Source organism: Lissotriton vulgaris, chromosome 5 (assembly GCF_964263255.1).
Source record: "Lissotriton vulgaris chromosome 5, aLisVul1.2, whole genome shotgun sequence".
NCBI classification, from domain to species: domain Eukaryota; kingdom Metazoa; phylum Chordata; class Amphibia; order Caudata; family Salamandridae; genus Lissotriton; species Lissotriton vulgaris.
This window is the reverse complement of record NC_141693.1, coordinates 1423930148-1424074326: the sequence shown is the minus strand read 5'-3', so window position 1 is coordinate 1424074326 and position 144179 is coordinate 1423930148. Positions and strand designations below refer to the sequence as shown.

At 45.8% G+C, this 144179-nt stretch overlaps 1 protein-coding gene across 1 annotated transcript; it reads right to left on the bottom strand.

Moving 5' to 3' along the window:
• Positions 1-71179: 71179 nt before the first annotated feature.
• GUCA1A (guanylate cyclase activator 1A) lies at positions 71180-139525 on the bottom strand. Its single transcript, XM_086923359.1, has 4 exons — positions 139144-139525; positions 115705-115854; positions 94822-94912; positions 71180-75950 (listed from the first exon to the last, which is right to left on the bottom strand). Exons 1-4 carry the CDS (start codon positions 139339-139341, stop codon positions 75775-75777), a joined length of 615 nt encoding a protein of 204 aa, XP_086779485.1. The 5' UTR covers positions 139342-139525; the 3' UTR covers positions 71180-75774.
• Positions 139526-144179: the final 4654 nt, after the last annotated feature.

Genomic DNA, 144179 nt, shown 5'->3' with positions numbered 1-144179 from the left:
TCCAGTGTCCAATCTGATGACACTGGTGGCAGGCAGTATTCCTTTTCAATGTGGCTAAGTCTACTCTCGGCCTGGAGTCCTCTACATTTCCCTTTGTCTTGTTCTGACCATTCTTCCTTCCCAGCATACCTCCTCCCGACTGTACCTGACCTTTGTCAGCCGTCTGCATCTTGACCAGCATTAACTTGTCCGTAAGCTTCTTGTTTTTTGAGTCTATTTCATCACTACAGTACCTAGCATACCTCAGGATTTCATCCAACGGCTTGTTCTGCCAACAAATCAGATGCTGCTGGATCATAAGGCAGATATCAGGCCTCAATCCCAAAACAAACTTCAAAACAAACTGTCCTATGTCCTTAGGATCCATTTCATCCAACCCACTGTACTGCTTAAAGACCTGCAACAGTCTCTCGTAATATTCATGCACTGTCTCCTTCGGTTCCTGAACCGTCCGATCTATCTTCACTCAGTCAACATCCTGTGGGGAAACCTTCGATTTTAGCCATGTGATCACCTGTTCATATTTTTTCATGCCCAAAGGCAATGCCCCGTTTGTAACAACGTCTCGGTCTGGTTCATCAGTGGGCCATCCAATCGCAACCTTACATGCAACCCACAAATTTCCTGTAACCACAATGTCGAACTCTGTGTTCAAATAGATCCACAACACCTTAGAGATCTTAACAAACCTCTCAACCTGCTTGTACCACTCAACTGGGTTCTCTCTCAACTTTGGGAAATCGTTCGTGAATGCTGCCAAATCTCCCTCTCAACCTGCTTGTACCACTCAACTGGGTTCTCTCTCAACTTTGGGAAATCGTTTGTGAATGCTGCCAAATCTCCTCGACTCAAATGCACATGCACGTATCCTCCATTGGCCACTTCCCGTAAAGGGTATGCCCCAATTCCTACCATTCCCCCTCCTGAACTGGGTGTCTCTACCACACTCCTTCTGACACACTTTTTCTTTGACCGCCGTTCTTCCCATTTGTCAAGTCTGCTCCAGGCTTGTGTTCCTATAATCAGCTCTTTAATGTGGGTTTTTAAGCCAATTACCCTGTTCTCCTCTAGGTCTTGAACTACCTATGATTTCCCTGCAACATTTTTGTCCTGGACCACATCATATTTATTTGCCAATTCAGTCAGTTTCTCATGTGTCGACCCCGCCTTGCGAGTCACACCCTTCGCTACAAACAGCAACTCATCTGGCTCATAGAGTTCCACTCTCTCTAAGGGTAAATTTCCCTCTATTATCTCATCCACATCTGCTTTTAGTCGCATCATGTCCAACCTTTCTGCTTTCACTGCTGCTGAGAGCGTACCTCTACTAGATACACCACTCAGTTCCCTGCAAGCACTGCTCTGTTCTCGGCACCCATTCGCTTCGGGTGCTTCTCTAAAACCTGTCCTGTTCTCCGCTCTCCCATGGTCCCAATCCTCTCTTGGCCCCTTGCTTTGACCCCCTTCGACGGTCTCCCATGTTCTCTTAAATCTGGCCCCCAGTCGCCAAGATATTTTGGTCTGGTCCCCCTCAGATCCATCAGTCCTCAGGACGAATCTGCGGTAGCCCGCAACAGAGTACTCGATTCCACAGGACTTGGCATTTGGCTCAACCCACCCACTACACTGCTCCTTGCTGATGCTCCCTTCCATTCCCATCTGGGAATCCATTTCTCACCGGCTCTGGATTGTACACTGACACTATGGGACACTATAGGCCCAATGGTAACCGGTACCTTAAGGGCATCCGGAAACCTCTGAGGACTAATGCCTTCTACATTTTGCATCTCCCCTGTTGAGAGCTTTCCCACTACTTCCATCCTATGTTGAACTTGTTGTTCTCTGACTCATTCTATTGGGGCTGACTTCTCCCCTTCTGACTCTGGATTGTATGGAGGTGGTCTTTCCGATAACATCCTTTCTATCAAGCTATCATCTGTGTTGCTGTCGTCTTCTTCAGCATCCTTTTTCTTGCCGTCCCCTGTCTTTACCAACAACGGATACAACCTATCCCCCTCAATAGTCTGTACTCTCCATCTCTTCGCCAATGCATCCCAACTCACATCCTGGAATGCTCTGACTTACCTTTTTACTGTTTCCTGTCTCCTGTCCCTGTTTCTCTTGTGTTGCACCCTAATCCACGCATTCAGTGCCTCAAACTGTGTTAGTCTAGGCAAAGAAGCCATAATCTATTTCAACTGATATAACACTTCCAATCTGAAAGTTACATATCTAGGAAAAGTCAATTCTTCATTTCCGTCAGTCATCTTAGCCCAATTTTCAAGCCACAATATAGTATGCAACCCTACATTCGTAGCCATATAATGAGCTGGAGCATCCTCGGGTGGAGCGTCTTCTCCACCCCGGGGTTCTAATCTCTTTTCTCTTTTGAACATTTCTCTCAAAGCTCTAAAACATTTCATGATGAAACCAACTTTTCTCTTTTCGCAGTGCTCCTCAACTTCCTGATGACAATCCACCAATCCCAGGGCGGCTTCACACCAACCACCCTATCACAGCGCGGCACCTTCTGACGTCACTCGCCTCTGCTTCGCAGCAGTTCCCCTCCTTTACAACTCTGCTCTCACTCACGCTTACGACCCCTTCACACACTGAAATGATCACTTACGACCAAGCAATCACTTTGCTGACTGTACGTCCACAGTCTGACTGTACGTACACAGTCTCGTAAATGTCACCGAACTGGCAACTGTCTGTCCACGAAACGACCGACAATCACCTCAACTGTTAGGTTACAAGCACTCAGCAACCCACGACCAGCGTCAGTTACTCACACACTCACACACTCGTTCCCCTATCTCAGTTCAGGGGGCGATCGATGGTACCTCACGGTCCCCTTAACAATAGCTGACAATTACTCTGGGTGTAAGGTACACCCGACCCACTTAATCTACTCCTTGAGCCTAAGATTTTCCCGGGCTTGCCGCACTCACAGCCTGATCCAGTTTCATACCACAAACATTCAAACTTCGCAAGACATCACAAGACAACACAAGCACCACAATCTAACAACGGAAAACCCTATTCATACTCACTCTCCCACGAACTGTTGCTCTTGCCACACCGTCACTCTCCGTCGCTTTCCTTGAAACGCCGTCTTCCAACGACAATCCAATGGGCAAACATCGCCTAATTTCTATGGGCCTTAGAAAACACTTATCCTAATCTAGACCTCCCCTCACTCTAGACACAACCATCCTACTCTGCTACCAACTGAAGGAGCTGGGTTTCTTATCTAGATTTTTACCTTATCAATCCTCCAGAATCCCAGAACAGGTCGACTGGACCTTTTTGTCTGCTAAGAAGTGTAGAGGGGAGGTTTCCAAATTCATAATTAAACAGCTTTGTAATCAGCAATCAAATCCAAATTAAAGAACCACTGACCACAAACTGAAGTTAGAGGATTTATTAAAAAGCCAAAAATAGTTGGACATACAGACACCTCAGCAAGAGGTTCAAAAGGTAAACTGGCACTAATACAAACATAATCCTACGTAGGAGTCTCAGACGACTCAGAATAAAAAGTAACGTTAGTTCAAGAAACATCAGGCATCCAATTACCGTCCCTACTTGAAGTCTGGACTGCATTTACAAAAAGGAAAGGAAAAGGTTAATCTGTCCCTACACTAACTCTAAGGTGACATCCCTACTTAACAATTCCCTTCAGGCGAGAGTAAAGGTGTCAGCCGTGAAGACTCGCTAAGAAGTACATTCACGTTTCTTGGGTAAGTAGCCTAAACTACTGAGCTCGTTCTAAGATGCTCCTTCCTACACCCCACTCTGCCCAAAGTTCCCTCAATGCTGCCTAAAATTGCCTACATCCTGCTCTGACAACCTCCTAACAAAATCTGCTCTCCACCCTCGGGTACTGTCCCTGATACAAAACTACCAAAATCGTAGGTACGCCTCAAGGCATACCCCTCTGGGCAGGTGTCGGGTTTAGGATTTTTCCAGCATGGCACTCTTCCATTCAGCGTATGTTGAGGTGTCTTTGGATCCCTGGCACCTTCCCCGCCAAATGTTGCAGATAGACATTCCTCTGGCAGTTACTCGTCCTCACTCCTACTGGCCTAACTTATAAACAATGGATCTTTCTATCTAACGAGGTCCGTGGCCTTGCACCTGCAACTGAAATACGTGAGAAGCAATTTTGTGCACATTCAAAGTTACAATTCAATATTCTCTGAGAACAGCCCCTTTCCCAGTAAGAAATTATTTCGCAAGGATAACCCAAACCAGGTAAAGAAATCACGGTTAGGCCTCTACTGGCTTCTCTATGTCCCAGGCCTTTACACGTTTAAATGCATTTTTAAATGATTTTACATCATAAGCAATGTACTCTATTTCATTACAAAACATCATTACATTTCAACTCTAAACGCAAGCTCTTTTCCATGTCAAAGCGTCACATGTTATCTCCTACACGTGCAACTCTTAATATGGCACTTTTACTAATTTAGCAAAACACACGTTTAATAGCATTTCTACGTTATATAAAGCATCAAACTCCTGTTAAGGCTCTGCGTTAATCTGCAAACATTATGAATACACCTTTACATATTGCACTGATCCCCAGCCTACTGTTATATTTTTAAAAGCGTACATTAGTGTGCCCTCTAAATATGAGGGTGCTGACTACAAGCTATTATGATGCACCCCTACAATTTTTTTAAAGTAACATGGCGCTCTCTCAGGAATCACGAGTCTGAATGCGGCAAGGCTGTAAATAGATATGGAGTGGCGCTGGGCTCATCAACTGGGATGCTGAGCTGTTCACATTTGTAAATTCCTCAGGAGTACTACTGCAGGATTACATATTGACTAACTATACTCTGTGCTTCCTTGCCTCCTGCTATTGCCTGGCCAGTTGCCCTATAGCTGCCCTTCAGTTGTCTCTCTTCTGCGCTGGCTATAAGCTCCTTTATGACTTTGTGGTGAATGAATGCTCATTGGGCTTTGGGTAGAATAAAACCAGCTACCTGTCCCAACTATGAGGTGTCTTATGTAGAATAGTGAGCTACAACCCAGGTCTAGGACTGCAAGCTATGTGGCAGATGGTCCTGAGAGTGTCAACAACACGAGCTCCAGCTGTGGTCCCCTCTTCCCCATCGCTAACTCAGAAGGCTAGGCGACAAGCAGAACAGTCCTACATTTTGGCAGCCAGGAGAGGAAGAACTAACCAGAAAGTTAGGGGGGAGTTAGGCATTATGAGCTCACCAGTGCCTCTGCCATCCCAGATGTCTCCTCCTACAATGCCTGATTCCCTTGGAACTTTTTCATGTTCTCTAGGGTCTTCTCCAGAAATAAGGTGGGGGGTACAGGCCCCAGCAGAGCGGAGGCGACAGACGCTGCTAGGACATACATGGAAGCAGGGGAGGATTGGATAAAGCACTAGAGGAGTCAACACCACAACATCTGAGTACTACGCAAGCTGTGAGCGCAGACACTAAGGAGATGGGAGCGCCACAATTTGTTGAGTCAGATAATAGGAGCCTAGAGTTAGATACTCCTCTCAAAGACAACTCTGTATTCTCTAAAAATCGCAAGCCTAACCAGATGACCAACAAGATGCCCACAGCAGAAAAGTAATTTCTTGAAGAAACCGTCCTTGTTGATCAGGAAAAACGTACTGCTGTTACTGTTGTTACTGTGGTTCCTCCGGGAGAGAAAGGTCTAGAGGGTCATGTTGAATCTATGCAACCGGTGTGGTTTGCTTAAAAGGTAACTCTAGATATAGTGAGGCATAGGTCTAAGACTCTAGAGGACCTGGGGTCATTACCCCCTTCATCACAACAAAGTCTTTTGTTGAAAATTAGACCAGAAGTTATGACTGTGCCTCTTCAGCAGGGAGCTGGCAATTGAAATGTCAGCGCTGAAGAGGCTACAACTACTATGGCCCAGTCTTTATTTGTCCCGATGGATCAAATGCAACAGCTCTTTGAACAATTTTGGGTGAAATTTGGGACTATAAGACCTCCCAATTCCAGGAGCTCTACTTATTGCATCAACGATTAGATAAAATTGAAACCATGGTACCTGAGCGATTTAAAGAATTGGAGCAACGGGTATCTGATATTGAGGACCACTCTGTATTAGGTGACACTGATATTGCCCGTCTTCAGAAGAAGCTCCAGGCCTCCCAGATAAAGATGGATGAGATGGAAAATTATGCCAGATGGTTGAATTTGATGAACAGGTGAATTCGGTGGCTTTCATCGTATCGATAATCAGAGACCATGTGCTTGAGAAGGCTCTTGAAGAATTTACTGTAATTCACACCTACAAAGACTACAGTCAACAAAAACAAATTTCCCAGTTGTAAAGAAATAGTGATCAGGGGGGAAAAAAAATGTACATACACACAAACACACATATGGATGATCAAGCATGTCAACGTCCAGCTTGTATTGAGCTCCATACAGATGTAAGGCAACAAGGGTTGTGATGAAAATCTTAAAGTCAAATACATCCTGCATTTAGACTTAAACTTAGGAGAGGAATTTGATCATTAGTAGTCTTTTTACTTCCTTTCTGAAAATAATGAAGGAGGTGATTCCACGCACAAGTGGTGGTAGAGAGTTCCAAATCTTTGGTGCAATCCCTGAGAAAGCTCTACAGCCTGTTCTCTTCTTCCGGGAGGATTGGGGTTTCAGAAGGAAAGTGCTCGCACTTCGTAGTTGTCTACAGCCTCCAGATTTTTCCAACTTTAGGGCCAGATGACTAGGTGTACTGTTGTGAATTGCTTTATGCGTCATGCAAGCCACCTTAAGGTGTATTCTTGCCTCATAAGGCAACCAATCCAGTGCTTTCAATGTTGGTGAAATGTGTCTGTTTCTTTTAGTTCCTGAAACCAGTCTAGCCGCAGCATTCAGGGCTGCTCTCAGCGGAGCAAGTCTGTATTTAGGGAGACCAGCGAGGGTGGGGCTTCCATAATCTAGTCTTGGTAGGACCAGAGCTTGTTATCCAGCAGTCCATATTGAGAGTTTTATGGAAAGGAAGGTTCCATCTGTATCCCACTCTCGAAGAGGCCCAAGACTTACTACAAAAGATTTCTCAAGCAAATGTAAAAGAATGGAAGTCCAGGGACTCAAGTAGAGACTTCTGTCAATATCAACTGCTTTATTGTTAGAGATGCAGGCCTTTTTTCTTGTACTTAGACACTTTAACTACTTTGATACTGAGTTCACTTTACCCGCATGAACCTTCAGCCACTTTGCACTTTAACTCTCCATGGGAGGGTGGGGGGAATGTACTGGATTGATCCATTTGTAAAGAGCTTCAGAACCTTCATGAGTCACTGAAGCACTTTATCCGATGGGTAGAACACTAGACTGGTGACTGGGTTTAGTTGGAAGGACGTGGAATTCTAGTGTGGTCTACGTGGGAAGTGTCTGGATAAATAACTATAATTGGAAACAATTATTGTAATACCCTAGCAGTCAGGACAGTCACTCATTGATCAATACCACCAGGGTTGAACTGGGAACTAAAAACTGCCAAGCCACAAACCACATCATACAGGTATTTAGAGTAGTGAAGCCATGTCCTACTCTTTATTTCCCCCATCTGTAAAAGACAATTGCTATGCAAGAATCCATATTACCCTTGTATGATGCATCATTATTAATTAAACATTTGTATATTTTAATCACCAGTTGTGGTATCAGAATCCACATTTCTGTGGTACTCAAAACACCATTGTACTGAAGCAACATGTCATTCCAGAATCCACATTACCCATGTATGTACACTACCACTGCCAGAAACCAAATTACCCAACATTTAAAGCCCAATTTAAGGGGGCACGGCTTGCGCCCGAGGAAGTTGGGGGCGCTCGAGTGATACTCTGAGGGACGGCGTACAAAGAGGAGATGCAGAGGCGACCCTTTCCCATCAGCACACATCTACTATGGCGGCATAGTGGCTACTGAATGAGGCAACAGCAATAAGCATCCTTTGTGGCACTAGAGAGGGCGCGCTCTCTTAGATATCCACGGAGTGCTTCATTCTCTCAGAAGTGACTGCCATTTTGAAAAGAATAGCATGGTATGGATGCAGACGGTCATGTTCTAACTGACTTCTGGCCTTCTCCCAACCATTTAATGACTTTCAAGCTGGCTAATCCTGTTTTTTCCTCGTTGTTCCTGGAATAGGTAACTTTCTTGTTCCCAACTGTGATTTTTTCCTGTTTGCATGTTATTTTTCTGACAATCCTGTGAGAATTTCTCCCAATAATTTTTTGCGCCGTGATTTTTCTCCTCAGTTAATTGTTTTTTTCCCTGGTCTTAAGCCCATCCTGTAGCGGTACCCATAAGAGCTCACTTTTTCCTCCTAATATTCTGCTTTTTTGCCCACTCTCACCAATTGCTCCTGTGTATGAACAGATTAAAAAAACCTAAACAAGCCTTTAAGAGTTTTTCAGTCATATTTCTCAAATATTCCTCTGTGCCAGCACCAAATACAACAATGAAGGACTCTTGTCCACAGGAGGGTAATACTTCTGCTTCTTCCTCTTCTTCTACCACAATTACTCTGCAGCCTAACACAGGCAAGACATCAATTAAATGATTAAAAAAAGATCCACCATCTCCTACAAATACTCAACCCATTGTATCACAAAATCTCCTGCTGGAAGAGATTAGGGCCTTACTCCGCTATATGGAGGACACCAACGTCAAATTACAAACTCCGAGTAACAGATAGTCCCATATGGAAGAAAGATTATCCATAGCGGAACAGCAAATTACAATCTTCAAGAAACCTCCCTCACTGTGAATTCCCTTCAAACACAGGTCTCCAACTTGCAGAAACAGGTCAAATAACGTGAAAATCCTAATAGAAGGGACAACCTTCAAGATATATGGTCTTCCTGAGATGACAGAAGGAACATATTCTATTTTTCTTTTTTTAAAAATCTTTTTATTGAACATAAAACAAGTTTCCTCTCAATATCAATTAACAAATGACATATTAGGAGAGACATATGATACAGGTTTCGCAATGCTCAATATGCATCCATCATAAGCACCTACTATTAGATAACCTCATTCTCTTGTTGTAAACCATAGCATAATTTCTCCCATGTCAATACACAACCTTCCAGACGACTTTTGTCAAATGCCTCTATACTTGGCCCAGGCACCCTATATCTTTTCACCTTTACGTGATATATCAACCATAGCAACAGTCTAGGTCTTTCTTCCAGGCTGTGACTGTAGGGGCTGCCCCTGCTCCACATGCTCGGGTGATGTTTCTCTTGGCCACTCCTCCCACCAGGGCCAGTCAAGTCTTGGCCCATTGCGGCCATGTTGTTTCACTAATCACTCCCAAGATGAGCCACCTTGGTTCATGCGGGACAATCTCACCCACCACTTTTTTCATCATCAGGGTTATAGCTTCCCAGAATGTTTGAATTCTAGGGCTTGAACATAGTATATCAAATAAAGACCCTGTCTCGCCACAACCCCGTACACATTTGTCAGTCTAACAGGTGCCCATTTGGACATAAGCTATTCAAGAAGCATAGGATCTGTGGAGAATACGGAGCTGAATCAGTCGGAACCTTGCTCTTATAGCTATTTCCAGGGGGGTGGAGGGGTGTCTGTAGCGCCTCAGCCCAATCATCATCCTCTAATAGGCCCACATCGGACTCCCAAGCCTCCCTCAGTGGGCCCAAACAGTCTGGGCTGTCTTCAATCAGTTTCCTATGTCAGAGAGATGGCCTTATCAATCATGGGATCTAGGAGTAGACGATCCTCAAGTGGCAAGTATTCTGCTAACTGGGTTCCCTGTTGCAGATGAGAATGAACTGCATGGTATATCTGTCGGGATCGTAGATACTCCCCTCTCCCCATTTGGAACTGTCCCTGCAATGTGTCAAAGTCCAACATTTTCCCGTCCTTCCAGACATCTCCCAAATGGTCAATCCCTATAAGGCTCCATTTCCGAAAGCCCTTTAGTCGTGCCAGCTCTCCCAATTGCCCATCCTCACAGAGAGGAGTTTGTTCTGTAAGTTTTTTTGCCTACCCAGTCATTTTGGTTGCCCTATGCCAGACTTCAGAAACCATTCGGGTATGTACCGGGTGGAGCGAATTACCTCTCCCTTTCCGATAGAGTTCCATTCAGTAACTGTTGTTGCCGAATGCCAAACGGTCTACCCTGTACACCGGTTCCTCTCATGGAGAGAAGGCCCACCAATTAATATTGACTAGCTGAGATGCCCAATAATATTTCCTAATGTCAGGAACAGCAACGCCCCCCCTTCATACACACCTCTCAGGATTTTATTTAGTGCAATTCTGGGGTTACCTCCCCCCATAGCAATAGGCGCTGCTCAGACTCAATGGATCAAAAAAAGTCTCCGGGATCTGGTACGGGGTATTCTGGACTACATACAGACGTAGACGTGGGAGGGCCATCTTTTTAAAAATAACCGTCTACTCATCAAGGAGACAGGGAGTTGTCTCCAGTGTACGATATCCTCCCTCAATTTGAACAAACTGTGTCTGTACATTAAGCCACATAAAGTCATCCTCATTCTTGGTGATCCATAGACCCAAATATTTCGCTGAACATGAGGACGTCAGGGGCGGTAGCACTCCCGCCAATGAGAACACCAGGGATTTATCCCAGTTGATGAATATCCAAAGGACTGTATTATGTGGATGAGGCGATGAAACGTTTGTCTTGGGTTGTGGGCATACAGCAGAATGTCATCTGCGTATAAAGATATACCTTCTTTCCAGCCGCCCCCTAGGTCTATACCTCTCACTATTGAGTCCCCCTGTATCCAAACAGCCAGTGGCTTCAGTGCCAGTGCAAAAAGCATCGGCGATAGCGGACATCCCTGTCGGGTGCCCCGATAAAGTGTAAAGGATCTAGAAATGTTGCCATTGACACTAATGTGTGCCATCGGGTTGGTATACAAGAGACGTATCCATTGTTGTATATTAGGGCCAAATCCAATTTTATCGAAGACAGCGAGTCCACCCCAACCATTGCGGAAAACGACGACCCCAACACTGCAGCCCAAACCCTGCACAGATGGATTTCAGACAGCGCCAACACCATAGCCCCCCTCAAGAAAAATAACAACACCAACGCCAAGGACGCCAGATGGTTTACTACCGAACTTCGAGAGTCCAGATGCACTTGCCGCCGCAACAAAAACACCAAATCCACAGAATCCTACAACAACTTCAGAGCCTCCACCAACGCCCACCCCCAACTCATCAGAAAAACGAGGAAAAAAGTGATTGAAGACAGAATCTCCACTCACGCACACAACAGGAAATAAATCTTCAACATCATCAAGGAGTTCACTGTCAAGAATTCCCTCCCTCTAGGGAAAACCGCAGTATCCAGCGCGCCCCATGCGGCGCGGACTACAGATCCCATAAGGCTTAGCGGGAAACGCGGTTATGTAACACTGAATGTCATGCTTACCTAGCGCTGTAGGACCGCCTTTTAAGGAGGAGACGGGAAGGACGCTGCGTCGGATATTCGGATTCTACACCGACGAAACAAGCAGTTGAGTGCTTCACATCTGGAACTTTGCGGCTATTGAGGTATTATCGAAGAACGGAGGTAAGACTGGAGCACCCGCTCTCCACCCCGTGTCTTCAAACACATCCTAATAGCCGGAAACACTGCTGGGTTGCGCTTCCGACTCGGACGAGTCAGCGCGGCGTTGAGCAGGGTTCAGATGGAGACTGGTGGGAGCGGACGCTCTCAGTCCCGTCAGTGGGTCTGTAACCACGAGCTTGGCCAAACGGAGGTTGGTGCGAGCAGACGCTCCCAGCCCCCGTACTTTGCTAGTACTTGCCATACGCTGAGACGCACACTGGGAGGTGTTTGCCGTGTCTCAGCGAACAGTTCAGTAGAGGTAGGAGGTGCGATCGAGCGGCTGCTCTCGGCCCCACTCTTCCGCATTTTTTGCTTTGGTGTTCGGTGTCAGGGCACAGAAGACGCACACCAAGGAGGTGTTTGCAGTGTCTCCGTGCATTGGGGCTTTACAGAGGTGCCAGCTTCTAGAGGAACAGGTGGAGCGGCTGCTCCCTGTCTTCTCGTCAGAACCAGTGGTTGAGAGCCCGGCTGGGTGACTCCCACGTCCCTCAAGACCCGTACACTGCCACCAAGACTAGACAACCCATCACAGCTGTCGAGCGGCATTGTCGGCCGCTATTCAGCACAGTGTGCTCCGTTGGAGTACATCAGGACCAGTGTACATGCGGAGGACGGTGAGAGCCTCCGGTGCTGTGATTGGGTATCGTATTTTGACTGGAGGTTCCAGCTACGTTATTTGAGTTGCTTTATTTGTTTTGCCTAAACTCGCCATTAAATATCCTTCATTTATCTGGTTGTCTTGTGCTCTGTTGGTGTCTGTCCCCGATCCTGGGACCGCCAGGTTAATACATTCGCCCAACCCACCAACGAGTCCACTAACATTCTTCCCTCACAAGACCTCTGCTACAAACTCAGCACCTCTTTCCACCACAAAAATCAAGAGCATCTACAACTTCGAGGAAGAGAACCAACACAGTGAACCCTCACCAACCACCCCTGACACCCTGAAGCCAGCGATCAAAAACTGGACAGCCCTCACCACCGAAGACACACCGAAGACAATGAAGTCAATCCACTCCGGGGCCCCCAAGGACTCCTGCCTCACCACATTTTTTACAGAGACGCCGACACCATCTCACCCCTGCTCTGCCACACCATCAACCGCTCCCTGGCAACCGCCAGGTTCCTCGAAGATTGGAAATACGCCAAGGTCAACCCCCTCCTGAAGAAACCCTCGGCGGACTAGGTAGCGTACCGCTGCTGGAGCGCTCTGCGCCTATTGCTGAAACTGCTTTTAAAATCCTTTTTTACCATTTGCTTTCTTTTTGGGTTTGTATCCCCTGTTTTTAACTTCCCCACACTTGCACCATAATCGGTACAGCACCGCCGCTTGAGGGGGTCCGGTTCTTGGGGTGGGAGTCTTTTTGCCGCCATGTTGGAGTGGTGTGGGAGATCGTTTAGGCGCCACTATCTGCCTGCGATTTAGTGCGCAGGAGCCAGCGAGGGACACCTATTTAAGGCGAGTCCCACTGCAGCCCGTTCTGACTAGGTAGCGTACTGCTGCTGGAGCGCTCTGCGCCTATTGCTGAAACTGCTTTTAAAATCCTTTTTTACCATTTGCTTTCTTTTTGGGTTTGTATCCCCTGTTTTTAACTTCCCCACACTTGCACCATAATCGGTACAGCACCGCCGCTTGAGCGGGTCCGGTTCTTGGGGTGGGAGTCTTTTTGCCGCCATCTTGGAGTGGTGTGGGAGATCGTTTAGGCGCCACTATCTGCCTGCGCTTTAGTGCGCAGGAGCCAGCGAGGGACACCTATTTAAAGCTCCTCCCTTAGCGCAGCGGGATTGCGCAGCGGGCGTGCCTTCGCGTGGCCGGAGTCGTGCCAGAGTCCTGCCCGTCTACGTCCGTCCGCGCCAGGACGCGTTGGACGTGGATGGACCCTGGCCCTGATTGCTGGCTGCTACGGGCATCACAATGCTGTCCTATTCACGGGACGCTTTACTTGCCATTGGGCAATGTATTAGGAGCTGTGACGCTCCGCGGGTAGCGCCGCTGTGTGGACCTTACTCATGTGACTGTGGGATGTTGGATCTCTCCGCCCCCATTACATGCTTGAACTACGCTTCTGCTGCTGCTGCAACCAGCTCCCGCCCCTCTCTCAGCATATGGAATCTGAATGTCAGGTCGATGGTTAAACATCACCAAGACATCTTCGACCTGATAGGTAAGGAGTCGCCGGATGTTTTCTGTATGACGGAGACTTGGTTACAGGAGACTGATACGGCTGTTATCAACTTGGCCTTTCCACCCGAGTACTCGGTCTATACTCTTAACCGAGCTTCTAGAGGAGGGGGAATAGCGCTTGCGGTCAATTCCTGCTACCCGTGCGATTGGCAAGGGCAAAAAATCTCTGGCTGTGAAAGCGCATTGTTTAAAATTTCAATCACGCCCAATTTTGCTTTTCCGGGCCTTTTGTTTTATCGTCCCCCTGGTAGCGACGTGGCTTTCAGGGAGGCCCTCCCTGATGCCATTAGCACGTTGGCAGCTGGCTGCTCCAACTTCTCCATTCTTGGAGATTTAAACCTCCACTATGATAATCTGTCGATACCTGCGGTACACAGTTCCGTTGCTGACCTTGAGGCTCTTCAGTTAGTTCAGTTGGTGCTGCAGCCCACTCATGTAGGCGGTCATATCTTAGACCCTTTTTTCACTAATTTAGCGGAAGCTAGCATTTTCACTCCTTCTCCTTTGGCCTGGACTGACCACTATTTGGTGTGTATCCAGTGCCCATTGTATGAGCCGCACCGTAAGCCCTCGGTTCGTTCCATCCCTAGACGGCGTTGGAATAAATTAAAACTTGAGGATTTTTTCCATCTATTATCCTCTGACCCGTTAGGCCCAGTTGAAACTGTGGATGAGGGCTACGACCGCTTCTGTGAGTGGGTCACTAGGGCCCTTGACTCTCTTATTCCGATAGTCTCATGTAAATGTGGGTCTAGGGACCCGAGCCCTTGGTACAATGACTCGCTGCGGGTGCTTAAAAGCACCTGTAGACGTGCCGAGCGGGTTTGGCACAAAGCTTATGACAGTGATAAAAAAAGTTTTATATTTGGCCGCTGTAAAACTTTACCATCGAGCCGTTTGTAGAACCCCCGCGGCTTATTATGCCCTACAATTTCGCACCAGTACTAACCCCTCCAAAACTATTTTTAAGGCCCTGAAAGAACTTATAGCTAAAAAGGTGGTTGCGATTCATCAGGGTTCTATTTCAGATTGTGAAACTTTGGCGGCTTTCTTCCTGGAAAAGGTTCATGCCATTTATAGAGCCTTTCCCACGGTCGTACCTTCTATCGGTAGACCCCTTAAGCCCCTAACTCTGGATGTTTTACATTCTTTCCCGAGTTTAACACCGGAAAGCTTTGGTAAGCTGGCCCAGCAGGTCGAGTCTGGGTCTCCGGCGGACCCCTTACGGCCGGCTTTGTTCAGAGACCTACCATCCTACGGTCTCTCGCCGGTTTGCTCTTTGATTAACACCTCATTAGCATCCGGCATGGTTCCAGTGAAGTGGAAACAGGCGGTAGTCATGCCCATCCTTAAGAAACCAACTTTGGATGCTGGTAAACCTGAGAACTACCGCCCAATCTCACTCCTTCCGTGGCCTGCTAAAGTAGCAGAGACGCATGTCAACTCTGTCCTCTCGGACCATCTTCTACAGGCCAACATCTTAGACAGTACGCAGAATGGCTTTCGGGCAGGGCATAGCACGGAGACAGCTCTACTTTATATGGTGGAGCATTTGTGCTCCGTGCTTGATGCGGGTCAAACGGCGGCGCTGGTGCTTTTAGATCTGAGCGCCGCCTTTGACACCGTGTCCCACCCGATCCTTCTGCTACGTCTGGAGGAAGCTGGTGTTACCGGCCCTGCACTCCAGTGGTTCCGTTCTTTCCTTGCCAACCGTTCTTTTTGCGTCGCCGTCCCACCGCATCAGTCCAAATTCCATCCTCTAGATCTGGGGGTCCCCCAAGGCTCCTCGCTGAGCCCCACGTTATTCAATCTATACGTGAGACCGCTGGCTGAGGTTGTCAGGCATTGGGGTATGACCATGGTGTCATATGCCGACGACACTCAGTTAGCGGTTACGATCAGCGGGGATGCGGATGTGGATGCCCCTAGATTCCAGAAAGGACTCCGGGCGGTCGCCAGCTGGATGACTACCAACTGCCTCCAGCTGAACGCAAGTAAGACGGAGATTATGATCTTTGGCAAGCATACGGAACTCTGGGGGGACAGGTGGTGGCCTTCGGATCTGGGTCCTACGCCAACTCCGGTCACTGAGTTAAAAAATCTTGGGGTGTGGCTCGACCCAACTCTTACCTTCGATTGCCATACTAAGCGCACAGCTGCCTGCTGCTTTGGCATCTTGCGTGGATTACGGCCTATATTAAAATTCTTTGATGCTACCACCAGGCAACTTGTGATTCAGGCAACAGTGATTTCTTGGCTTGATTATGCCAGCTCCCTTTTAGTGGGATTAAATCAGGCCGAATTAATCACCCGCCTGCAGCGGGTACAGAATGCAGCGGCAAGAGCTGTGGTGGGCCTGCCTAGATTTTGTTCCACAACTAATACCTTGTGCACGCTTCACTGGCTACCGATTGCGCAGAGGATCCAATTTAAGGTCCTCTGTGTTGCCTACAAGATCCTCAAGGGATCCACTGCCTTGATTCTCTCCAACCTTTTGTCCCGCTATGTACCGGCCCGTGCCTTAAGATCCTCGGACCTGGAACTTGCCGTTGTTCCCCGTTTCAAGCGCTGCTAGGCCTGCGGCCGGTCTTTTCAAGTACATGCTGCAGTGTTGTGGAATGCCCTCCCCCTTTAGATTTGTGCCCTTAGGGACTTACTCTCTTTTCGTCAAGCGGTAAAAACTTTTTTGTTTCCTTAGTTTCTTTCTTTGGCTCCGTGTCGTTCTGTTGTGTTGTGTTGCTACCTGTCAGGCGCCAGGATGCTCCTTTGCTGGAGCATCTGTGCGCATAATAAATGCGTTTAACATAACATAACATAACATAACCCCACCGACCTCAAAAACTACAGACCCATCTCCCATCTCCCGTTCCCAGCGAAAGTCATCGGGAAAGCCATCAACATTCATCTCACCACATTCATCGAAGAGCACAACATCCTTTACTCCTCCCAATCCGGCTTCAGAAAAACCGCAGTACGGAAACCACCCTCCTCGCAGCAACAGATGACATCCGCACCCTACTTGGCAAAGGAGAAACATCAGCCCTCATCCTCCTTGACCTCTAAGTGGCATTCATCACAGTCTCTCACCGCACCCTAATACGCAGACTCCATGACGCAGGGACCCAAGACAAGGGCCTCAACTGGATCTGCTCCTTCCTCTCCGGTAGAACGCAGCGGGTCAGACTCCCCCCTTTCCTCTCCGACCCTACACCTACCACTTGCGGAGTCCCCCAGGGGTCCTCCCTCAGCTCTACACTCTTCAACGTCTACATGGCTACGCGCGCCCCCATCGTCAGAACCTATGGACTCAACATTGTTTCATACGCAGATGACACCCAACTCATCCTCTCCCTATCCAACTAACCCAATACCCACAGACATAATTTTTGAGAAGGCATGGAAGCCCAAGCCTGGAACGCCCTGCTGCTCCACCTCAGAAAGACATCATCGCTTACCATCTTTGCAAGAAACCTCAAAACCTGGCTCTTCGACAGACCTTCCCCTGGATGTATGACGTTACAACGCATACTTTTACTCCGCATACCATTACAACGCGGTATTCACAACGCATACCACTACAACGCATAGCGCTTTGGGGTGCTGGATAGTGGTAAGTATAATTTACTATTCTAACTCCAGTCCCCGTGGACCCTAGGGAAGGTGTTGGATAGTAAATTAAACTTACCTCTTATCCTAGAGCGCCCCCCAGCGCTATGCGTTGTAATGGTATGCGTTGTAATGCCTGCGTTGTAGTGGTAGTGCGTTGTAAAAAATGCGTTGTAACAGGTGAATACCCTTCCCCTTGATGGACTGGAGCCTGCTAATCCCCCTCCCCCCAGTCACACTTAACAAATGCCGGATTGATTGATTGATTGATATTTCTCCTCATTACTTCACACTCATTCATGGACAGACTATACTTTTATTTCCCATAATTTGTCCCAGACCTTGCACTCAGGAGATATAGTTTCTAGCTTGATATCCGATCATGCTTCTGTCTCTATACAAGGCATTTTGCCTAAGTCCACATCACCAAAAAGGTGGAGATTTAATAATTCACTTCTACTGGACACCGCCGTTACCTCCTCATTCACTTAATTCTTTCATCAATATTTTCACACTGACCATATTGCCTTTCATATTATATAGGATGCATTCAAGGCATCAGCTCAAGATTTTATAATCAATTTTGTATCCAAAAAAGGAAACTATCTCAGACTCAGTGTAAACAAAGTTTTTATGAAATTAAATGACTAGAACCCTACTATTATACATGTCGATCACAACAAAGTTTACAATAACTTACTAATGCAAAACTTCAGTTTACTAAGTCTTTACTGAAAGCTTATCATCATAGCTTCTAAATCTAGTGCCAAATACTATGGTGGCCCAAACCAATTTGGGAAATTACTATCAAATTATTTCAAAACTAAACATAACAAATTACAAATGACATCAATCATAGATTACCCCAACACTTCACATTATAAAGATTTAGACATTTTAAACCAGTTTAAGAATTTTTACAAAAGTTTTTATACACCAGAACAAATTATTATTATTATTATTTAGCAGCTTACAAAGCGCAATGATTACTCGATTCCAGAGTGTCCCCGTGCTGAATTCCAGTCCCAGCAAAATACATACTAATGTGTAGGCGGAGCATTGAAAGCTATGGAAGAAGATTTTTTTCCAAAGAGCCAAGTTTTGAGCTGTTTCCTGAAAATGGATTCTGACTACTCCAATTTTAGGCACAGAGGTAAGGAATTCCATTGCTTGGCTGCCAGATATCTAAAGGAGATACCCCCAAAGTGTTTCCTGTTACATTTTAGGATGCAGACCAATCCAGTTCCAGCCGATCTCAGACATCGTGTAGGTTGGTAGTATTGTATCATTGGGCACAGATATGTCAGGCCCTTGCCCTGCAATATTCTGTGGACATAACACAAGGCTTTGAAGGAAGGAAATCCTCTCCTCAATGGGCAGCCAGTGGAGAGTCTCCAAGGCATTACCAATTGGAGAAAACCTGAGGATATTTAACAGCATCCGAGCTGCTGATTTTTGCACCTGTTGAAGCATATGTATGCTCTTCTTTGGGGCCCCCAGATATAGAACATTACAATAGTCCAGTCTGGAGGTCACTAAAACCTGGACCACTGTCTTTTTTGCAGCAACTGGGATTATCCCCAGAATTGTTTTTCAACATTTTTAAAATCCCGTAGCAAGTACCTGAGAGGGTGGAAACCTGGTCCAAAAAAGAGAGTGTGGAATCAGGCCAGACTCCCAGATTTTTCACTTTGTGGCTCGGAAGGGGTGGAGACCCTAACATGCTAGGTCACCAACTTGATGAGCAGATGGAAGGTTGTTTCCCTACCACTAGGATATCTATTTTATTGTCACTAGGCGTAAGGCTATATAGGCCTATAGTGCTTTTTTAACTCACTCTGCGAGGCGATCCTGCAGGCGAGATTCACATCGCTTGTCAGGGCTCTGCACACCGGCGCAGCCGAGTCAGGCGCTGATGCCGGTTCACAGAGGGACAGCCGCCATCTTTGGGGTAGGCAGGGTAGCGCTCCAGCTCCTGGACGCCTCCCGCCCTCCTCTCCATGCATTTAAACAGATGGGCTTTCCGTCCACGCAGCCTAGGCGCGCCTAAGGCAAGCCCGCCTGCACCCGTCCGCGCCTGGCCCGTGCCTAGGGCCAGTCCACCCTGCCGGTCGGGCTGTCACTAGTCGCATCTGCTGGAACAGAGACCAGCTCCTTCAATTAAAACCAACGACTTGTCCGTCCACTACGCGTTGTAGTCCCTGCCACCTGGAGGACGCCCCTTATAACTGTTTACAATGCAACTTTACTCTTCCGCCATGGTGCAAACGCCCCTCTCCCCTTCCCAGCTTGGCTAAGCGCTTGACCCACCTTTCGACGCTGAAAGCAGGTCTGATTAATTGTCGCTCCTTGCCTCGTCGTTCTAATGAGATTTGGACGTCAATTGTATCGGACGCCTGGGATATTTTGTTTCTTACTGAGTCATGGCTCAGGGATACTTCTAACCCTGATATCCATCTGGCTACTCCTCCGGGTTACCTTCTAAAGGGTATTAATCGTGAAGGGGGCAAAACAGGAGGCGGCCTCGCTATTATCCTAAAATCCCACCTTAATTTGTCCATTAGCAAACTAATGAATATCGGGATGATTGAAGCTATGTACTTCACTATTGCTGATACCGCTGTGGTAATCTTGGCGGGTATTCTAGTCTACAACCCGCCTACCGCTTCGACTCTCTCTTTAACTGCATTAACCCACTTGATGGCTGATCTTTCCCTTAAGCACCAACACTTCTTAGTACTTGGAGACTTTAATCTCTACGTGGACAACTCTCTCTGTACGCAGGCCAACTACTTGTTAGAAACTATGCAGAGTTTGAACTTGCTTCAACTAGTTAAGGGTCCAACACATATAGCTGGGCATACACTTGACCTTATTTTTTCCAATTTCTCGAATATTACAGTTCATCCTCCTCTACCTCTTACCTGGTCAGATCACCATCTTGTTCCTTTTGACCTAGAGCTAAGTTCTGGGCCTAGACCTACTGTCCGTGGTAAAGAGTTGGGAAGAAAGTGGCATAAAGTTACCTGCACAACTTTAGACCCCCTACTCAACTATCAGCCGGACCCTTCGTCCAGTGACATTGATGAAAATGTGTCCAAACTTAATTCTGCGCTGGTCCTTGCCATTGATTCCATCTCCCCTCTCAAACCAATTACTTCTGCTAGAACCCGCCCCTCTGCCCCTTGGTTCTCTCCGGCCCTCCGTGAGGAAAAAAGCCGCTGCAAAATATTAGAACGCAGTGGCGGCAGAGTTATGACCCTGAATTTAAAACAATTTACAAAACCGCTTTGAAAAAGTTCCTTAAACTAAAAAGAGTTACTATGAGAGACTATTTCTCTCTACAAATTTCTAACGCCAAGAACTCCTCAAAAACCCTTTTTAATATTGTTAAGGAATTTGTCAACCCCCCCGCCAAGGCCTCTCAGAATCCCTCTAGCCAGGCACTATGTGATGGACTGTCTGATTACTTTCTAGAGAAAATTGATAAAATCAGAACCTCATTTCCTACTGAGGAGCTCTCCCCGGTCCCCCTTGTTAAGGCCCCGGAAACTGCATCTTTGCAGTCTTTTAACGAGCTGACTCTTGAGACCGCACTTAGGCTGTTTACCCAGTGCAAATCTGGCTCTCCTTCCGACCCAATCCCCGCCAAGGTCATGGGTGGCCTGGCCCCCTTACTGGCTAGACCCTTTCTTTCTATCTGGAATGCCTCCCTCTATCATGGCAAATTTCCGACTGCTTGGAAGGAGGCTTTGTTGGTCCCCATCCTGAAAAAGCCGGAAGCTGATCCTGCAAAATGTAGCAATTATCGCCCCATTTCCCTCCTCCCCAAACCCGCAAAAATTCTGGAAAAGGCCGTGCAGCTACAATTGACAGAATACCTAGAAAACAATTCCTTACTGCACGATTCTCAATCCGGATTTAGAGCGGGCTTCAGTACCGAGACTGCTCTTTTAGAGGTCTCCGAGACGATCCGTGAATGTGTGGATAGGGGCGAGGAGGCCATGCTGGTCCTCCTCGACCTATCCGCTGCTTTTGACACGGTTTCACATAAAATTCTATTAAATCGTCTGAGGCAGGTTGGAATTGGTGGCTCTGCATTATCCTGGATTGAATCATTCCTTATGGGCAGATCTCAGAAGGTGGTGCTCAAGCCTTTCAAATCAGAGGGTAAACCCCTTCTGTGTGGTGTCCCGCAGGGCTCTGCCCTGAGCCCTCTGTTTTTTAATGTCTATCTTGCACCCTTGGCTGGAGTGGTGGAATCCTGTCGGGACAGAGTGGTCTCTTACGCTGATGATACTCAGCTGATATTCTCTTTTAGAGACCACTCCGACTCCACCTTTGCCAACTTCCGCCAATGTTTGGATAATATCTGTGCCTGGATGACCATCAACCACCTTAGGCTCAACACTGATAAGACAGAGGTCTTATTTTTTAACCAGAAAACTCTGATATCCCCCAGCCTGTGGTGGCCCACAGTGCTTAACCCCCGCCTACTCCTGTTCAATCAGCACGCAACCTTGGTTTTCAGTTTGATGACTCGCTTTCTTGTAAAGCGCAAATCAACAAGGTCACCTCAGCTTGCTTTGCGAAACTTCGCATGATTAAAAAGATCTTCCCGTACCTCCCCTTAGACGCCCGTAGAACCATCACTCAGGCCCTCATTACATCTCATCTAGATTACGCCAATAGCTTGTATGCCGGTGCCCCTCAATATTTGATCGAACGTCTGCAGATTGTGCAGAATGCGGCGGCTAGACTGATTGGTAATATCCCCTATCGTCAGTCGGTTGCTTTTTACTGCAAAAAGTTACACTGGCTTCCTATTGCAAGCCGCATTCAATTCAAGATCCTCACCCTTGCCTTTCGTGCTCTCAATGGTCTTGGGCCAGGATACCTGAAAAAGCGAGTGGTAATATATCAATCAGTTAGATCGCTGAGATCTAACAACTTACGTCTCCTGATTGTACCACGCTTCCGACGATCCAGAATGGGCGGCAGAGGGTTTGGCGTAATGACTGCCAAACTCTAGAACTGCCTCCCACTTGACCTCAGATTCTGCCCGTCTGAATCCCTCTTCCGCAGTAAATTAAAAACGTGGCTGTTCTCCAGGTCACGAACTTGTCCTGATTCTCTTTTGTACTCCTGAGCTTCTGTCTTAGCGCCGGGACACCCCTTCGGGGGTAGCTGCGCGCTGTATAAGCTACTTAAATAAATAAAAAATAAATAAATAAGGCAACTGTGTTTCATCCAGTTTGCCTTGTCCTCCAGGCAAAGCTTAAAGTTGTCTGCCGCTTTGCAGTTGTCCTGGGCTAGAGTGAGGATCAACTGTGAATCATCTGCATATCATTCCGTCTGCGCCCCATGTTTGTCCACCAATTCTGCCGGTGCTCGCATATACAAGTTGAAAACGGTTGGGCTCAATACTGAGCCCTGTGGAATTTTCTGTTTTAAGTGTTGGATGGACGAGCCATATGGTTGAAGGAAAGTTTGAAAGGTACGGTCCTCCAAATAGCTCACCAGCCAACTAAGTACCATACCTCCTGTTCCTGGCTGATGTAGTCTGTCCAGTAGCAAACCAGGAGAGACCGTGTCAAAAGCGGCGCTCAAGGCTAGCATGACTAGAACCACCGTATGACCTTCATCAGCGATTTATGTAGTGGTCTAATGCATGGAGTAGCACAGATTCAGTGCTAAAGAGAGTTCTGAATCCAGATTATTTCTCGTAGAGGAGATCACATTCCTGTTCAAATTGCATTCATTGCTGATTAACACACTTGTCTGCTACTTTAGCAAAATAGGGTAACAGTGAGATAGGTCTTAGGTTTTCAGGTAAACGAGGGTCGAAATTAGGTTTTTTGAGTTCGGGGATAATCATAGCGTGTCTCCATTCTTTCACGACTACTCCCGACCGAAACGACAGATTCAGAAGCTCTGTTAACACAGGTGCAATATTAGCCATGCCTTGTTTCAAAATTGCCGGAGACGCTGGATATAATGGAGAACCCTTTTTAACTTAGAGCATAAAGCTGGCTGTGACCGTCTCAACAATAGGGTTTACATTATAGAGCTTACCCAGAACGTCTGGCAATATGCACGGGGCACAAGCCATTTAAAACGAACGTGCACTCTTATGTAAAGAGATATAAATATTGCTCACTTTCTCCAAAAAAGATAAAGCAATTTGGTCACAGCGATCAATAGATGGGGGAATTTTCGCAGTTGTTTGCTCTAAAGATTATAAGGACTATGTAGGGCATAGTGGTTAGCACGGTTCTGTCTGAGATCTTTGTGATACTTTTTTTATAGCAGTACGATAAACATATTTATGATGTACTCTGTACTATTTACGCCACTCACGTTCTAGCTTTTTGCATGTTCTCTTAGTCTCTTGGAGAAACTCTGACAAACAAGGTGCAGAGGGTTTTGACCGCCTGATACTGAAAGGTTTGAGTGGTGCTAAAGTATCTAATGCATGGTGGATCCACTCCTTAATCTGTGTATTAGCTGATAATGGACAGTCTTCAAGAATTGGTCGGTTGACATTAAAGACCTGTGAAAAAGAAGTGGGTGTAATGCAAGCCCATTGACATAAGCTGTGTTTTTGGGACTGTGCCATTGGCTGCCAGGGCTCTATACACCCCAAAAGGATCAGATTGGATAGTGATCCAACCATGCCACCGGGATGGGTTCAGCCATGATTAAGGATGGTGAGTTTGTAAAAATGGGTTCCAGTGCATGGCCCAAGAGGAGCGTTTACGATTTGAGTTAGCTGGAATATACTGAGATCTTCCATTAGCTCTTTTGCTGTTGGGCAGTCCTTTTTACCTATGTGAATATTAAGGTCCCCAATACAGTGAAGTTAGCTTATCTCACTGTACAACTCGGGATAGCATCAACTAAGCTGTTAACAAACGTCGCTGCTGGTCTTGGAGGATGATAGATTAGTAGCCAAGTCAGCGTGACCTGGCTATTCAAGATTAGCCAGAAAAAAACGGACTCAGAGCTGGCAATATTACCCGGAGTCATCTTACGTCCCAATTTGCTTTTTAAAATGATCGCAAATTGCTTTTAAAAATTCCTTCTTATCCTGAAATACTCCAGTATCTATCTTCTGTTCAAAAAACTTCTAATTCACAGATTGATTTCTCATCCTTAGACGTAGACATAATATGCACAGAATTTCACCTTGCACGTACTCAAAAACCATAAGGCACCAGGACCAGAATTCTTTGCAGCAGAATTTTATACACATTTTTACCAACTTACTTCTGCTCAAACTATGTACCTTTATTCAATTCTTTACTAGTACTCGCAATTCATATAGATTTTTCTAAACACACTTATTTGTCTCATTCCAGATGGAAGATCTATTTCTTTTGTTAATTCAGATTACAAACTTTCTTCAAAGGCATTGTCCTCATGGCTAGAATCCTTCCTTCGTGATCTTTTGATAAGGAGCAATCAGGTTTTGCTAAGGGAAGTTATATTTCAGATAATACTCCCTTGCTTTTTGATATTCTCTCAAAATCCACATGGATACGGAACCTCTAGTGATCATTACTTTTGATACCGAAAAGGCTTTTGACCACATGAATTGTTCATTTTTATTTCATACCCTCACTTGGTTTAGCTTTCGTACTAAAATGACATTCCTGATACTTGCTGGACATGTTTTTTAAACAAGAAAAGAGTGTCCCAAAAAAAAAAGGACACAATTCAAAGAACAAATGGAGCAAAAGGAGAATGGATCTGACCCCACTCAGGTCAGTTTAGAAAGCCCTCACTCACCAACCTGGTTCGTGACATGCTTCATCATTGGGCCCCACTGGAGAGGCCACGAGCCTCCCCAGTGTGCTTCGACGCCAGATCTACTGCGGAGCGGGTTTTGTGAAATAGACGTGGAGTGAGGTAATTAGCGGTGATAGTGATGGTTAAAAATGTCTTAAGTGTCTCAAAATTTTTTTTTATTGTTTGATCACTAGGACATAGATAAAAACAGTGTAGGAAAATAGTCCAAATAAAGTGTTTGGTTATTTCTAGAAGGTTAATAGTCAGTCAACATGTTTCTGCCTTGAAACGGTGTAAATTTACCAGGCATTCATCAGGACAAAAGGTGTACTAAACCCTGGCGGTATGAGCACTCTAAGGCCCACCCTAACCTAGGAACGTGAATATAAAAACAGTGAAAAAAAGTGCATGAGGGAAGAGCGAACTGCTCCTCAGGTACTCCTGGTTTAGGAAACCTTACAAATAGTGTATATGCACCTGTTTAGGGAAAAAGGGACGAAGACATACATATAAGAGACAGGACACATGGTTAGAAATTGGTCTATGCTTATAGGTATATCTACAGTGCTCCAGTTGTAATGGAGGAACAGTGGGTAGCGGAATAGCACTATTGTTAACACCAACCTCTGTCCATGGGAGAAAACACGCAAAATATTAGGGGTGCAGTGGACTAAAAAGGTGGTTTAGCAGATGTAAGGTAGCCCTTGCTTGGATGCTTGGACGTATTACATTAGGATCAATGGGCCAGAATTGGCCAGTGACCCCACCTAAAACTTAAAGGTCAAGAATAAAATGTCTCACTTGGATGGTGGGTCAGTTACACACCATGGATCTCGGGAGGGGGGTGGTGGCGTAATTGGCACACCCTTTAGGAAGAAAAAGACATAAACCAAAGGTTAGACTCAAAGGTGAAAAGGACGTTCTACTTAGCTTAATCATGCTGGTTCATGCCGTACTAGTGGAGTTGTGCACAACTCACACCCTCAATGCCAGGCACCCTCTCGGAACCTGCATACACCCTCGCAAACCGGATCCTGAAGATAAATGCGGGGTTCGGAGGAGCTGTATAAATGCCTTGATGTTTACGTGGCTAACTTCAGTGGTGGGCGTGGCCATGTGGGAAGGTAGGTGGGGCTGGCCTCGTTGACCAAGAGTCTGTTGTGATGCAATGCAACCACGTGGGGCAGAGGGAGCAAAGGCGACTAGAACGTAGTGTTCAAAGACGAGGCGGCGCAAGTGTGCGCTTATCTCTGATGTATACAAAACTTTATCGGCAAAATATCACTAACATTAGACACAACGGACACGGGAAGGTGTAATAGAGTTGTCAGTCCAGTAGTTGGGGTGGGCGGAGCTAGGTGGGCAGAGGGGAAGAGGTGGGGACAGGACAGGAAGGGACCAGTTAGAGTAGGGACGGGGACCTGTGCAGAAGCAGAAATAAAGAGTTCAAGCTTACATCAGTCGTGTCCGCGTGTTACTGGTGTGGGACACGACAGCTGGCGACGAGGATGGGATCAGGCAGTAGACCCACCCGAACGAGCCCCGTCCCGCAGCGTGGAGCGCCCAGAGCTCCGCTGCGACCGCGATCCTGAGGAGTGACCAGGAGAAGCCCAGGAGTGACCAGGCGGCCCTCAGAGAAAACCGAGAGAAGCGGACAGTGCGCCAGGTGAAGGCGCCGAAAGGGAAAGCCGATCGCGCTGGACGCGCGAAGCCCGCCAAGATCAAAGGCAGAGCGCTGAGTGTGAGCGCCGGAAGAGGGGAGCCGGTCGCGCTGAACGCGCGAGACCCGCCAGACCCGCCGAACCGTGAGTTAAAGTCGGGAGCCCACTCCGACATTGCCCCCAGCACGCTGCAAGACGCTGCGCAGGCGAGAGAAGCAGTTTGCCGCCTGACGCGTGAGAGGCAGCGCCAGGTCGGCACGCGCGCGAGATAAGGAGTCCGCGCTGGGCAGCTAAAAGCCCCACAACACGAGCCTACCTGAAAGACAGGAACCGGCAACCGCCTGCACATATGAGCCCAACAGCGCAGCAACGCGCGTGTGTCCAGAGCAAGATAGAAAACCTCGTGCTCCACAGAAGGGGGCGGCCATCTTAAAGTCAGGCAGCATCAGAGACAGACCCTATCTAAACAGAGGGCGGCCATCTTTGGGTCAGGCGAAAACCCAAACAAGCACCGGCAGCGCCAAATTAATGTATTGGATCCTGGCAACCAAGCAAATCTTATCAACTGAGTGCCAGTAACAAAGAACAAACAAGCATTGGTGGCTACAGTGAACGGTGGGGAAAGCAGACATCAGCAACCGCGACCAGAGTCAAGCGCAAGACCTGAAGGCCCACCGCCAGGATGTCCAATCCTCCCGCGCAAAACGCACAAAATCCTCCCGCGCAAAAAGACGTCAAAGGAGGCACACACCTGCGAGCGCCGGAACCCTTAACGATCACGACGGGAAGCAGCATGGGCCTAAAATGGCAAGAATGGCTAGAGGACTTTGAGGACTATATTGAAGGCTCCAGAATTGAAACAGACAAAGATAAGATAATAACCCTTCGCAACTTAGGAGGGCGTGAGATCAGCAAAATATTGCGAGAAATCCCAACTGATGACGGCGACACCTATGTCAAAGTGAGAGACGTGTTGAACAACCATTTCCTACACAAGAGAAATGTTGACTACGAGCGACACAAGTTCCACCAACAGCGCCAGGACAAAGATGAGCCACTAACCTCCTTTATACATCGACTGCGACGTCAGTCCCAATACTGTGACTTCACAAACTTCTCACCGGATGCAGCCATCAAGTCCCAAATAATCTCCGGGTGTCACTCGGAGTCATTAAGACGACGACTACTGAGGAAACCGCAAGAGCTTGCGGAAATTGAAGAGAACTCCCGGCTGTATGACCAGGCCGAAGAAAATGCGGCGGATATCGAGGTCAAGCCTACCACTAGCCGCGAACATGCCAACCGTGTCTCTGACCGACGACATGGAAGACAGGAATACAGAGGCAACCCGCGTGACAGATCACGCAGGTCTAGATTCTCACCCAGACGTCGAACGGACCATCGACCAAAGGATTCGGAGAGGAGAGATCGACGGCCTGAACGCACAAGGCGGTGAACAGATGCGGATACGACTACCCTCACATTGACTCTTGCCCCGCCATGGGCCAGCGCTGCCGAAAATGTGGACGATCTAATCATTTTGAGGCTATGTGCAGTGATTATCACAGAGAGAAACGCGGCAGCAACGACCGGCATGCCAGCCAACAAAGACCCTCGAGACCTGAAACCAAACGGCACCATGCCAGAGCCGTTCAGGATGAACCGGTCCGATCCCCTGCGTCTTCCCACTCCAGCCACGAATCCAGACGTTCCAGATGGGATCGTCGCTCTCCTTCAAGAGACTCCAGATCCTCGTCATCCAGGCGATCTTCCTACACCACGGAGTACATCAATATCGCTGACAACGATCAGCTCAAACGCTATCCCCGGCTCGACATCATGGTGGGTAATCATGCAGCAAAATTCGTAATGGACAGTGGCGCATCCTTCAACTACATCTCCGTGGCCGAACACGACCGAATGGTTCCCAAACCTCATTTGCGTTTTGCACCCGTCCGGGTGTACACCTGGATGTCGAGGAAACCGCTCCCGTGCTTAGGAAAATTCGACACTACCCTCACACATGGAGATATCACCATCCCAGCAGTCATTCACGTCATCAAAGGGCCCGATGCTGACTGCCTACTGAGCCTCCCCACTGCTGAACGCCTGCGCCTGGTGCATATCCTGTTCAACGTGACTGATAGTTCCAACTATGCTTTGAAGTTCCCATCATTATTCCAGGGCCTGGGGAAACTGAAAGGCCGGCAAGTACATCTGCACATCAACGAACGAGTCAAGCCAGTTGCTCAACATCCGCGGCGAGTGCCTTTTCATCTACAATCCGCTGTGGCCCAAGAATTGCAGGACCTCTTGGACGCTGACATCATCGAGCGCACCGAAGGGCCCACTCCCTGGGTGTCCCCGGTAGTCATTGTCCCCAAAAAATGGACTCCAGACAAGGTCCGTCTTTGTGTGGACATGCGCCTGCCGAACACGGCAATCGAAAGGGAGAGGCATCCCGGTCCACACTTGAGCGACATGATCACGGCACTCAATGGGGCAACGGTCTTTTCCAAATTGGACCTTAACAAAGGCTACCACCAGCTCGAATTGGATGACAGCTCTCGCTCCATCACCACCTTCGCCACGCACCTTGGCCTCTTCCGCTATAAACGGCTCAGTTTTGGTGTCTCCTCAGCTGCCGAAATCTTCCAGGAGGCGATACGCTTGATCATCCACCACATTCCAAATTCCCTTAACTACAGTGATGATATTCTGGTGTATGGCACGGACCTCCGAGAGCACGACATCGCCCTTGACCGTGTCTGCCATGCTCTCATGGACGCAAACTTAACTCTCAACAAAAATAAATGTGAATTTCATCAGTCAACACTGAAATTCTTCGGTCACATCTTCTCATCGAGTGGTATGAAACCAGACCCCGACAAGGTAGCTGTGCTCAACAACACCAAGAGCCCGGCTGACGTGAACGATCTGCGTTCCTTTCTCGGAATGGCGAGTTATTGCGCTCGTTACATTCGTGACTATGCCACAATCAGCCACCCACTGAGACTCCTCACGAAGGCCAACCAGCCTTTTGACTGGACCCCGGAATGCGAGCGCGCCTTCAGAGACATCAAACATGCCGTGGAATCGTCTGACTGCCTTTCGTACTTCAATCCCAGAAGGAAAACGGAGATCACTGTAGACGCCAGTCCAGTGGGCTTAGGGGCGATCCTGGCTCAGTATGACGATGACTCGGAACAACGGAGAATCATCGCCTACGCCAGTCAAAGCCTCACTGATCCGGAAAGGAAGTATTCCCAGCCTGAAAAAGAGAGCTTGGCCGTCGTGTGGGCGTGCGAGCACTTCCACATCTTCATCTATGGGAAACACTTCACGCTTACAACCGACCACCAAGCGCTCGTCACGATTTATGGCAATCCGAAGTGCAAGATGCCCCCCAGGATCGAGCAGTGGGGCCTCCGTCAGCAGGAGTACACATTTACAATTGTCCACAAACCGGGGAAAGGGGAGAACCCTGCCGATTACATGTCCCGCCACCCCCGGGACACTGCAGAGTCAACTCCTTCCATCGCGGAGGAATACATTCATTTCGTTGCAAATCACGCTCGCCCACCAGCCATACCCATGCACACCATCAGGGAAGCAACGAACCAGGACGCCACTCTACAGATTGTAATGAGACGCATTCAATCCAACCGATGGAGACATCACCCACAAGATGAAGAAGAGAATCCAGACACTAGGAAAGAACTTCAGGCCTTCCGACACGTCTCTGAGGAACTCTCGATAACCGAGGACGGCCTCCTACTAAGAGATCACAGAATAGTCATCCCAGCCATCCTGAGACAAGGAGTAGTCGACCTAGCACATGAGGGTCATCGAGGGGTCGTATCCACCAAGAGAGCACTGAGAGAGCGCGTCTGGTTCCCGGCTCTAGACCAGATGGTCGAGGACACTTTGAAAGACTGTCACCCCTGTCAGCTGACCAGCCACAACAACCCGCCTGCACCACTACAGATGACCCCATTACCCGACGGGGTGTGGCAAGAAGTTGCAATGGATTTCTATGGGCCCCTACAATCTGGGAAATACATAGTTGTCATCGTGGATGAGTACTCCCGGTTCCCGGTCGCTCAGTTCATCTCTTCCACTAGTGCCACCAGTACCCTCAAGGTACTTGAGGAAGTCTTCGCGACCTGGGGTGTCCCCAAAATCATCAAAACGGACAATGGGCCCCCCGTTCAACGGGCACGAATTCGGCTACTTTGCGAAACAAATGGATTTCCAACACCGCAGAGTCACCCCACTCTGGCCGCAAGCCAACGGCACCGTTGAAAGGTTCATGTCCACCATCAAGAGAACTTTTCAACAGGCCACAGCCGAAAAAAGGGATCTGCAGTCGGCACTGAACGAAGTCCTCTGTGCCTACAGAACCACCCCTCACTCCACGACGGGCATATGCCCCGCCACTCTCATGCTTGGGAGGACAATGCGAAACCGGATCCCAACATGGGAAGGAGCGCTGAAGACATCCCTCTCGGATCAGCAGCTCAAAGACATGGCCGCAACGGATCAGTATCACAAAGAGAAAATGAAGGCACATGCTGACCATAAACGGAGGGCACGGTCACCCTCCCTCAAGGAAGGCGACAAGGTTTTCGTCAAACAGGAACAGCGCCAGAAGACCGACTGTCGCTTCAAGGATGAGCCTCTCACAATTGTGCAACAAAAGGGCACCATGGTGACCGCAGAATCAGAAAATCGGCGAGTCACCCGCAATGCATCCCACTTTAAGAAATGCCCTCCTGAGAAACATGACTGCATACCGGCAGCTTCCACACTTGAGGATCACGACGACCCGGAGGCTGGCGCACCCGACTCTGCACCCTCCATGGTGCGGGAACCGGTAGCGGAGAACATTGTGTCTACACCGGCTCGACCCAGACGTCAAGTGCAGCCTCCAAAGAGACTAATTACAGAAATGGATTGACTTCCACGTTCACTGCTATTTTGTTAAGTAAGGGGGAGATGTAATAGAGTTGTCAGTCCAGTAGTTGGGGTGGGCGGAGCTAGGTGGGCAGAGGGGAAGAGGTGGGGACAGGACAGGAAGGGACCAGTTAGAGTAGGGACGGGGACCTGTGCAGAAGCAGAAATAAAGAGTTCAAGCTTACATCAGTCGTGTCCGCGTGTTACTGGTGTGGGACACGACAGAAGGGAGCAGGAGTCCACCGTGCAATGATGACTAGAACCTTGTCGTCATGGACGCGGCGGCGCAAGTGGGCGCTAAGCATGAGCGGATTTTGCGGATTGGCAATCCGCGAATTTTGCGGATTTGCGGATTCGCAATCCGCAAAATCCGCGAATTCCCGCGAATTTGCGGATTTTTTTTTTTTTTGTGTTCGCCCGTGTTTCTGCCAGTTCGCGAGGGTTTTTACAATTTCGCAATTTGCGAACTTACCTGTCGGGTCGCAAGTTTTGCGAACTTGTTGTTTCTACGTGTCCAGCCTGTTTGGGACACTCTTCTTCATCACTGCCACTCTCTGTCACCACTGCCACTCTCTGACTACTCATGCCACCCTCTGGCCCACCCATGCCACCCTCTGTTTCATCACTACACCCTCTGGTTGTCCAGTGTACATTATTTTCGGCAAAGCAAAGCACACCTTCCCTGCCTCAAGTGACCTGAATTAATTTGGGGCTGATTAATGTGTCACAGAATATTTTTTTAGCTGGCACCTGCTTCCTTAGTGCGCCCTGATTAGTGATCTTTTGCACTTGCTAAGTGCTTTCATTGTTGCAAAATTAGTTACAACACCTGCCCTGCCCCAACTGACAATAATGAATTAGGGGCTGATTAATGGATTTTAACTTCCAGCCTGGCTCCTGCTTGTCTCCCTTAGCTGTAATTCAGGACCTTTGTGGCATATGTGTAACTATTCTGAGGTTCAGAGCAGGGTCACATAATAGTTTCAACTGGCAACTGAACTCTGGAGGGGCCCCTCAGGAAGCACTACAGGAAATGGCTACTAATGATGTGCCTGAACTTTTGAACCTGGTAAGTAGTTACTTTCAGTTTTGCCAAGATCGTATTTCTGCAATTTTGCACTTATTCGCGGGGTGCGAACTCACGCGAACAGTGCGAGCAGTGCGAGCAAAATCCGCTGCTCGCGGATTTGCGGATTTTGCGGGAAATTCGCAAATCTCGCGGATTGCGGATTTCCCGAAAATCCGCAAAATCCGCGAGCGGAACGGATTTTCCGCCCACGCCTAGTGGGCGCTCGTCTTTACGGTAACTGATGTAAACAAAAACTTCATTGGCAACATCAGCAGCTAGCACTATTCACCGCGGACGTGGGAGGACGTCACAAAGTGCAATGGTTGTTTTATTCAGAGTCAAGGTGGACGTCAGGTGGAGGGTGTGAATCACCTTGACAAACAAAGCCACCATATCAAAGTGGCATGGCCGAGATGGTATATGTTGTTAACATTTGGGTTTACTGTCAGATAGGACTATCATATATATACACACACGGTCTGTTTGAAAAAAGCGGTTGGCCTCAGTCTCGCTGGTTCCATGGTTGAAAAACAGAGGGCATTACTAGTAATAACTAGAATCAGAAGCATAGGTTAGTTCTAGAGTAACTGTCTCTATACACGCTCATATTTAATTTCAGCACTGAATTCCAGGGAATGTCATCGTTTTGTCCCCTGAGGTGGGTCTCCAACCTGTACACCCATCTTTGTTCCTTTTCGAAGAGTCTGTTTTTTTCCCCCAGTGATTTGTTCGATTACGGTCCACCGTAAATCATTGGTGGTGTGGTTATGGTCAAGGAAGTGTCTGCTCATTTTGGTGGTTGTCTTGTGACATCTGATGTTGCTCCTGTGCTCACATATTCTCTGCTTAACTCTGCGGGTAGTCATGCCTATATATCGTAGGTCACAAGGGCAGGTGATTAGATAGATCACATTCAGAGAATTGCAGTTAGTATGGGCTCTTTGTGTCCATACCTTTTCTTGTTCCAGGGAGAGTTATTTGGATGTGGTTGTCAAGTGACACACACTACAGTCTGAGCATGGGAAATGACCTACTACTTTCGGCATGCCCCAAGAGTCTGTGATAGTGCGTGGGCCAGGTGGTATCTTTTCTTTGGGACGTGTGTGGACATGGGCGTCCTTCAGGCTTCGTCCCTTCTTAAAAGAAAACTGTGGTTTCTCCCAGGTCTTTTTTATACTAGATATGATCTTCCAGTTTTTTGTTAATGGACTTCTTCATTAGGTTAGACAGACTACAATACGTGGTCACACAGGTGAGGGGGATTTCTTGGGGTTGGTTGATTTTGTCTTCCAGGAGTGCCTCACGAGGTTGATTGCATGCCCTTTTGTACCCTTTGTTCAGAGTCGATGAGGGGTAGCCTCTAGTTTGTAGTTTTTCAGTGAGGCCAGCTGGTTGTTCCTTAAAGTCTTTAACATTACTGCAATTGCGTCTTATTCTCAGGTACTGCCCATACGGTAAGTTCTCTTTTAAGGGGCGTGGGTGGAAGCTAGTGAATTCCAGCAGGTTGTTTTTTGCAGTTGGTTTGTAATGGGTCTTGGTTGAAAGGCTGCTGCCAGTGACGGCAATGGTCACATCTAGGAAGACAATTTCGGTCTTGCTAATGGTATGAATAAATTTCAAATTGTGATCCAAGGTATTGATCCATTTGAGGAAATCTTCCAGCAGATTATCACTGCCCTTCCACACCAAAAACACATCATCAATGTATCTCCTCCATAGATGGATAGAGGAGGTGAAGAGCCCATTCGGAGGTAGGATGTGTCTGGCTTCAAAGTCTGCTACGTACAACCCCGCCACACTTGGGGCGAATGTACTCCCCATCGAAGTACCGGTGCTTTGTAAAAAGAGCTGCCCTTTGTATGAAAAGAAATTTTCCTTCAGGGCTATGGTGGCACATTCTAGGATAAAGGCCTTGGGTGTCTGGTAGTCCCAAACAATAGAATCCAGAGCTGATCCTAGGACTTTGATGGTATCGTCCTCAGGAATGCTGGTAGACAAGGTAGACATGCCCAGCAACCCCGAGACAGCCGAGCGGTTAGCGCTCTAGCAGCACTCCTCACAGGGCTATTTAACCACTCGTCGGCCAAGCGCGCAGCGGTTGCGCACAGAGGGGCGCCATTGACGGCGCCGAAGACAAGCCAAAGACCAGCCCGTCTGCGCCCGTCCACGACAGGACGGGGCCAGGGGCCATGGGGGCTGCTACAACTGACTCACTAAGACTCCCTCCTAAATGGATAACGTACACTCCTCAGGTACTTTTGGGACTTAACACAGATCCGTTATTGGGCTGTAGGTGTAGGTGTCTTCCTAAGGTTGAAGGTCCTTTATTCTGCCTCTATTGCCACACCCAGTTTTCTACACATATGAGGGAGACTTACAACACCAGATGTCCAAAACCCTTGAATCCTGAGAATCCTGATAATAATAATGCTGCTGAGAACATATACACCCCCTTAGGGAGGAAAAATATCCTTTGTAATATCAGGTCACTTTCCAAACACTCCGCGGAGGTTTGGGACCTAATTTCCTCCAAACAACCCGACATGTGTTACCTCACTGAGACGTGGCTCAAACCACACTCTACTCCTGCTATAACATTGGGAATTCCGGGTAACTATAAAATAGTTAGATTAGACCGTCCCACTAAAATAGGCGATGGGATCGCTATTGTGCATAAACAAGAAATTACCATTTCGGTCTTAGAAGAATTAAGCACCTCGGAAATTGAACTTTTAGTTTTTAAAATAACACTGTCCCCCAAAGAAAGTCAGAAGGGTGCCCTAATATATCGCCCGCCCGGACAAGAAAAAGTATTGGGATGCACTATCCATCTACCATAAAGCTATTCGCTTAGCACGCAAAACCTATCTTGCATCACAAATCAAAGATGCAGGGAACTCTCCAAGGGTCCTTTACCAAATTTTACAAACTTTCGTTAAGCCAGTTGCATGTGAATCCTCTGAGATGGCCTCTCAACAGCTATGCGACGAAATCTCCTGCTTCTTCACCAACAAAATTAATATAATCTACGACAAAATAGTTTGCGCTAACAAGGCAATTACCATAGATGCGGCGCTTTCTCAGGTGGATACGGAACTGAAGCAGGATACATACTCTTTAGATAACTTCCCTCCCATTTCCCTACAAGAAACCTCCTCATTAATACGACAGATTAAGAGTGGTAGTCCAGATGATACCATCCCTGCTAGGATAATGCCTGCCCTAACAGAACAACTCTGCCCCACGATTGAAAAACTGGTGAATCTCTCACTCAGCTCAGGTACCGTCCCCAGAGAATGGAAACGAGCCCTTATCAGACCCATTAGGAAAAATACTGCTACCCCATGGACTGACCTAGCCAACCTCAGACCCATATCCTTACTACCAATCTTAGGGAAACTGATTGAAAAGCATGTAAACCATCACCTGTCCAGATACATCGAACTTGCTGGCGCCCTGGACTACTCTCAGTCAGGGTTCAGGCCAAAACACAGCACGGAGTCCACCCTCCTGTCTGTCACTGATGATCTACATATGTACCAGGACAAAGGCCTCTCAGTCATCCTGGTTCTATTAGATCCGTCAACAGCGTTCGACACCGTGTCTCACACCATCTTGACCGATCGGTTGTCGAACGCTAGCATCAAGAACAAAGCCCTTGACTGTTTGAAGAGCTTCTTATCTGATCGCACCCAGAGAGTCACCATGGGTGCGTATCGTTCAGCAGAAGTAGAGATCTCAAAAGGGGTGCCACAGGGCTCTTGTTTAAGCCCAACCCTTTTTAACATCTATGTGGCACCCCTGGCAAGAGTGATGTGCAGGTATGGTTTCATCCCAGTATCATACGCGGATGATACGCAGCTCCTCTTCCCCTTTAAGACTCTCTCCGCTGATGTAAGAAACTCTTTTTCATCAGGCATGAAAGCAGTGGCAAACTGGATGTCCTCGAATTACCTTCAGTGTAACGTCAGCAAAAGGTAATGTTGTTTGGGGAAGCTAAAATGCTATGGACTCCAGATTGGTGGCCGCAAGACCTAGGAGCAGTTCCAGAACCCAAACAGGTCGTGAAGAATCTGGGGATTCGATTTGACCAAGATCTGTCACTTAAACAACATACTAACTATATTTCAGGAATATGCTTCCATGCCATTAGCCTGTTACGCAAAGTTTTCCCTCTGCTACATGACTCCGCTAGGAAAACTCTTGTTCAGGCATTGGTTTTAAGTCGGATCGACTATTGTAATGGCCTGTTGCTCTCTGCCAATGAAGGCGTGTTGGCCAAGCTTCAGGTCATTCAGAACACTGCAGCTCGCCTTGTTCTCAATGTCCCCCCGAGAACAGCATCCAAACCCCTCCTTGAGCAGCTGCATTGGCTCTCAATCCGGCAAAGAACTACATTTAAAATATGTTGTCTGATTCATAAATGTCTAAATGGACAAGGGCCCGCCTACCTTGAAAAGAAATGTGTTCCCTACATTCCAATTCGATCTCTCAGGTCCAGCAAAAATCTTCTTTTAGTGGTCCCCCGTGCCAAAAAAAACAGACACGGGAGTAAAGCTCTATCTATCACTGGACCCACTCTATGGAACAAAGTCCCTCTGTCTCTGAGACAATGTAAAGAACATCTCACATTCAGGAAACTCCTGAAAACTGCTCTGTTCAGAAATGAGATCTAGCTCCTACTCTCTCATAACTTCCATTATTACCGGCTCCAAAAAGCGCAGAGATACTCCAACAGGAGTCGATTCAAGCGCTATACAAACCAGCAAATAAATAAAATAAATAAATACAGGCTCTCTATGTCTAGAGTAACAAGTGTCACTGTATTCTCAGCAAAAGTCACTTCTTGTAAGAGCTGTAGAAGGCTCTTAGTGTCCTTTAGATAAGTTAGGGTGCTCTGTACGATGGGTTTCAGGTAGTGGTCGCAGAAACGAGATAAAGGTTCAAGTAAAGAGCCAATACCAGAGACGATTGGTCGTCCTGGTGGCGGTAATCTGTTTTTGTGTGTTTTGGGCAGTGTGTAAAAGTAAGGGGTAATGCTATCGCTGGCACTTAGGAAGTCAGCTTAATTTTTTGATAGTTGTCCATTTTCTTCTGCTCTTTTTACTAAATTCGTGATACGAATTTGTAGTTCAGCTGTGGGGTCTCTAGTAAGAGGGGTGTAGTTCTTCTTCTCATCCAAGAGGTCTCGACAGACCTTCTCATAATCTGTGGTGTTTTGTATCACTATCCCCCCGCCTTTATCCGCTGGTTTGATCGTGATATCTGGATCGTTTTGGAGGTCCCGAGGGCTTGGTATTCAGCAGTGCTGAAATTGCCAAATGTGGTCGGTTCTTGGCATGTTTCTAGATCCTGGAAGACAACCTGTTCAAAAGCAGTGATGGCTGCTGGGACAGTATGAGGTGGTGGCATAAAAGTAGAATTCTGCCTTAGGCCAGTATTTCCCTTACAGATTTCTTCGTTGGGATCATCTTTCCCTTCAAAGAAAGATTTGAGCTTGAGTTTACGAAAGAGGCCTGCTAATTCGCAATGTAGTTTAAATTTGTCTGGGCGTGCTGTGGGGACAAAGCCAAGGCCTTTTTCCAAAACCTTAGTTTCCGTCGGGGTCAGAGTCTTGCTTGATAGGTTCGTAATAAGACTCATTGTCCGCTCGTCCCTGGTAGTGGCGTTTTGCTGCGTGCGTGGGTGCCCACCGGATCGTCTGCTTCTCAGGAGACTTGATTGGTTCCTCTTCTCTTCCCTCTTCCTCTCCTTTTTAGGTTTCGACCTGGTGAGGGGCACGCAGTGCCCCTCCCAGATCGAAAACTTTTGTCTACAGTAGGGATGTTCGGACCGCCTCTGTTTCCCATTGGCTAGCTCCATAAATGGAGGCTAGCCATTGGGAGACAGAGGCTGTCAATCACGCTTTTTCGGGAAAACGCGATTCGGGGGCGTTTCTCGGGCTTTTTTTAAGTCCCGCCCCTTTGTCCCGGGCCGCGCTGTGATTGGCTGCCGGCCCGGGACACCCCGTGACGTCATTCCCCGGGCCGCGCTGTGATTGGCTGCCGGCCCGGGACCTGACTTGTTGTATTTCTTTTACCAATGCAATGATACCTATTTTATCAACATCGGAAGGATGAAAGCGGAGTGGACATGTTGCAATTTGAACCCGTGACCGTAGGGTCAAAGACATCTCCCTGCAGTGGATGCGTTAGTCCACTGAGTCCCAATCCCCTGCAATGAGACGACAGAATCGCCTTTTTGGGTAAAAGAATCCCAACCGGAAGAAGCATTCAGATTTGACCGCTCTGCAAACAACAAATACAAAAATACTTTACTAAGTCTGAGAATGTAGCATGTCATGCTTGATGACGCCGATTAAAGACCCATGCCGCAAACCCCGCTTGCGTTAAGGAAACTACCTCCCAGAAACACAATCAATGAAGGCAGATATTTATGGCTGATAACGCTTGAATGACAGTTTATCTCTCCACATGTAAGTGCAGCCGGCGGGGCACTGCACGTGCCTTGCCTCACGGGCTCCAGAGGTGGCAGGGGGTGCCCGCCGCCCCTCTCCCGGTGTCCTGTCACCCAGCCGAGGTCCCCTCCCCTCTCACCTGCCTGCACCGTGTCCGAGAGGTCGTGGCTCTGCGAGGTCCGGGGCAGTTCCCTCAGCCGTCTGCCGCTCAGGGTCAGAGCCCCCGAGCTGCCCGCCTCCTCCAAGATCCGCTCCAGACCCCGGTTCAGGGGCGCGTGGGCGCTGAAGCTGGCCCCTCCGCAGCCGGGCCCCCCAGCGGCTGCTCCTGCAGCGCCGGGGGCCGCTGCGGCGGGCACTGTGGCATGGTGGGGAACGGGTGCGCCTCGCCGCCCCGCTGAGCCATGTCCCGTGCTCGCCTGGGCCCTGCTGATAAAGCCGGGCGATGATGCTTCGACTGTGGGTTGTCTCAAGCGAGCCACTTCAGTGTTTACAGGTTGTGTGACTTGTTCTTGTTTTTGTGTTTACTGTGGGAGGCTTAGCCACTGGCATGTACACCTCAGAACGTGTCGCACGGTGTGGCCGGCAGAGGTCTGTGTAGCCACAGGAAGTGCTGACTGTAGTCTGAGACACGGTGTTATCTATTGTGAGTGATATATTGAAGCTGCTGCGGGGAGTCGTAAAGGCAGGCGTGCTTCGTCTTGCTTGGCGTTTGGAAGCCACATAAATCGGCAGGGGCCTGAAAGGGCGCTGCTGTCGGGCGCTTTAAGGTGGGCGGCCGGTGCAGTGTGGGGTCTTCTTCCTTGCCCACTGCTCCCTGTCCTCATGCCTTTAATATGCGGTTATTTTAACCGGAATGTGTGTAAAAGCTGCCTCGGTTGAACAGCTATTTAGTAAACTAAGTTTTAAAGCAGTACTTGATTGTGGAAAGGCAGTGCGGCTATTTAGTGCAAAGGGGGTTATTTCACTTGCTGGTTTACTGTAAGACTCATCTGTTATATGGCGCCAAGAAGTCACTTGGGGTGATATAGTGCTGTATAAAAGACATATGTTCAGATATGTTATAGTCATTTAGATGAGTTCATGTGGATCAGTAGATTAATGCGTCCACCGTATTGATCTGTGTGTTATCCAAAAACACGGTTTCAAAACGTATCTAGTTCACTCTGCTCTTCATCCTTCTGAGGGCGTTGGAAGACGCGCCCGTGAGAGGGGTGAATGTGAAAACCTGCCACCCAGCGCTTTGGGATTCAAGCACTGTATATTCACTCGTATGGTATGGGCGGTGTGATCCTGTTGCTAAGCGCATAAGTGTTTCCCTGACATGCAATGTGTTTTATATTTTTTTATATATATATATATATATATATATATATATATATATATATATATATATATATATATATATATATATATATATATATATATATATATACTACCACAGTCCACCCTACCTAGGGCTGCCACTTTTAAAAAAACGAAGTGGAAGAAATTACAAATTCAGGCATCCTCCCTCAGCAGTGGGACATTTATCTTTGTTGTAACATCCTGGCCCCTGCCACGCTACGTGGATGTGAGCCAGTGAAACACAACATTCCACTAAATACATATATGTATGTGAGTGCACACACGCTAGTGCAGACTCGCAGGGGCGCCTGTAATAGTTTAACTCGTTTGTTGAACTCGTACCGTGAAGGGTGGAGAGGGCGGAGGGACATTAATGCAGGGATGAAACCTGGAACGGAGATAGCACTGAGGTTCAAAGAGTGTGTGCCAGTCGCACACGGATATGGCGAGGATAACCCCCTCCTCTGTCCGCGGTCCAAAATGAGAAAGCACCAAGGTAACCTGGGAGCGTGCAGGAGTGTCTCCTCACACGACGTGCTAGTGACGTAACATAAGTACAAAGCAGACGTGTGGTGAGACTGCTGGGCCTATATATAGTTCTGCTTGGGGAGGGACACTGTGTTCAGGTGCTGTGTCATGGACAGCTGGTCACTGCCACTTGAGACTACCCTTGTTTGTAAAGTAAGTGAGAAGTGTAAGGGGTGTTTTTTTGTATGTTAGGGTCAACCACATGCTGGCAGGATAGATCGGGGAGGTGTTGAGCGGATCAAGAGTTAGATTCCTCGTCAGGCTGACTCAGTCTTCCATCCTTTCGAAGTCGGTATATTGAGTGTGTTAAACTAGATAATAATAGTAACTAATGCCTGTTACCTACAGTGCTTAAAAACCGTAGAGACGGCAGGGGAGGGGGCCTCAGTTTGTGACACACCCTGTAAAAGCCGCCGAAACAATTTGAAGGCCGTTGTTTATATGCGCCTCGAAGAGGGAGACGGGCACTGTCGCCGAGGTGCATCCTTTCGCCACATCTAGATGACACGGGTACAAAAGGCGCCTGCTATTTTAATAAAGCTTTCTTGTAGACCAGGGACAACCTCGCTCTTAAAAAAAAACGCAGGCGCGCGTGTGTGAAATGCCACCGATACTGCATGCAGCCAGAAGCGCCTAGTGCCTACGACGCTTGATAGGTGGCCACGACCCTTCATGAGCGATTTAAAAGGGCTCCTCAGAGCCCTTCGACTCCTCACATAAACCAGAGGCAATTCATCTAAATTACAGGGATTAGCGGCCGGGGCAGAAGCCGGGAGGCAGCATAAAACCAGGGCCTCGCCTTCCCCGAATCTCCACGCTGTCCTTTAATGAAGGGTCGATGACAGAAAGCTCCAAGCCCTGGCAACGGTGTGCTGTAGGCAGATGCACCATGAGCCGCGGTCAAAGTTTGAAGCACTTGGAGAAAGTGCGTTTCCTCCCCTCCCCCGACCTCTTTAAACAGTTGTCATTTTAACTGTGCAATTACTTCACAGTACCTTCGGTAGGGCTTGCTTTTTATACATGTGATAATAAATAAAAGATATGGGGCTGGCGCTTGGCTCACGTCCCTGGTCTTTTCAGATAATTTGAGAACAGTGCTCAGACTAAATGACCGTTTCTACCTAAGCATTTACTTCCTGTCATTTGTGATCAGTTTATAGTCGCCTGGCAACTGGCAAGATACGTTTAAGAATAATAATGGATTGGATGAGTTATCTAGTGCCTAATTGGGCAAGTATCCCAGTTTCATTATACCTTTTCATGTATTGAAAGCTTGATTATATGATCTCCAAATGAACACAGGCGTTTTGTATAAAATGATGAAAGGCTGACTAAAATTTTCCTGAACTCAGGTTGTGAGTGAACCGCATTTAGTATGCACGTTTCGAAAAGAGTCGCCAAACCAACTGAGCTTTCGCGCCATTGGGGTCAGAAACCAGTAAAGGCGTGGAATGTTCAAGGGCGCGGGGCTGACCAATCCGGGCCCAGGTCACGTGACATCAGTCACCCCAGTGGCGTAGCTATCAGTAATACAGCAGGTGCATTGGCACCGAGGGAGGATGAGGGACCCATGCACACTCATGTTGGCTGTCTTTAACTGGCCATAGAGAGACTACCAGGACGGTTAATCTTCCTGACAAATGGCCTGCTACGTCACCGGGAAGTAGCATAATTCAGCAGAGGACCTCCTATTTTGGGACCAAATTTGATAAAGGGTCACATGCTGGCTCTGTTTTTTTACGTTTAGGAATGAGGAGAAAAGGAGGCGGATAACATATCGGCCCAGGGAGGGAACTGAAGACTGAGAGGAGATTTTTTGGGAGATAAATGCTAGCACGGTTTTGAATTGTGACCGACAGATGATAATAAGCACGTTTATAGGTTGAGATGTAGTTACATTGTGTGGTACGTGCCAGTGGCAGAGCTGAAACAGACCTGTGTGGTGGACCAGACGCCCAACAAAGAGTCAGCCTCCTGCGTCACACCTATTTAGTTAGTCACATGTTAAAAACTCTATTCTCCCAGGGCATACTCAAGGCCACTGGAATTATGCGATTCTGCTGCTGTAGCGTTTTCCATGTTAATATGGATTAATCACACGTGCCACATTTCCCAGTACCTTTCGCATAATTTTCAGATGTCAATGCAAGTAGTCTCTATCTCAAATGGATCAAAAGTTACAAAAAAGGCCACCCCTGGTGCTGCAGAGGGACAACCGGTCATCTTATTTTGCGGATTGGTGTGTAAAATTTGTAAATTGATATTATTGAGATACAAAGTTCGCTCAGACACTTATTTGTGTCAAACGGTCAACTTAGTGAAATGATAATGCTAAATAATGGGCTGCACTATGTAGCATAATTTGCCTTTCTTGTTGCATAATTTAGTCCGCCTTGCTGCATAAATTGGTTGTGCATTGCGACTCTGACGTCTGACCCAAACTTCTAAAGAGAGAGAATATTTGAAAATCACACAAATGGCCAGCATGCCATAGAATTCTCTATGGCCACTCATTTGACCTTTTTTGTTATAAGACGATGGTTTAATTATGTCAATCTAAACACAACGATTAAATTACACACATAGTAGCTGTGTTGCTGACAATTTGAACGAACACTCCCTGCTGAACAGACGGAAAAAGGCGTGGAGTTTGTAATCTGCCGGGTCCCTGTGCACTTTGAGACCCGTCTCACCTGGAGGAAGATATGGTCATTCTAGTGATGCGCTATCTATCGCGATGTGAGAGCCTTGCGCAGAAAGCTCTGAACGCTGCTCCTGTCTGGTGGAATGTGGCACAGATTGGGGCCACGACCTGTGGATATGTGCACCTGGGTTACAAAGTGACATGTCGAAGCCGAAGTCAGTACAGAAACACGTTTGTGTGTGGCTGGATCTGTGCGTGTGGGTGTGTGTGCGGCTGGCTCTGTGTGTGCGGCTGGCTCTGTGTTGGTTCCTTTGTGTGTGTGTGTGTGTGTGTGTGTGGCTCTGTGTGTATGTGTGGGTGCAAATACAATAGGTTTCACATTTGCGAGAGATTAAGCTAATGACAATGTAAATGCCAATGCCATTTATTTATCTGTTTTCAAAACTAACACATAAATACAAATTTTGTCATTTACAATGCCAATAGCTCTAACTTTTCCAAAGGCGAAACCATTGAATTGTAAATGCTTGTTTAAGATCTTTCTGGAATTTCGTGACGTTCGACTGCTTGAGGTTGTCCTTGTATTCATTCAGTTCTTTATTGATTTCATCTAACTTCTTGTTGTAGCCCGTGACGGTGGTCTTAAAGTGTGATTCAGTCTCTTGAATCTCGACCATTAGTGCTTCCGATAATCTTAGTGCTGTCTTAATTATTAACACTAGCCAGTCGCGGGTACAGTGCCACGCGATCATCGCCCATTTCTTACGGAAAGTGGCGTTGTTCAAGAAAATGCTCCGCGCTGGTAATTACACAACAACAAAAAGAGAGGTAGGGAGAATGAGAAAACACTCTTAGTCCCCGGTTATACCTTTTAAACAAGAAAAGAGTGTCCAAAAAAAAACATATAAGGAAAAAAAATAAATAAGAGCAGCGCGGAGCTGTGATAACTGTTTTTACTGATCAGTGATACGCATCCGTATCATTCTAGTTTTTATTACTATCTTGTCTCCTCTCATCGTTTACACCATGGCGAATCTGGGATTGACATATTCGGAATCAGAAATAGCAGAAATCTTGTCTGACTCCTCATTATTTGCAGATCCCGCAATTTCCCAAGCTATAGGCTATCTTGATGCCATCCGATTATTTTGGCTCTAAGGGTCCAAATGTTGCGCTGGGTTCCCTCACTGTCCTTCCTGTTTTTTTGCTGATGTGAATGCTGGGCCTTCTTCATGCAGATTGTGGCACTGGCTTTTACTCTGTAGCCAAACCGGGTTGGCTTTTTCTGTTTATTTTTTCACTTTGTTAAGATGGGCATCTACGACTTCAAGGTATTTTATCAGTCGGCAGCTCAGTTGGACTTCATCACCGGAGAAGCATGCCTGGACTGCTTGCCTGCATGACCTTATCTGTTTTTTGTTAAATAGTGGTCTCAAGAGGTTCCGGCGGTCTTGTAGCAGATCCTTGCAGATGGTGATGAGGTGTATAATGTTTTCTTTGCCGTTGCCACAAAGGCAGCACTTTGCTGGCATTGAGGGACGCAGCCAGGGGGCCAAATGGTTTACAGAGGGCAACAGTCCTAGGCGAAATTTCAAAAACTTCTCTTTTGTCTTTTTGGTGAAGCTGGTCTGAACATATTTTTGGGGCCTGAGTTTGGTGTAAGATTGTGTGGTTAGCCAGCCATGTGCTTGCTCCGCCAGTGAGGCTTTGTCCTGCAAGAGAGATTCTTTTTTAACGATGTTATGTACCGCTATTTTGAAGCCCGCCAAGGGCCCTTGGAGATCCCATAGTTGACGCAACCCCAGGAGTTTTATTGCGTCCTCCTGGTGAAGCCTTGTAGGTCAGTTTTTTTTAGTTTGCAGTTCCTTTCACAGGAGAGTGTTGAGTGTTTTTGCTTCTCCCCTGCTTATTTTGTGCCAGCTTTTTAAATATACTCCTTTACGTGCAAGCTCTTCTTTTGCGAGCCCAAATTCGAGCCTAATCTGCGCAGGTGATGTGTACCTCGGCAAGCCAAAGATCATGCGCAGTGCTCTTGCTACCGTACCATCTACTGTTTCAGCTCCCTTCCTCCCATCGCTTCGCTTCCGTAGGTGATAGATGGAATCAATTTTGCCTGAATCACCTTTATTAGAGGGAGGCAGATAAGTGCCAGGCACATATCTCAGTCTACCAGTCTACCAGCATGGCTAGATTGGAATATTGTAATGTGCTACTTTTGGGATCCAACAAATCTGTGATCAAAAGGTTTCAATGAGTCCCGAACGCTTCTGTCCGCGTTCTGTTTGCCCTTCCTAAACACTGCCATGTTTCCAATCTCCTCTGTCAGCTTCACTGGCTACTCATGGAACAGAGAATACACATCAAAGCCCTGTGTATCATCTTCAAGATCTTTTCAGGCATACACCCGGGGATCTTGAGCGATATGTGCTCCCCTTATGTACCCACCCGCATTTGCGCTCAGCAGATCTGTATTTGGCCAGAGTACCACGGATAGGGAGGACTAGAGTGGGTGGCCGTTCGTTCAAGGCACTGGCACCCGCCCTTTGGAACGCCTTACCTCTTTCTATCCACAGCACTTTTAGAAGGATGGCTATTCTCCAATCACTAAATTACTCCTTGACTCTTCACTATATTTGACAGTCAGCGCTGCAACACCCCGTTGCTGGGGCAGCCATATGCTTTACAAATATTATAGCATAATATGACAGGCAGGCATTTGAGATTAAAGTGGGGCTGTTGGTGTTTCCATCCTACGAATGAACAGCTGATATGCCTTTGGACTATTTAACTCCCTACATTTAATGATTATTTCTGCCACCTTCATCAGGCTTGTTTACCTTGCTATAACCATAGGCTTAAAAACAGCTATGGCCCAGATCATGAGTACTGCAGGATTTAATGAAGAGATTCTAGGCAGACAGAATCATACTAGAAAATTCGAGTTAAACTCCACTCAATGGAGAATAATTGCACAAAATTGCCTTTACACTGTGCTTGATTTGAGCAGGTGCTTTCAGGTGCTCAGCACCGGCACTTCTCTCACAGGGCCGGGGCTACAATTTCAGACCCTGCAGGTGGTAGTCTCAATATTAATTGTTCAAATTCAAAATAAAAAGAATAAAATACATTTCATGGTGACTGGATGGTAAATGTTCATAGACAGGCCAGCATATGCCTGTCCAGGCAGGCATGATTGTGTATCACCACGTTAGTGATGATGTCATCACGCCGATCACAAATCCAAGAAGTCATCGACAAACTATGGCTTGCATTCTCTTCCCCTAGTCTGCTGCACCATGCCACTGCCTGAGCCTAAGCCTCCCATTGGATAATTGTAGCTGAGGGCTGGCTCATGACGGAGTTGAGGCAAGGAAGCTGCGAGAGCGCATTTGGAACTTGGAAGTAAGGGCTCTTGAGGAAGAATAAGCAAAAGGAAGTGTGGACTTTCCACTTGCTGCGTAGCCAGAGTAGCATATCCTGCAGCCCTGCATTGCTGCGATCCTCAACGTGCTCGATGCAGCTGTGGACCAACACAACTTTTGTGCGCCATGGCGTCACATGTAAAATCTGTGTGCTGCACCCCAGCATGGCAATTGCTGAGCGTGCATGAGTCCAGTAGGCACCACAGCCATACTTACCGGCATTGGCAGAATTACGGCTGGGGACAATGCCTGTCCTGTAGCAGGCAGGGTCACAGCAAACTCGGCAGTGGATGTCGATGCCGTCGCCATCCCTGGACCTACTAATTACAGGCAGCACTAGCAGTGACATCACCTGCTGTGCTCGAGCAGCCGTCTGTTCCGCAATAAACCCAGTCATACCGCACTGATTAATATATGCAAAAAAAGCATTTTTATTTGGTGTACATTTTGTTTTTGCACTCGGTGTAGGTAAGAAAGTAAAACACGCCATCCTCCACTACTTTCAGAATGACAACAGGAAAACGCTGGGTTCAAAATACCAAGGACATGTAGATGCTGACGACAGGGATCACAGGCAGCAGCAGTGTTATAGATGAGAGAGAGAGCAGGAGTAAGGGGGAGAAAGAAACTACAGGAGAGGCGAGAGATAAGACGGAGCTAAGTAGAAGAAAAGGAGAGCAAATCAGAAACAAAGAGAAAGCAGCCATGATGTGAAGAAGAGAGCATTAAGAAGAGAGAAGATAGAATGAAAGGATGTAGAGGACGGGACAGAGGGAAATAAGCAGACAAATGATAGAAATGAGACACAACTAATCACTGCTAGAAGAGTGATAGTAAAGAGCCAAGATCGAGGGCAGAGAGAGCAGAGCATGGATAAAAGTGAAGAGGAAAAAGGGCAGGGCTAGAATGAATTGAAGGCAAATCAGAAATACAGGGAATAAGGTAAAACACCAGGTGAGACAAAGATGATAGAAAACAATTAGAGAGGGGAGAGGATGGACTCTTAGAGCAAAGATTTAGGGGACAGACAACAGATCAAGGTTAGAAGATAGAGACTGAGGCAGTGAGACTGTTGAAAGTAGGGCTCACCGGAGGAAGAAGTGAGCTGTGGCCTCCTTGGCAACATTTTCAGCACCTGCACTTCTTTTTTTTACAAATTAAGCACTGCCTTTACGGAACGGTTTTCTGCATAGAACTCCTAATTTCTTGTGGATTGATGCAGACATTTAAAATCTGGTCTGAAAAGGTGGTAAATATCTGCAAAGGGAACAGAGTGAGGTTTGGAGGGAGGTTAATGGTAGAAAAGATGCCTTGGCAGAGGGCCGGGTAGAAGAGTTGAAAAATGAGTGTGATCTGCCATGCCGGCCTTTCCCAAACTGATGTTACAGATAGTTTTTCCCACCCGGTGAAATCAGACTCAATATTCCCGAACCCAGCCAAATCTGGCTGCAGGGACACGGATCCACTGATAATGGCGCGGAGTGGATCTCAACCCTGGAATTCTGCTTCATACAAATTGTGATCAGGGCCTATGTTGAATATAGAAAGTCAGTTGGATGTGTCACCATTTTACTTCTGCCCATTTTAACCCTTACTTTACCAAGAAGGAGATTAAGGAGTTCGGTGCAAGGATGTGCAATGGGGTTGCAAAGCAGTCTGTGTTTTTGCAACCTGAAACTTTGCAACCCCACCTTTTTTTGTGCTGCGACTGATTTACTAATCACTCTCAGTGACGTATGCCCATACACAGGGGGAGTAAAAAAACTCTTGCCTCATTATTATTTATGAGATTGAGTCATGCAACTGACTGCATATGGCAGCATATGCAGGGGCGGAGGCCTAGGAGGGACAGCAGACCTCCATTCAGGCATTTACATAAATACCACCATTTTTGGACATGGTCCTCAAAGTGACAGGAGCTGCGTTCAAAAATAAAAGTTGACATTCAGTAAGTCCTCAGGAAGTTGTAGTCACAAAGCATTGATACATTGCATAGCAACTTGCATAAGCGAGGGAGGCTTCTATAACATGCCCTTTTCTTTGTGATTTGCTATGGACAGTAAAGTTCATTTTGCAAATTGGAAAGCCACTTTAGACTCGCAATGTGCATTTTCCATAAGACTATGAAGAAAGATTTTACTGTGCACATCGGTTCCTTTAATTCCGAGAAAGCACCTGGGAAAAAATAAGAGTCTGCTACTGCATTGCCATCTAGTGGTTTGCCTCAGGAATTCACACTCACGACTTTGTAATGACTGCCAGCAAATATTTGTGATGCTGTTAGAGCAGTTACTTGTATCACTTGATTTAGTAACTTTAATATTGTATATATTACATTTGCATTCGAAACACACTTTTAACAAACTGTATTTCATTAGTTAGAAATACTACTTAAAAAGGACTGCACCAGAGCTACGCGATGAGCTTGATAAAGGCTGTGTGCGATGACCTTCCTAATTTCTGTTACACCAAAATCTAGAATATTCATACTGCTACAGGTGATTTTCCTTCTTCTATCTCTAACATCAAACAGGGAGTATTTACTACTTACTCGTTCTGAGCTTGCTTTACTTTTGTACAAAGGCTACAATCAGGGTCTGACTGGGAACCCAAACCAGCACTGGTGAATTTTGTTAGAGCGAGCCTAACCAATACAAGAAGGGTATGTGGGAGTTGCACCCAAGAACATTTGGGAAAAATGTAAAAATGGTGCATTCTACAACACATTTATCATTATATATTTAATTGTATTGACTTCTAAAGCATTGTAAATGATAATAAATGATGGCCTTATAGTCACTAGGATACAACAATCTATGTTGTGGCCCTTCAAGGATGCTCTATCTGCCTCCACAGCGCCTCTCATCTCTCCATACCCCTCTGTCACATGTATTTCATGTATTGTATGGTGCCTCTTATACTCGTGTACCGTGTCAGAACACTTTACATCACACACAAACAGAGACAATGAATCACACATGTGTAAGTAGGTGTATAGGAAATGTTACATAAAACAAAGGGGACTACTTGGTGTCTCTCTAACCTGTACGATTCAGTTCACAGATCCGTGTGATAGATTTTAATTTTGATTTATGAACTGCACAGTAACATGAGGATCTTTGTGACAGAAGCAGTTCTTCTGCCGAGCTATGCATATAAAATACTGCTCTGTGATCTGCATGGTGCATGTTCTTTGCAGCAGGCACATTAACACTTTGTGCTACCTTATATAAGTCAAGACTGCCACTAGGCAAAAATCCGTCTGATCTCTCTCCAGCAGGTACATTATTCAGCAGGGCTATCTTGACACTTTATTGTTGCCTAAAAACTGCTGCATATTTAAGTAACTCCTCAGCGGGTTCTTTTAAAACTGCTGCACGGCTACAAAACCGACCCCAGTAACCAAATCAGCTCCTCACCCTTCCAACCTCCCTGGAAAATGCCTGATGTCCAGTATGGACACTACAGTCTTGGCTACAATTCTCTCTCTATGCTTAACAATATCTCCTCTTCTTCTCCCCTAGATCCCTGCTTGCAAGGACAGCTAGGTGCCCTTGCCTCTACTATCCCACCTAGTCTCACTGCTCTTTGAAATCATTCATGAAGCTAGTAGGATGACTTCTGCATGGAAAAATGCTATTGGTGCGTTGCCTGAACAAACACACAGCAGATGCCAATATTCTGTCCAAATAAATGCCATATAAGGCACTGATGAACAAAAACTGTCTGCTATCATTGAAGCAAACAATATTTTCGACTTCCATCAAGCAGGATTCCATCTGACATCACAATCAGACTTGTCTTGCCTCAGCCACTAACAACATGAAGCATGTTCCTTGATTCAGTGGGGTGCAGCATTGATCCTTTTGGACCTCTCAGTTGCTTCTTAGGGCCCGATGTAGGTAGGGCGTTACCCATCGGTAACGGCCGAAAATACCGATTTTTGGCCCTTACCGATCGGTAAACAGCCATCGAGATGTAGGGAACAAAAAACATAAAGAATCGGAGTGAAAACCGAATCGGAATGAGTACCGAATGGGAAAGAATCCGATACGTACATACCGAAAATCGGATATGTAACGAATCGGAAAACACCGAATCGGATGCAAACACCGATTCGGTCCATGTACCGAATCGGTAGTGACACCGAATCGGAAATTCACCGATTCGGTCCATGTACCGAATCGGTAGTGACACCGAATCGGAAATTCACCGAATCGGTCCATGTACCGATTCGGTAGTGACACCGAATCGAAAATTCACCGATTCGGTCCATGTACCGATTCGGTAGTGACACCGAATCGGACATTCACCGATTCGGTCCATGTACCGAATCGGTAGGTAGACCGAATCGGACATGAGCCGAATCGGAAAACATGCCGATTCGTATGAATCGCCGATCGGGAAATTCCCCGATTCCGACAGATGGGGAGATGTAGGGAGGCACAGAAACACCGAAATCGGCTCAAAATCGGTAGAATTCACTCGGTATTTACCATGGATTGCAATCAGGTGGTAACCAACTCCAACCCATATAAACAGGCCCAAAATGCATTGCAACTTGCAGGATGGCAGCTTTTTATGTCATTGCGAGGCGGCTACGGCTACAGCAGGAAGGACAGAGGGAATGGCTAAGAAATGAACAGGTCTACAGACAGAGGATAACCCTGTTCATGCTCACAGAGGCAGAGATACTACAGAGATACAGGCTGGACTCTGACACCATACTTGAGCTCATCAGGGATCTCAAGCCATTCTTGGACCACCACACCCCAAGGGCACACGCCATCCCTGCGCACATCCAGGTGCTATGCAGCCTACACCTGCTAGCGTCTGGCAGCTATCAAAGTGGAGTAGCAGCAGCAGGAGGGGTGAGCCAGAGCAGCCTGTCAAGGTTCTTCCACACATTCCTTGACGCCATGATACACAGGATGGACCAATACATCTCTTTCCCTGCAACCCACGCAGAACTGCTACAAACCAAAGCTGACTTCTACCAGATGGCACAATTTCCCCAAATCATCGGTTGCATAGATGGCACGCACATTCCGATTTGCCCACCAGCGGACACCGAATACATATACCGCAATCGCAAGTCTACACACACCATCAACGTGCAGGTGATCTGCAATGCAAAGTGCACCATCACAGACCTGGTAGCAAAATTTCCAGGGAGTACCCATGACTCCTATATTTTCCAACAGAGCGGCATCTATGCACGGCTGATGGCTGGCGAATTTGGTGAAGGATACCTCCTAGGTGAGACACATCATCAGACCCCCATAACACATAGTAGCTAGGTGGAATACATGTATGCATGTGTGTAATGTAACCCCTTTCTCTTCCAGGCGACAGTGCATATGCCCTCCGCTCATTCATACTCACCCCCTACCTCAACCCCTCCACACCCAGCCAAAGGAGGTATAACCGGGCCCACATACGCACAAGGAATGTTGTCGAACGGACCTTTGGCATCTGGAAAAGTAGATTCAGATGCCTGCACAAGAGTGGAGGTGCAAGGCAGTATACCCCCATCACCTGCTGCAAGATCATAGCTGTATGTGCAATGTTACACAACCTTGCGGTGAAGAAGGGCACTGAGGTGGAGTTGTCTGACTACGAGGACCATGACGACGACGAAGCTGTGCCACTGACACAGCCAGCTGGGGTGTGTACGCCAAGTGATGGCAGATACAGACGTGAGGAGATTACTGAGAACTATTTCTGAGTGAGTACAGATGCAAAGACAGCTAAATGGTGGTTGGGAAAAAACAAATTTTAATACTGTTGCAACACAGTTACAGCACTGATGTGCAACAAAAAATGGTGTATAGGAAAAAAAACAAAAGTCCAAGGTTCAGGTTGCCTCACCCGCCCTTGCAAGGCTATTTCTTTGCCCGCTTGCCAGACCCACTGGGGTGTCCCTCAGCCCCCTCTGAATGCCCAGCAGCATCTGCGGAGCGCCTGGTGCTCCTACGTGGCTCAGACGCAGCGCTGGCCGGGCTGCTGCGGCTGCTGCTGTCCCCAGCATCACCCAGGTCCAGGGCAGGATTGGAGGCCGTGTTCGAAATAATCATGGCCTCCATAGCAGTGGTGATCCGGGCCATCCCCCTTGTGAGCTCTGCCGTATTCTGACTCAGGCTAGATTCCATGTTCGCGCTGCGCTGGCACAGTTGTGCCGTCGCCGCAGCAAGGCGGCTCATGGCGCGGTTCAGCACCCGGGCATCCCGCCTGCGCACCAGCTCATGCTCCTCCTGTCTGCTAGATGATTGGGTTATGGCAGTGGTTAGCCTGCCTAACCCTGCTGCCACCTCCTTGTTCGATTCCACGAAGGCCTGAAATCCCTTTACCATTTCTCCCATCTGCAGGTTGTGCTGCAGGAGCTGGCGTTGGCAGGCCATCGTGGATTTTGCCTGTTGCCTCTGAATCTTCACCATCTGTCCCTCGAGGCCCAGGAATACACTGCCCTCCCGTGCTGGTGCAGCAGTGGTGGTGATGGTACGGTGCCGGGCACTGCTGCTGCCGGCCTGCTGAGTGGGCTGGGGTGCCACTGGTGGGGGTGTGGTGCTGGCCGGTCCCTGAGCCCCTGCTCCCAGGACAGGTTGTACAGGTGGCAAAGCCATGGTTGTGGCAGGAGCTGGTGTAGGTGGAATGGTGTCCCTTGTAGGGGAGTTCTCTGGGGAGAACTGCAAGGGGGGTGTGCTGGCCATTTGTGGGGAGTGCAGTGCATCGAAGTCTATCACCAGGTCTCCCTCCATACCTAGCCCTAGGGTGTTTCCGTCCTCCTCCTCCTCCTCCTGGGCAGCCTGGCTGGTGCTCGGCCCTGCGAGTGCAGTGTCAGACGGTACTGCTCCCTCTGATGACAATGTTGTTCCGCCTGATGGGGCCCCTAGGTACAAAGAAGCATTTGTAAACTGAGTGCCGATGTATTACAGTCAGTACAATTAAAGCATTCCACATGTCCTTGCATCTCCTTACACTGTGTCACACTGTTTCCTGTCTTGTGATTCTGCACTGCCATATTTTGCTAACTTCTGCTGACTACATGTACCATGATGCTTGTCTCTTGTATGTTGGTGACAGTACTGTGCTGGGGTTTGCCTATGCATTGTGTCTAAAGGGGAGGTGTCTGGTAGGGTGTGTCATGATGCGCATGCTTCTTACCTGTAGCTGTAGCTCTCGCAGAGCTGTCCAGGGTCCCAATTCCACTAACACTCTCCCTCTCAATGGTGCTGGAGACCAGTTCCTCCAGCTCGGTGAGGGGTGGCGCCGGGTTCCTGCCTCCTCCAGTGCCTCCAGCCTGCCTCTGGATCTCTGCCATCTTCCTTTTTGTGAGGCTGCGGATGTCGTAGAATCTCTTCTTGAGTTCTTCTACGGACCTGGGGGTGACACCCGCAGCATTCACCTTTTGGGCGATTTCGGCCCAGATCCTCCTCTTGGTGCTGTCTGGCACATTGAGGGACAGCTTTCCAAACAGCTGGCGGTGCACCCTCACCACCTCCTCGACCAGCACCTGAAGCTCGGTGGTGGTGAACTTCGGCTTCCTCTTCTGGGAGGACTTCTGGCTCTCGCTCTGGTCTGCCATGTTCTTCACTACAGTTGACAACCTCCTACTCCCACTGCTGCTAACTGTGAGTGTTGAGCTCAGGCTGGCTCTCCAGAAACTTCTTAATTAGCTGCACCTGCCAGGGTTGCCACTCCCTGTTTGAGTGGGGGAGGGGGAGCCACCTCATTGGCTGAATCGGCTTTTGCCGAATCGGCTTTTACCGAATCGGATATTACCGAATCGGTAAAATCCGATTCGGTATTATCCGATTCGTATTTTACCGATTCGGTTTCTTCAATGCATTCCTATGAGCTTTTTCGCCATGGGTGTGTTTTCATGGCAACGAATCTATGATTGCCGAATCGGATTTTACTGATTCGGCTTTTACCGATTCGGTGTTAGCCGAATCAGGACTATCCGAATCGGTGTTAGCCGAATCGGTAATTTCCGATTCGTTGTTAGCCGATTCGGTACTTCCCGATTCGGTCCGTGCCGATTTGGAACGTACCGATTCTCATTACCGATGCCGACCGAATCGGTATTCAATCGCTTTTTTTTCCCTACATCTCGTTTTCCGATTTCAGAATACCGATTCGGACCGCCTCGGTATTTTGAAATCGGAAAATCGCTTTTACCTACATCAGGCCCTTAGTAGCCTTTGATTCGATCTCACACTCCATTTTCAATGATCATTTAGCCAAAGTTACAATGAGACTCCAGGTTCTTCATTGGGTCTTCTCTTTTTCGGAGCCACTTTCAAGCTACTTCCCTCCCCCTTCCTGTTTGTTGTTAAAAAAACGTACACAGCAGTATATCACATGATTCAGTGTTTACTTGACTCTGCAGATCTTATTCCTTCTTTCAAGGTTCATTTCGGTGCTTGCACTGATGACACTCAATTAATTCCATGACTTGATGATGACCATTCTTTTTACAGTCCCAATTCAAAGATTGCAAGTGTGGACAGTGGCTTTTTCTGTTGTATTTTTTTCAGTGACAAATTATTTCTGTGAAGTATTCATTTTAATGATGCATATGACCGTAATTAATAATGTTTCACTGAAAATAATATTGGTAATTCATTTAGTACTGTGATTAATAATATAGTATAGTTATGCCACATTTTCATGTCAAACTATACATTTTCTCTGCACTGATTTAATTAATCATTCATTATTAAACTTTTAAAACTTTATTTCAATCTAGAACTCAGTTCTTGAGTGGTCCTAGTTTCTAATCATGAGTTTACTCTGTTAAGTTTGTGTTATTGATGGGTAGGGCAGTCTCTTACTGCTAGATCAATGAGATGAATCACAAGGGCCGAACTGCTGAAGATAAGTTTGGAGTTCAATAAAAATTGGGGTTCTAGCTATTATTGGGGTTCAGCTCGTACACGTGTGAGGCAACAACTGGATGTATTTCATCTCTCTTAGTGAGAATAGAGGCAAAATGGAAATCCTTTTTTTTCAGTCGTTAGCATGGTGCCCAGAAGATCTTGTGCCAACACCTATCTCTCCTTTTTTGACTCTCAATTTGGTCATTATTTTTAAAATGCAACTGCCATTCTTTGCTCAAATTGATAAACTTTCAAACTGTAACTTCATGCTGCAAGTCTTAACAGAATTATTCCAATGTTGCCTCAATCCTCATGAGAATCCAGGGGTGGCCACTCCTTTTGTGAAATGCTGGGGCAGGTAGAGAGAAGAACCCCCCCCCCCCCCTCCACAAAAAAAGAAATATAAATAAAGAAAAATGCATCTACCTTCCCTGATGGTCACTGCCTTCTTCCCGATCCTCGCTGCTTGGACGTTCAGGAACTGTTGCACACTGTGCAGGCTCTGAGCTCCCAATCCCAGTGCTGCTCACATGCTGGGAATAGTGGGGATTGGTCTGAGCGACTCGGTTCGACGCTCACACATAGGCTGGGAGCCTGTGTTGGTTTCTCTTCCCAGCTGTTCAATGCAACTAGGTGGAGTAACGCTAATTGTGCTTGACGGTTTGGCTGGCAGGGCCGACCAAACTTTCATGAGCACTTGGCAGTGCCCATCCCTCCTCCCTAGAGCTGCAACTGGAGTGTCAGTGTAGGTGGCCACCGCTTCCCTCGGCTCACAGTTCCAGCCTGCAAGTTGACAAATAAAATTACATTAAAAAATGATTTATTATCCTTTTATTTTCGTCCTTTGCCTCTGCTGGCTTTTAGTGGGGGAAAGGGGGAGGGGGAGAGACTAGACTAGAGATTCTTACAGGAGCTGCCTCTGTGAGAATCTCTAGTCCAGGCGCGCCGCGCCTTCTTTCCCTCCTACACTATTTCAATTCTCAATACCTCAGCTTCCTTGTCAAGAATTCCTACTTGGCATCTCTCTTTAATTGGTACCAACCAACGAGTTGTTTTTACTCCAACGTTCCATATCTTTAGTGATTCTCGACTATAGAAGACTATGCACACAGCTGCAGTTCCTTGCGATGGGCTACGGGGCCACGCCATCCTTATTTCCAGACCCCTTTTAATTTTATTATTCATAGTCGCCCGAAGAGGCAGTCAAACACTATTTTTGCAGACACATGCTCTAGTGCGCATGGTCTGCCTTCACATTATTTGCTGGGTTCACCTTTCATCAGCCCTGGCCCTCAGTGGCCTGCCAGACTTTAGGACCACACCCCCTTGTAAAGTGATACAGCCTCGCTACTTGAACACAGGCCGGGTGCATAAGGCTTCATCCCGGTGCTTTCAAAGGCTGTGTGTCAGCGAGTGAGGCTGCACGCCCCAGTTCCCATCTCGTCACAGGGAAGGGTGGGATCAGCAAGAATGACCACCTCTCCCTGTGATGAAATGATAAAGACCCTGACATTACAATTACAGTTGGTTTTCCTGCATCATCACAGGGCGTGTGTTTCAACAGGGCATGCTGCTTGCTAAAAGCTAACTGCCTACCCCCAAGATGTCTCCAGCACGTCCTTTCATCTTACCAATCTACAGGCTTGCAATGTGTGAAACATTTCAACACGTTTACCATCTGGCTCTGTGCAGCATCATCTTGTCAGTCAGACAAGACCATTGTGGGCTGACTGATAGTACTGCTTTCAGGTGAAGTAATTTTCAAATTAATCTTATGAAGGCTCTGGCATTCTTGGGAGCTTTCTGCAGCCTTCCTCAGCTTTCCTTCACAGAGCTTAAGACATTCCAGCAATTGTAAAACTCATTAACTTAACTAAGAGGCTTGTATTTAAAGATAGTACGTTTTACCAGTTGCTGGAATGTGCCAGTCTCCAGTTCTGAGAAAGGGATCACTGACATAATATTGTGAACAACACTATTGTGATCCAAAGGTTTACTGACCCTATACTTTTAATGGTAAGTACAAAAATATTGTTTCACACTAACATCATTAAGAAGTATACAAAATAGTGTTTTTTTTTAAATATATATATATATAGTTTAATAAAGTAAATCTTAAATATTTATATGCATAAGATTAATATAGTGTAATTTAAATACATTTAAATAAATATTTAATACTATACGTACTTATATAACCACACACACACACACACACACATACATACATATATTCACTGACAAAACCAATGGTTATTGGGACGTTAGAGTTAGGAAATAGATTTAAAAAACCTTAGAAATTCACTGAAAAAGCCAAAAGTTAGATACATTATAGGTAGGCTTACATTTCACTTGTTTAGAACATAATCTCTGTTCTCAGCAGCAGATGACAAGAAAGAACCCCCTCATCACAGACACTACGTGAGATATTGCATTAGAAAAAAGCAAGGATGCAAACACCTCCATCACGGATCATAGATACATTTTCACGGTCATAAAGCTGAGAAAATACACTTAAATGATTTGTACTTTCACAGAAGTAAGTGCTTCTTTGTTTTACTATGAGGGGGGTGGGTACGTGACTCCCCTCCCCAGGACAATTTTGGGCCCTGGGGTCCCCATCCCCAGGGGCCCTTCCATGTCACCTGGGCTCACCTAGGGCACCCAGTGTGCAATGGGACCGTGGGGAGCCTCAAGTCCTCCGTGGTCCCAGATGGCTCCCCACCTCCTGCGGGAGCCGGCATTGCTCAGACAGGCAGGGGGCTGTAGCCCCCTGTCTGTCAGAACAATGTTTTAACCCCTTCCATGCTCATGACAAGGTCAGCTCGTCATGGGCGTTACCTGCGCTGTGCGTTTGACGAGTTGACCTTGTCATGAACAATGGGGTTCATCAAGGATCAGCACAGGAGGGGAAAACCCCCTAGCAGCCAAGGTGTTAATCTGTTTTCCTGCATGCTTATTTGGGCCAGCTCCCAGGGGAATTTTTAAAAAAGGAGGGGGTTGCATGGCTCCCCCTCATGGGGCTTATTGGTGCCCTGGGGACCAAAACCTTCACGAGCTTGAATTTTGAGAAATGCGGGGGAAGCCCTACTGCCTCCCCCACTGCCCTGGGTACCATCAACTCTTTGTAGCTGGGTTAGATATATATTAGATATTTATTTATTTATTTATTTATTTTGCGATTTGTATAGCGCCTGGTGACCCGTAGGCATCCCCGCGCTGTAAATCTGTGGAGACCAAAGAGGGGGAGAGGAGAAGAACTATATGGGGAAAAGGAAGGTTTTTAATTTTTTTCGAAAGAGGGCGTGACAGGGTTCCAGACGCAGGCTATGTGGAAGTGAGTTTCATCCTGCGGAATATTTATATGGGTGTGCCTCTTGGACCCACATCCCGGGGGACCGCCGCCTCCCTTTCCTGGGGATTAATCATAAAATAATGTGGGAGGCTGCGCGGACTTCCCATAGCCCGTGGACCACCACCTCCCTGGGGCATACGTTCAATTGAATGCGGGGGTGGGGGGGGTTGGCAGCGAGGTTTATTACTATGTCACTCTACAGTGATATTTTCAAACCAAAATTATATACAGTTTTTCCAAACACTATATCAGTGCATATACCTCTCTGTCTAGTTTAAACCCATATTGACAATATTGAGTTTATTAATTCAAAATGTTTCTCTAACTTCAGAGCTGGGATATGTGTCTTTCTCAACCCATGAATTAATGAATTATTCCCTATGAGCGAAACAGGGAAATGAGATTCAGCGCTGGGCTAATTATTTTGTATTTCCCTCGTGTGAACCTCCTCATTCAAACATGAAGGGAAATCTTTGCTAATGAATTCTTTTTTGCCCTAGGACACAGTATGATTTATTGTTTATCTATTTGCCTGTTACTCCGAAGCTATGACTATACACTACTCCTATGTGCAACTATGGACTCCAGCCTTAGCATGCTACTCCCACATGTTGGAGAGTTTTGTTCCTACTTGTATCCCTCATACCCAATGATGTAAAGCGCTCTGATACACTCTTGGGTCTTGTTCGCGCTATACAAAACTTTATAAATAAATAAATATATATAAATAAATATATATCTATATGTATGTATGTATATATATATTTATATATATATATATATGTTTATGGCGGTGGTGGTGTCGGGCACTGTTAGAACTGGCATCATTTGCGAGAGTCTCCCTTCCATTTTGATGGATTGCCTCCTCTGTTTTGATATGTTTTGCTGGTTTTATGCTTTGGGCACTGTGCCACTACTAATCAGTGCCACAGTGCAAGTGCTCCCCATGTTAAATTAATGTATTAATTGGTTATGCCATGATTGGGTTATTTGATTTATCTGTCAGCCCCTCGGACAGTGCACCATGTGTGCCCAGGGCTTGTTAATCAAATGCTGCTGGTGGGCTTGCAGCACTGGTTGTGCCATCCACAGAAGCAGCTTGTAAAGTGTGTCTCAGGCCAGCCATTGCAAGGCCTGTGTGCAGTCTAGCACTGCCATGTCGAATTGGCCAAGTGCACCCACTTGCCAGTCCCTAAACCTTCCCTTTGCTTCAAATGAGACACCCCTATGGTAGGCCCAAGGGCAGGGTGCATTGTAAGTATAAGGTAGGACATGCTCTGTGGTGTGCAGAATGTTCTAATAGTGAATTACAGCCATTTTCGGTTTTCACTATTTAAGGCTACCTGTTGTCATAGGCCAGAAATGGGCAGTTAGATTATTACATTCTTATAATCCTAACTGACTCAGGGAACATGGTAGAGATTGAAATTTAGTATACCTGAACTCAGAATAATAAAATGCATCTTTTAGTAAAGTTGGTTTTAATATTCTGTGTTTGAAAATACCACTTTTTTTTCATGCCTAACTATCCAGGCCTGCCTCTGCTGGGTTGTGTATTCCTTGTCTGGGGTTGTGAGTGACAGGGCTGGGGGATTCCAGGAGACAGGCTGGGGCAGCCCAGAGGTGAATAGAGAGATCTGCATCTAGATGGGAGGGAGGAGATGCACCTGGGACCTGAATAGGGCTGGGCCTTCCCTCTGCAATGCTGGCTCCATCCCCTGTAGCTTTTCTGATGTCTCTGCCCTGCACTGTGAAAGGAGAGAAGGAATCATGTCAACAGAGTGCTCCAGAGATGTATCTTCCCTCCCCTGTGCTGGTTCCACCTCCTGTGGGGCGGCTGATGTCTCTGCCCTGCAAAATGAAAGGAGGAAGAGAGTCATGTAAACAAAGTGCTCAGGAACTGGTTTGGGCTAGGCAGAGGCCTCTCTGCCTTCAGAGAACAAAGGATTTAGGGGTATAAATATTGGGACCCTGATCCCAAGAAATTAGATCACTTCTGGACAAGAAACCTTTCTGCCAAGGAGAGGAACCAAGGAAGCTGCAGGAGTTTTGACTGTCCCTCTGCCAGTGTGCTGTTTGCCGGGTTGGCCTGCAGTTGTTGCTTCATTGCCAAGGGAAAGGAGAAGGAACTTTGTAAGGACTTTCATCTGCAGAATATTCTCCACGGGCTTGAACTGTGCTTGCCTCCTGCTGAAGTCGTCTCAGGGACAAAAGACTTTGCCACCAGCTGCCTCCTGAATTTCCTTGCTGGGAATTCTGACTCCAGTCACTTGCATGCCCTTTGGAGCTGGAAGTGCGATGCTTCGAGAAGAAGCGTGTCACTGCTGCAGCTGAAATCATCACAACGCTGGAGAAGCGAGCCTTCGCCGCATCTCCCTGGAAGCGTGTGTTCATCGAAGCTGCCTGCTATTGCATCACCAGAGAAGCGTGACGCCATCGTGAGAGTTTCCGTCGCATCACCAGAGAAGAGTGTCGCAGGGCCTGTCGCGGACCCAAAGTACAGAGTAGTCACCAGATTGCCAGGGCATCATCGCATCGTCATCGCATTGCCGCATCAAGGGCGCCATCTTCTCGCATCGCAACCAGATCATCACATTGCATCAAGGCGCCATCTTGCACACCGTAACGGGCCAGCAGGCCGGGAATCTACGCATCATCTCCGCACCGGTAAGGCTCACAACGATTCCCCTACTCTGCGCAAGCATCGAGGAAGGACGCAACCGTTCCCCTGGGTCACGGAACCGACTCATCTCTGCTTTTGCGAGCCTTTTGTTCACTTTGCATTACTCATCCGGGTACTTTGTTGAGAACTGTGTCGCATTTCCCAAAAACTTGAACTAAGAGACTTTAATCATCTTTTAAGTAATCTTAAGTGTAGCATTGTGGATTTTTGTCGTTTGTGGTCTTGTGGTTAAGTCTATATAAAGAATATATATTTTTTTTAAAACCTGTGTTGTGTCCATCTGTAGTATTTTCACTGTATTACTGTGTATATTTACAAAGGCTTAACACACTGCCTCTGAGATAAGCCTGTCTGCTTGTGCCAAGCTACCAAGGGGCTGAGCAGGGGTTATTAAGCAGTGTAATCCCATAATCCTGACTTAGAAGTAAGGGTCCCTATTTGGACAAAGGTGAATACCATTGCCAACTAGAGACCCCTAGATCTAACAGGCACTAAAAAAATTCAATGCACCATCTATTGGGTTTGCTGCGTCTGTTATCCAGTGCATGACTGTACTATATATATATCTACTGGCTATCGCCAGGAGGCAGAAACTAAAGTTTCCATAGGAAAAGCGTTTTTTGTTTTGCTAGAAACTTTGCCACTGCTTGACAAATCTTCACAAAACTTTCAAAAGACTTTCTGTTTTTGGTTCAGCTGCTGTGTTGAAAGTTTTGGGTGATCCGTCAAGTGGGGGTCGGGAAAAAAGGAAGGTCCCAAAATACATTTTCCCCATGTTATGTCTATGGGGATTTTTTCTTTTTTTTAAATGACTAGAGCCTGAACCACTGAACGGAATTACACCATATTTGGCAGAAAGCTAGATGCTGGTTCAGAAAGTGTGCATTTTGTGATTTGGTGCAAATCTGTTCTGTAGGTTCAGATATATTTAAGTTTAAAAAAATATAGCTATCAGGGGAAGCAAGTCCTTTCAGTGGACTTAGGGAACCTACTGAACTTTGATTGGCTGCCAACACTTCAACCAAAAAGAAGAGCTGATGGACAGAATGCAGAACAATGTCATACATTCACCCCAGTACAGAGATTTGGGCCTAAATTCATTGGTTTTTGCTCCCCATGTCATTCCAGTTTCCACCCAGCCATATGCAAATCAGTCTTGACCCTGTGCCCAATGGGAACAGTCCAACCCGAACTGCCAGGTCTTCCCTGGACTAGAAAAAAGCATCCTAGGACCAGTTTTTGATTTTCAACTTTCATCAGCCAGGATAGCTTGACTTCCAGTGGCATGGAGATCACGGGACCCACGTATGGGTATACCCATCCCACTCGGGGTGACAAACGCAAAAAGCACAGTTGATGGACAGAATACAGAACAATGTCATACATTCACCCCAGTACAGAGATCTGGGCCTAAATCCATTGTTTTTTGCTCCCCATGCCATTCCATTTTGAACCCAGCCATATGCAAATCAGTCTTGACCCCGTGCCCAATGGGAACAGTCCAGCCCGAACTTCCAGGCCAGGTCCTCCCTGGACTGGAAACAAACATTCAGGGACAGTTTTGGTTTTTCAACCCTCATCAGCCAGGATAGGTTGACATCCAGTGGCATGGAGAGCACGGGACCCACATCTGGGCATTCCAGTCCCACTAGGGGTGACAAATGCAATAAGAACAGTCGATGGACAGAATGCAGAACAATGTGATACATTCACCCCAGTACAGAAATCTGGGCCTAAATCTATTGTTATTTTGCTACCATGCCATTCCAGTTTGAACCCAGCCATATGCGAATCAATTGTGACCTGTTGTACAATGGGAACAGTCCAGCCCAAACTGCCAGGCCAGGTCCTCCCTGGACTGGCAAAAAGCATCCTAGGACTGTTTTTGGGTTTTCAACCCTCATCAGCCAGGATAGCTTGACTTCCAATGGCATGGAGAGCACGTGACCCACGTCTGGGCTTACCCGTCCCACTCGAGGTGACAAATGCAAAAAGAACAGTTGATGGACAGAATGCAGAGAAATGTCATACATTCACCCCAGTACAGAGATCTGTGCCTAAATCCATTGTTTGTTGCTCCTCATGCCATTCCAGTTTGAAACCAGCCACATGCAAATCAGTCTTGACCCTGTGCCCAATGGGAACAGTCCAGCTGGAACTGCCAGGCCAGGTCCTCCCTGGACTGGAAACAAGCATCCTAGGACGGGTTTCAGGTTTTCAACCCTCATCACTCAGGATAGCTTGAATTCCAGTGGCATGGAGAGCAGGGGACCTACGTCTGGGCATATCCATCCCACACGGAGTGAATAATGCAAAAAGATGAGTTGATGGACAGAATGCAGAACAATGTCATGCATTCACCCCAGTACAGAGATCTGGGCCTTAATCCATTGTTTTTTGCTCCCCATGCCATTCCAGTTTGAACCCAGCCATATGCTAATCAGTGTGGACCCTGTGCCCAATGGGGGCAGTCCAGCCTGAACTGCCAGGCCAGGTCCTCATTGGACTGGAAAGAAGCATCCTAGGACTGGTTTCTGGTTTTCAGTCCTCATCAGCCAGGATAGCTGGACTTCCAGTAGCATGGAGAGCATTGGACACACATCTAGGCATACTCGTCTCACTCGGGTAGACAAATGCAAAAAGAACAGTTGATGGACAGAATGCAGAACAATTTCATACATTCACCCCAGTACAGAGATCTGGGCCTAAATCCATTGTTTTTTGCTCCCCATGCCATTCCAGTTTGAACACAGCCATATGCAAATCAGCCTTGACCCTGTGCCCAATGGGAACCGTCTAGTCCGAACTGCCAGGCCAGGTCTTCCCTGGACTCGAAACAAACATCCTAGGACCGGTTTCAGGGTTGAAAGCATTTTTTAAAAATTTAATTTTCCGTGAATGCGCGGGTGTACCCGCTGCAAAACTGGGAAAAAAAGATGCACTTCTTTTTCAGGAAGGACCTGGTCGGCCAAATTCCCAGGGCATGCAGGCTTATAATCAAGGAGAGGGGGTCATGTGGTCCCCTCCTAGGCTTTTGAAAAGCCCTGGGGACCACCACCTCCAGGGGCACTGAATTACACAAATGCGGGCGTCCTGCCGGCACACCTCACCTCCCTGGGGCAATGAACTATACAAATACGGGCACGCAACCCCTCCCTGCAGGCCCGGGGGCTGTCACCTCCCCAGGGCAATGATTATAGAAATGTAGAGGGGCTCATGCGCCCCCCGAAGCCCTAGTGACCACCACCTCCCTGGGGCTCAAATAATATAATGGAGGAGGTCAGTTGCAAACACCTGAGGACCTTCACCTCCCTGGGGAAAATTCTTAAGAAAGAATGGGTGCCACATGACCCTCCTCCTAGAGCCAAAGATGGGCCTGGGGACCACCACCCTCCAGGGCCGGCTCCTGTTATGTCCCGGGGTGCCTACCCCTGCAACATAGATGTCAGCTATTGTTTGGCGGCAGCTTTACCACTCCTGCCAAGCCATAATAAACTATGCTCCGCACTGAGCAAGTGAGAGCATTTGTTTGTTCAAAGCACAGCACAATTGATTTGAAAGAGAGGGAACTGTATATTAGTAGCTCCTGCTGTATCAAAGCAATGCTAGCTCCCTCACGTGGCTGATAGCCTGCAGGGACCGCAGGGGCAATGAGGCTCCCCCCACGGTCCTCAACATTTCTAAGTGGGTGCCCTGAGTGGGACCAGGCACCAACATTAGAGGCAGGGCCCTGGGGAATGGGGTCCCCAGGGCTGGAATCGGCCAGGGAGAGGGGCAGAGTAAATGTAAATTGATACTTGTATAGCGCACTACTCACCCGCAAGGGTCTCAAGGCGCTTGTACGAATACCGCTGTGGAACCCATCCTGGCTTTCCCTGTGAGGCATCCACTCCTGGGCACCCCCAAAGTGGAGGCCAGGCATCCTTAGCGTTGTGGGGGCCGTTGTGGAGATTAAGCAAGCTATTGCCCAGAGTTGCAGAGTGGGACTACATGATTGGAATAGACACCGAGGTGAGAATTATTAGGTCCCTGGAATTTTGAGCCCAAGACCCGCCGAGGCGGGGAATTGAACCCTGGTCCTGGGCTAGACCTCTGCATCAGGGTCTGCCGCTCTAATCATTGAGCCACACTTCTCCATGATTGGCACCCCTCACTTAAAAAAAAAGTCCAGGCCCCAGTGGAGGGGGTCTTTAGGGCCGAAATCAGTGTGGGAGGGTGGTCATTCAGAACCCCATCCCTTTAAGTTATAAAATAACATAAAAAAAAGCCTGGGCCTTAGGGATGGGTTCCCCAGGGCCAAAATCTGCACTCTGCAAATGCACCTCCTGGCACACTACTGGTTGGCGGATGAAGTTCTCTTGCCTCATTGGGGGCCAGAAACCCTTCTGTTACCTCCCGTTAGCCCCACACCACAGGATTACTGAGAAGTGATCAGTGGCCATGCCCCTTTTTTCCACCACTCTGCAAACGTGTTTTCTGGCACACTACTAGTTGGGGAATGAAATCCCCTTGGATGCTAAGGGTCTTTGAGGGCCAACAAGCCTTCCTGTCACCTCCAATAAGTCCCAAATAGCGGGATTGCTGAGAGGTCAATGGAGGCCATGCCCCCTTTCTCCACCAGTCTGTAAACGTGCCTCTTGGCGTACTACTGGTTGGGAAATGAAGTCTCCTTGGCTGTTGAGGGTCAGTAGGGGCCAACAATCCCTCTTGTTCCCTCCAGTAAATCACACATAGCTGGATTGTTGAGAGGTCTTCATAGGCCACAGTCTCTTTCTTCACCACTCTGCAAACGCACCTCCTGGCTGGTTGGGATGAAGTCATCTTGGAAGCTGAGGGTACTTAGGGGCCAAAAAGCCCTCTGCTACATCTAGTAAGTCAGACAGCAGGATTCATGAGAGCTTGTCGAAGGCACCGCCGCCCTTCTCCACCACTCTATAAACGTGACTACTAGTTAAAAAACACAATAGAAATTCACTTAAAAAAACTAAGGTTACAGGGACGTTATAATAAGGAAATAGAATTTTAAAAATAATCTTAGGAATGCATTGAAAAAACTAAAGGTTACAGGGATGTTATAGCTAATGACCTCACATATTACATCGCTCATGACATGGTCATTGACATCAGTCTTGACATCACTGAATATATACCAATATATAAAGCAAATAACAGCCCGCAGAGTAGAAGTATGTACAGACATGAAATGCAAGAAACTGTAGAGGTCAAGGCATTTTCCTATTAATGTTCCTTTAGGTAGCTGCTCCTTGCAATTCCAGGCAAGAGTTTATGCCCACCACTTTCAGATTGCACCAGCTTCCAGTGCACACATAGGAGGGCGTGATTTTTCAGTTTGGTTGCCAAAATGTGGAACTGCCTTGCCTTGATTGAACAATCAATTAAATGGTACATTACCTTTTGCAATAGAGTCAAAACATGTGTCTTTACTTATTTTGATTAGTAACTTCTTTCTTCCTTCCTCTAACACTAGGACACCCTTTTCATGGTTAGTTGCGTCCTAACAAAGTTTCATTCATTCATTCATTCACTTCAAGCATGATCACGCCATTCAAGAGTCCTATTCATGGAAATATTTATGAAAGATTTACTTCTGTGTTGGGGCAGATTGACTTCTTTTTGAAATTCACCAGTCCCTCTTCGAATTAGCATAGAAAGCTGTGCCTGGCACAGGTTTCCATGTGGCTTCCATTAGAAAACATGTGGTTTCAAACTTTTGTTTCCAGCCTTTCAGTAGGGAGTTCTCCCTGGTGGAGAACTCTGTGCAAGGGGAACGGATTCCTTCGTACAAATGAACTTTATTTTGGTCCACTGAAAAAATATTTTACCACTTGGAGTAAACCCTTCCCTTACAGCACTGCCAGTTATAGTGGTGATGCGTCCCCATCCTGGAAGCGGAGTTAGGCCATCGATGAGCGGGAGTAAATCTTCTACCATTTTCAGGATTGGAATGAGGTTGAATGTTATTTCAAGGCAAAACCCACCTTGAAGCCCCCATTTTCCCAACCCTTTGTGGATTTACAACTATAAAGATTTCTATATTTGGGGCAGAGATTTCCACCCTGTAAATGAGCGTATGTGTGCCCGAAATCCATTTGTGACAGAGAAAAGGAAATTTGGTGATAAACATAAATTTATGATGAAAGTGATTATCAACTGAAAAGACATGTACTTCAAAAGGCTTACGAGCACTTATGCTTCTCAGTATATGTCCTTGGAATAGACTTCATAGTGTGGTTGGACTAATACAGGGCAGACAGATTTAAAAAGCATTGTCAAAGCCAGTTTATCTGGCTTGAATTTGGAGGACAGGCCAACATATTAAAAGATGCCTGCTGCAGTGAAAATATATGATGTACAATAATTCAGTATACTTTTGAGATAAAAATAATCACTAATGCATTGCAGTGTATGCACTCCATAGAAGGTGGAATGATACACTTAACAGTCTGTAGCATAAGGTGAGAGAAAATATTACTCTGGGAGGTGAAAAAGCCCGCTTTACGCATATTTTAAAGAATTGTTGACTTCAGGTTTTGCAGGCAGCTGCATTGTCAAGCCGAAGAAAATCTGACCTTCTGTTTACTGAATGAGGGTTGATGGTTTGGGGTTCAGTGTTCCAATAGTGACAGGTGCTATCAATGACTATGAGAAGACATGAGACTGCATTGTAATGAGTATCATAACGCCCTTCGAGACCACCAACTCCTTTGCATAAGTTGCCATCTCCTTAACAGATGCAGGCACCTGCTATGTGTGCAGAAACTAGGCTTCCACCTGAATAGCAAACTAATAGAAACTGAACTTCAACTTTAAAACCTCTTGAAGGAATAGCTGTGTAAAAAAACGATTGCTCTGCAGAAATAAAAAATGTCAACATGTGCATAACGAGGGCATATAGCATTCATTCATAGAACTATCAATAAATGTAAACACTTGTCTATTTTGTTGTGATAGTTTTTTTTATTTCATACAAAGTTTGCAACTTGATATATATAACACCTCCAAAACACTGCCATGTGGTACATGCTACTGAATACAAAAATCACAAGGGTGCCCCTGTATGAGCTGTACAATGATAGAAGCTATCAAATAAAACTGGCATGCACACTGATCTTATCGGTGGACTGCTCCCTGCACAGGTCCGCCTGGTAGCTGCAGCCATAAGCTCCCTGCTGCTGACCATTTGACCCTTTGGTCAGTGGTTTTAGGCCCTCCTCAATCTGCAGGCTCCTGCCTGTGCCTCATCCTGTTGGTCTACTGGTAGAGCATCTCTGCTCTGCTGCTAGGCTGCCCTCTGTCTCTCTCTTATGCGCTTCTGTGAATCTTCTCTGTCCTTTCACCTCTTCACTTTTTTTTGCACTTTTTCCCTTTTTGCACCTTTCACTATTTAGCCACTTTGCCCCTGCTCCTGTGATCCCCCTCACCACCGGCTCCCTCCAGTGCCACTTTCCCAAACCCCCGCGTTTCCCGTCTCCCAGCTGTCCAGCCCGCACGGACACTTGTTAATGGCGCCAGCTGTGCAGTGAAAGTGCTATCCACTGATTTTATCAGTGGACGTCTCCATTCCCTGCACAGCTCTGCCTGGTAGCTGCTGCCCTCTAGCTTCCTGCTGCTGACCATCTGACCCTCCGGTCAGTGGTTCGAGGCCCTCCACCAACCGCAGTCTCCCACCCCTGCGTCATCCCTGGTCTAGTGATAGAGCGTCTCTGCTCTGCTCCTGGGCTGCCATCTGTCTCTCTCTTCTGCTTTTCTCTGAATCTGTTCTGTCCTATCTATCCCCTCTTGTTCTTTTTTTGCAGTTTTTACCATTTTTCCTTTTTGCACCTTTTGTCACTTTGCTTTTTTGTCCCGGCCGCTGCGATCCCTCACGGCCCCATCCCCCTCCAGTGCCACTTTCCTGCTCCCACATTTCCCACCTCCCAGCTGTCCAGCCCCCGCACACTACTTAATGGCAGCCACTACACAGCTGCGTGCAGCGGGCATGCCACTGGCGCACTGAAGGCACACCAAAGGCAAGCCCATCTGCGCCCACCTGTCAGTGCCTGGACCATTGCAGCGCCACGGTCCCGGGTCATCAGACCTGCCACAAATACAATGCCTGCACCCTCCACACCCTCAATCCTGGACCCAACACCGCCTGCAGCCTTTTGACACCCATGGCCCCTCCTCTTGCCGCCACTGCTGCCACTTTCTCACCCACCTCTGAACTCCAGCTCCATCCACTGCTGGATCGACCCACAGCGTACCTGACCATCTCAGCTGCATCCTCCTCATCAGCACTCGCTCCCGCCACAAACATGCCACAGACTTTTGGGATCCCCACGACTCTGTTTCTCCCAACATCGCCTTCCTTACGGAAACCTGGATGAAACCCAGCTCAACCCCAAACATTGCCACCGCCATTCCCAACGGATACAAGATCACCCGCATGGACTGCACCAACCAACCATGTCCGTCCACAAAAACACCTCTGCCTGAACACTCACTCAGACGACCCTAAGACAAGTATGGAACACCTCCACTTTCAGGTCCAGACCAACCCCAACCCCAACCTCCGTGGCATCCTCATACACAGACCTCCTGGCCCCTGCCTACTCTTCACCTACACCATCATCGACTTCATTGCATCCCAGTCTTTTGCATCCGCCAACTACATTTTAATCAGCAACCTCAATTTTCACCTGGACAAACCCAACAACCAGAACATCATATCCGTTCTGGAGAATCTCACCTGCATAGGACTCAAGCAGCTAGTCACCTCTCCAACCAACTCAGCAGGACACACGCTCGAACCTGTCTTCTCTGCCAGCAAAAACATCACCTTCAGCCACACCCCTGAACTCTTCTGGACTGACCACCACTGTGTCCATTTCATTTTCACCAAACCCACCCTACACCACCCCACCCACCACCTCCCCCACAGAAGCTGGAACGAGGAAACTGAAGAATATCTCACCACCTCCCTCAGCACAACCCCACCGCCGACATCCACAGATGCCAACACCTCAGCACGTAACCTCCACCAATGGATCTCCAACTGTATTGACACTCTGGTGCCCCTCAAGAAAGCACCCAGCAAGCAACACTCCAAGAAAGTCAGCTGGTTCACTCCCATCCTTCAGTAGTCCAGACAAACCTGGTGAAGGCTCGAGAAGAGATAGAGGAACAACAAAATCCCAGAAGCCCACACAGCCTTCAAAGCCACCATCACCACACACCTCCTCCTCCTCAAAACTACAAGAAAAACGACCCTCCAAGACAGATCAACTCCAACTCATTCAACAGCAAAGAACTCTTTGGCATTGTCAAGAAGTTTGTCAGACCAAACAGCAAGACCACAGACGTCTCACCCTCCCAAGACATCTGCAACAAACTTGGCACCTTTTTACACCACAAGATCAGGCAGATCTACGACAGCTTCAACACCCAAGACCCTTCCACCACGCCTACCACGACCGCACCCAACAACATTGCTCCCCAACATATTCTACTCAACTGGATCCTGCTCACCATGAACGACATGCTCAAGACCATGAAGAGCATCTACTCCGGACACCCATCATAACTCTGCCCGCACCACATCTTCCACAGAGCCGCCACCTCCATTGCCACCGAGCTGGCCGCACCATCAACTGCTCCATTGAGACTTCTGCCTTCCTCAATGACTGGAAACATACAGTGATCAACCAAATGCTGAAGATGCCATCCCCCGACCGGACTTACATCAAGAACTTCTGACCCATCTCCTTGCTCCCCTTCGCAGCCAGGGTCATTGAGAAGGCCATCAACGCCTAAATCTCCAAGTTCATCAAAGCCAACCATGTCCTGGGCCTTTCCCAATCTGGCTTCCAAAGCAACCACAGCACTGATACCACCCACTTCTCCACCACCGACCACATCCGCTCCCTCCTCAACTGTGATGCAACAGCAGCCCTCATCCTCCTGGACCTCTCAGCCACCTTCAACACCATCTCCCAATGCACCCTGAGCATGAGACTACACAATGCTGGCATCCACGACAAAGCTCTGGACTGGATCCACTCCTTCATCACTGGTTAAACATAGTGTGTCAGACTACCACAGTTCCTCTCCGAACCTACAGAGATCATTAGTGGAGTGCCAGAGGGCTCCTCCCTGAGCTCCACCCTCTTCAATGTCTACATTGTCCCCCCACACCCTCAGATCACCCACGAAACCTAGGCATTATACTGACCCCCGCCAGATCAATGCCGTCTCCTCATCATGCTTCCACACGCTTCACCTGCTTCAAAAAAACCTTCAGATGGATTCCCACCAAATCTGGAAATACGGTCACCCCTCACTCATCAGCAGCAGACTTGACTACGGCAATGCACTCTACACCAGTGTCACCCAGAAACTCCTCAGGAAACTACAGAACATTCAAAACGCCGCAGTCAGGCTGGTCCTCAACATCCCCCACAGCAGCCACATCACCAAACACCTGCAAGAACTCCACTGGCTCCCAGTCAACAAAAGAGTCATTTTTAAGTTCCTCACACATGTCTACAAAGCACTCCATAACGCAAGACCAGCATATCTGAACCACTGCCTCTCATTCCACGTACCCATCAGACACTTCAGCTCTGCCCAACTGGCACTGGGCATCGTCGCAAAGATCTGCAAGACCAGGATCGGAGGAAGATCCTTCACCTACCTCGCCGCCAAGACCTGAAACACCCTGCCTCTCCACCTCTGGCAAGCCCTGTCACTGACCCAATTCAGGAAGGCTCTCAAGTCTGAACCTCAGCACCCAGCTGGATCAGCAGCCCTCATTCCCCCTTTGTGCCTTGAGACCCTCTCAGGTTAGTAGTCGTGCTATACAAACCTTGATTGATTGATTGATTACACTTATTTTTGGTCAGAGAATTAGAGAGAAGAAGACTGAGATCATGACCCAAATTTGCTGTGGATACTATGAAGCAAGGAAAAAATATATGAACTGACTTCACTCACATATGGTCTAGCAAACAGGATAAATATGAAACTGCATTGTATTTGCAAGAAGGCTACAATCCTAGTGGGCGATTTCACTGTTTCCCTTTCTTGTTGAGTTCTGCTGTTCTAATGTGTTGTTAACTTAAAGGATTGTGTAATATACGAGATGAATATTGTTAACTGCACAGGATGGCTGCAACATGGAAGTATGTGTACCAGAGTGGAGGGACTCAAACACTGAAAGACGTGTATTCCCTTTCTTGGGTCCAGGAGCCCACCACTTGCAGTTCAGAAAACTCCTGAAAACTGAGCTGCTTAGACCTTAATTTCTCAAAGATTCACAAAAAGGTTAACACATTGGATAGGGCATCCTCTCACATCCATTTAGACTTAAACAACCCTTCCCATAATATGTGTATGCTGTTCTGGTACACAGCACTTATTTTGTTCAAGCATTCCAAAGTCTAAGGTGGCATTGTAGCTCTTTGTAGAAATCTGTAAATACCTAGATAAAAAATAATGATAGCATTTAATCCTTGATAGTTCACACAGGGTCTCTGATGAAACATAGGCAACAGGAGGGTCTAGTCATGGACCATTGGCCAGTCAGTAGGTCACTGCGCCAGTGGTGACGATGAAACGTCGAAGTACATGGATACCAAGGGGAGAGAGAAGATTATGGTGGATGTGGACAGAGCTGAAGAAACGTGGAGCTCCTACTCTTGGTAAATGGGTAAGATGTGGTCGTTCAACGGAGTGCAAGACATGTATTCCTGCTGTTGAGTGCTTCTAGCAGAAGTCTGGCATACCAGGCTGAACTGAAAGAGAAGACAGCCCAGGGAAATGTTTACATACCCGCCCCTTACGGCTCCCAACAAGTGATTCTAATCCACAACCAGAGAATTTGTTTTCACTCCACATATGTTCTTATTTTTAAATAAGATTGAATTATTAATGTTACACCACAATTTATCAAAATAAAATACACCTGTCAAACTTCAGTGAACAAAATACAAACAAGGAAGTCTGTCCATAAGGAACACACCGCATTTCCAGCTGTCCCATTCTCGTGGCAAATCACAAATTGTTTACCTGTCAGCACGCTGTGGGCCTCGAAACAGTTCTTCTCTTTATGACATGATAGTTCATGAATGCTGATCACAGCCCAACCAAGCCTGGCCAGGGACAAAAGCTCCTTACTTAAGGACTGTTCTATAATTGTGGCACTCCATGGACAGATATATCTGCTTCCATGAATTAATACATTATAATACATACATTTGCCATTATATCTGAAGTTATGCAGATGTGTGGAAAGTTTCAGACTTTTTTCCTCACGGATTTCGCAAAGTTCTGTTGCTAACCTCTGTTGCGTTATAAAGTTGTGAAGTTTTACTGAATTCCCACTTTTGCACGAAAATCATGACCTTTTTGACAATTTACGTGGCAAAAGGAACGCATGAAGAAAAAAGTTCTGCAAAGATTTTCCATTGTTCATATAAAAAGTGTGCAAAAGGTAAAACCTACATACATTTTCCATCTAGACTAGGGCTGAGAACTTGGAAAGTTATCTTGTAACATAATGAAAACTGTTCACGGGCAAAAGAAAACATAAACCAGGATTTTTTTTGCAAACCTCGTGCAGTTTGGAATTTCAGAGATTTGCAAGTGCAGAAAACATTGCTGGGATAAATGAAGGTTACACAACTCTAGAACTGACCTTCCAGATATGCAGTGTTAAAAACTCACCCACATGCGTTTAGCACAGTTATTACTACGCAAGGCTATGTATGGAAGAGCCAGCAATGACTTGTCCATCCTTCCATAGTGTTGGAAGCGGAAGAAGATGCCTTAGAGATTTCATTTTGTCTAAGCCCACTACACGACAATAAATATTTTCTCTCAAGTAGTGCTCCCCCGATTATATATAATATACCACTTCTCTTTATTGCCATTAACATCTGTCAGTGATGATAAAGAAAACTCTTTACTTAGATAATGAAACTGGGATGTAACTGAATTAATGTATTTGATTTCAGTGAAAGACCTTTGATGAAAGCTTCTTAAGCGAAACTGTATCTTGAAGGAATATGAATGCTAACGCCGCTGCCCAAACTTTCAGGTAATAACAACCATGATCAATGCATGTTGATTTGAACTCACTAATATGTATACATCTGTAGCATATAGATTCCAACCATCATTTTTCACAACTGACACTCGACAAGGTTCACAGGCACAAAGTCGTCTCTGTCCACATTTATGACATTAAGAATGCAGATCTAGTAATACCCAGCCCCTCATTTTTCTTTGATTTATTTGGTTTTCGAGACTGATGTTGTTTCCATTTTAGTCGCTCTGTTTCTTCTCAGAAGTTCATTCTTGCTGATAGCATGAGTCAAAGGGCGACAGATTACTTTTGCACTTCAAACTTTAGAAGCCTACAGTTTGCTGCTAAAAGGGTATTCTATTAGAGTGCAGTAACCACATTTTCATTTGGCTGGCCCGCCATTTTCCATCCCCATTGTTCTTCAAGCATACAAAATGGCTGCCTTTTCGCTCTATTTGTTCTTAGTTTTCCTCTACTGGCTGCTCCGGGTTGGGTGGATTTTGTATCTCGTCGAGCCGTTTCCCATCATTTTGAATCATCAGAACAATGTGCTTGAGATCCAGGCTGCGGGTCAGAATCTCAAGAAGCATCTCATCCTTCTGCACACCCCCCATGAACTCCTCCAGAGATAGCTCACCTAAAATACACCAGAGCGAGAGTTGAAAATATGCCTTGGTTAGCCACATCACATCACAATGCCTTGCATCTTTTGGGAACATACATCAATAGTCTAAATAAGTTACAAAATCAGTGATGTAGAATGTTTGGCCCTCAGAGTGCCCCAAGAACTCTACTCTGCCCACTATCTTCTGTGTTGTAGCCTTGCCAGTAACATTCGAATTTGGGAAACTTGGACCACATGCCCCCATCCTCACATCCCCATCTTATCACGAAATTCAAAGGTTTAAAGTGTCCAAGACAAAAGAGCAAGTGCTAAACAGAAATCCATTAACAACAGAAGGGGTATTATGAAATGCCATCTTAACAGAAGAATTGGTTGTGTTTCATCTCTGCTCCAATAAGGCATGTCTAAGTGTGATCGATGCAGACTTGAGAACACAGCTATGTAACCCTGTCACATTTTGGGTAGGCCTTAGTCGATGTATATATACTATGGCTAGTCTTGTTTATATGCAGGGCTTTAAGTGGGCCGGGTCTCAAGGGGTCTGAGCACCGGCAGTTTTTTAAAGGGGGCCTCGAAACGGCTCTCTATCGGGCTCTGTTTTGAGCCCTGGCACAGGAGGTCCATGTTTTTTCCTGACTGCAGTTACAGCAGTTTGCTGTCACTGCAGTCTGGAAAAAAAGTGCCACAGTGCAAAACAGCCCGATAGACCCATTTCGAGACAGCAAGCACTTCGATGTGCGCTGCCGACACTGCTCACTTCTCACTAGTGGAGAAGTTACGGCATGACGTCATGCCAGGTGAGCGTTGTGGGGGGGAAGGGAAATCCTTTAAAGAGTCATTTTCTTTCTGGATTTCCCTTCTCTTTCTGTAACTCACGAGCAGCAACATTGTGGTATGGTCACCAGGGCTTTAATTGTAAGCTTTTTCAATATTATATGTAACAAGCCGTAGTTGCAGCTTATTTATCTATGCAACTAATAACCATTGACAAAGCCAATAGTCCTTACTTATTGTAGGTATGATGTTACTTGTTGTATCACATATCTGGTTGCAATGACAGAAACAACAAAATACAAGTCGGCGGCACAATATCCTAAAACAGATTTTTAGTGTGTTTTAAAAGCCACAACCCTAATTACACTGGCCACGCCCCTTTCAGAGACCCCCCAGTTTTTTCATCCCACTTAAAGCCCTGTTTATATGTTCTTGTCAGGGTTTAGGCAGTCTGGTAAAAGCGCTGACTGCAATCGTGCAAAACCTGGAAGTATGTATTAAAAAAACTACGTTTCCCAGCATGCTCGGGGACGCACGTTGTACGTGCGCCGGGAGACACGCAGAGGAGGAAACAAAACACATTTCATAAATTGCAGCGGTGCCGATATTTCGTGTGGAGAACCCTGGTCGGTACGTAGCAGCATCGGAGGTGACGGTAAGAGTACTGTATTCTACTTCAATACCGCATTCCAGTTCTTGGGGGGATACGCGGGAATCCCATATTCGTTTGGTGTACTTCTGCTGTCCTTCGGGAAGTACGCCTTCTTGAGATCTTGTTGCCGGGACAAGCTTTTCCATCTCAGAGAACTCTCTCGGCTGAGCAAGTTCACTCTTTCCGTTGGAGGAGACAGGCAATCTGCCGTCTCGTTGCAGGAAAGACTATAGTGGTGCCCTTGAATTCCCCGTTGGTTGAGACATTGGCTCCTAGTCTCTTACGGGGAACTTCTTACTCTGTATCGTATTTCACGGTGAATTCTGGGCTCAGATTTGTTCACTGTATGACCACGGAGTACTGATTTATCTTGGCCATCCTAGTTGTTTATGCTGGGAATATAAATGGAAACTTGTGACACTGTCTTGGTGCAGGCACAGTTAAGAAGCATTAACCTTGTCTGCTGCTGAGTTTTGATTTTCTATTGATTACCCTTTATATTTATCCTTACACAGGAGAGAGGTGAAATTGGGGTGCCATATAAGTGGGGACTTAACAAACTTCAAATTAACACACAGAATTTCTGGGTACGTAGTAGAACAAAGACAAATGTATAAATGTTGTTAGAGATAGAATCTGCATTTCATGTGTGTTCCTTTGTTCCCCATTACAGTTTGTAAGAACCTGGTATCGCCCTACTCTCTCCTTGCATTCAAAGACAAAAGTATTTTCCTTTACAGGTAGGAGAGTAGATGAGTGAGAACTCCATTCAGGGGGGACAAGGGAAACTGGACAGTATTATATTTAAAGGATTTTTATAGTGTGTTCCTTTGGGTCTTTTATTGTTTTTCACAGCTCTCCCTCCCTGCTGTTCCCATCCTTTCCTTCCCTCGCTTGACTATCCCGATAGTCTGTATATTTATACTTTCAGACATTGGGGCCGTCAAGAGGTGGACCCCTTATAGCATCAGCACAATCCCAAAGATTTGGAAGAAGGAGCCTGACAGTTCTTTTCATATCCCAACTACTACAGTAATTAAAAAGCTAGAACACATACCCAAGTGGGATGTAAAGCTATAGATATATTGCGGTTTCTAAGAATATACATTTAAAGTCGAACACCCATAAGTAGGCAGGGCCGGACTGGCTTACAGGGCAGTCAGGCAGTTCCCGAAGGGGATCGGTCAGTGTTGTGGGCATTTTTTTCAAGAGGTTTGTGGGCTGCTCTATGGTATGTGAGCTGGTTTTCACTGTTGATTTCCCTGATATTATCACAAACATTGTCTGTAGCAAGCACAAATCCATGCAGTATCCAAAACCTTGAAAAACACCTATGTGTCTTTACAAGTTAAAAACTGCCCTATTTGCAAATGTGGGACACTTTTCTAGCTATCAGATTAGGTAATAAGGGCCACTTTTATTTTGGTGCCCGGGCCTATTTTCTGTCCCCGTCTTACCCTGTAATTAAGGCACAATTAAAAAGTAACGGAACCAGAGCACTTCCGGATTTGGTCACATCCTCGCTCCTGAGACAGTGACCATCAGAGAGCAGCGCTTGATCAGCTTTAACTTGTCCAACATTTGGGTCATGGACACAGAAGGATCTCTAACCAGAACAAAACATCTCAAAAGAGATCAATTAACTTAATGTGGCACCAAAGCGTCTTAAGGTCTTTGGGTTTAATCTCCGGATGAAGGCTCGGTACAGATGCCAAGAAAACAACGTCGTTCCATTTATTTCAACATTTTGCTACACTTGTTTACGAAGATGGTATTGAGGGAGGTATTTCTCACACCTGATAAATGCCTATACCCTGCAGTGAGGTAATTACTGGGTGCTATGAAATACCCCAAACCCAAGTTGTGGCCCTGATAAGTTGCAGCGCCTGGATACCCCTCGGGGTGATTAGCGTGCTCTACAAATACTGATTGATTTGGTATTTAACGCCATCAAAATATGCCTTTTTATTAAGCCTTTTCCACTGATAAATGTTGCCAAGTTTCACCTGGCAAAATCATTCAGCAGAAAGCAGCAGTGCCACAATAATCACTGCCAGTGGCGTAGCTTGGTCAGTAAGACTAGGAAGAGGGGCGGGGGAAGGGGGAGGGGGGGGGGAGTTGGTCAGCGGAGAGGGGAGAGTTTCAGATTTTCTGAACAATCACACTTGCATATCGAGGCAAATTAAATACATGAGAAGAAGCAGGGCATGTGGGAGCTAAAGGGGCAGTGGAAAGGGAAAGCATGTCGGATGGTTGAGGGTACTTAAAACAATACTTTGTAAAATAACCAATATTTTTTTAAGAACCTCAAAATAGAGAGGAGAGTGTATGTGTGTGGGGAGTAGACGTATGTTTTTTTTTCTATCTGTGCATGTAAAATCTAAGGGTGAAATCCAACAGACACCTCACCAACTTGACTGAAACCACCTACACCTGCCTATTTACTAGAGAATGTATTTATTAGGGGGTGTAACACCCCAAACACCCTACGAAGCTACTTCAAACTTTATCCCTTATCTCATGATTACGGTCTTTATTTTTATAATCATGGTTTTACTGATTGCACATCAAATTCGGGGAAAGGATGTCTTCAAAATCTTGACAATGCAAGAACTGAGGAAGACGGCAGTCAATAAACCGTATTCCTCAGCCAGTGGGCGTAGCAGTCCTCATTTTAATCTATAAGAGGGCAAAGGTTTTAAGCAACCTGCTCGGATTTTAGTCACCTCTTGTGGTATATCTTCCTTTAAAAACACAGGGTTAAAGGTACCAAGTCATGTTCAAAAGTCAGAATTTGCAAAATGAACAGACTGATGTGCAAACAGGGCTTCATTTTGCGAGCTGATAATAAAGTTGCAAATCTCAAAAGGAATGTTCCCAGTAAGCTGCAAAATGTCCTATTCATTAATATTAATTAGGAGAGGGGTGTTTTGGGACTGGTTCTAAATGCGGGAAGGGGATTTGCATGGGACAGCAAACCTCTGTTTCTGCGTTTCCAATCCCTGGACATCAACATTTGTTTAAATTAGCCTGTGTTCCTTAAAGGGGACATGGGTTACTTTTAAAACAGTGTTGACCTTCAGGGAAAACATCGGTTTGGTGGGGTAGGTGAGGCATGAAGTAATCTCCTTTGCAAATAAGATACGATCCAACTCGAGCATCAGTAGCTAATCAATGGTTTGCGACCACACTTGATTTCACAAACCACTGATACATTGCCTTCTTAGTAAACAAGAGCAAAAATACAATTTGTCCCCGTAGGAGTCACTTAAATACTTTTTTTTATAAATTCTTAGTTAGTCACAACAGTGATCTATCATTCCATAAATGCAAGGAAAATACAGTATTTTACTGTTATTTATTTTTATAAATTATTTTCATTATCAAAATGATGAAAAATGGCAACATAAATACTACATGTGCTGATTTCGTTTCAAGAAGTATACAACACCTTTTGTTTTTAACATGGAAAAGCAAAATACCATGCAGAGAGGAATTTATCACAATATACTACATTCATTCTAACATCACAGGAAGGTGGTACAAATGACAACAAAACGGTGTTAGGCGTCGACGTTTCGGTCCTTCTTTCGTTTATAAAATCCATAGGACCATCATCAGGACAAGTTGCACACACATATCTACAAATAAATACAAAAATCAATATCGAACTCCTTGCAAACCAGGTATCGTCTAATCACCCAAAGGGACAACAAAGCAGAGACATGCACCCTACGTGTAACTAAAAAGTGTTCAAACAAGGACACCAAAACCCAGGAATAAAGACCCGTGCACTGTGATGGTCTTAGTAATTACACAAATTTTAAAGGTCTTACCAAAGACCTCTAGCCAGAGGTCGCAAGGCCTGAGAGGACAAGAATGTCCAAATGACTACAAATATGAAATAAATACCGACGTAAGGCTTGAGTAGAGACCTAAGTCAATATATGCTTAGGATTGAAAACATAGAAACTATACTTACAAATAGGTTCAGTTAATCAATCTGCTTATTTCGTGAAAGTATATATTGGCCCTGTATAAATACATAAAAGTGAGCCCAACTTCAATGACACGCTCTAATTCCGATTTCCTTAACCAAAACCTGCCGACACCCATTGTGTACAAAAGTGGAGTACTCACAGCCAGAGTAAATCAAGGGCGTATAAGTCACCTGCAATCAAAGAAACTTGTTAGCAACTCACAGCCCATCAGGCAGAACCGGCGAAATGTAACGCTATACATCTTGTAATCAGCATTCCAATGAACCACGCTGCTATTACTCACTTTTGAGAAGACAGTTCGACTTCCTCTCGGCTTGTTAGTGCAAGAATGCCGAGCCCGGCATTCAGTAAACATAACCCTTGCCCTGTGCGGCGTCATGACGTAAGACGCATCTGCCGTCTGGATGTCACGAAAATCGGGCAGTGCTCTTACAAAACAACTAACATACGCAACTGAGATCCATATGGTCATTAAAAGGCTACCCATCTGGAAGACTGTTTATTTACACTTTGTTGAAAGCAAAACTATTATCAAGCACCATATATCGAATTTACATGAACACATCGGCGGCCATCTTGGAACGGAGTCCGTTGTATAAGTAATATGACACAAGTCAGGTCAGATCCTGTAGTAGCTTACCCCCAACCAATAAACTACCGGCACTATCAACAACCGTATCGTGTTTTAACACACTATTCATTTACCAGTAGAACTATGATACAGATTAAACTCTATCATAGATAGCCAGAAGTGAAAGTTAAAGAACAGATGTTTACAATGTAGCCACAGTATGCCATTCAATTAAGGAGTTTAACCCCTTGTCAACCGTGTCACATGTCCAGATCCATTTATTCTCCCTGAGGGTGAGAAGACGATTGACATTGTGGTATCGTTTAGTGCACTTGATGACATCAATGACAAACCATAACATTTCATTGGGTAAATGTGACTTCTGATGATAATGTTGATGATAATGTTCTACCAATGGTGCAGTGGTCACATTACACCTGATACGCGACTGGTGTTGTAGGACACGTTTCTTTACCTCTTGAGTGGTTTTAAATATATACAGCAGTGGACGTGGGCATTGTATACAATAGATGATATTTCTTGTATTGCAATTCGAATGATGAAACATTTTGAATTTTGAATTCTTTCCCATTTAATTTACAACTTTTCATTGCCTTAGTTGTCTCACATGCTGCACAATTACCACAAGGGTAATGTCCAATGATAGGAGCAAGTCCCCACTGTGACTGTAATGTTATTGATGGTGGTTCTTTGTAAGCCTTTACAAGGTGATCTCTTACATTTCTCCCTCTCTTGAATGCAAAGCGAGGCTGTGCCGGATGGGGTTCAACCTTTCTAATCAGATGCCAGTTGTTTTTGATAATCGATCTAATCTTGTTAGATTCAGAACCAAACGTCATTACACACGTCAGAGCTTTGTCCTGATCGTCTAAGCCAAGATTTACTTTCTTAGTAAGTAGAGCATCGCGGTCATAATACCATGCGCGTTTCATGGCTTTTTTTACCAATCTTTATGGATATGCACGCGTCACAAGTTTAGATTGCTAAACCTTTGCCTCCCGAAAATAATCCTCCCTTTTGGTACAGTTACGTCGCAGACGCAGGAACTGTCCAAAAGGGAGGTTATCCCGGAGGTTCCGCGGGTGGTGGCTATCATATTTTAAAAGGGTATTCCTTGCCGTGGGTTTAGTATATAAACGCATCAACAGAATATTGTTGTCATTGTATATGGACAAATCCAGAAAACTGTCCACAAAGGGATTGTTGTTATATATTACTTCATCCTCAAAAGCGGCCACGTAAAGATTAGCTGTGTCTGGCGCGAAAATTGCGCCCATGGCTACTCCTTTTAGTTGGCCATAAAAATCTGCTCCAAAGATAAAGTAATTCTCATTAAGGGCGATCTTGGCACATTGAACTATAAATTCTGTAGGAACTTGGTGAGGCCGTGTTCGCGTGTCTAGGATGTTGTTGATAATCACCAGAGCATCATTTTATGGGATGCTCGTATATAAATTGTCAATATCCATAGTAACCAGAATATCAGACTGTGGATCGAATGGTTGGCCTTCTAATTTGACAATCACATCTCGACTGTCCTGTGTGTAAGCTTTTGTTAAAGGCACAAAGGGTTTCAGAAAAAAATCTACATATTCAGCTAATGGTTGTAGAATAGATTGACAACCGGCCACAATTAGTCTTCCAGGGGGGCACTGACTGTGCTTATGAATCTTGGGTAGCGTATAAAACGCTGGAATAGTGTTATCACTCTTGTTCATATAATCAAACTCTTTTTTGCTTAGCCACTGTCCTTCAAGGCCTCTACTCGTCAATGATAGGATTTCTTTATGTATTCTAGATGTCGGGTCACCTCTAAGTTTTTTATAATGACTTGGATTGTTGAGTTGTCGTAAGACCTCACTATCATAATCAATTCTGTTCTGTAGGATAATACCGCCCCCTTTGTCTGCGGGTTTGACAATAAGATCTTCCCGATTCGGGTTTGGAGAACCAATTTCTCTTCTTTTGAAAAGCTAAACTTAACATACTTTCTTTCCTGAAAGTCTTTTTGTGTTTCATTCAGTACTACATTTTCGAATGTTATTAGATCTTTAGGCATCAAATTTGTGGGAGGAAAGAAGGTGGAAAGGCATTTCAAACCACTGATGTTAGTGATATAAGACACAGGAGTGTTTGCAAAAAAATATTTCAAACACACAGTTCTGAAAAATTTATGAAGTTCTACATATGTCATGAATGCATCATTTCTATTAGTCGGTACAAAAGACAATCCATAGCTAAGAACCTCCATCTCCTCAGAACTGAGTGTTTGAGAGGACAAATTAAAAATTGGTACAACTGTCAAGTTAGGATCATCTCCCATAGTCATTTGATTGTTAGACTCTACCACTCGTAGTAACTGTTCCGTGTCTGTCGGAACCCCAGGGTATACTGGTTGCGGAACCATCCTCTCCTGGTGTTCGGAGAGCGCCCTCTCTGCTGTTGTTGTTTACCCCTGGCTAAAAAAGAAGAAGAGGGTAAGTTATGTCCTCTGCCTCCTCTGAAGGATGACCCACCACCACGGTTCTGGCTGTCGTCTGAACTGGAGGAACCTGTATCTGAGAAGGTTGTGTGTTTCGGTACCCAATTAGATTGGTTCCCAGTTTGCTGGAAAAAATATTTCTTTAAGAACGGGTATGTACGTTCTCTACTATAGTTTCTTTGATCCTTCTGCAGCTTTTCAGTTTTCTTTAGAATATTATTTCTTTGAAAGTCAGTGATAATCGCATCTAATTTCTTTAGAAAATCATCTGTGTCTGTGGCCGTTGTATCTTCTCTGATTTGTTCAAAAGTCAGAATTTGCAAAATGGACAGACTGATGTGCAAACAGGGCTTCATTTTGCGAGCTGATAATAAAGTTGCAAATCTCAAAATGAATGTTCCCAGTAAGCTGCAAAATGTCCTATTCATTAATATTAATTAGGAGAGGGGTGTTTTGGGACTGGTTCTGAATACGGGAAGGGGATTTGCATGGGACAGCAAACCCCTGTTTCTGCGTTTCCAATCCCTGGACATCAACATTTGTTTAAATTAGCCTGTGTTCCTTAAGGGCACAAGGGTTACTTTTAAAACAGTGTTGACCTTCAGGGAAAACATCGGTTTGGTGGGGTAGGTGAGGCATGAAGTAATCTCCTTTGCAAATAAGATACGATCCAACTCGAGCATCAGTAGCTAATCAATGGTTTGCGACCACACTTGATTTCACAAACCACTGATACATTGCCTTCTTAGTAAACAAGCCTTAGCAAAGCCAAGGGGGCTCGCTTTTTCGAGAGTTAGAGCTATTGGCATTGTAAATGACAAAGTCTTTTACCCATGTGATATCAATTGGAGAGGTGCACCAGCACAAGTCCAATAAAGAGTCCAATTTGTAAAGTCAAACACCAAGTGTTTATTGTTTCTTGTTAAATCCAAATATATAACAGGATCCAGCCAACGCATTTCGTTCCAAACAAATTTAGATTTTCATCAGGGCTTAATAGTGTAGAATACTAATGTATCAAGATATATTTAAAATGAGCATACATAGTTCCATCAAATGTCAAACAGTCTTTCAGGAAACCAGTGAAAGCTGTTTCACCAATCTCCACGGTCATGCGGTCATGGCTTGGATGTATGTGATGTGTTGTGTAATTGTGTTGTTGAGTTGAAATATGTTGTTTGGTGTCAAATTACGTGGTGTGGAATGGAAATGAGTAGAGTTGAATTGTGTGGCGTGGAACTGTGGTGTTAAGTGAAATTATGCTGATTGGAATTATGTGATATGGTGTGAAGTGTATTTATGTGGATTGTTGCTATGTGACAGAGTGGTGTATGTGGCGTGTATTTCTATGGTAGTGAGTAGAGTATAATATGTCGAGTTGAATTATGTTGCATTGAGAGGTTTTATGTGGAGTATAATTATGTTGGGTAATGTTGAATTATGGCAGTGAGTTGTGTGGCGTGGAATTGCTTGGTATTGTGTTTTACATCCAGGTATGTTACACAGAACTGGATGCCCTGGCTCAACCTAATGAAAAATAGATAATATGCAATCTCCAAGAATTAAATAAATAAAATAAAGATCTGGCTGAGTGGGTGGAACGAGGTGCCCAATGGAGAGCAGACTGCCAGCAACGGACATGCATGAGGAGCGAATGACGTTTGACTGTTCTTCCTCCACAACTCCTGCATATATTTGTAGGCACTCACCCTGGATTATTCTGTTGAAAATACACAGTTAAACTATGAAAGCCTAAGTACAAAAATTTTAGCCAATCAAAAAACTGCCATTATTTATGAAAGGAAGAACAAATAGTAATTGCCTAATTAGTTAATTAACTTCAAAATTAGCACTAGCAAAATGTAACAGTGTTAAGGTCCTGTATAAAGAAAATCACAGTGAGCCAAAGGATGCTGCATGAATTTGTTGCTCTTGTGGCTGGGCAGCATTAGACATATTGCCCGACACCTATATGATTCGATATGAAGGGCGCGTTTATCTACTCAAGCCCAGGTACAGCTCGTGCACCGCTTTAAGTACTTACATGCACTTGCAGAAACAATTAAAAGAGGTGAAAACAGCTGGAATGTATGGGACCCTTTACATGGAACTTACTTACTACACATTCAATGTGATGCAGCGCAGGATTGAACCTGCTCAATGTTCATTCTACACACACACACACATAGTACATTTATGAATGTAATTAGCCCCCATTTCCATAATGAATGCTTCTGGAAAGCATGGTAGGGTGACACAAGAATGTGACTTTATGTACTATAGGAGCACAAAAGCTGCGCTGCAGTGACACAGCACATTCTATACGAACACTTTCACGCAGTACACTAGTATACCACTGCATGCTAGCATCTATCAGGAACACCAAACTATGAATGTAACCAGTTATGTCACACCTAACGGGTGAAGAGGGAAGGAAGGCAGGTAATCGGAGAGGTATAGGATCCATTGAAGAACAGATGCATACACCAGTACTATTTAGGAGAAAGGCTTCCTAATTAAAGTTAACAAAATTTATATTTCACTTTCTGCAAAAGTAGATATCCTTCAAATATAAAAGGATATGCAATTCCTCAAAACTGTAAAGATGCTCATCTTATAGAGCACCGAAGAACTCAGTAACAAAGCAGCAGTAATGTCAGGCCAGCCTCTGCATTGCACTAACAGCTGCTTAGATCCACTGGGGGGCATATTTACTAGAAAAGGACACAATGCAGTGCACCAATCCCTCTTTCTGCACCGAGCTGAGTCATTAGGAAAGTGCAGGGATACACCGTATTTATGGCGATACAACACATCCCTGTGCTTTCCTCTGTGCTGGTGCACAATGGGCTGCCTAGCGCCAATGCAGGCACCCTTTCACCTTGGTTCAAGTATGCCTGCGTTGCAGGGATGACTGTTTTTGTGCAGGAAAGGACACCTTCTTGCACACACAAAAAAAAGATGGTGTTTTCCTCCTCTATGAGCACTGCAGAATAAAGCACACATAGAAAGAGCAAAAAATGAGGGGAAAGAAAGGTATTTTTCCTTGTTACGTAACTTTAATGCCTTAATAACGTTAAGGCATTAGAATCTGACACATTCCCAGGTTTATGAAACCTTGTAATTCTGGGAATGCTTCAGGTTCTATTGCTGTTACATGGGAACACCCACAGCAACACCCATAGAGCACCCCTTTCATGCAGGAAAATGCCACTGACCAAGCTTAGGTACAATGGAGATTGCAACACAGCTAATGTGATTTACACTATTAAGTGTCCCTGCGGGCTTCTGTACATAGGAAAAACAACACGTAAGATCAAAGAGCCCACCCTCCGAGATACGCTTGGGCCACTATCTGCCCTTCCTCAAGTCTTGACCATAATTGGGGGGGGAATTTAATGCCGTTCCTCATCCCAGTATTGATTCCACAGGCGCCTCCACATCCCATAGGAACAGGGGAAGCAAACGCCTCAATGACTGGGCCTCCACACTGGGCTTTTGCGACGCCTGGCGCACTTGGCACCCTCAGACATTGCAGTACACACACACTTCATCTGCGCCCCACACTAACTCCTGTGTAGACCTTCTCTTTATGCCTGCCCCAGACTGTCGAGCTGTATCCAACATTTAAATATTGGTACAGTGAGTGTCGGACCAATCCCCGCTCCTCTTATGGGTGGGGGGCCCCTCTTGAGCGTGGCGACCCATGTGGCGTCTAAACACCTGGTTTCTCCAGGATTCAGAGTATAAGAAGAAACTTGGGGAAGAATTCACTTCATATTTTCGCACAAATTAGGGTATAGTGCAATTACAGGGTACATTGTGGGAGGCGAGTAAAGCCACGAACAGGGGATACGCAAAAGGGTTCTTCAAACGCAAGCGGCAGGTCCAGGACCACTGACTCTCTCAGCTTGAGACCTCTGAGGGGGCCAGGGAGGGAGGTGCGAAATGCCATCAGCTACAACTCATATGTGAGGAGATCAAAAATATCTCCCTTGAGTCTACCAAATTCATCTGGAGGGCCTTAGTGGCCAGGGCCTACGGATGAGGAGAGAAAAATGGGAAAATGCTCCATTGGCTCACCACCCATCCTGTGTCCAACCGGATTGTGCCTGAGATCTGTGATGCAAAAGGCCAAATCTCTCGCACCCCTGTAGCAATTGCACAGGCTTTTGCGGCCTACAACAAAGAGTTGTATTCAGCAGATCGCTCACATAACCTATAGAATAGTTTCTTCTTTCTGCAGGATACCCCCCTTCCGCGGCTCTCCCAATCGGAAAGTGCCAGCTTAGACAAACCTATCACGCCTGAAGAAATTGGGAACGCTGTCTGCTCTCTAGCCACCCATAAGACCCCCGGCCCGAATGGGCTTCCTGCTGAATATTATGCAGCTTTCCGTGAGACATTGATCCTGAAACTCCACGTCTTCTTTGAGGAGACTATAGAATGGGGTGCCTTCCCATCACTCTCAGACAGTGCCACCATCGTGGTCATACTGAAGGTACATCCTCCGCCGTCCTCCTGTGCTCAGTACTGTCCAATTTCCCTTATCAACACAGAGGTCAAAGTCTAGGCAGCCATCCTCGGCACCCGTATGAAACAGGTGCTCCATGCCCTCATCGCTCCCGATCAGTGTGGCTTTATGCCATGCCATAGTACGAGGCACTGTCTCAGGCATGAACAAATAGCCCTCGCCCATCACAGTCGCCTGTCGCCATACCTGGCCCTAGTCCTACTCGACTTGGAAAAGGCCTTTGATATGGTAAACTGGTGCATCATCGGGGATGTACTGGAGAGAGTGGGATTCGGGCCCTCCTACCAAAGGATGGTGAAGGCCCTTTACTCTATGCCGTGAACCAGAGTTCTCATAAAGGTTACACTGTTGGATGCCTTTCAAATCGAGAGGGGGACCCTCCAGGAATGTTCACTTTCCCCTTTCCTGTTCTCTCTCGCGATCGAACCCTTGGCATGTCGTATCTGCACTGAAGGCCAGTTCCAGGGCTGGCATTGGCAGGAATCTCATGAGGACCGGATCGCCCTCTATGCCAACGATGTCCTCCTCTATCTGTCAGACCCGGCCTGGTCAGGTCCAAGAGCTCTCCACATCGTCCATCTGTTTGAGAAGGCATCGGGCTGCGGCTTAACCCAGCTAAATCCACAGTGGTACCTCTCTATGTTTCAAGGGAGTTTGAGGACTGGCAGGCAACGATTCCCTTACGTAGGCTCTCATTCAAATACCTTGGGATCTGGGTGGCACTCCTTCCTGAATTGATCTGGTCCCTTAATCTCACTCCACTCCTCAAGTGCGTGAATGAGGACCTCCCTCGTTGGCAGACCCTCATGTTGAACCCCCTAGGTAAGGTCGCACTGTTTAAGATGATGATTTTCCACTGTTATCTCCACATTATTCAAAACCTTCCACTTCATCTCTCTTCCGGCTGGTTCCGCAAACTAGATAGTCTAAATCCGACCTTCCTCTGGGGTGGGGCGAGATTGCGTCTGGCTGTCACAACGTGTGAACGGCCCACATAGACGGGGGATGGGAATGACAAACCCCTTCCTATACTACCGGGCCACGCTCCTTTTAGTGATCCATGACTGGTTCAATGGAGGGTGGTCAGACCCAACCTATTGACTGGAGCTAGAAAGCTGCAGATTCTCCAGTGTTCAGGCCATGCTCTATGGGGGCCCAATTCTGCGCACCCTGCCACCAATTACCCGCACAGTACTCCTGGCATGGCGTTCAGCGCTGTGACATATCCAATGGGACACTAAACTCTCACCACAAACACCACTATGCCATGACATATGGCTACGGGAGGTTGCGACTTTGCCAGGGTTCCATAAATGGGACCTCATTGGCATGACCTACTTGGGAGACATATGGAAGGGGGAGCACCTGCCTCTTTCCAAGACCTTCAAAAGTCATACTCTTTGCACTCCACCCAATTCTTTCGATATCTCCAGCTGCGACATGCCCTGACCTTTCATGTCCCTGATCACATAACCCTCCCCGAATTTAGCCCCTTAGAGGATAAAATCCTTATGGGTATCCCAAATTTACCGCTCCCTGGTTAACAACACCCCTTCAACAATAGAGCCTCTCAGGGACTGATGGGATTTGTGGCTTGCCCCTCTTGATGAGGAGGACTGGCGGAACACCCTGATGGCCCCCAGGAAGCTCACAATCTCCTCTAAGCTTCGACTCATACAGATCTATTATCAGCACGGTGCCTATCTTACCCCGGTGCGACTCCACAGGGCAGGTTTTTTGCCAGGCCCACATTGCCCGCGCTGTTAAGCAGACACAGCAGACTTCTTTCATATGATCTTGTGATGTTCTCACCAAATACTGGGCTTCCATTGTGTCTGAGATGTGTGAGGTGCTGAGGTGGGAGTTTGCCCTTAGTGCCTGTGCCCTTCTCCTGGGAGTGATGGAAGGGTTGGATGGCTCACAGGCTGACAGCCTTTTCCTAAGGACCGCAGTTCTCGTAGCCAAGAGAGATATAGCAGCGGCCTGGAAGGACTCAGGGACTCCCACCTTAACTAAATGGTGTGGAGGCGTAGATTGATGCACCACCCAAGAAAGAGCCATCTGTGAGGCAAGAGGGTGCCCAACTAAGCATAAATGTGTATGGTGCAAATGGCTGGGACCTCTGGATTGATTTTTCACCGTTTGGGTGGAAGCAGATTCCATACGAACAGATTGGGGGATTCTCTTGTAACTGTATTGCATTGTTTATCATGCCTGAATGGTGCTACGTCTATGTTGTTGCTGCTGTTTTTTCCACAAATGCCAATAAAATTGATTATCAAAAAAATAAGAAGCAAGTAAATAAGATCAACAAGAAAGTTAACCAATCATTTGCAAAGCCCATTGTATGTGTATTGTATTGTCGTCATTAGGTAAAGAACAACATCCATCTAAAGCTGTCTTTGTAGAGACTAAGGGCCAGATGTACGACTGCTAAAATAGCACCTCGAAAACTGCGAGTTTTTTGCGACTCTCAATTTGCTAGGCGCTATTTAGGATGTACAACAGTGTGTAACACACTGTTAACGATTCCCAATGGGGTCGCAAATAAAGAGGTACATGAATATTAATGAGCCTCTAGCAATTTGCAACCCCATTGGGAATTGTAGGCCCTCCCAGGTATGCTGGGCTCAGCAGGTCACAATATCTGGGACTGCTTTTAAATAAAGCAGAATTTTTTTTTAAATGTAGCCTGTTTTCCTTAAAGGAAAATGGGATGCATTTAAAAAATAAAAAATAAATAAGCATTTTTGTTTCATTTTCTAAGGGCAGGCAGTGGTCCCTGGGACCACTGCCTGCCCTTAAAAACATTTTCCCCTGGGTTTGCAAAGAGGGAGGGGGGCCCTGGGGACCCCTTCCCTTTTGCGACCCCATTACCACCCTCTTGAAGAGGGTGGTTATTTGCAAGTGTTTTGGGCCTGCAATTGCGGACACAAAACATCTGTACATAGGCTTGCGCACGCTATTAGGAAGGGAACGCCCCTTCCTAATAGCGAGTCGCTAAACATTATTTTGCGACTAGCAAAATAGGGTTTGTACATACCCCATGCTGTTTGTATGCGCAAACGGATTCGCAAACCCATTTACGCATGCAAAAACCGTTGTTCATCTGGCCCTAACTGGGTTGCTTCCTGACAGTTACCTGCCTGACTGCATCTGAATTACAGCTATTTTACCAACAGATGGCACCAATGCACTGGTATTCTTTACGTATTTTATTGCTAAGCTAAAGTTGTAACTTGTTAAGGATTTCCAAAATAAAGCACAAACAGTGCCAGTTGTATGTTTTGGACCTCTTATTTCAGGTGTATGCTGCACTATTTAGGAGCAGCTTGCATGTGCGAGTTGTTTTTGTGAGTGGTGTTTTTCTTCATTGATGGATGTTCTGCCGTTGAGTGGCTTCTATTGTAGTCGGGTATAGCGGCTCTGTGTGTAAATGATAGTTATCTTAGATGGAACCTTTCCTTAAACCAGCAGTCAAAGTGCATTAAAAAAGTGTGGGAACTGTGATCTTGAGTTGAATTGGGACAGAGTCAGTGAGTGTGGGGCAGGGTCAAAGGCGTGGTTAAAAAGAACAGAATATGCTGTAACTATTTTGTTAGTCTTTCCCCTTCAGGTAACTGCATATAAAGCACAATCCTTAAATGAAATATAATTAAATGAAAAATAAATGCAAGTTAAACTCGGGCCGGCAAATCAGTCATTTAGCACTCTGTGAGTGCCCAACACTCCCCCCCCCCACTTCCCCCAAAGCAGTGGGGCAACGCTCCTCCGCCTTAGCAGAGGAGCCACCACTGAGGCACTCTGACAACAAGGCTTGTTTCTTGTTTCTTGTTTAGCTCTCTGTGTCCCTCCCACGACGTCAGAGGACAGAAGAGTCCCTCCCTAACCGTCCCTCGGCAGTTGTCTTTGTGCAAGAAGTAGGGGAACTGTTTTTGTTAAGATAAAAAAGAATGAGCACATCATACCCCACAGATTCCGCCCTTTCGACCTCTACCTTAAACACTGCGATTTAAATGCATCCATGACATTCAGACCAAATAAGACAATGCCTTGGAGCGAGGAAGTGCACAGAATCATTGTGAAAAAATCTGTGGCAAAACTATAGACTAAAGAAATCAACCTGCACACATTAATATGCCTCCCTGTCTCTGGGTCCCTGCCTTTAACACATCCTTTCTACCTGTAACTAAGTACCTGTCTCTCTCCGCTGTCTCCCTGTCTGTTTCCAGTTCCTTATTACTCTTCCACTCTCTCTGTTTCCTTTCCTTTCTTCCCTCTTTTTTTGCCAGTGCTTATGATCCTGCTCTTTTCCTACCAGTGTCAGATTCCCTGTAGCCGTCAGCTTCCCTGCGGCTTGATAGGATGCAACTCACAGAGACACATGGAGCAGCGTAATTTTGGCTTTACCCTCACACGTCACGAATATGCAATATATATGTGTGCCTGGCACTACATACCGGTGTGTTCTAACATTATTAATGTAAAGTGTTGCACTTAAATTCAATAATGAACTATAGAACTGTAGAATCCTATACACTGTATGCCTTAACTTTATCAAAATGAAATGCAGTCTTTACAGATTTTATAAACCAACCTCACACTATTTAAACGTATTTACATTAGAAGCAAAAGAGATTTATGTAAACATATGCACTAATGTTTTCGCGCTGTGATTCAGAATGCAATTCTTAGTTAAACTTTTATTTGTGCATTCAAAGTTATTTTACATTTAATTAAAGTGCAACATGAATCTAATGCTGAATTTATGTACTTAAGTATGTCATTCATATATAGTTGTATGTGCACAAAAACATGTATTAATGTGCACCGTTGAATAAGATGCTTAACTTGACTTAACTAGGCCTGTATTTCTTTCTGCATAAATAGTTTTTCCTTTTCTGCTTGCATGTCTTTTTCTGTAGCTGACGATGTCCAGGTAAAGGGTGGGGGTAAACCGGGGACGACAGACAAACAAAAAAAATGTACCTACCACATCCAGGTCTTCCGCTCCTCTCTGGTTCCAGGCCACTGAAGGTAGACGCTCCCAGACTCCCCCCAGCGGCCAACCCTGGCGCTGCTCTCATGTTCCTGGCAGTATGATAGCAGCATCAGGACTGGCCTGAGCGCCCTCAATTTGCGCTCCTAGTGAGACTGGGAGCATGTGCCTGTGGTCTACAGCCCAGCAATGCAGCTCGGATTGGAGACACCTTTGGTGCGCATGTCAGTTTGGCTGTCCTGAGATGGCCGGCCAAACCTACATGCACACTATTATCGTTTCATTTTTCTTTTTCTTTTCAGGCTGCTTGCAGAGGGAGGTGCAATGCTCCTCCGCCTTAGTGTAAGAGCTGCAGCTGGTCTTTATAGGTACATTCACATGATTTGTTTCTCCTTTTCGCCTGAGTTCCCTGCATACCAACTTTGGGCTCTAAGTCTATTTTCGAGGTCTACCAATATGTCAGGTTCAGTTAAAAGATATACTATTGTATCAATTTCTAGAGTAAAGGGTCCCTGGGTTCAAGGGCCAAAGTGGCCATGTAATTATCATATTTGTTGCTGTTTGACACGTGTAATAATGTATGTATACACATTTCTATCATACAGAACTAGGCCTAAAGTATGATAAGCCAATAAACATGAGACACTTGGCAAAGGCAATAAGCCTGGTTTAACATGCTAGGCAGACAAAAACAGGCATTTACAAATGTGCAGATGTATGCCTGTGGTTCCACGCATTAGTCTACTAAAGCCAGGAATATACGGCTTACTCTATGCCAATGTCTGTTGTTGCAACAGTTGTGTCTCAAACCTTTGTGCACTGAACCCACTGCAGGCAGATATTGCTTACCATCTCCGTTGGTGTCGATTTTATCAAACACCATATCCGTGAATTCTTCAGCCGTCATTTCGTCATTACATCTGTTAATTGCTCTTATAGCCTGTAACAATATAAAACAGTTAAGTGATTACTATGGGCATGGAGTCAGCAGAGGGATCTATATATGTGACAAGCCATTGATTTCACGTGACATAGGCCATCCATCCCCTCCTCCGCGCGCAAGCACCTTGATCCAGTCCCACCTTTTAAGCCTAGAGATCTTTGCATGCTAGGCCATTGCTTGTAACATGAATATTTAAATTGTAAGCCACAGCGTCAGAGTCAAGTTGGAAACTGCACTGTCCGTGGACAAGCTTGATGCTGCAGCAGAGTAGGATTGCCCAGTCTCAAGCTTGGATGATTTTCTGACATGTTAACACTGTTTTTTTTTGTTGCAGTTTTATATAACGAGAACTTGACTCGAAGGTATTGGAGCGCTTTACATTAGCACCAGTTACATTACACGGGGACACATTCATTTTTGTTAGGCATGCGAAGATTTACTGATTTTCCCAGATCACAATATGTTAGCTGAGACTCATACCTGGTTCCCCAGTTCCAAAGTCGGCAGCTCTACCCCTTAAGCCACACCGTGCTTAAAGAGAAAAATGGTCTGGGACAAAGTCAGGTCACGTGGGGTACTCCTGATGTTGTTGATAGTATCCCAACCCTAGTGTGTTTTAGGTCTCGACTATTCTATCCCGTAAGGGATAAATAGATGAGAGTATAGAGGACAAACCAAGCTCTGAAACCATTGCGGATTTCGTCCAGTTCATGTGGTGCACTCGTGCGAAACGCGTGTCCACATCAAACCCGTCAGCCTCCCTCCCACAGGCATCTGAAGCTTCCCCAGCATGCGCTCGGCCTCAGGCATTCACCCCAGCGCGCGCTCGGCCTCACATCTCCTCCCCCCTAATTACATCCCTGCTGTTTCACTTTCACGGCCGCGAGGCCGTGCTTCAGAGGGATCCGCTCCCCCGCCTGACTAGTTTTCTCTCTCGTCGCACCCCCATCTACCACCTTCTTTCCCTCCCCTTCTCCTTATTTATTTCTCCTTACACATTTTGCACCCCTCTTCTTTACAATCTTTTTTATCTCACTGCCTCCACTTCTTTCTCCTTCTCGTCTCACTGCCTCCACTTCTTTCTCCTTCTCGCTCCCCCGTGTCTCTCTCCTTACACACTTTTGTGCCTCGCTGCGCTCCTCTTTCCTGGGCTCTCTTCCTCTCGTGCTTTTCTTCTCCCCTCGTGCTTCTCTGCTCCCCTCCCCTCTCTCCCGATATATGCACCTCTCTTTTATCTAAACTTTCTGTCCATCTTCCCCCTTGCTCTCACTCCCTCCCCATCCATTCACAGCTCACTCTGCGTCTCTCTCACCCTCTCCACATGTTGTGCCCCTCCCCATTCTGCCCCTTACCCTCTCCATCCACCCTCTCTCCTTACTTTGTCCCACCCTTCTTTCTTCCATCCCTAGCCATCACTATCAATCCCTGTTCACTCTCGCGCTCTCTCCTGGCTCACCACGATCTCTCTCCGGCCCACCCCCCGCTCTTTGGCTGTTATTGGTCTGCTTGTGTAAAGAGGCTTTCATGGGATAAAGCTGTTCCCATCTCCCCGGATATGGGATAATCTCATCACTCTCAGAAGGCTACTAGTGGCCTCGAGCGAAAGGAGGCGCTTCCATGTGTCTGCAGGGCGTCAAGGCGCGACCAAGGTCACATGTGCAGCCAAAAACAAGGTTAAACCAGTCACCCACGGCGGGCCAAGGTCAGTTCACGACAAACAAGCCTTGATTAAATAAAGCATTATACATACGCAGAGTAGCTACTCAGTAAGCAGGGTCTTCGGCTTGAAGGGATCCTACTTGTTTATTGTTATTTATTATATTTTGGGCAAGAATAACAATTAGCTATTACCTAGAGGGTGTGCTGGTGGGTGCAACAGCAACTGTACTGCGCCAAAAACCCCACTGATTAGCGAGTATGAAGGGAAGGAAGGGACACCCAGGGAGGTGGACCTGGCACCACCTCTTTGACCCCCACCAGCAATACAACCACCATCAGAGCCTCTTGCTGTAAACACTAGTCCCACAATTGCATCACCACCAATTCACCACCCACAAACACTACAGTCATTACCACGCTCTCCTACTAAGAACACAGCCAGTCCCACCACCGCGATCCCACCAACGCTACAACACCCAACATGTTCTCCCACTACAAACTCCACAAGCACCACTGTCACCACCAATGCACCACCACCTCTGCCACCCTCACCAACTGCAAACCCCATCTGCCCCCACCAACCACCAGCTCTATATCAGACATCCACAAGCATCAGACATCCACAAACATCAGACATTTACAAACATCAGACATCCACAAACATCGGACATCCACAAACATCGGACATCCACAAGCATCAGACATCCACAAGCGTCAGGCATCCACAAGCGTCAGACATCCACAAGCGTCAGACATCCACAAACATCAGGCATCACACATCCACAAACGTCAGGCATCCACAAGCATCAGACATCCAAAGGCATCAGGCATCCTCATGCGTCAGGCATCCTCATGCGTCAGGCATCCACAAGCGTCAGGCATGCACAAGCGTCAGACATCCACAAGCGTCAGACATCCACAAGCGTCAGACATCCACAAGCGTCAGTCATCCACAAGCGTCAGTCATCCACAAGTGTCAGACATCCACAAGCAACAGACATCCACAAGCAACAGACATCCACAAGCAACAGACATCCACAACCATCAGACATCCACAGCCATCAGACATCCACAAGCATCAGGCATCAGACATCGAGAAGCATCAGACATCCACAAACATCCAGAAGCATCAGACGTCCACAAGCATCAGACATACACAAGCATCAGGCATCCACAAGCATCAGACATCAGACAACCAGGAGCATCAGACAACCAATAGCATCAGACATCCACAAGCATCATGCGTCCACAAACATCAGGCATCCACAAGCATCAGACATCCACAAGCATCAGAACTCCACAAGCATCAGACACCCACAAGCAACAGACATCTCCAAGAATCAAACATCCACAAGCATCAGGCATCCAAAAGCATAAAGCATCCACAAGCATCAAACATCCACAAGCATCAGACATCCACAAGCATCAGACATCCACAAGCATCAGACATCCACAAGCATCAGACATCCACAAGCGTCAGGCATCCACAAGCGTCAGGCATCCACAAGCATCAGCCATCCAAAGGCAACAGGCATCCACAAGCTTTAGACATCCACAAGCGTCAGGCATCCACAAGTGTCAGGCATGCACAAGCGTCAGACATCCACAAGCGTCAGACATCCACAAGTGCCACACATCCACAAACAACAGACATCCACAAGCAACAGACATCCACAAGCAACAGACGCCCACAAGCATCAAGCATCCACATGCAGCAGACATCCACAAACATCAGACATCCAGAAGCATCAGAAATCCAGAAGCATCATACATCCAGAAGCATCAGACATCCACAAGCATCAGACATCCACAAGCATCAGACAAGCATCACCCATCAGACATCCACAAGCGTCAGGCATCCAAAAAGGGTCTGGCATGCACAAGCATCAGGCATTCACAAGCTTCAGGCATCCACAAGCGTCAGCCATCCACAAGCGTCAGCCATCCACAAGCATCAGCCATCCACAATAGTCAGGCATCCATAAGCGTCAGACATCCACTCGTCGCCACCACAACATCACTCAACGCCACCACAGCATCAATCTGTGCAACCATTCAACAACAACTGGTTCAAATATGTCCTCTCAATGTTTCAAGCTTTATTACAAATGTCACAAAAAGATGTTAATATTTCACTTCTGTTCTTGGATTTTCGTCACAATAAAATGCACTGAACATAATCTTTACAAAAGTTCTTTACAAAAGTTTAAGCTATTGCCTGCATAAATTACAATAACTTTTAAGTATTAATTATTTAAAAAATTAAAAGCTATTGTTATTTGTAATATCAATACATCTAAGTTACGTAAATACAACACATATTGCATTACAAATGCTATAGGTGTCACATTTGCAAAAGTTAAAACTATTGGCATTGTAAATGACAAAGCTATTAATTTCGCTATTTTCAAAACCAACACATAAATAAAAAATGTGTCATTTACAATACCAATAGCTCAAACTTTCCTAATGCGAGACCTATTGCATTGCAAATGCTTGTCATTGAAAGCGGCTCTCTGGTAAATAATTAACATGACATTTTTAAACTGTAGCATTCTTGTCTGCGCAGCATAATCTAAAGCACCTGGCTTTATGTAACCTTTCCTAAAACTGTAAGAAAAATGTCCTTTTTCTGCCATTCATTGCTCATTTACACATGTGATAGTGAGCTTTTCACTGCTAAAAAGCGGCACCTGCCCTTGGAAAACCACCTGGCTTATCCACTGCTAAAAAGGTTGAAGTCAAAAGTCCATTTAGGCACAGTTGCCTTTAGTGCAAGAAAAATACCTGCCTTTTATTATCGAAGGTGTCAGCCAGCCCTAGGGCCCGGGATAAGACGGGAGGGGGGCTTTAAAGGGGAGTGTCCTGTGGAATCAGGAGGATGTGGCTTAAACATGTAAACTAAAATTCTGTGATTCCAACTGGTATTTTGAATCCTCTATGAACTTTCTGTTATTGCATCCAGATATAGTAAGACAACGTGACATGCACCTAAAACCATCCAGGACTAATGGCTTTGTCAATGTTTGTTGACTGCTTAAGATACACGAGTAACAACGATTTTGTTGTCAATATTTAATATTGAAAATATTTCAATTCTGAAGTTACGAGACTGAATGAAACGCTACAGAGGCCTGTGGAAGGAGCAGTGGTCTTCAGAGTGTCTCAGTAACTCCGGTTATATTCACTCTGTTAGACATGTACACACTTTTCTCTCCACATTTTGTTCATCGCCATATCTTACACACCACCTCCCTCCTCCCCATCACCCTCTTTTCACCCCACCTGAAGGCACTTCCTTTCATCTCCATCACTTCGCCAACCCTCCCATACACACAAAGCACCCACTCACATGTAAGCAAGGCTTTTTCTTAAACTCGCACTGGCCTATAAAGAGCAATATGCTACACTTAAAAAATACAGAAGGGGGGCTTGGGGGAGGGAGCCGACCGAAGGGAGGTCTCCTCCCCCGGGCGGTTTGGGAGGGCTGCGAGGGGTTATTTCCAGAAGTTGCCAGAAAGTTCTAGTTTTGGGCTGGTCTAGTAGGACCAGCCAGCCCAAGTATAAATTCCACCGTTCCCGCTAACCGCCACCATTTTAGGTTTGGTGACCTGGTGGCTAGGTGCTTTAACTTTTTGTCCCACCCTCCCTCCCTGTTTTTGGTAGTATTTTTTATTACCCCTCGCTCCCTAGTTTTTTCTCACTTTTTGTGATAATTTTTCTTTTCCGAAAGGCTGTTTTATGGGTTACCGGTGTGCAGGGGTTGTTTCTTGTATTTGTATTTGTCGCTAGGAGCAGGTGCTGTGCGGGGTCGTGGTGTATCAGTTCGGTTTCAGGTTGATTGTTGGTTGTAATTTCGTTAGATTTTTCTTAGACTGGGGCCGGGGCAGGTTGGTCATGGTTTGACCGTTCAGTTTTAAAAGGGGTATTCTGCAGGAGTGCAGGGTCAGGCAGGATCGATGATTACGGAGGACATGACAAATGTTAATTCAGTTGTGGTTTGATGAATAAAGTTTATTGATGACGTATGTTTTATATATATGACGTAATGTTGATTGATGATGTAATGTTTTCTAATGACGTAATGTATAATGATGTTATAATGTGTATTGATGTATTGTGGGGAGGGCCCAAATACGTAGGGGTGGGGGTTTGGGGGCCCGTTGGTTAGTTATTTATTTATTTAGTGAGGTTTAGTTTTGTAAGGCGTTTGCCGAGGTTGTATTTTGTAATGTGCACCTGTTTCCTAATAAAGCGGCCTTTTACACACACATAAACAATTTTTTGGACTACTTTTCTCTCACCCCTCGCCCTCCCTCCCAAAAACAACATCTTGGAAATAGCTGTCAATCTTATGGAATATAATAAGAAGTAAACCATCTGAAATATAAAAAGGAAATAAATCGCTGACATGGATTACTGTAACATGTTTTGCCTTCATTTTTAAGAAATTGAATCAGTGTTTTGCCAGTAAAGTTAAGGACATGAATATAGGGCACGACAGGGACCGGTTTCAATCTCAGTTTTTAATTGCTGGGACGTGGAGGGACCCGGCCCACTTAAAGCCCTCCTTGCCCCCTAGGTGACGCTTCTTTCTACTCAGGCCTGCAGTGCCACTCTGATGTTACACCTCAGCACACATCGGTACCTTAAGAGCTCACAAGCAGGGTCGTGGGAAGTAAGAATGCGGGGTGCTGCAGCACCCCTGTGTATCCTTGATGGAGAATTGACAAGAGGTTTTAAGCATTAGTCTTAACGCATTTAATGTACAATCCTGTACAAACTGTCTCGTGGCTGGACATTTCGCGTGACAAATTGCTAGTAATTATTTGACCACGGAGAGCTGTGTTTACCATTTCTTTCTCAGACCTCATATTTAGGCTCTGTGGTAACTGGGCACAATCTTGCTGGGGTAAATGTGAAAGGAGAAAGCCACAATATTATTTTTAACACAGGTGCACACCCATACATAAAACATGCTTGCTTTACAAAGCCAGTACAAATACCTAAACATGTGTATCAGCAGTGTGGAAAGTACACTGAAGGCATTTAAGCCAGGTTATGTCGAGGGCCACCACCCCCTCTAAAGCCAAACTGCTCCAGTTACACTTCTCACAATGTGTGGGCAGCAGGGGCAGCAGTGGCACCCTGCTAGGGATGGACCGCTGCCCTGTGCCTTTGTTTGAAATAAAGTTGCATAGCTGCAGTGCCAACCGGACCGAAATCGCCCGTATTAACCTGAGGTGGCTTTTAGGTAACAGAACACTGAATTCTGGGACTTGGGAGCTTAATGCGTTGTAATCGTGTTCTCAAAAATCCCATCAGATCAAATACCATTTTGTTAAACTCAGGACAGCCTGACTCTGCTCTGTCACAGCGACACTTGGCAGGTATTAGTAGTGTTTGGGTTGAGTTTAGCTCCCAGATAATCGACCACATAAACCAGGTCCCTCCGCAGATCTTCCTATTGCTAAAATTAAGGATATTTCTGAGCTGTCAAAAAACTTTTTGCCTAAATAGCGCTTGAGTTTTCGCACCAGTGCCTCTTTTTCCCAGATAATGTGGCGCGATGCACTACTTTCAGCCATAGTACCTAATGTGACACCTCCAGAGATTCACTGACTTTCGAGATCATTTCCTGCCATTTAATCTGTTAAACCTTATACTGCTCGCTTGTCTGTCCTTTGCTAGCCCTGGCTGTACCTTTCCTATTCCCCGTCCTGCATTAAGACGGCAGTGACATGGACAGACTGTAGCCAGGGTTCTGAAATGCGTGTTTGCATTCTTTAGCGTTGACCCCTGGCTCCTCGGTAGCACATGCGAGGCTGTCCGAGGCTAAGGGAGGGGGAATGGGTCATACATGTGATGTGAAGTCTTCAGTGTCAGAGGAAGTACCCCTAACAAGCAGTGGCGGCTGGTGACATTTGAAAGTGGTGGGGCGGAAAGTGATAATGATACTACACCGTAGCGATTGAGCGTTGCGAGCGAGCCTGGACCCCCCAAGGAGGGTTCGGGGGGAATTCCCCCCGAGAAAATTTTGAAAAAATAGTGGAAAAATGGTGCATTTTCAAGCAAATTTGAGAAAGCAGGAAGGTTAATAAAGCAATTGTGAAAGTGCAGGTATTACATTATTAAAGAGCTGTCATATAACATACTAGGTAGCTGCTTATTCAGTATAACAACAGAGCTTCATAACAGACAAATGCAGTGACTCACTGACCTCTTTACAGCATTTTGTGATCTGGATCAGGTACATGTTCCTTGCAGCAGGCATATTAACCTTCTCTGCTACCTTTCCATGAGTCAAAACCTCCATTAGACAAAACTCTGATCTCTCTCTAGGATAAACATGACCTGGGGCCACAAATTATGGCAGAGCAATGCGGGGAGTGTTTTAGGGTGTCCCATGGCAATGAGGGGTCATGGGCTCCAACTGAGTCAATTCTATTCAGTTCTTCACCTCTATAGTTCGGCCCCCCTTACCATGAGCCCAGCCTCAGCAGTGTCAGCAGCACCAAATAGACCTCGGTAGTGCCTGTCTTTTTAGGGGCGCCCGGGCAGTCAGCGACTACTGTCCTTTGACAACCAGACCCCTTTTTTTGCTGTTGATGTCCAGAGGCTCAATCCTAAGTGTTGGACCCAAAGCAGATCGCCAAGTAACCCTACAGCAGTGGCCCTGTGGGCAGTGAAGTCCCTTCGTCACACACCATGAAAAGCTAGAGTTGATCCACTTAAATCAGCCAGCAATGCTTGCCTGCCTTAAAATCCCACAAGCCCCCTGTTAGACCTGTCAGCCCTTGGGTGGTCTTTCCCTGTATTTTTTGCCCTTGCCTCATTTTTCACACCTACTTTTTGTTGGCTTTAGGACTCTGGGCACCCTCCCATTGCTAACCAATGCCAGGGTGCAGGCGTTCTCTTCCCCCAATGTTGTATTACCTTTAAGGAAAGGCGTCCTTGAGAGGTTTGATGTGATATTTAAAGGCATTACTATAGTCACTTCTTGTAGGATCCTCCAGGTTAATACAGTTACCCCGTTGCCTGTCAGAGAGTTGATACGACAAGCGGGGTTAGCTAGTGTTTCACTGCTAGATGAGCTGGTTAATATTCTAATGAAATGTTCACCCATTCATAGAAAAATGTAACCTGAACGTGATTCATGAAATGTCTCGATGAAATGCTTACCTGAAATGCTGATGAATTAATAATGCAACGCTCTATTTGAAAGCCTATATAAAAGATCTTGATTCTTTCAAATACAACTACTGGTGTGGTCTCCATTATTGCTCCACTGTGTGTTTCATTGGATGTGTGCATTAAGTAGCTGCTTTACACACAAGCCCCTGGCTGCCTTCCTGCTCGAGCCATGCTACCCCCTTAAGAGCTGGTGACCCCAGGTCTTACACCCCCTCTATGCAAACCACCCTCACACTTAATACTGTTTCTGTTCAGAAAAGCACCTAGAAGCAGTTCAATTATGTTGTGTGCGCCTTACAAACAACATTGACATGGATTATAACAGAGGGTCGGTCTGTCTCACTACCCACACATCATGAAAAGCTAGAGTTGAGCTAATGACGGCCTGCCATAATATGAAAACCTATTCAGTAGCACTTGAAAAAGGGAATTGTGTTTACATACGCTACACGGAAATATTCCACTTCGGCTACCAGCTTTTCCATTCTTTGTAAACAGAATGTTTCCCTGAATGGGGATAAAGCTCGACTCTGTTTGGTACTGACAGCTAGAGAAAGGAACAGTGTACTGAGCGGGATAAAATGCTTTACTGGCCCTTTAAAATGAAAACTGCATTCTACCTTCGTGGCCCCTGGCTATATCTTATCAGGTCTGCTAGAGACAGATTTTGCGTTGGCAAGATCTCATTTAACAGCAAACATGAGAATACCTGGGAAAATATAAACAGGGGATTTCTGGGCTTTTTTGAGCACTTGTACATTTTGAATTGCGTTTTTCATTCGTAAGGGCAATGAAAAACAGTCCCTTTATGCGACTGAACTATGCAGTTTTCCTGACACACATTCTGCCCCTGGTACTCCCAGTGACTTGAGTGAGCAATCACAGCAGGGACTACAGTAGTAGCCACATCTATCACCACAGAAGGGACCAGAGCGGCAACAAATGCTGTCCTTACAGCAGTAACACATGTGCTGTCATAGCAGTTACCAATGAAGCAATCACAGGTTCCATCATGACAAGGACCATACAAGCAACAACCGCTGTCTGCACTGCAGGGACAACAGCAGCGACCACAGTAGTAACCACACCAGTGGAGTACAATAGCGTCAACAGTTGTCTCCGATTGAGTCACAACCGATGCGACAATTGCCACCACCACTGTAGCAACAACTGATGCAACAACAGTAACAACGGCTGCAAGTACTACAGAGCTAAAGATATAACAGGACTCCAGTAGTGATCAAAGGTGCCATCAGGGTAGAGACCAACGCAATGACCACAACTGTAACCACAGCAGGGAAGACAGCACCAACCAATGAATGCAGCATACAATCACAAGCGCTGAGTGCAAACCTCTCTCACACGTACTGGTGCTGCTCTCGAAAGCACCTCCTAGAAGCAATTTAACTAGTAACAGTGTGCGCTTTGCAAACAAAATTAACTTTGTTGGATGTACCAGCCGCCATGGCGCAGAGTATTAATTATTGATTATACACTTTAGGAATCTGAGGCTGAGCTCGACCTCATAGCGACGGACGGTTCGAATGCAAGTGGGTCGACTCCGCCTTTCATCCTTTCCTTCAGGTGCTGCTGCTGGCCTGCAGCTCGGAAGAGAAGCCAGTTCATGTGCATGGCAGAGCTTTACCAATGAGAACCAGACAGAGGGTTTGGACAATTGAAAAGGAGCGCGTTATAAATGGGCAACACAAGTACCAGATGGAGCGCTGAGCATAGTTTAGAATGCAGAGCAAAGGTCAGGAAGCTACTAGTCGGGTCAGGGGCTGAGAACAGTGACCTGGCCCACGTAAAGCCCTGGATATATGTATACTCATGGGACCGATTGCTAGGGTGCATAATGCATATCTGTGTTACAGTGGATAACATTCCATTTTTGTGTGGATGTGCCCCAGTACTGTTTTTGCCTCTGTATGCAAGCAGTTCACAAAATTCAAACTTCTTGGTTGCTTTGTTAGTTCTTGATATAGCAGATGTGTTCAACATCAGCTGACCAACCATGAGGACGGGGAGAGAAACCTCTCTTTTTGTTTCTCACGTTTGGTCCATGGAAAATGAAATAAATACCAATGCTTGTACGTTGCTAGCTGACTTGACCTCTGAAGGTAAAGGAGAGGATGGGGGGGAAGGCCAGAGACCCCGACTTTAAGAAATGAGGAACCCTGTTCGAGTCTCTGCACTTCAGCTCAACATCTTGTGATTCTGGGCAAATCTTTTACAATCCTTGTGCCTCAAAAAAGGTGTCCTTGCATAATACAATTGGTGCTCGTGTACAGCGCTCCGAGTCCAACACCTTCGGTTGGATCGAGTTTGCGCTATATATAACTTTTAAAAAAACTGTTCCTTCATTTTTTTAGACTACCTATACTATACCCCATCCATGTGACAAGCGTAAATACGGGTTAAATGTTCATTGTATCTGTACAACAAGTTAGTTTGGCCTATAACTTCTCCCAGTCTTTAAAGCGCATTTAGGGGCAGGCATTTTTGTGATTAATGTATTTAGACAAGAATATTAATTGGTAAGATAAAAGGCACATTTAATTGTACTTTTTCTAGGAAGCAGCTCTGGCCCTGGGTTACCTCATTACTATTTACCATATAGCGGGAGAAGCAAATCCTGTGCATTGCAGTAATCAAGGGGGGTTCTAGGCAGCAGAACAAGTTGGAAATGCAGGGCCCTGTTCCCTCAGCTGCCTCCACCGCCCGCACACTGGTGTTTTTCGTCAAAACAAATATCATAATTCACTTAAATGCCACTTTTGCTGGGGGTTATTGCTGTGAGGCAATGAACTGATTGGCGCCTGTTTCTTTGCCTTTACCCTCTTTGGTAGTGAAATTAATTGATCATTCTCACGGCCAGCTGGAGAGCAGCTGCTGGCATGCTGATGCTGACGGCGAGGCTGTGCTGCCCACCCACACGGGGACAGGGAGAGGGGAAATGCAGGGGATCAGACGGTAAAGTTCTGCAAGGAGTCAGCGCTTCTCTTTAGGTAGGGGTTTTGCCACGAAATCGGACGTTTTACACTAATTGCCTTGTTTCTTGTGAATGTGGCCGCCCCAGCTTTGAGACCATTTCCCAGCGTTACCAGACGCACAGCCGATGGGTGCTGCGTGATTTTGGAACAGTGGTGTGCTGTTAACCTGTGCCTGCTCTTACACACACAACTCTAACCAGTTTCGGTTTAACTTACGGAGGGTGGACGGTGGACCGGATGGCTGGCACTAACTCAGACTGCACGCACACTACTTCTGCTGCTAGTGCCTACTCTGCTGCACAAGCAAAGGTCCAGGCAGGCCGCAGGCTGCACTCTGAAACGGCAACGCAACAACGACTTTACAGGCAAGCAATGCAGCGGCGAAATAAGGCAGTAGATGGCCACGGCGGATTTTGAAGCGCAGAGGCCCGAGGTGAAGGTGAGAAAAAAAAGGAAAACGGAGGCCAGTAGTAGTGAAGCAGGCGATAGCAGGCAGTGACAGAGAGCGGGTTCCCAGCCGCGATCGAGAGGCAGAGTCTGAGTCGCGCCGTTAATGCTGCTAGCGCAGTGAGCAGCATATTAGCACGTTAATAAATACACAGATGTGGGGTGCAGTGTGTGCTTACTCACAGTTGATCCCAGTTGCTCCCAGATACTCAAGAAGACTCGCGGCCACTCGATCCCTCTGATTTACGGAACAGCTGACAGGTAGCGGTGAGTGGTGAGTAACTCTGTTTCGCACCCTGGTGTGTGGCTGCTTGATTCTAGGCGCCAGCGCCAGCGCCAGGCTTCCAGGTTCAAGAGGTTTTCAAAAGGTTTCCAGTTAGTTCAAACACCGGACGTCTTTTCAGAACGCAGGAAACATCGTAGGAAAGCAGCTAAAGTGGAGATCTGCACCCGTTTTGATCCTGATAGATTTAAAGATTTTTTAGCATATCGGGAACTGAGACAATATATCTGGTGTATTTGAAAGAGGTTAAGCCATCGTAGAGTCTACGAGGACAGGGTGTGACAGTACTTTTCTTCACTGCTGCCGGTCACGACGAAGAGTCTCCAGCACTGGTGTGCCACGCACGGTGACGTCCCCACAGCGTAGGCAAATGGCCAATCACAAACTACATGGCGACATAGCCATATGTGATTGGCCATAGTGTGCGACCCTCAGCATAGATAGCAGCCAACACCCACGTGGCACCATCCTGCTGCAGCAGCCAATCCTGGCGCAGCGTTAACAGCGCCACTGCGCCAGGATTGGCTTAAGAGCAGGGTACTATCTGCCCTACATCAGACCGGGGGCCCGGGTCCTGCCTATGTCTCTGAGTGCAAGATGGGAGAGGGGGGGGAGGAGGGCTACAGTCTACGCATGCGCGGGCCAGTCAAAATATTAAAGACTCCGGGATTTTACATGCGCTGTCAGCGGGCAGCTGTCTGTACGGTAACTGTGTGCTGCCTGCCTCTGCCTGTCACTCTCTGCCTCAGCCCCGCCCCCCACGGCCCACTTCCTTAATGGATGCCCGATTCAGTCGGGCTTGTCCCGGGCCGGTAGCGCGCAGTGCTCGGGTGCCTGCGCGCTCGGCTCAGTTTTATTTAAAAAAAAGTAATTACGCTCATTTTGGCAGTGCGGTCGTCCATGGCTAGTTGGCACCGCCCCAACGCCCCCAATGGACGCACCGCCACTGCTAACAAGTCATTGTTCATGCCCAGAGGCCAAGTGCCTTTTTATCTAGAGACGGACAGTCAAGCTTGATCACCTGTCGCTACTCTAGAGCCACGACCCCCCAGAACACCGAGCAGTGCTCCCTGGCACGTACCCTGCCCCGAGGAGCGATGCCCTTGAGTTACCGAGAACTAATCCCCGGAGATGTTCTTCGTGACTTCTAAATCCACTTAGAGTGCTTAGTGGCTGTCACGGTAAGCCTCTCAAGCATTAAGACGGTTACTTCCGGAACCTTTTCTAAAGGCCAATAAAACGAGATACCCAAATTAACCCGAGTTAAACATTCCTCGTTCTGCTGAACTCTGAGGTAACTTTTCATCTATGAGTCAGCGTCGTACTCCTACGGTGCTGCCTTTGTCGGTTCGCCGGGACTCTTGTAGTGCTTCCTGAATGTAGCGCTTGTGATACCGTCAAACTGATGGGCACCTAACACTGAAACCCTAAGCTGTGGACGATTATAGGCGCAGGATGGCAGAAAAAGCGTGCGGCCACCTGACACTGCAAACACACCAACAGACCCGTGTGCACGACATGACTACAAGGAAAGAGCCCATGTCCAGGAGTGCCTGCAGCATTCCAAACACGCTGTGCCTCTTCACGTGTGACGCACATAGTTTGCTCAGCCATTAGCACCGCTTTGAATGTGTACTTAGTCATTATTAATTAAGCTGGACGCGGGCACAGGCTTCCATTAGCATGGCAGAGACTAAATGTCCCTCATCCCTAGATTATGAGTCAGTGTCCACCTAGGTAGGGCTGCAACCCAAATCCAAGCAGTTTGTGAGTGAACGTGCCCACGTCACAGGTCAGTGCTCCAGACAGGCTCCAAGGTGGCTGCACCGGGAATTAAAGTCACAATTAATGAACACAAAGAAAGCACTCTACGGCGGAGAGATCCGCAATGCAACACGTGAGGGAAAAGAATTTGAAAACTATTATTACATTGTTTTGCAACGGACTGAGTCTGTGTAACCGGGACCTCTCATCCTGCCATCTGTGCATTTTACGTAACAGCGTGAACGCTCGCTGATGATATCAGTGGGTGCGGCATCACGCGGGCCCTCCCAGCTTCAGGGCCGGTCAAGGGGTGCGGGCACCCACCCTCCCCCCAGAGCAGGGTTGGCGAGGCCGGTCTTACAGCAGCGTGCACTGTCCCTGCTTGTGTATCCGTGCACTTCAAACTGTACTTGCGCCGAACAGAAACAGGGCTATTCAGTCCTAGAGACAAAATAGCATCGTCACACAACAGAACAACCATGGCAAAGCGAACCAACGCAGCACCGAAGTTATCCCCCAAAAAAACCTTTAGAGCCAAATGTAATTGTTGATAATGCTAGGAGGAGAATTAATCCAAACCTCACACCCCCGGGGCAACACACAATTGCACCAGGAAACTCGGGTCACGAGAGCAGGAGCGACATCAACCACCCTTTAAGCATAGAATCCTTATTTGTGACAAATCCCACACACCCAAAACAGGACTGAGGCAAAGGATAGACCTAAAATAAAAACAGGTCAAAAAAGCAATACATCAACTCAGCCCAAAGCTCCTAAACAAAATTAAGAAAATGGTGATATATCACAAACTGCCATGGCCTTGGGAGAGATGATTTGAATGAATTTCTATTTAGTATAGATTCCTTATTGAAGAATTTCCATATAAAATTGGAGGCCAAGACCACATCATTAATTAAAACTGTGCTGAACAAAGCAATGACTAAATACACCCAGTTGACACACGAGAAAACTGTGAGCAGCAGTGGCAAGGAAACTCTTCTCATCTCATGATTTCAGTATGTGCAGAAACAGGAGTAAATGCATGTATCAGAATTTATCAACCCACTCCTAATGTGGATCTTTATTGGTTATTTAGCACCCACAAACCTGCTCATGTATTTTGCATCGATAGTTCCATTCACGCAAATTTATTAGATATTAGCCCTGTACTTAATCAATTAACAGAAGAGTGTAGTGACTAGGAAGAGACACATAAAAATGTATGGTTATTTAAGGACTAATATGCTGTCATGTTGCCTGTGACTAGCCAACCCCTGACTTGTAATTGTTTCTTCAACAGGATCAGGATAGTGTTATTTCAGATGTATGTGCATCAATCTGCTCAATCTGTCAGAGAAGGTGTGTTTCCCACGCAGTCCAGGTGAAAATCACAGGCCAGGTCAGCTCCCGTGATTTCCTATTGATTCACAGAAGAGGAGTGGGTGTCCTCCGTCTCTGTGCACTGGCCAAAGCACTCCAGCAACTTGCCAAAAGCCATCAAGAACCTAAACATCTGGATCATTGCAAGTACCAACACCCTGGCTCCCCTCAAGCACAACACAACTCAAGCTCCTGACCACATGCCAGTTCGTACACAGAGTAACTACGACTGACGAAATCACTGCAAGCAACTGGGGCACAAATGGAGAACAAACCTCTTCAAGTCAACATCTTCAAATCAGTCCTAAGATGCTCCCACCCATACTTACGGAACACCAAGGGCACAGCTTTCGCAGATCTCATTGACACCTGCACTAATAGCAGCAAGGAAATCTTTGCCATCATCAAATATTTCACAACGTTTCCTGCTGCCACTAGCAACATACCACGCTCAAAAGAAATTTGCAACAAGTTCATGGAATTCTTCTGTAACAAAATCACTTCCATGTACAGCAACTTTGACCCTCAACTGGTCCTCACTGCCATTGCAAGTCAGCTTCCTATCATGGCTGAAGAATTAACCTTGGCCTTGTGGCCCGCTGTCACCATGATTGAAATTGCTGCTATCATGAAGACCATCGTGAAGACCCCCTGCCCCCACCATGCCTTCACCAAAGGACTCCTACAGATCACTGAAGCACGAACACCCATCCTGAAAGCCTTCCATCTACAGACCCAACTCCCTCCTATAATACCCAGCAAAGGACTTAGAGAAACTAATCAGCCAACATCTAACACCCACCTCAGCAACCACCAGCTCTTTTACGCCATGCAGTCTGGATTCAGGACCAACCACAGTGCAGAAACAGCACTCATCGCTGCCACAGATGACATTCATATGATCCTGGACAGGGGAGATATGGCATCCTCATTCAGCCATGGCCCTTGCAGGTAAGACTGGTAGGGCCAGGTGGGGCTGGGGGGATTTCGATGGATAATGATGAGGGAAAATTAAGTAAATAATTAATTTTCTCACGTCATCATCTGTCAAAATCCCCCCACTCAGCCCCACCGCTCTTTCCTCCACGGGCCACAGCTGTCCTCATTGTTCCGGACCTCTCTGCAGCACTTGACACAGTCTTGAACTCCATCCTAATAAGGTGCATTATGCAGCACACATGGGAAGAGAAAAATGCCTCGTAGGATTGTTTTTGTGCAGGAAGGTGCTCCTTCCTGCACAAAAACATACCTGCCTGCAATGGAGACACCCTTGCACCTTGGTGCCAGGGAGCCTATGTTGGCGCTGGCTGTCAAAGCAGCACAGGGATTAAGACAGGAATGCACTGTATTCCTTAAATAAGGTGCATTCCTGCCCTTTCATTTTGGCGTAGGGCAGCACAGCAAGGTGCCTTGCTGCGCTGCCCTACCCCAAAATGCCATAAATTAGGCCCATACTCTCCCTCTAGGACAAGATCCCCAGCACAAGAAACAAGTTCACTGCCTCCATGACTGAACTCGCAAGGTGTCAAGCTTAGCACCAACAAGGCAGAAGCCATAATTTTCAGTAAGAAGGTTCACCGTGGCACTCCAACTGGTGGCCGTTTGAGCTCAGACCCACACCTGCCCCAGCACCCATGGCAGGAACTTCAGAATAATCATTGATAGGAAACTTAAAATAGCCACACAGATCAATGCTGTCAGTCACTGCATCCTGCTTCCAAACCCTGAAGATGCTGAGGAAGATCTTGAAACGGATCCCAGGCAAACACTCACTCCGTAATCATCTGCAAGTTGGACTATAGGAGCACCATGAGCGCTTAATGCAAATTCTTGCCCTGCTTCAGATATTGTAGCTCTGAGATAGTGTTTGATAGCATAGCATTTTGTGCAAGCTTTTAAATACGTTCAAACTTACTCCCTAATAATTCTTATTTCTCATCACTTGAATTCAAGAGGTATTTAGAACTTTGAAGACTCTGTGCCAATGATTACAAGAAAATCAAACAAATACTTGAGGAGACAAAGAGAATTCAATGCATCTTTTCAAGACAAGGAGTGTGTAATTATTCATCAAAAAATGTGCTGTATGAGGAAATATCACTCACATAACTTATGTTTTGAATTACTCCAGGAAAGAAAAAGAGCCAGGTGTCTGCAAAGTACACATTGCGTTTTTCTGGAAAAACCAGAATCAAGCCTCCAAGCAAAGTGTCCCTACAAAACCTGTACTGCAAGTTCAATTAGTGTTGCTATAAAGGTGGGCAATTAACATCAAGCCTTATAGGAGTCCACCATTAGACATCAAAATGGGTATCATGCTACAGTGTCAGTGTAAGCTTCTTCATATTCTTCTCAAAGGGATTTCAATGTACAGCGTCACCGTTAACGGTGTTCACTGTATAAGTGAACTATATACATTGAGTAATTCATTTGCTGATAACTTCTAAGCTGTAACTGTGCCAGAGCTGATCAGGATTTGCAATCTCTGACTAAGGATATTTGGATGGGACTTTGACTTATGGACACCCTTTTACCGAATAGGATTGATGAAGAAAGCGAAAAAATCTAAACACTTTGGAGATTGTTTGCATTTTTCTCTTCCATATGGACATCTAGGTACTAAATGCCTGGTTTAGATCTCGGCTAACTACTAAAGTACTTTTCTCCTCTGTCTCTCACATGTCATCCTTCATCACACTGGTAGATGCTGTATCACACAACAAGATAAAAGCATGTCTCTGGTCACTCGCATAAAATCGCAAAACATTTTCTTCACCTGTGTTCACAACAAATACTATATTCTTCCAACCACGCACTCACCAAGGTTTAGCATGCTACTCATCTGATAACGGACTTTGGTGTCTTGTATTTGGCATGAACTGCTATATAAACACCACAATACCATACAATACAATTGTTCAATGCACTCAGTCATCTTTCCATCCATCCATCCATCCATCCATCCATCCATCCATCCATCCATCCATCCATCCATCCATCCATCCATCCATCCATCTATGCACTCATCCATTTGACCATACATCAGTGCATTCATGCATTAGGTATCCATGAAGTCAATCGCCTTTCCATGTATTCCCTCATCCACATGTTTATACGTTCTCACTTTCACTCATTTATCCACTGAAACAAATATATACACGTCCAATCAATAAAGAAGCACTTTCACTTAGAAATTGTTGGACCTATGGGTTATAGCAATGCTTGTGATGTAAAGGTGACTGTCTGATCATCTTAAACAAAGGACCAGAGTGGATTAGAGGCTACTGATAGCTATCTCTCTGAAAGAGTTCCTGTCGGTCAGTATTGAGGTAACGTATGGGACTTTACATTATACAGACATTTTTCACAAGGACATGTATTGAGCTTTGATATCTTTTTGTGTATTGCAGCATTCCTTTGCAGCTTTGATCACTATTGTGTTTCTGTGTGTGTCTTACTAATTAAAATTGTATTGAATCTTTTTTTAGGTTTCGCCTACTATGCAGAACAAGTCACTTGTGTGACTTACCTTGGGTTTAGAGCCCACCCATTGCTTATCATTGGCTGCTTTATTGTCACTCTCTTTTGCTTGATTTTTATTCATTTGCCTCATTACTTGTGTTCTTCTATTGCTTACTTTTCAAGCCCTCCTTTTTTTGGTTAAGCACCCATGAAAGTGCATGTGTTTTCCAGCAGTCTCCCTCATATGCTTTTCTCCCCCCTTCCACCTCGCTCCATGTTGCTGTCCCTTCTCCCCTGGCCATCCATGTAGTGCTCACCCTTTTGTGCTTCTTTTCCCCCTGCTTTCTTGCTTGTGTGCAGCTCTTGCGGGTGCTGCTCCCCGCAGCTACACCCCGTTGCTGCCTCCTACCCAACCAACAATTTTTTTTATAATCTTTTTTTTTTGTTGCCAAGAACCAGGCAGCAATGTGTTGTTGACTTTTCTGACTTAAAATAACCTTTCGGCTACTTCTATTTGTTTTCCTATCTGCATCATTGTGTAGGTGCACATTCCTAATAGACCATGCATGCACCTATACAATGGTGAAGTCACGCCTTTTTTGTTTTTAACTTTTTGCCACGCTTCATAGCATCTTACCATTGTTATACGGCAAGTCTGAAAGACACTAGCAAAGCCAGTCGTTCTCAAAGGCAAGACCTATTGGACTTGCGAATGCTTGTTTTTTTAAATCACCTGTCTGGGCCCCTTTGCTTACAGTACGAAGTACATTGTACCTCGAGATCTCCTATGAAGCCTGTCGTCTGTGGTTATTACTATATATTGTTTAGTCTTGGCAAGAGTAGAATGCTCAAAAAGTCTAAGCAGTGGGACTGCCACACATCGAACACATTTGGAAAAGAATGGTGGCTAAATGTGAGCTGAAAATTAAATCCACCTACTAACATATAGAGGAATGAAAAAAACACTCAAAGATGTGAGAGACGATTACAAATCTGTCAAACCTGATGACACTAATGTTCTTTGTCAGACATGAAATTTGTGGCTAGAGATGCCACAACGTTTGGACAATCCTTCCCTTGAGCTGCTTACACCCCAAGACGTGCTTATTTATGAATGCACAGATGCCTGACATTAGCAACACGACACACCAACCTCTAGTGGAAGGGGGTGGCAGGTAGTGCAAGAGAAACCCATGCCCATAAGACCTTTGGCCAACAGTGATGATAGACTCAGTGACTGTGCTAGATAGAGTGCCTTCAACTAATGTCTTTAGCAACTATGTTTATGAGTGTTATGACCAGGAGAAGCAGCCACAATAGATCATGCTTTACAGCATCATGTCAATCAAAAAAAATGAGAGGGATTTTAAAAGTGGCATAACATAAATTGTCAATCTAAAAAGTTAACAGAGCTAAGCCTGGCTCCTACACTTGGCCCTAAATTGATACTGCGCGTCCAGCAGAAGGGTAGCTGCCACTTCCTTCAAGGTCGCTGTGCTGAGGCATTGGAAGGGCATGGCCAGAGGCATCAAAGGGCAAGCCGCGTGTAGGCGGTGTTATCCCTGACTATGCTCAACGCAATAGCAAGAAAGCTTCAGATCACTCACCTTGATGATGTTCAACAGCTCTCCCCTATCAATGCAGCCGTTGCCGTCCACGTCATACAGTTTAAAGTACCACCGCAGTTTCTGCTCAACCTTGCCCTTGAGGACCAGACTCAGAGCTGCCACGTACTCCATGAAGTCCATGTATCCGTCCTGTGCGATAAAAGAGAGTTAAACACTTACTGGTGCCACTTCTGGATAAAAGACAACACATGTGTGCATGATCACAGATAATGCTCACCAGCATATCTTGTGTGCCCTACCCAGGCTTTTTAAAATTCCATCAATTTCTGCTGCGAGCCTGTTCCCTGCATTCACTACTTTTCATGAAAATTTAACTAATACCTTCCTGGTACCCCATGTTGAGTATTCAAGTATTCTTCAGATGTAACATGCTCCATTTGTGAGTTTGTTTAAAATGTAAAAAGCTCAAAAGTCAACCCTGCCTTCTTGAGATGCCAAACACTTAGGGGCAGATTTACAAGCCCCCTGTGCCTCTTTTACGCTGCCTTTGCATCACTTTTGTGACGCAGCGGTGGCGTAAAAGATGCGCTATGGTGCGGGGTATTTACAACGTGACGCATCTCCCACCAGATGCGTCACGTTGTAAAGCCCTGCACCAAAAGGAGGCGTTCCATCGCAGGGGTGGGGGGGGGGGGGGGGGGGGGGTAACGTTCCGGCACAGGAAAGCCTCCCAAAAGTGGCTGAGTCACTTTTGGGCCCATGCTGCGTCACAACCCTGCGCCTGCTTGAAGCAGGCGTAAGGATTGACGCAGCATTGTGGAGATAGGGCCCTCAGAGCATTGCTGGAGCTGCGTCACGCTTGCGACGCAACTCCAGCAATGCGCCACTTTTACAGCACAGATGCGTGACGCATCTGTGCCGTTTTTGCCCCATGCTGTGCCGCATTGTAAATGCGGCGCATCCAGGGTGGCGGAGCTGCAGTGGACAATAACTGGCACATCCCTGCTGATATGCAGGGATGCGCCAGTTATTGTAAATCTGCCCCCAAATATGAATTTGTGCTACGGCAGGCTTAATATAAACATGTATTGATTATGTTATTTACACTGTAACACCTCGAAAGGGTATTAATTTTTGATGCAAGTCATACAATCATTTCATAAAATGTTATCAATTTTTAGAACACCCTTTTATTTCAAAATGTTATTGCTGTTTGATACACAATAATCAATCAAGAATATGTGTTTTTATATATATATATATATATATATATATATATATATATATATATATTTGTTTATTTTATTTTTTAAATTTTTAAACATGACACAAGAATCATTTTCCTAAAATGGCCACCATACAACAGCCAACATGTGTTCCGAGGAGTTTATCTCTTCTGTTTCCTCGGGGCTGTGAACAAAGATGTAAATTGATACAAAGGAATCCACCCTCGCCCACCCCTCCTTACATCACAAGGGTTGCCTGCGAGCTGTGGCGCAAAGCACAGGGAGCAGAGCCTTCTCATCCCCTAGCATCCACCACCATGCAAGCTCAGTGGCTGTCTCACCTCCCTTCATATACGTTCATCTTCCATTCTCTCAATCCTTGTCCAAGTGTTGAGGATCAAAATGTGTGCAGCGTCCTGATGCTGCAAGGGAGAGATGTGGTTCCGCGGCCAGAGCGGCTAACTCCTGAGCATTGATTTCAAGGTTGGATCCCTGCCGCCAGCAGCAGTCCAGCTCAGCATCATTTGACTCTGAGGAATAGCTCACTTTATCTCCCCGACGATCCCCAGCACCTAACAACCCTAATGGGGGTGATATGTTCGCTTTTTACAAATGGAATTATTATTATTGTTAAGTCTCCCGTGGCCCCCTATCGAGTATTCGCCTCTCAAGAATGAATCTGTTGACCTCTCAAGAATGTCTCAAAGTGATTCCTGCCATGAGGAAACTTGTTACTGTACAATCTTCCACACTGCAGGGTGCTACATGCACTGCCCTATGGAATGTGGGAAAAACAGATCCATGTGGTCACCCAAGAGAAAGAGATGCCTGCCCTCCACACACATAGCTGAGGGGACCCATTATCTTCCCCTGTATGGTGAAAAAATTAACTGCTCTGCCAGGGCCGGACTGGCCATAGCGGGCTCCGGGCAATCTCCCGGTGCGCTGCATGGGTGGGTCCGATTTTGCAGTGTAGCTGCAAAATCGGCCCTGTACCAAAATCGGCTGTACTGTACAGGACACATACAATGTGGGGGGGGGGGGGTATCATTTTTGTATAGGATGCGTCCCTTTCCAGTACAAAAACTATGCTTGATAAAACGCACACATCCGTGCACTATGGTACAAGTGTGTGTGCATTGGAGAATGGCAGCCCAAAGTGCGCCAGCGCATGGAGTGGGAAAAACAGCACTATATCTTAGTTCTTCCCTCTCCCTTATAAAACAGAGCAGTGCAGCAACTTTGGCTGCTGTGCTGCGTTGTGTGAAATGTTAGTAAATCTGCCCTAGGAATTATTTTCCAGCACAAAACTTAAAATAGCTCTATGCTCTACTTTGGGGTAAACTGAGTCACGGTGGCACAGGGGCATTCCCATGCAACCACCTACCGATTTTGATGCAAAGCCAGGTATTCCAAAGAAGATAAACCTGGCCTCGAGCCAAATGTGTTCTTTTCTCCAGACTTTTCCAATGTTGCATGTGTGCTGTACAACGTAACATACACACACTTGGAAACGTTTTAAACTAGGTCTAGGAATAGTATTTTGTAATGGGTTGTCATCCTTCTAGTACAAGCCCTATGCTTCCCATCACACACACACACAAGCATCCTCTCTGGCACTGTAGTGCATGGATGTGTGCGTGGTGCGTGGTGCGCGGCGTTACTTTTGTCGCCGGGCTGCGTTAAATATGAGTAAATCTTGCTCTCTGTGCCCCTGTAGAGTCAGAATCAAAAGGGCCGCAGACCGCACTAGTTGTTTCTGTAAATCTAGCAGTCGTGCTGCATCCTTTTGTTTCAATTACACAAATTAGAATAAACACTACTTTGAGGAATGCTCATTGAAATTCATAATTCCTAAAGAGAAACTTAGAAAGATATATAAAGGAATTTCCAGAAGGCACTGCTGGGAGCATTACATGTTGGTATGTGCTGTATTGTTCAATAATAGTTGTAATAATGCGTAAAAATATAAAAATATATGATGTGCTTAATGACGTGTATATCACCAATTCCATTACGCAGATATATGTTTACGTCAAAACAAATGCTTTTAAAAATGTAGTCTTTTGTACAAGGCTTTCTTAGCACAGGCCGTTAATCAGTGCTGAGATCAGATTACTGAATGCAAGGCTGCAATGACTGCCACTTTATGCAGCCTACAACTGTTGGGCAGAACTGATGGTCCTGCACAGCAGGTACTGTTTGTGGACAGGGCCCAGGATGAGGCCAGATGCCTTCCCCTCTGCTGACAGACCCCAGCTCTAGGGCAAATATGAGTGTCCTGCAGGCGCAAAGGGAAGGAGGACTGGCCTCACGGACATGCCCTGGAATAAGAAGGACCAGTCACAGGGCTTGGACAAAGGATGGATCAAGCAGGCTCCAGGGGTCGGGCAGTAGCAAAAGGACTCTCTTGTTGCCCTCGCAAAAACAACAAGTGATGGACCGAATGTGGATCAATGTCACACATTCCCCCAGTCAAAAGATCTGGGCCCAAATCCATCGTTCTTTTGCACTCCACACCACCCTGGGTTAGACAATGGCGATATGCAAATCAGCTCTGACCCTGTTGCCCCATGGGAACAGTCCAGTCTGAACTACAAAAGCCATGTCCTTCCCAGAACGGAATCAAGCATCCGAGGACCGGACCGGTTTCGAGGTAACACCTCTCATCAGCCCGGCTAGCTTGACTCCAAGTGGTGTGGAGTGCCTGGGACCCACGTCTGGGCATCCCCAGCGCACTTAGGGCGGCAATTGCAAAAACAACAAGTGATGGACCGAATGTGGATCAATGTCACACATTCCCCCAGTCAAAAGATCTGGGCCCAAATCCATCGTTCTTTTGCACTCCACACCACCCTGGGTTAGACAATGGCGATATGCAAATCAGCTCTGACCCTGTTGCCCCATGGGAACAGTCCAGTCTGAACTCCAAAAGCCAGTGCTTAAAAACGATGGATTTGGGCCCAGATCTTTGGACTGGGGTGAATGTGTGGCATTGATCCACATTCGGTCCATCACCTGTTTTGTTTGTTTTCTCTTGTTGCCCTCAGCCTGAGAAACATAGTCAAAGAAAGTGCACTTTGGGTCCTCAGAGGAGGCAACTGAGTAAAGAGCATGAGTTGAAGGCCACACCCTACACCCAAAATCCTGTTGAACTGTGGTGTCTTGTGGTGAGGGCGCAGCCTATGGTCAGACCCGCAAAAGACACACAATTGATGGACGGAATGCAGAACAACTCTAAACATTCACCCCCAGTCAAGAGATCTGGGTTAAATCCATCATTCTTTTGCTCACCATGCCACCCCCGTTTAGAACTGGCCATATGCAAATCAGTCTTGACCCTGTGCCTCATTGGAACAGTCCAACCCAAACCTCCAAGCCAGGTCCTCCCTAGACCAGAGACAAGCATCCTAGGACCGGTTTCGGAGTTTCACCCCCCTTCAGCCAGGATAGATTGATTCCAGTGGCATGGAGAGCACAGGACCCACATCTGGGCATACCTGGCACACTTAGGGCGAGAAAGCATTTGTCACCCCGAGTGGGAAAGGTATGCCTAGACGTGGGTCCCGTGCTCTCCATGCCACTGGAGTCAAGCTATCCTGGCTGATGAGGGATGAAAGCCTGAAACCGGCCCTAAGATGCTTGTTTCCAGTCCAGGGAGGACCTGGCCTGGCAGTTCGGGCTTGACTGTTCCCATTGAGTGCAGGGTCAAGACTGATTTGCATATGGCTGGGTCCAAACTGGAATGGCATGGTGAGCAAAAAAACGATCAATTTAGGCCCAGATCTCTGTACTGGGGTGAATGTATGACATTGTTCTGTATTCTGCCCATCAATTGTTCTTTTTGCTATGGTCAAACCCGCAGCACAGATTCTATGGGACATTGTCAAAGTCGATGCCTTGAAGACTATGTGAGCCAATCAATGGCATGAAGCTGTTAAAGGCCATCCCAGGCATGGAACCTACTGCGCACGACTGAAACCCACACGGGTCCGAGATCAGAGAGGGAGAAGGAATGTCTGAAGCGTCCTTTACCCAACGAATGCAAGGATCCGCTGATGGCCAAGCAGAGCTGTAGGCACAGGTAGATGGATACAACGGATGTCCTAAGGCAGAGCCTTACACCCAGAAGGCCACGTATGCATGCGTGAAAGATAATTCACAAATAAACAAATACAAACATTGATCTTGATATATCTTCAAAGTCAAAGTGCGTTACTCAATTCTTTCTCAATTCTAGATCTTTGCTCTAAATGCTTTCGTTTGCAGGTTACACGAGATCTTTATAGTGCGCCCATTAACTCCCTGAGCAATCTCACTAGCATTGGCGTGATGAAAGCAGGTCATCTTGGGCATAGTTCACCCTCCTCAGAGCTCAGCATTACAAGCACTGGCAATGCCAGTCCTTTTGGCTTTGCAGCACTGAAAGGATTGAGTCATATACCGGAGGTACCACTTGCGTAGCAATAAATGAAGCTTATTCCCTCCTACAAGAATGGTGTGCGTGTTCTTAGAGAAGCATCCATTGCTGCCCCTCCACCTAGATGCCCTTCGTCGGGGAAGCTTGCTCGGTTTCGGCCTGTGCTGTACCTGTGCCGTGAGCGATCCTTAGGGCACGCCTGCTTACTGTACCCAATCCAAAACTATTGGAACCAGCAGGTGAAGCGGGAACAGCTAAAGGCGCAAGGGGAGAGGGCAGGGGGCAGAGGGGGAGCTGTCCAGGGTCCCGAGAATGGAACCGCGCCGAGCACAAATGGGAGCCGCACAGGGCTCAACGAGCAGCACAGGAAGCAGCAGAGCATGCTCTCGCTACACACAAACACGGGCACGCACACACATGCACACGCGCACACACACACGAGATACCGCTGTGCCTCAGTCCGTACCAGCTTCCCTGTGATAGAACGATTGGGGCAAAGGCAGTAACGCGCACTGTGCTGAGGAGCAAGGGTCGTGTGCACGCCTACTTTGAACACAGAGGCTAGGGGCAAAGGCAGTAACGCGCACTGTGCTGAGGAGCAAGGGTCGTGTGCACGCCTACTTTGAACACAGAGGCTAGGTACAGCACAGTGAATGCTTCTCTACACATACCAGGACAGGCACCACCACATGGGCATCAGCAGTGCAAGCATCACACACACACACACACACACACACACACACTGGTTTCAGTGAGACCAGAAAGTAATTTTAATGTAATAAGATCAAGGGCTGAAAGCGAGCTTTAAAGCAGTCACCTGTTCGACAGCTATTGGATATGATCAATAGGTACGTAAGATGATTCAGTTGGGGTCACACAATTACGAAACCTTCAGGGACGGACTGATTTTTTTACTGAAGTGCCACCGTAGACATTCCAGCACACCTCAGCAGCCCTATGCCCAAAATACTGAAACACATTTGGGGGCGGTAGAGGCCACTGTCACCCCGGGGGTCTGCGCCGCGTGATCTCGAGTGCTCTTTACGAACAGTTTTGTCTCCTGCGTTACATTTGCGAACTGCGTGTTATTGCTGCTCGTTTTCTCCCCCGTGCGTTAGTTTCGGGTTCTTTTTTCTGCTGCTCCACATTTCGCGCTTCTTCGTAGCTGAGTCTTCAGTGGGTCTCAGGAAAGGTGAGTGGACTTCGCAAGACCCAGTCGCGTAAAGGCAAACTGATGCCGCCGCCTTAAGGTCAGTTAGTTAGGAATCGGGTGATGCATCTGAAGGGTCATCAGGGCGGGGTCAGTCGCAGTCTGGCAGGGTGCCGTCAAGAGGCAGTCACGGCAGGATAGCGCTTCGGTCAGATACAGGCTGGAGGAGGCCACATCTCAGGGCGTTGCCTCGCAAACAGACTTCACGTGAAAGCTGTCGCTAATTTCTTTACTTAATATTCCGAATTCATGCTGCCCCTAAAATTGTCACAATCAGGGGGACCTTTGGAACAGAAGAACGTGTTTACTACATAGAGCTACTTACCGCACGTGTGCAGTGTCTAAGCACTGCACATAACAAATGCTGCTATTATTGAGTGCGTGGTCCGCAGTTTACCAATCTCTGAAGGATAGATGGCTGAGTTTCCTTTAGAAGAAATAGAATTAATGACGTCCAGAGCAACCAGATTTTGTGAGCAGCTGGAGCTCAGGCCACCGATCCCTATTGTCACTATTAAAATATTTGCTTTTTTTAGTCTGATGACGTAGTCCTATTCTTACACAGAGGTGTAAAACCGCGTAAAGGCATTGCACAACTGACAACCCTCGTTGTATCGACCTAGGAATAATGAAAGGCTGATTTACCTTTACTAGGCTATCACTTATTATCTGCGGATTAAAGTCCAGGCCACTGCTTGGACGCCAGTGTTAGGATGGCATTGGTCGGGGTAACTGGTGAGGCAGCACAGAGCAGTACCGCAGGCGTGTGCAGACCGAACGGGCGAGAAGGGCCCCAGAGGAAGAGCTCTGAAAACGAAAGTATTTACCTTTCTTGGATACTGGGAAATTTCACATGGGAGCTGAAACTTATCACAATGACCCCGTGGAGCTAGGCAAAAGGGGCACCTGTTATTAACAATACTATGAGATGGTGACACCGCGGTAGCAAGTGCTACCAGGGTGGTAAACATATTATTTGTATTAATAGTACACAATCAATAACTGCACGCAATTAAAACTAGAACGTACTGGAAACATATTTTGTCTGAAAACGCGTGCAGTGTCTCATAATGGTGAACACCAACTTGTTTTAAAACGGGCTTGATAGCGCCACGCCAATTGGAAACTACAAATTCTAACCAGAGCTCTGCAAGAAATGCATGGACCCACTGAGGCGCTTCCTTACTTATTTAGTATCACAGATGCAAACAGAACGCCGGGGTTACATTTCTGCAGAGAACCAATGACACCTTTAGAATAGGCAGAGCAGGGCTAGGCACTGGCTAATCTTCCTTCCATCATCTGTGTGTTTGATGCTCTTCGCTTTACTAAATCAGCACAAAGCACCAGAACATTGGCGCAGTGGAGAGGGGCGTGTTTTATAGGTCATAGATAAGGGGGCGGGGGGCATGCTACACAAGGACAGAGGACGGGGGCAGAAAGGGGCAAATGCAGGAAGTGATGTGTGTACCTAGGAGCACAAATCGAGTTAGAACTAAACACTTAGCTTGTGTCTCCCAACACCCAACAGGTCTCAGCACGTCTCAACAGGGAATCTGCTCTTCGTTTATTGAAAGCAACAACAAACACCCAGAGGGAGAGGAAAAATGGAGGCAAAGCTAGACCTGCTGAGGGGGCAGGGAGGTAGTGGTGGAGGCCTACATATTCAGGGGTTTTGGTGTAGTACTTTTAATGGGCATAAAGTGCTCCGAAAAGTGTTTGCATCCTCATACTGATGTTGCTAAAAGGATGATTTTGCACTTAAATATGATTCAAGCAGTCCAGCCGACTGGACTACGGGACCACCCTCAACGCGGGAACCTCAGCCAAACTACAGAAAAGACTCCAGCGCATACAGAACGCCTCCGCACGACTCATCCTGGACATCCCCCACCACAACCACATCTCTGCCCACCTGAAACACCTGCACTGGCTCCCCGTCAGCAAGAGAATTACGTTCAGACTCCTCACCCATGCACACAAGGCTCTCCACGACTTGGGGCCCAAGTACCTCAACAACCGCATCACATTCTACACACCCACCCGCCAGCTCCGCTCGACCAGCCTCGCCCTCGCCACCATCCCACGCATTCGCAGAGCCACCGCAGGAGGAAGATCCTTCTCCTACCTGGCGGCTAAGAAATGGAACTCCCTCCCCATCCACCTACGACTGACCCAGGACCATCTCTCCTTCAGGAAACAACTCAAGACCTGGCTATTCGAGCAGTAGCAACCACCCCCCCCAGCGCCTTGAGACCCTAACGGGTGAGTAGCGCGCTCTGCAAATACACCTGATTGATTGATTGAAATACCACAGTGCTGTTTATTTTGACCTAATTGTTTTTACTTCTAAATATTATTTGTGCTCCCATAAGTGTTTTCATGACCCTGCTGATGTTGCTACAAGGATAATGTTGCCCCTAAAAATGTTGTTACACCTACATATTATTTGCGCAGTTAAAGGTTTTCATCAATCACAGTGACGTAGGACCAACAGTGATTTTACAGTTCAGTTTGATGCCCATGAAATGTGGAGCCATACCCTCCATACGGACTGCTTTTCCATTTGAATGTGATGACACATTACTGATTTTGTACATATATATATATATAAATATATAAATATATATATATATATATATATATATATATATATATATATATATATATATATATATATATATATATATATATATACATATATACATACATACTCATACCTGCAATTTTTGCTGCTAGATGTTCTTTTGCACCTGAAAGTGTCTCTACATTCCTGCTACTGTTGAACCAAAGGTGATTTCGGACATAGATATTTTTTTCTCCAAATTATGTTTGTGCTACTAAAAATACTGGATATTGCCACAAGGGCCAATATGCACCTAATGTGATTTTGTATCTAAAACAATATTTGCACTTAACTGTATTACAGTTCAATATGATTTGAGCTCTTAAAAGTGTTTCTATAAGCCTGCTGATGTTGTTGCAACTAACAGTGACATTACTCCTACCATGATACTACCATCCTGCCTCATTTGCACCAAGGGTGATTTATAGCTCAGTGTGATTTTGCATATAATAGTGGTTCTAGCCATAAACATGGCTTTGGGCATAGTGGTTTTCCTCACTCATACTGATGTTGCAAAAAAGAGGGAATTTCTCTCTTTCTTCTCATTATGTTGACAACCAAATGGGAGGTCATACTGGTGCACATTTTCTCTCTCTGGCTTTTTCTCCCTGTCCAACAGTGGCGGACTCATTACTAATCTGCTTTTCACGGTCAACCTACATGTCATGTTTTTGCCTGATTTTAATATGGGCCACAGCTCTAAAACAAAGAAGTTTTCAGTACAGATCCATCTCCAGAATGCATTCAATAACACCAAAGAGTTCCCGGGTCCTTTCGAAATCTACCCCCACATTCAGCTAAACTCAAGCCCTGAAAGCTAATACAGAAACCTTAAAACAATGGCAAATACCTTCCTAAATGGGCTTCATTAATATTGATCTACACTTATTATTTTTTTAAAGACATAACTTTCTCGACCGATGCACTAAGCACTAAGCTTTTTCTTTTACGTCTTAACCCCTTAAGCGCTGCCGTCGGCCAACGGCCGACGGCAGCACTACCTCCCCAGTGCTGCGAACGTTCGTTGGCCGACGGGCCAGCGCTCGTTATTCGAACGTTCAGCACTGGGTGCTGAACGTTCGACGCAGCTAAGCGGTTAAAGAACATAAACATCCCTTACAGGGAAACACTATCTCCTCTCCACTCATCTCTCCCTTATCACTCATAAATCCCTTGAGGGATGATACCAGGCACATAATGTCAACATAAATCAAGGCAGTCAGGACCACAGCCTGTCGGTGGCTACCACCAAGCCTCAATACTTCCTCCCTCTGTTATTCAACTTCTAGGTCCAGTCCAACACCATGAAAACAACAGGACCCACACAGACTCTCCGCAGAAAATCGCGGCCAACCAGAAGCTGGATTTGCATGAAGGGTATGATTACTCACCTGATACTTTATTACAGCAACTCTCTATTGACCAGAGCATAAAACGTTTATCCAATCCCTAAAATAAAGTGTTTGACATCAGAACGAAGCAGGATCACCTGCAGGAGTTGAAACAAACTTCAAACCTCACTCTAAATCTCTCTGTCTTTCACAAGCAGTCCAACCCAGGGATTGCTCTCTTCGCCACCCCATTACATCTTCACTTGACACACTTGTTCCTGATAAACCTCAACACATCTGATATTTTATAGCATTCCCTCATCCATATTCACTCTAATACACACCTCAATACTTCTTCATCAGAGATTCCAAAAAAATCATATTACTGTAATTTCCACAGACATAGAATCTTAAATATAGTCAAATAACATTATCACCAAGTAACCTCAGAAGAAACCACTGACAGTTTCATAAAATAATATAATGTCAGCACCTCATTACCTTCTGCTCCCGAAACTCCAGGGCCTAAATTATGAAAGTTTTTTCAAGTTTGCCAAACTCTGAAAACCTTCAAAATTCAGGTGATTAGGAGAACAGCAAAACGTGCTTACCGGTGCCTATTCAGTATGCATAGGTGCTGCAAAGGGATAGGTTTATATACAAATATAAGAAATGGAACTGAGAGTGGGCAACAAGGCAGCAATGTTCTGTGGATGATATTCGCTCAATACTTACTTTGACTGGGTAGATGACTTAAGTTGTCACTTCTCTTGTGGTAGATTGTGCATAAAGAGGCTTGGAATGCATTTTTGAAATGCAGCAGGAAGGGAGCATTCCACATTGAAACCATTTGGATTTCTCAGAGATTGTCAGTTTCTATAATTGAGGGGAAGATAACACCGAGGCTAGCCAGCCCATCACTTGATTTCAACCTTCTCCAATGTTAAATCTTTTTTAGTTGGGATCTCCTGAGCATGATTGGAGAGCCACTTCAGAGCAATGGCTTACATTAAAATGTAACTAAAGGCTAACAAGTTGTATTTGTACAGTAGATCTGATGAGGTTTTAATAAGATTCATCAGAAAATGGAATGACCTGAAATGCCATTGGTTTCCAAGTGCTAGGGTAGGATATTTATTATTTTCCAGAATGGTTAACCTGGTGGTCTCTGAAGACTTATTAGTGATACTCCTGTAGGGGAGAACTGACAACCGAGGACTCTAGTTAATAGCTGGGTGGTACATTAAAGGTAAGAGCCATTACAGCATAGTGTAGGTAGCACACCTCCAATATCTGTCTTGGAGACAGGGGGGAGAAAGGTCGCAGTGTCTGGTAGCCAAGCATTGGCCGGTTGCTTCTGATGGGCAGGGTGTTTCAGCCAATGGGTGGCATAGTGTTATGAAAAGATAGGTGTTTTATTCTTTCATCAGTATTCCAGGCAGGGTGAAAGTTTGCTGTTCAGGGGCACCTCATTCAAGAGAGATAGAAAGGTGCACTGGTGGACCAAATGGCGCAACTGGGTTGACTAAATTTGGGTCAAGAAAATGCAAATTATGCAGCATTAACCTGCGTCTCCAATAATTGTGTTGTCTCACTACACGGTCAGTTTCACACGCATTGAATCAAAAGGGGTCCCAGCACTATGCAAAAGGCATATTCAGCAAATCGCATTGAAAGTTTCAATTACCAACAAGTAACTTTGCACGGAAGGCAGGAACAATATTTTATTAACATTGGCGCCACACAGGGATGTGCAGAATGAACAAAACTGAGTTGTGATTGAGAATGCAATTTGCAATGTCACCAATGTACTAATTGGGCACACAAATTCTCCTTTCGTATGAGGTTACACAATGACCAGCCTAATGAAAACAAATAAGCATTTCGCAATTTGCGGCCCACTGTGAGTATCTGTAACTGCAGGGATCGAATCTGGCAAAGGAAAGCAGGTCTCCATCCCTACATTTGCATTCCAAAATGGGAAACATTGTTTTTAAAGCACCGTGTGTCTACAAACAGGAAAGGTGCTACTTTAAAAAGTGTTTCCTTTGGAAACCTGTGATGGGAAACCCAGAGCACTGTCAAGACAATGGCCCTAGAAATGCTGAAAGACACTGAAAACAGACTGAAAGGACTTGATGGAGCAGAAATCATAAAGACTCTTTAGATGACATTGAGATTGGGCCTTACAAAACTGATCACTGTCGCTTCTCTTCTGTCCACATCTTCTTTCTCTCCCATGGGTATCCCTTGGATCCAAGCTCACAGACACAGGGAGGAAAAGGGAACCAACAGACTGACAAGAGGAGAAAGGATTGAAAGAGCCCCAGGACTTGGCATCACAGCAACTCTTAGGCTGGAGATTAACGACGTCTAAAAGCTGGGAAAAGGACCTTAAACTGGGAGGAAGAATGCTTTCGGTTTAGGTTACTATTTGACTCTACTGGCAATTTAGGTAAAACAATAAATGTGAAGAGTTGTCCCTACAAAAATCTGAGTGCTCAAGTAATTGCCCCGAGAGAGTAACACACTGCAAAGGGGTGGTCAGTGCTCCCCTGGACACCTGTCCACTTCCACTGAAGCACCGAGACAAATCCCAAAGGGAAACCTGTCCTTCTGGGACAGCTTACCAATTGTGAATCAGTCGCCACCCCTGCTCACGGGGTGGTCACTGGTCAATGGTTGCAAACAAGAGGAGAATGCCTCTTTCATCACTCTGTACTATTTGAGATTCACAATGGAAGGCAAATCCCTTTTATGAGTCAGAAATACTTTTTCAACCAGTAAAAACGCTTTGATGTATTTTAAAAAGGTGTTTGGTGGTTGCAAATGTTTAGTTTTTGAGAATTGCAGGCTTTGGAACTGCAAAACACCTTTGAGGCTCGGTTTCCCGTCTAACTTACAGAGGGAAACAGTTTGTACAAAATAAACCTCAATTGCCCTCTTCAAGTAATGTCTATACAAGTTATGTTTTAGAGCTGGTCTTCAGTTTCGGATTTACTGTGTTCATACTGTAGGCCTGAAGAAGCACCTCTTTCCATTAAAAAATAGACGGTGCAGACCATTGTTTTATAGTACATATGTATAACCAAAGTGGCTTGCTGGGAAATACTGTTAAATTCAAGACATCAGAACCTAAATAGAGAAGGAAAAGGTTTGGGGTTTTTCTGTTCTCCAAGTGCCCTCTTGAAACAACAGCTGTTCCGAGAACAGTATTGGTGGTTTTACAGGAATTTGGTGGCAATAACAAAGAGACAAATCATTGTTTCCAGTCGGAATTATATGTATGCAGGAGCTTTTTCATGCTGCAGACAAATCCATTGTGGATATTATTATTGTCTGGACAAAGTTTTCTCTCTATTAGCACTAGTCTAACACCTGCATAGGCGATCAGTGACTGAAAGGTTTAAAGATAGGCTTGACATAGTGTCTGTCACTGTGCCAACACAAGTTTGGTGTGATTATTTGGTAACTTTTGGTCAGCTTGAACTAGAAATATTTTTGCTAACATGGAGCAGAGATATGGAAGGATTGTTTCAATGTAAATCCCTTCTAAAAATAGCTGCCTTGGCAAAAGATGAGCTATAGGCCGTGCAGATGTAGCCAATCAATGTTGACTATGTTCACTATCTCTGTTTGAAGACAGATTATTACTTTGGCTTTATACGTCTGAGCTAATTTCTGTTTTCTCACATCTTCCTGGTGAAATGATGGTTAGGTATTGGGTACTTATTGGAAAGATCAGTGTCTGAGTGTTTTTTTTTTTCACAACGTTTGGGACTTGGCCCTTGTCAAGGTAAAGTGCTCAAGCACCCCAGGTTCATGTGTGAGTTGCTCATCCAGTTCAGTTTTTTGCTTTGCATTCTGAGACTTGTAGTGCTGATTGCATAATGGCATAAACAAGACTTCAAGTCCCAGAATGCAAATAATAACCTGGTCTGGATGAGCCACTCATACATGGACCTGGTAAACATATGATCTCTGTTAACACTTAACAGGGGTCTTTACTGTATCCTTGATTTGAGAGTGAATATTTTAGTGGTCCTAGAGGTACTATTCAAGTACATGTATGTATGAAGCTTTCAGAAATGCGTTTCAGGAATGGGGTGGCTGACGATCTATAGATATCAATTTTGTGTATCAATTTTTTTTGTTCGTAAGGATTGAACAACCATATGGTTGTTTTAAAAAGTGTGACTGTTTTACTTGTGGCCTCTTTGATTTTTTAAGTCTTGCGCTTCTACCTAATTTCTATATTTTTATTGACTAAAGACTAAAAAGGCAAGGCAGAGTTCGCGGCTGAACCTGAGGGAATAAAGTCTCACTACTATTTATAGAATCTGGACATAACCCTTTTAGCCGCAGGCCATGTGAGGTCGGACGGCATCCCCCATAATCTGGCCTGATCAGCAGTGTGACCTTGCGCCTCTTCACCCTGACCGTGGCACATACATGTGGGTTGCATGGCTGTATTCATCTGAGCATCAATAAAGAAAAGAGGTGGGCATGTTTTGAAAACTAAGGGCCTTATTTAGATCTTGGTGGATGGGTTGCTGTGCCACAAGGGTGAAGGATATCTCATCTGCCGAAATATAAATCCTATTGTATCCTATGGGATTTACATTACGGAGGACGGGATAACCATTCCGCCAAGATCTAAATCAGGCCCTAAGTGCTTTATAAAAAACATTTTTGGATGCACTTATTATCAATTGTAAGAAGGTTTTTATAAATACCAAATGCCCTCAAGTCACTTGTGAAACTTCAGCCAGTCTTACATTTTCTATCAATGGAATTTTACACTCTGTAATTTCGGGGTTTTCAACAATAAATAAATGGAAAACCCAAGCAGACATAGAGCTGTTGGTTATAAACCTCGTCTGGCTGAAGGCGTAACCACGAGGATACTTCATTGCTATATTTACTCATGCTATTGACCTGGGTAAAATTAAATTCTGATGGAGTGGGTCTTGAATATGAGACATGCATGTCACACCCTGATAATTCCTGCAAAGCTAATGATTTCACAGGCAGAATTAAATCTACTTTATATTGGAAATTCAGAGGGATCATAACACAATTTGATGGGGTGTAGGTGAACGGGTGTCTGCTTAGGGGGAAAATGTCTCCACAAGGAGCAACCATAAAGAAGTTTATCTGTCTGTGGAAATGATTACAAAGCACGTGGGTCAAAGAATACTCCAGGATTCTGGCAATCAGGCCCACTAAATATTACAGCTGGATTTGGGTCTGGTATTGGGTTGTCCATAACTGATTACCCTAACTTAGGACATTGTGAAAGCTATTATTTCCAGAGCTTTAAACCTGCAGAAGGGTGGTATGAAGCGCTATATACAAACAACTATTTTACTACTAATAATTATTATTATGAATATTATTACAAAGGGCGCTATTTTATTGCTTTCAGAAATCGTGCAGATAAGAAGCCTAGGAATAGCGAGTGTCCTGCAACCTAAGTGGCACAGGAGTTCTATTGTTAGAATCTCTTTGTATTGTAATTAAAGCTCCCTGTTTTCAATTTTTACTGAAGAAATATAGACAGAAAAACAATGTGTTTCTTGTCTGTTTTTATTTTTAAAAGTGGAAAAATACAGAAAACTGGGCTCCTTGAGAGCGACTCCTCTCCTTTCTATCTTTCATAAATTCCAGGACAAAAACTTAGCAGGTAGATGGCCTGGAGAGTTAAAAACACAGGATGAGATTGCCTTAAACACGGACATATGTTGACATATATTTGTAGTGGGATGCTACTATTTGTGGGTGTAGTGTTTTGCTATATTTGGCTGCAAATTCACAAAAACACGACAGACATCAAAGTATGAGTGCATGTATGTCAGTTAAATAAATGTGAAAATATAACCTTTTATGACTTAATTTATTCTCAAAGTACAAAATACATGTGGATAAATACTAATAAGATGGTGACATAATGAAATGGATAAATACAGAGGGAAATGTTGAAGAAATAAATACCATAAAAGCTGTATCCATAAATTGTAATTGCCTTTATATAGTGATTACTAACACTGGTGATGCTTTATGGGAAGTAACACGCTACTCAGGAAACCGAGGATACAAGTTAATCCAGTGGTTATTAGCTACTGTTCAGTACTGATATAGTTCTGTGCTCCCAGTAACAATTCCATGTATTTATTCAGTTTTCTTTGGGATACATTACGGTAATAGAAGCTGGGCACGATCATTAGCCTAGCTGCTTCCTCTCTCAATTGATTTCATGTACTTTAGGTACACTCCAGTTTGGTTACTGGGCTACCCTTATGAGTCCCTAGTATATGGTACCTTAGGTACCAAGGGCATGGGTACCCCAGAGGCCTAACAGGGGCTGCAGCCTGTATTAAGCCACCCCTGGGAAGCCTTCCAAAATGACACCCCAGGACTGCTCCTGCAGTCTGGGTAGGGTGGTGCATGCACTCCTTCTTAGATATAGGTTACCTATATCTACCTTACACCATGACACATATAAACCTATCAGTCACTCCTATGGCAGGCCTTGACAATCCTGAAGGCAGAGTGCTTGGTTTTGTGTGAGAGGGTGCCCATGCATGAGCAGGGCCCCTCTGCAGTCTTCGGAACCTATTCTCTGGGACTGTTCTGTGATTCAGCCCGACGATATACTCTTAAGTTCATCATAACCTTGCGGTAAATGCTAACTTTGGATTTGCTGCACAGAAACATGTTGTGTTTGGTGTCAAACACTTTGGAATCCAGTCCTGGCGGCGGGGATAGAATTCCAACCTTCTAGAGGCAGAGACATGTACACATCGGTATACCCGGTACCAGTTTTAAAGACCCCTGGCATCACAAAATGGATGCTGCAGCCACAGACACGAGTCTGGCCTCCTGCTGCTGGACGAAACTCTGGCAGGGGAGGCCTGGACAGTAGGCTTCCTGTCACAGGGAGGTGTAACCACCTCCCAGACAGGCTTCAGTGTATTGGGGCTGGGTAGGTGCACTCCCAGAGTGCTTTCAAGTATGCTCTGGGGGCACCTTTGATGTCCCTGTGCATAGCCCAGTTCAAACCAGTTGCAGGGGCTACCAGCCCCTGCTCTGGTGCAAAACTGGACAAAGGAAATGGGTGTAGCCACCCCTTTTTCCAAAGCCTCCCATAGGTGGGCCCCCAGAGTATGTCCAACCCCTTCCTTGGGTATAAGAAAGGAACCCCTAACTATAGGACTTTAGATTACACCTGGATGAAACTCTGCTACAGAATCCTGGAACTTCGACGATATACACAACTAAATGATTGAAGAATCCCTTGGAGTAAAGGAGTCACTCCCCTGCTTAGCAGGCACCAACAAAGTATTTGCCGGTCTGCATCTCTGAAGCTCTCACCGGACTCCAAAGTATTTTCAGCCCAGGAGGTGGATTTCCAGACTTCTCAGAGGCTGACCCGAGTCTCCAACGAAGCTGAGACCTGCAGCCCTTGTGAGTAACGGGGAACCAGAACTCCGGGACATGGTGCACATGTGCAAGTGCATCCGCTTCTTGACGTTCCTTGAAACTGTGCATTGGGTAACTTGTAGCCCAGACCCCAAGCACCTTTTCCACTGAAGATTGCTGGCCTACACTCTGCGAGTGTTCCATGAGCCAGCCGTTAATGTTTTCACTCAAGGTACCTTTGCGATCCCTGGTCCATCAACTGGTGGGTCCCTGAGAAGGCAACTTTAAGTTTACTTGGGTTTCCCTGATTGCTTTAGATGTGCCCTGACTCTCCACCACTTGGTGAGTCCCTCGGACCTTGCTGGCCCTCACCGAAGCATTTTTTCACTTTCTGCATGGGTTGCTGTTGCCAAGGCTTGTTGAGTCCAATCCTGTCACCGATGCCGCAGCACTCAACATCCTTTGTGGGACAGCTCGAATCCAGGTACTGGTTATCATGAACGGTTATTGGTCATCGTAGCTGCAGAGTCAAGCTTCACCTCTTCAACCTGAATTCACCTGACATCGATGGGCATTTGACTATCGTGCCCTTGTCACTGGCAAGTGACCCAGACTCTGTCACCTCTGCTTCCAGGTTCTTCTCATTTTTGATCCAGGTTTGGATCACGCCGGACACTTTCCACTTCAGCGGCACTTTGCAGCAGATCGCCACTGAAATCAACAACGATTCTCGACACCAAAAGACACCTATGCTCTCGGCTTCCCTGGGTGAGGTAACCCGTGTACTCCGGTGCTTCCATGGGTGTTGGCCCTAGAACCCCTTAAGTCTAAAGGCGTTTGCTCAAAGTCCTCTCCTAAGTTTCCTTAATCTTTAAATTTCCAACCACGACTTTCCCCATAGAAGCTAACAGCATCTCGTCGTTGTGTTCTCACACTGCACGTGTCCCCGTGGGTCCCCTGTGTCACTACCTTGGGTGGTTCCTTGTGGGCCTAACGATTCTACAGGCTCAAGGCCTTGTGCCTAGTCAAGTCATGGTTCTTATACCACTTTCTTAATATATGGTTTGGTACGCCCCTAGGGCTCAACGTATATTGTGCTGATTTACTGTGTGATATTAAGTGAAACGTATGTGCTTTTACCTCTAGCCTCATAAAGAGACTAGTAGGGTGTATTCACCAGCCGGGACGCCGAAGGACCTGATTTAGGTTTCCTGCAGAGGACTCTCACTGATCAAATTGATAACAAGAGTACCTCTCCCCTGCTCCCCGATTCTCTGGAACCGAATGTTATAGCGAACATTTTCTTCGCATAGCAGCTAGTGCCTGTAAGTATACAGACACTTTTTTATCTTCACCTTTTCCACACACCTTAGTGCGTGTGTAGGAGATAATCACCCGTGACACCACTTTTGCCACTCACTTCACCTCCTGGTCCTGACAAAGTCCCGCCCAATTTTTTCTAGGGATTGAAACATGTAGACCGCTAACACACAGTCAACTCATAGCAAAAAACTTTGTCTATCAGTAGTTGCATCACATATTTTAACCTAATACCCATGGCTGCAAAGAATAAATCAATAGGTAAGGATTCCCAGAGGTATATTTTAACATCCACCTTCATCCACATCACACTGTTGCACGAAACCCGCTCCGCTGTATTCAGGCGTTTAAGCACAACCAGGCGGCATTCGGCTGCCTGGTTGGACCCCGATGATGAAGCATGACACCAACCAGGTTGGTATGTGAGGGGTTTATTAACAAGACTAATTGAGTCCAGCCACCAGGCCTGAGTCACAAGTGACCAAGTATATTGAACACAGTGGGCTAGTCCACATTGATTCTTTGTATTTAGAATAAATACATATCTTTTATATATATATATATATACCTGGTGTGTTCTCCTTTCCTTTGGTCATTCACAAGATTATAGACTGGTAAAACAAGCTGCTTCACATTCCTTCAAGATTTAGCCTGAAGGCTGCTCTCCATAGCTACCACTAGGATAGCTTTCGAATAAGATTGTCTTTAACCTATCACCTCTAATGGGTTGTTTGGACTGGTGTAAAGGTGCTCTCTATAACTAGTGGACAGCATATGCCAGGCCTACTTCTCACAGTGATCTATGAGGAGGGGTATGGCTAATTTACAGAAATATAGTAGAGAGTAAGGCAGACAGGCTTGTGACAGAGCAAGCTGCACTGAGGGACAGTAAGGCCTACAGAGAATCAAGAGCAAGGCAAGGGTCATTCAATAGGAAGGAGACACATCACTAAATACATTTAATTCATGGTTAACAGCCATGCTGTTTTAGAAATATAGTTGAAGAAGACGTTTTGAGATATCATGCAATCTGAGGTTGCAAAACTGTAGGAAGAAAGAATGATGGTTGTCGGCTGTGGGCAGGTGCTATATGCTAACACATCATTCGCGGTTCCATTTGGTGGCGATGGTGTTGAACAGTTTAATAGTGAATATTGTTTCCATTCTTTGCAACTTTGTAGTTGTCTCCTTCTAATGTGAGGTACTGTGTTAAGTGTTATATCCTAATAGCTGGATCTTTAGGTTTGCCATGTAAGATTTGGAGGAGAGGCCCATCTCTGTGATTTGCATCTATCGTTCTGTTATGTATTTGTTTGAAAGTGATGCATGGGTGGTATTTTGTTGGTGGATCTGGTTCTTTATGATATCAGCCAGGTGCTTGTTTGTAATAGGATGATGCTGGTTGGTTCTCATCTTCCTATAGGCAGAGAGGTCAGAATTTGAGATGGCACTTCTTTTGTGAACTAGATAGAGATTCACTCACTGCTCACATTGTGAATAACCAGGGGGCATATTATCAAGCACAGCATTAACATTATCGCCGCTTTAGCGGCAGAAAACTGGCGCTAAAGCAGCAAAAATGGGCTTGATAGTACGCCGTAGAGAATTCCCATAGAAGCCCATGTTCACACCAGAACATGGGCTTCTATGTGAATTCACAAGGGCGTATTATCAAGCCCATTATCTCTGCTTTAGTGGCAGTTTTTTGGCACTAAAGTTGCGATAATGTTAATGCTGTTTCTTGATAAAATGCCCCCAAGTTCTATACATTCTTGTGACTTGTAAGTAATTCTCAGTTGCTCTAAGTTTTGCAGGTATGGAATTCTATAGTGTTTCGTCTTGGACAGAGAAAATAGAGCAAGCAATAGTTTTCTCACTACAAACGGGAACTTTTTGCATTGTGTTTGTCTTGTTGAGATATTTTCCAGCTAATACGCCTACCTAAATATCTATTGCTGTGGGGAAGATACCTAGGATAAAAATTCTGAAAATCATGTGTTTTGGAGAATTTAAGGTAAGTCGGTGGTCGAAGTAAATAAAGTGTGCCATATACACCTGTGATATTTTGCCACCATGCAATGACTATTGTCTAGGGCAAAGCTTGTAAATAAAACGTCCATCATGTGTTGTGGGCCGACGAAAAGGATTTAAGGTGCATTGGATGTAGTGGAGCTGTGGTTATATATTCTAGCCCTACTTGTCAAACAGTAGCCTTAGCTTTGCTGCACAGGACAGGACACATTGATATCCAAGGATGCAAATGTTTAATTATATGGGTTATGCACTATATTGAAGACTTGACTCTCTTATGATGGTGCAAAGACATTCATTTAAGTAGGCCTACCGCCACCAAGTCTGTCAAAGCAAAGAGAGGAAAAAAGCTACTTTGTATTTCTGCGATTGATCCTCCGGGGGAAGTTCTACATACTAGAAACACGAGGTTTTCCTGCCCCGAAGAAATCAATGGTCCAAGAGGTAGCACACACACATTGCAGTCTGAATTTAAAGATGGGAAAAATGAGTGCCGGGGTGTAAGGTGCACTTTGCTTAACATCATCAACATGTCATTATTGTTTCGGGGCGAATACCCCAAGTCTTACCTCATAACTCAAAGCTCTAACAAGGCACACCCTCTGTGCCTTGTTAGAGACCCCACACTTAAATAATAACTGAGAGAGAACAATCTCCAGTTAAAAACCGACACACTCAGCAGATGTCTTCTTGAAAATTAGCAACCAACGCATTTAGTATTTTAAACTTGTGATCTACCAAGTAACATACCTGTGTGCACGACCGGTAGACACAATGAGGTGCACATCTACTAGCTATACCAGACAAGTTCAATTCTTGAGACACATAATTAATTTTTACTAGTTTTTACAATTTAGCACTTTGGTTCTTGCTCTTCCGTCTTTGCAATGAGAACAGTAAAACTGCAAGTACCAGAACATACTCAAAACCTCAAGATTGACATGGGACAACTTGAGATGACTACAAGTGGGTACATCAAACAGTTATAATATGGTCAATCTTGGGCAGGTGACAAAACTCATTTTAGGCTCTCGTTATAATTCTTATCCCTGCACAAATCCCTGTTGCGAAGGGGTTGGAATAGTAAGTGGCCTGGACTTTATAGCACCTAGCCTTGTATTTACGGGGTACATTAAACTAAGACAGGTCAAACCTGACAGACTTTAATATGGGAAATGGATCCGGTAATTCTAGAAGATGCTGATTTTGGTGCCAGAATCACCAAAATACATATTATCCCCCATTGGCAGAACAAAACATGTCAAAAGTTATCATTTATCACACCCGATAAATTCTGATCCATGCAGTCTCATTTTATTTAGTGCAATAAATATTGCACCCTTGTACATAGCAACCCCAATTACAGCCTTGGCACATAAAAATAATGAATTCGAACATTTGAAATCAAACTATTGCAAGCAATACTTTCTTGCTTTAGTACTACTACTACAGAAGCAGCACTGGCTAAAATATAGGAGTATTTGAAGCCCCAGGATAGTCAATTCATAAGAGTGCTTTTTATGAGCAGGTTCGAAAGTTGACTTTTAGAATCATCTATTATATCATCCGTTGTGCAACAGATTTAAATGTGAACAGATTTTCATGAGTTTTGAAAATGTTTCACTAAATCTGCATCGAACAAACTTTTTCCGGTAAATCGAGACATGAGCATGCTAGCTTTAAACCAAGTCTCTCCCATGAACTAGGCAGGTGAAATGGTCAATAGGAAACGTGTTTTGCAAAGTGCAGAACACTGTGGTAACACTGATTTGTACACAGCCTACAGAGTAAGGCACCCTCTATTCTTGCACACCCAGGCAAGTGTACGAGACAACACCGTTAAATATGGGTGGGAGTGAGGGGGAGGGGGGATGAAAGAGGTGCATAGTTACCTGATTGAAGTCGAATGTGTTGAACATTTGCTCAATGTATTCGTTGGCATCCGGACTTAGGTTCTTCAAACCGAAGAACTGCTTGAATTCGTGTTGGGTGAGCTGCCCCGAGGGGCATTCCGTCATGAATTTCTTGTACCACTGGTGGATCTCTGTGGCACTCAGCTCCTCCATCGACTTCCCGTCTATGTTGCCCATTTTCGGGTCAAAAAGGGCAGCACTACAGTTTGTTAAGCCAATCACAACTCTGTGGTCTTTTGAAACAAATGTCAGTTCAACGGATGACAAAGCAGTCACGGTTCATGGCGCCTTTCCTTTTCTTTTACTGTACTCGTTGCCTCCTGAGCTCCACTGTCGACTGTTGACCTGGGAGCTTCATCGAAGTAATCTCTTCTAGAAGAAAGGCGCCTCTTACACCGGCCTGTATAAATAACTTTTCGGCCAATGACAGGCGGCGAGATAATGACTCCCTGTTGATAGATTTGGCTGGAGTTCCAAGAAAAAAAAATAAATAAATAAAACCCAGCATGAAGATAGAATGGGAAACAGCCTTTAAGATTAACGGGCGATTCAGATTGAATGGGGAGATAATTCCCAGGAGGGACCTAATCTGGTAATCCACTTCAGGTTTGGCTTTGACTCTGACATCAGCGGCAAAAGCACATCCGAGAATAAGCAGTGTGGAAATCAAACCTCCCTCCACCTGCACAGAACAGGGCACGGATTAGCAAGGTCACCGGGAGCGCGACCTGCATTGTGCGCGCGGCGACCTCTGCTCCTGGGAGCGAAGGAGACAGGGCCGGGATTAGCTGTGGTCAGCGGAGGGACACGGCGAGGGTAGGCAACCCCTGACGTCGTTATAATCCTATTTACATTTTGTAAGTGATCGCTGGCAGGTCGCTGTTTATTTAGAATAAAACACCAAAATGTTTTTTGTGACGTTTTATCTTAAAGCCTATGGAAACAGAAACGGCGTACTACAATCCCGCTTTTCCACTTAGAGAAGAGTCACTTTGGGTCTCAAATTTTGTTTACTGGCTTTTATAATTTAGTTCAGCAAAGCCCCAGTGAGTGGAAGACTGAGAGATGCACGTGTCATATATGATTACAGTCATATAATTAGTTGTTCGTATTGGGGGCCATTCTCCCCTGCCACGTTTCTGGAAGCGCTAATAATTGTGGGGCAGAGACTCTCTGTCTGCCTTCTGAGGGGTGGTCTGTGCAGCCCGGATTTATGATTTCCCCTCAAATCAGTAAACCTATAAGCAGTGCTTATTTTGTGAAAGAGTAAGTACCGGGTCCAAAGTTTTGCCCAGACACTCCTGAATAGAGGGACCCTTGTGAGAAATAAAAGCACTGTCAGTCTCCCCATGACTAGTGGCACTAGTCCTCTGCAAACTTCAGGTAAAACCACTCAAAATTCCAGGTGTTCCAGTGCATTGTGGGAGTTTTAGTTCTGCCTACCCCGAAGTCTCTGGTCACTATGATACTCCTCTGGACCTAGTGAAGTTCCCAAAGCTTTTTGTTGTGCTTACCACTGCCAAGGCTTGTTGGCCACCAGTCTGGTAACCAACCCCCCACTCGCCGCTGCAGCTACAGAGAACATTGTGCAACCATTATCCAATGTCAACAGCAATGTACTTGTTGTGTTTTTGCATTTTGTTTCTTTCAGCACTGTGTGAGCAGTAAAAGAGCACCACCCACAGCTCTCATTCATCACCAAGGACAGCCGGAATAACTCTGCACCTAGGCTCTACTGGCTAGATAAAAGTGACTATTGTGGCCTGGTCTCAGCCGCGGTCCGTGGAGGGAGTTCCGTGGGGCAGAGAGGCGGGGCGGGGGAGGGGCAGGGTGGGGGGTACTAAACACCGCAATATGGATGATTGCAGGTAAGTAACCAATTTAATAAATAAAACGAATTTTGTAGCCCGGGCTGCATCGCATTTTGCAATGCAGGGCGTGCTACGAAATTCGTTTTATTTATTAAATTGTTTACTTACATTCAATTATCCATATTCTGGCATTTAGTACCCCCCACCCTGCCCCTACCCCACCCCGCCTCTCTGCCCCACGTAACTCCCTCCACGGGGCGCGGCTACCTGGTCCTGGGGACCGCATAACCTTATCCCTATAAGGGTTCCAATAAGGGTTCCAAATAACTCAACCTGAGAGTGACCGATTGCCACTAGTGGATTTTACTGCACTGATTTTATATTGCTTACAAAGTCTATAAATCCGGTTTTATGTACTCTCCCATTCATTTTGGTATCTAAAATAAGAAAAAATTACTCTTTCCTTTTATAAATTGGTGTTGAATTTCTCTGGTTTCGTGCCAATTATTTATCGTCCATAGTGGTACACTAAAATGCTTAACACATGTTCCGCTAGTAAAATTTGACTGCTCTTTGCCATTCTACAGGACCGAGCTAAGGAATTATTAGTATGAATCTAAGGACCATCTATGGGATATTGTGATAGTATTACATGGTAAGGTCACCTAGCAATACCACATATTATTCAAATTTCCTACAGTTATGTGTTTCATTATGCACAGATTTGTATGTAGGACCTTTTTACGCGATAACTTAAGAATATGACATTCAACGAGTAGCTCCATAGGAGGATATTGCCAAGCTTACTTTGTTGGGAATAGCAATGTCTTCAGCTCGCTTCTTTGTTTTGGATAATGTGGAGATGAATTGACTCAAAGTGTCAAAACACTGGTGCCTCGGGTGAAAACTATTTTCCACTAATATGAAGTGCTCTCAGTGATTGATAATTGCAAGAGTCATCAGAGGAACAAGGGGTAAACTCTTTTGGTGAAGAAGAACCTTCGAAGTAGCTCACTTAATGTAGTGATTAATAAGGTCCTTTATTAAGAGGACAACAGTCCCAGAAGGAATCACTAGCTGCTCAGTCCAACTGTTGCTTGTCCCCCCCCCACATTCCATATGACGTCGGCTCTGACATCAGTAAATTCCACTCATGACACATTAGATCACCATGACAGGGTCATAGTTAACAAAAGCGGATACTACCCCACCTCACTTCTTTAAAGAGGTTTTTTTTTTTTTACATATTGATGAACTTGTAGAACAATTAAGATGGATTAAAAGATTTCGAAAAATAAGAACATAGAAAAGGATAGAATAACAAGAAGGAACGAATAACAACAGAAAATAACTAAATGTGCCACAAAGGCAACAAATGGAACTAAATATTCAGTGAAATGAAAATAAATCTAAATTAAAAAATGAGAAAGTAATCTGAATAAAAATTTCTAATAACTTAAACAGAGTCAACATGTAAGCTATATTTTCATAGACAGTCCATTCTTCAACAGTTCCACTTTTTTTAAATCAGCAATTTGGAAGGTACTTTGCTTTGTCGGAGGCTGCGACGTATAACAATATCAGAATTTGAAGCATTGTCGAAATTACTGTGCCCACAATCTGGGGTATTATTATCACTGTGCCTGTTATAGCAATATGTTGGGGCTATAGAATTTCTAGCTCTTTGTACTTTGGCAACACAACAAATATGCCACCCATGCCCACTTCAACTAAAACACTGCTTTGATGTACTTCAACAACTTTCACAGAATCTCTGAACTGGGACAAGCCTTTCTTCTGAAAAACATGTTTTAAAAAAAAAATCTTATAAGGTCTGCAGTAACCATTTGTGGCACCCTCCTTCTGTGCAAAGGGACATCCCTGGTTTTGGACTCCCACCAAACTTCTTTCAAGGGTACAATGCAGGGTTTAAACTTAAATAGCCAGTTTGGAGTTAAACCTGAAGCTGCTTTTCTACCACGCATAATTTTAAATTGGAAAGTGGCCAGTGCAAGCATGCACCGTTTTTCTCTAAGACCATGTAAGTTCTTGCACAGCTTCTACCACATTACGTTTCATTCCTACACACTCAACTAGAACCCAGTTAAAGCGTTCTTCCTTCCCATTACTTTGGGGATGGTAAAACGGCACCCTTAAATGCCTGACCCCACTTTTCTGCCGGAATTCATACATAATGGTGAAAGTAACTTGCACACCATTGTTACTTAAAGTACACTGTGATGATCTGGTACAAGTTTTTCACATGAACTTAAGACCAAAATGAACCTGTTGAATCTTTTGAAACAGCACTTAAAGTATAACCAAAGGATTGTGAATTTGAAGGTTTCGCTTCTCACTTGATTTGTGATCAATTAACCACCAGGAGAAATCCCCAGCTGCTCAGTCCAGCTACCGCTTGTTCCCCCCAGCATTCCATATGACATCAGCTCTGACATCAGTACATTTCTCTCATGCCACATTAGATCACCATAAAAGTGTGATACAGTTAACAAAAGCAAATACTGCACCTTTCCTGCTTTCAAAGCATAGTAACCTTTACGCCACACCATTGGAATCCAGATTGGAGCTCCAAAGCAGATCTAACTTGCTAGCTATGCTTTGCCACAGCTAGGAGATGACCTCCTATGTTCTGAAGTGCCTACAGAAGCAAGATTAGATAAAGCATCATTCCACAATACAACCACAAAATATAATCAATATGCGACAGCACAGAGGCCATCACAGAATTGACTTCATTACATATGGCAAATATGAGGAAAAGGTTGCATAGAAGCAGCAGCAGAAATCTGACCAAGTGGCTCCCACTGTGGCTCCATGGTTAGACAGATTTTAGACAAAAGGATGTGTGATCTTCTCAAAATGTTATCCACATTTTTTTATTACATGTTTCATTGTTTCAACTAATAGAAAAAGCCTGTAAATATAATGTAACAAATACATTTTGGTTTCTAAGAAATGTAATATAAGTTATTACCGTAGATGTGCAAATAAATGGTATTCTTTTTAATAACCTTTCATGGGTGAAAGTCTGAGTCAAAAAGACTGACAATCAACAAAGTGGTGACCTACTTGCAGGACACCCCCGCGCCGCACGGCCACCAGCTGCTGCGTGTGCACCCGCCTGCCGATTCTGCCTGCCTCAAAGAGCCTTCCCGCCCTCGGGTCCGCCCTCAGGCCACGCCC

Bases quoted from the DNA above. Each gene is read 5' to 3' on its own strand.
- GUCA1A (XM_086923359.1), bottom strand. From the start codon at position 139,341: ATGGGCAACATAGACGGGAAGTCGATGGAGGAGCTGAGTGCCACAGAG. The intron at 94,913-115,704 runs GTGAGTGATCTG...ATATTGTTACAG, and splicing joins AGCTGTTGAACATCATCAAG to GCTATAAGAGCAATTAACAG. The intron at 75,951-94,821 runs GTAAGCAATATC...GGTGTATTTTAG, and splicing joins AATCGACACCAACGGAGATG to GTGAGCTATCTCTGGAGGAG.